Below are 144179 nucleotides of genomic sequence, written 5' to 3' on the forward strand. Positions count from 1 at the left end.
TCAACACATATTTGAGTACTACTGTGTGCCAGGAAGGAGACCCTGGTGGCGTAGTGGTTAAGTGATACAGCTGCTAACCAAGAGGTCGGAAGTTCAAGTCCACTAGCCTTTCCTTGGAAACTCTGTGGGGCAGTTCTATTCTGTCCTATAGGGTCACTACAAGTCAGAATGGACTCGACAGCAGTGGGTGGATGTGCCAGGAACTGTACGAGCTGTGGGGCATATAATGATGCACACAAACAGAAATGCTTGTTTTCATGGTGATTACATGTTAGTAATAAATCACTACAGTAAGTTTTCTAAGCGTTCTAAAGGGAACAGATACAATTCTCTTTCCTTTCTCATATGATAAAGAGATTTGGTCAAGATGGCGGTCTGGGAAGTTCTCTATATAGAAGTGCCATTTGAGTCGAGATATGAAGGTTCAGTGGTAACTAACTAAGCAGTGGGAAGAGAGGTAGAAAGAAACAACTCTGCAGATAGAGCAGTCAGTGCCCAGGCCTGGTGGGTAGAGGAGGCCCGAGTGGCTGGCGTCCAGTAGGAAGGGCCCATGGCTCCAGATGGGCCTGGAGAGGTAGGTGGGGGTGGGCAATAGCTGGGTCTTGGAAGTGGTCATGTTTATTATTATTTGGGTCATTAATCCAAAAGCAATGGGAAGCCATCAGTAAGCAAAACAGGGGACTAGAGAAGGGAATGACACAATCAGCTCTGCCTTCTGAAGTATGGAGAAGGATAGAGAAAAGCCAGAGACCAGTAGGGACACCAGTAAGTAGAGGGCTGCAGACAGTCCGATGAGGAAAGGTGGTAGCTTGGACTGAGGTGCCAGTGATGATGAAGGGATATACAAGATGCACAGGAGACATCACCATGGTGATCAGTTGAGGGAAAGGAAGGTGTCAACGATGAATCCTTGTAATAAAGTATAATAAAGTATTAAGTAGTAGAATAATGAAGTTGGGAGTCAAGAGCATAGAGACAGTTTACAATGTTGGGGGTGGGGTGACAGTAGAGAGATTGTTTGGTCTCGTGCATGTCGAGCTGGAGATGTCTGAGAGACATTAAGGGTCAATGTCATTCAGCTAGACACATGGGTCTAGCTCAGTAAAGAAGGCCAAGTTTGAGTAATAAAGTTGGGAGTCCAGGGCATATAGATGGCATTTAAAGCTGTGGGCATGGATTTATACCTAGTGTCAGTGTATTGGGAGTCAGGGGAGAAAACAGTGAGAAGAGCAACTGAGCTTTGAAGACCTCCAATATTTAAACAGATTGGGAGAGGAGAAGGGTGAGCCACAGTGTTAGCAGGAAAAGCAGAAGAGTGTGAGTGGCAGATGCCAAGTGAAAACAGTGTTTTAAGACCAAGGAGGGGTCAGCAGTATTAAATGCTGCTGACAGAGGAAGACGAGGCCTGACATGTGTGATTAATGGTTTTTGTTTTAGTACAGAGATGAGAGTGCAAGCAAGACTAGAGTGGGGTGAGAAATGAGAGATGAGGAATGGATGCACTGACTATGGCAACTCTTTTTTTTTTTTTCTGCTGGTTTGAGTTTTTTCTTTATTTTGGGGGGAAGGTTTTTATATTCATTCAAACTACTGCTTGAAATATTTCACAATGACCCTCAGGAGAAATTGGTTATAAGGATAGATCTTGGCACAATGGGCATTTATTTCCTATTAAACACCCTGACACTTGCTTAATTTGTAAGGTAATCTCATCCTCCAACAGAAAATTACTCTTAAACTGAATCTGGTAGGTTCTTTTAGTTGTTCTGACTTTGCACTGTTATTTGGTACTGTGAGATGCCCCAATCCCCTTTATTTCAAAGCTGTTTTATCCAAATGGTAAAGGACCATTTATCAATTTAAAGCCAGAAGTCCAAATGTGATTTTTTGCAGCTGATAACTCAGTTTCATTTCTGTGCACTCTAATTATAAATAAATATGCAACCCCCCCACCCCAATTTAAAACAGGTGAGTTCAAAAGTTCATTTGGAAGAGAAATGTTTGGAATTTGAAACATTTTTCCATAGAAACAATGTCAGGTTTCCAGGCCAACCCACAAAAGCCTTTTTAAACCACATTGAACAGCTTCTGCTCTTAAATCATCATGGAGCCCACACAACATATATAATAACGTTTCTATTGGAAAAATGCATTTGGAGTTTAGCTTGAATAGACTAGAGCTCCAATGGGGATATAGCTGTTGTTAGCCACTGTTGAGTCAGCTCTGACTTATGGCGATTTTATGTATAACAGAACAAAATGTTGCCTGGTGTTATGCCATGACACAGTAGCTGCAGAAATGGACTCACTAGGGATAGGAATGGACACTTACAGTCTTCTTGCCATCTTGAAAATAAATAAGCATTTTTTTTTTCCCTAAGTTGCTATTCATGGTTCCCATGACCTGGGGTGAAGACTCAGGCAGGGAACAGGGCATCTTCCAAGGTTGCAAACATGATTCAGCATGCTTTCGGCCACAAGCAAGAGACTACTCAACTTGAATAATAGTGTTTATTCTCTCACATAAGAAGTATGGAACATATGGCAACTCTTTAAGAAAGTTTGCTCGCTGAACAGGGCGAGAGATCAGGCAATAAATGGAAACCACAGAGGAATGTGGGGTTAGGGGAGTTTTTTTTCTCTTTTGTGGTGTGAGATTTTCAGCATATTTAAAAGCCATGGGAAAGCTCTACTGAGATGAAACAGGTGATTATACAGGAGACAGAATGGATAACAGATAGCGTAGAGTTTCTGACCAGTGGGAGGGGATGGGATCCAAAGCAGGGGTAGGGAGTGGCCTTGGTTAGGAGGACAGAAGGAAGACGAGATGGGTACAGATGCAGGATAGGCTTATAGTTTTGGTAGCTGGAGGTTAAGGGGATTCTATCTGACAGCTTTAAGCCCCGGTGGTGCGGTGGGTAAGAGCTCGGCTGCTAACCAAAAGGTCAGCAGTTCGAATCCACCAGCTGGAAACCCTATGGGACAGTTCTACTCTGTCCTATAGGGTCGCTATGAGTTGGAATCAACTTGACAGCAACGGGTCTGGTTTGGTTTTTTATGAAGCAATAGCATGAAGGGAGGTGGGAGATTAGCTTTGAGTGGAGGTTCATGATCTAGAACCTCCTATGGACTGTCAGCAAGTTGCAGCAATCCTACTATGTAACTTTGGTCAATTGGGGTTTACCCGATGGAAAAGGAGAAAAGACAGGGCTGGATGTTTAAGACACTGAAGAGAATGGGGATGTGGGGGGGGGCCACTACCTTGCTGAGTGTAGGGACCTGATGTATTGATTACCGCATCACTCAGTGAATGGCTGACTAGGGTACCAGGCTCAGGTACTTACTCTCAAAATGATCAGCACAGGTATGATCATTTGCCTCCATCTCAATTTGCCTTTTTGGGTGCTTCTCTAATGAAAAAAAAAAAAAACAGAAAAGAAAGAATAGGGAACAAATAGAGCCTAAATCCATATGTGGAACCTTTCTCTCATTGGGAAGAAAGCTTTGGATTCATTTATTTTTCCATATAGTCAATTTTAAAGCCCTTGCCGTAGCTCTGTCCAAGAACACTAACCCAAGAAAGCCAAGGGCTACCTTAGAATTTTAACCTTGCTTAACAGTAAAACCAGTAGCCTTGTGCTGGTTTAAAAGTTGCAATTCTTAAAATACACAGTAAATATATTGTATTCTTACCTATGGAAACTATAAAATTCATATAATTCTTAAAAAAAAAACTTATTCATATGAAATGACAGAAAAAGGGAAAATACCACAAAACCATCTATGCTCAAGATGCAGAAAGGCCGTGAGGAAAATCAATGAAGTAATTCAGGCAGGCGACGATGGTAGCCTGGACAAGGGTAGTGACAGTGGGGAATAACAGTGAGAAATGGTAGAATTGTATATCTATTCTGGGTAACTTTGAAGGATGGGCTGACAGACTGAATGTGGACAGCGAGGCAGACAAAGAGTCAAGGAGGACATCAAGGTCTGGGCAATTGGAAGAAGGGTAAACTGAAGGAGGAGCAGGCTTTGGGGAGTATCAGCAGCTCAGTGTCGGACATGCTGTGTTTGAGATGACTTAGCCATCTAAGCAGAGATGTGGGTAGGCAGTTTTGTATGAGGGTCTGGAGTTCAGGACAGCTCTGGTCTGAAGATAGACATTTGGGTATCACTGTGACTCCACTCTGTCCTACTGGGCCCCTATGAGTTGGAATCGACTGGACAGCAAAGGGTTTGTTTTGTTACCTGGTATGTTGACAGGTTTTGAGTCCACCAGACTGAACGAATTCATCTAGGGAGTGAGCATAAATTAAAAAAAAAAAAGTCCAAGGTCATGTTCAACACTGAAAAGTGGTCTGAAGAAAAGCTAACTGTTGGCATAAAATGTGGCAACGAAATGTCAAAAGTACGAAAACTGTGGACAAAGGCTGCAGAACTGAGCAATGAAGAACAAACGGAAACAGAGTGAAGTCATTTCAGGCAATTCCGATTTCCAAATGCTTGGGGCAGGGAAATAAAGGTAAGGTTAAAATAAAAACCAAAACAAAATGAAAGTAAGCAGACAAACGCAAAACTGAAGGTCTAAGATTCAGATATAAAAGAAAAACACTGGCAAACGCGTAAGGTGAGGGAGAGGGTGCTGAGATCTTGGAGGCCGTAGGCAAGCACCGCACAGAACACCCGCGGCCAACTCGGGTGACCGTCCGTCTGTCCCAGTGCCCCCAAGGCCAGTCGGTCTGCGGCCGGGTTCCCGGGGCAGGCTGAGCAGCGTGGACTCGGCGTGTGTGTGACAGGCGGGGTGTACAGGCACAATTCTCAACAGGGGACGGACTCCGAAGGCGGCTCCTCACCAGGCCGCGCTTTGCGGGAGAAAACGGCGGACGACGGGCTACGTTACCAACTGGAGATGAGAGTCAGGTGTGGAGACCCGCCTTGGGCCCGCCGTGGAGCAAGGACGAGGGCGGAGTGGCCCCGGGCGACACCGAAAGGCCCAGAAATAACTTGGGAGGGGCTCCGAGCGGAGGGACGAAGGGAACTTGGGCCGGCGCGACAGCTGCGGTGGCGCCACCGTTACCTTCTCCGCGCGGCTCCTGCTGCAGCACCAGCCCAGAGCGTTCGGGACGCAAGCGCGTCTCCACGGTAACCGGTGCGCGGGGCCTGCTGGGATGGGCTGGCGGCAGGGAGGGAGGGCCGAGCGGGCCGAAGTGCGCGCGCATGCGGACTCAGGGCGCGGACTCAGGGCCCGGCCTCAGACGCCGTCCTGATAAGGGGCGTTTTGAGGCGGAGCGGTTAAGGGTGGTTGGGTCAGTGAGGCGTTACTTTTCTCATTCTTGAGGAAGAAATAAGATGACTGTGTCGAAGTCTGTGAACGATACTCCCGCGTCTTCTCCTCGGCGCCTGGGCGCCTGGACGCACCGGGAGAGAAGGAGCGAGCGTTCCCGCGCGTGGAAGATCCGCGCGCTCTCGCCCACGACCCCGGGTGCTTTGAACCTGCGGCCGCCGCGCTCTTCCAGACTCAGCTAACTTTAGATGGCTTAAGTTAGGAGGTGTAAGGCTAAGTACAAATTACAAAAGAAAGAAAGAAAAAAATGTTTTCCATTGGTGCGAAAGAGGAAAGAGACTTACCCTTTGCCTTTTTAAGAGCATTTTCTTTAGAAAAGTTGTAATTGTGAATTCCTTCTGTGTCACTCTGAGATGTATGTAAAAATAAGCCTGTGGTCAGTTTTACCACCCAGGTAGAACTGTTGTACGTAGATAGGGTTGCTGTCAGTCGGAACCTACTGGAAACCATCTAACGACAAACCACCACCACCAGTAGTGTTTTTCTCAAGGACCCAAGGAAGCCATTTCTGAAATATAGCCGTCAAGGAAGATAGGGCTCCTGTCTCCCAGTTACCGTTGGAAGTTAAGAGCCTGACTTTAACAGGCGCCTGACTCCAAGTTAAAAATGTCTCTTGCCATAAGGATATGATTACCAAGTCAATTTAGAGGGAACTTTTTTAGGATGAACCAGGTGTGACAAATGAGAGGCCAAGTCATCTTTTTAGTTATAGTTTATCTTGAGAACATAAATGGGTTGCATTCACTTGCCTGTATAAAAAGATGAGGTTTCTTTGGTTTTTGCAATCTCTTTAGCAAATTGCCAGAGATATGCGTCACATTCTGGTTTGATGCTTATTCAGTGTCTTAGTTATCTAGCGCTGCTGTAACAACTACCACAAATGGATGACTTTAACAAAGAGAAGTTTATTTTCTCACAGTCTAGTAGGCTGGAAGTCCAAATTCAGAGTGCCAGCCCCAGGGGAAGGCTTTCTGTGTCCGTCCTGGGGGAAGGCCCTTGCCATCAACCTTTCCCTGGTCTGGGAGTTTCTCTGTGCAGGAACCTTGGGTGGAAAGAACACCCCCTGCTCCCAGTGCTGCTTTTTTAGTGGTATGTAAAAAAAAAAAAAAATTTTTTTTTTTTAGTCCCCCTGTCTCTCTGCTTGCTTCTCTTTTGTATCTTAAAAGAGATTGACTTAAGATAGAACCTAATTTTGTAGATTGAGCCCTGCCTCATTAACATAACTGCCTCTAATCTTGTGTCATTAACATCATAGAGGTAGGATTTACAACACGTAGGAAGATCACGTCAGATGACACAACGGTGGACAGTCACACAATACTGAGAATCATGACCTAGCCAAGTTGACACACATTTTTGGGGGACACAATTCAATTCATGACATTCAGTAATAAAACTATTTTCTTCCTCTTTTGCATTTTGTGAAGAGGTTTTTTTGGGTTGGCAGATTTTGTTTTACACTGCTCCAACACAGGCAGGTGTAGACACCTGGCTCCTCCTAGCCTGGGAGGGGAAGGGAGTGGATTTACTGTAGAGCATAAAGACAGTTTTGTTTTTTGTTCTTGTTAAAAAAAAAAAAAAAAATCTGATCACAAAACTATGCATGTTTGATGTGGAGGTTTTAGAATGTACAGAAAAATACAAAGAACAGGTAAAGATCATTTAGGTGATGGAATTATAGGTGATTTCTAATGACATAAATGTGACGTGATTTATGAACTCTTCCTTTTGGCCATTGTTATCAATGTCGTGTGAATATCTTTGTAGAGGATATGCCCATTTTCAGGCTTCCTGAAGGTATATGAAAATTGCCTTCCAGGCAATGCCAATTTACAGCAGTGGAGGAGCCTGCCCATATGTTCAATCCTTGGCCCACGTTAGGGATTCTTTCTTTTTGTAATTTTTGCCCATTTAGTTAAAAAAAAAAATTGGCATCTTGACTTAATTGCATTTACTTCTTCGGTTTCTAGGAAGGATAGACATTTTCCCGTACCTTTAGTATCAAAAAAAAAAAAAAAATTTTTTTTTTTTTTAGTATCCATTCGTACTAATTTTGTGCATTACCTTTTCCTGTGTTTTGCCAATTTTTAAAAAAGTTTTTATTGTGCTTTAAGTAAAAGTTTACAAACCAAGTCAGTCTCTCATGCAAGAATTTATATACACCTTGCTATATACTCCTAATTGCTCCCCCTCTAATGAGACAGCCCACTCCTTCACTCCACAATCTCTTTTTGTGTCCATTCCACCAGCCTCTACTCCCTCTGCCCTCTCATCTCCCCTCCAGATAGGAGATGCCAAAATAGTCTCAAGTTTCTACTTGATCCAAGAAGCTCATTCTTCACCAGCATCTTTTTCTATCCCATTGTCCAGTCCAATCCCTGTCTGAAGAGTTGGCTTTGGGAGTGGTTCCTGTCTCGGGCTAACAGAAGGTCTGGGGGCTGTGAACACCAGGGTCCTTCTAGTCTCAGACCATTAAGTCTGGTCTTTTTACAAGAATTTGGGGTCCACATCCCACTGCTCTTCTGCTCTCTCGGGGATTCTCTGTTATGTTCCCTGTCTGGGCAGTCATCAGTTGTAGCCGGGCACCATCTAGTTCTTCTAGTCTCAGGCTGATGTACTCTCTGGTTTACGTGGCCTTTTCTGTCTGTTGGGCTCGTAATTATCTTGTGTCCTTGGTGTTCTTCTCCTTTGCTCCAGGTGGGTTGAGACCAATTGATGCATCTTAGATGGCTGCTTGCTAGTGTTTAAGACCCCAGATGCCACTCTCCAAAGTGGGAAGCAGAATGTTTTCTTAATAGATTTTATTATGCCAATTGACTTAGATGTCCCCTGAAACAATGGTACCCAAACCCCTGCCCCTGCTACGCTGGCCTTTGAAGCATTCAGTTTATTTAGGAAACTTCTTTGCTTTTGGTTTAGTCCAGTTGTGCCAACCTCACCTGTATTGTGTGTTGTCTTTCCCTTCACCTAAAATAGTTCTTATCTATTATCTAATTAGTGAATACCCCTCTCCCTCCCTCCCTCCTCTCATAACCATCAAAGAATATTTTCTTCTTTATTTAAACTATTTCTTGAGTCCTTATAATACCTGTCTTACACAATATTTGTCCTTTTGCAACTAATTTCACTCAGCATAATGCCTTCCAGATTCCTCCATGTTATGAAATGTTTCACAGATTCATCACTGTTCTTTACTGATGCATAGTATTCCATTGTGTGAACATACCATAATCTATCCATTGATCCGTTGATGAGCACCTTGGTTGCTTCCATCTTTTTGCTATTGTAAACAGTGCTGCAGTGAACATGGGTGTGCATATATCTGTTTGTGTAAAGGCTCTTAATTCTCTAGGATATATCCCAAGGAGTGGGATTGCTGGATTGTATGGTAGTTCTTTGTACCAAGAAGAATGAGTCGATGTTCAACCATTTCAAGAGGTAGCATATGATCAGGAACTGATGGTATTGAAGGAAGAAGTCCAAGCTGCGCTCAAGGCATTGGCGAAAAACAAGGCTCCAGGAATTGATGGAATATCAACTGAGATGTTTAAACAAATGGATGCAGCACTTTAGGCACTCACTAGTCTAAGCCAAGAAATATGGAAGACAGCTTCCTGGCCAACTGACTGGAAGAGATCTATATTTATGCCTATTCCCAAGAAAGGTGATTGAACTGAATGTGGAAACTATAGAACAATATCATTAATATCACATGCAAGCAAAATTTTGCTGAAGACCATTCAAAAACAGCTGCAGCAGTATATTGACAGGGAGCTGCCAGAAATTCAGGTCAGTTTCAGAAGAGGATGTGGAACCAGGGATATCACTGCTGACTTCAGATGGATCCTGGCTGAAAGCAGGGAATACCAGAAGGATGTTTACCTCTGTTTTATTGACTATGCAAAGGCATTCAACTGTGTGGATCATAACAAATTATGGATAACATTGCGAAGAATGGGAATTCCAGAACACTTAATTGTGCTCATGAGGAACCTTTACATAGATCAACAGGCAGTTGTTCGGACAGAACAACGGGATGCTGACTGGTTTAAAGTCAGGAAAGGCGTGCCCCAGCGTTGTATTCTTTCACCATACCTATTCAATCTGTATGCTGAACAAATAATCCGAGAAGCTGGACTATATGAAGAACAAGGCATCAGGATTGAAGGAAAACTCATAAACAACCTGCGTTATTCAGATGACACAACCTTGCTTGCTGAAAGTGAAAAGGACTTGAAGCACTTACTAATGAAGATCAAAGACCACAGCCTTCAGTATGGATTGCACCTCAACATAAAGAAAACAAAAATCCTCACAACTGGACCAATGAGTAACATCATGATAAAGGGAGAAAAGATTTAAGTTGTCAAGGATTTCATTTTACTTGGATCCACAATCAACAGCCATGGAAGCAGCAGTCAAGAAATCAAAAGACGCATTGCATTGGGTAAATCTGCTGCAAAGGACCTCTTTAAAGTGTTGAAGAGCAAAGATGTCACCTTGAAGACTAAGGTGTGCCTGACCCAAGCCATGGTATTTTCAATCATATCATATGCGTGTGAAAGGTGGACAATGAATAAGGAAGACCGAAGAAGAATTGATGCCTTTGAATTGTGGTGTTTGCAAAGAATATTGAACATGCCATGGACTGACAGAAGAACGAATAAATCTGTCTTGGAAGAAGTACAACCAGAATGCTCCTTAGAAGCAAGGATAGCGAGACTGTGTCTTACATACTTTGGACATGTCAGGAGGGATCAGTCTCTGGAGAAGGACATCATGCCTGGCAAAGTACAGGGTCAGCGGAAAAGAGGAAGACCCTCAATGAGATGGACTGACCCAGTGGCTGCAACAACGGGCTCAAGCATAACAACAATCGTGAGGATGGCGCAGGACCAGGCAGTGTTTCATTCTGTTGTGGATAAGGTCACTATGAGTCGGAACTGACTTGATGGCACCTAACAACAACAGTGGTAGTTCTATTTCTAGCTTTTTAAGGAAGTGCCAAATTGATTTTACATTCCCACTAGCAGTGTATAAGTGTTCCAGTCTCTCCACAACCTCTCCAACATTTATTATTTTGTGTTTTTTGGATGAATGCCAGCCTTGTTGGAGTGAAATGGAATCTCATTGTAGTTTTGATTTGCATTTCTCTAATGGCTAATGATGGTGAGCATTTCCTCATGTATCTGTTAGCTACCTGAACGTCTTCTTTAGTGAAGTGTCTGTTCATATCTTTTGCTCATTTTTTAATTGGGTTGTCTTTTTGCGGTATTTTAGAGATCAGGCACTGATCGGAAATGTCATAGCTAAAAACCTTTTCCCAGTCTGTAGGTAATCTTTCTACTCTTTTGGTGAAGTCTTTGTTTGAGCATAGGTGTTTGATTTTTAGGAGCTCCCAGTTATCTACTTTTTCTTCCGCATTGTTAGTAATGTTTTGTGTACTGTTTATGCCATGTATTAGGGCTCCTAATGTTGTCTCTATTTTTCCTTCCATGATCTTTATCATTTTAGATTTAATATTTAGGTCTTTGATCCATTTTGAGTTCGTTTTTATGCATGATGTGAGGTATGGCTCGTTTTATTTTTTTGCAGACGGATAGCCAGTTATCCCAGCATCGCTCGTTAAAAAGACTGTCTTTTCCCCATTTAACTGACTTTGGGCCTTTGTCCAATATCAACTGCTCATATGTGGATGGATTTATGTCTGGATTCTCAATTCTGTTCCATTGGTCTATGTATCTATTGTTGTACCAGTACCAGGCTGTTTTGACTACTGTGGCGGTTTAATAGGTTCTAAAATCGGGTAGAGTGAGGCCTCCCACTTTGTTGTTCTTTTTCAGTAATGCCTTATTTATCCGGGGCCTCTTTCCCTTCCATATGAAGTTGGTGATTTGTTTCTCCAGCTCATTTAAAAATGCCGTTGGAATTTGGATCGGAATTGCATTAAATCTATAGATCACTTTTGGTAGAACAGACAGTTTTACAATGTTAAGCCTTCCTATCCGTGAGCAAGGTATGTTTCTCCACTTATGTAGGTCTCTTTTTGTTTCTTGCTAAAGTGTTTTGTAGTTTTCTTTGTATAAGTCTTTAACATCTCTGGTAAGATTTATTCCTAAGTATATTTTCTTCCTGGGGACTACTGTAAATGGTATTGATTTGGTGATTTCCTCTTCGTTGTTCTTTTTGTTGGTGTAGAGGAATCCAACTGATTTTTGTATGTTTATCTTGTATCCTGATGCTATCCTGAACTCTTCTATTAGTTTCAGGAGTTTTCTTGAGGAACCCTTAGGGTTTTCTGTGTATAAAATCATGTCATCTGCAAATAGAGGCACTTTTACTTCTTCCTTACCAATCTGGATGCCCTTTATTTCTTTATCTGGCCTAATTGCTCTGGCTAGGACCTCAAGCACAGTGTTGAATAAGAGTGGTGATAAAGGGCATCCTTGTCTGGTTCCCGATCTCAAAGGGAATGCTTTCAGGCTCTCTCCATTTAGGATGATGTTGGCTATTGGCTTTGTATAAATGCCTTTTATTATACTGAGGAATTTTCCTTCTATTCCTATTTTGCTGAGAGTTTGGTGTTGAACTTTGTCAAATGCCTTTTCTGCATCAATTGATAAAATCATATGATTCTTGTTTTGTTTGTATGATGGATTACATTAATTGTTTTTCTAATGTTGAACCATCCCTGCATTCCTGGTATGAATCCCACTTGGTCATGGTGAATTATTTTTTTGATATGTTGTTGGATTCTATTGGCTAGAATTTTGTTGAGGATTTTTCCATCTAAGTTCATGAGGGATATAGATCTGTAGTTTTCTTTTTTTTGTGGTGTCTTTACCTGATTTTGGTATCAGGGATATGCTGGCTTCACAGAATGATTTTGGGAGTATTTTGTCCTCTTCTATGCTCTGGAATCCCTTTAGTAGTAGTGGTGTTAACTCCTCTCTGAAAGTTTGGTAGAACTCTGCAGTGAAGCCATCCGGGCCAGAGCTTTTTTTGTTGGGAGTTTTTTTTTTTTTTTTTTTAATGATTTTTATTGTGCTTTAAGTGAAAGTTTACAAATCATGTCAGTCTCTCACATATAAACTTATGTACACCTTACTACATACTCCCATTTACTTTCCCCCTAATGAGTCAGCCCGCTCTCTCCTTCCAGTCTCTCCTTTCGTTACCGTTTTGCCAGTTTCTAACCCCCTCTACCCTCCCATCTCCCCTCCAGACAGGGGATGCCAATATAGCCTCAAGTGTCCACATGGTGCAAGTAGCTCACTCTTCATCAGCATCTCTCTTCAACCCATTGTCCAGTCCAATCCATGTCTGATGAGTTGGCTTCGGGAATGGTTCCTGTCCTGGGCCAACAGAAGGTTTGGGGACCCTGACCGCCGGGGTCCTTCTAGTCTCAGTCAGACTGTTAAATCTCGTCTTTTTATGAGAATTTTGGGTCTGCACCCTTTTTATCCCAGTGTTCTCCTGCTCCCTCAGGGGTTCTCTGTTGTGTTCCCTCTCAGGGCATTCATTGGTTGTAGCCGGGCACCATCTAGTTGTTCTGGTCTCAGGATGATGTAGTCTCTAGTTCACATAGCCCTTTCTGTCTCTTGGGCTCATAATTACCTTGTGAGCATGGTGTTCTTCATTCTCCTTTGATCCATGTAGGTTGAGACTCATTGATGCATCTTAGATGGCCGCTTGCTAGCATTTAAGATGTTGGGAGGTTTTTGATTACCTTTTCAATCTCTTCTTTTGTTATGGGTCTATTTAGTTGTTCTACCTCTGTTTGTGTTATTTTAGGTAGGTAATGTGTTTCTAGGAATTCATCCATTCTATGTTTTCAAATTTGTTAGAGTACAGTTATTCATAGTAATTTGATATGATTCTTTTAATTTCAGTTGGGTCTGTTGTAATGTCACCCATCTCATTTATTATTTGGGTTATTTGTTCCCTCTCCTGTTTTTCTTTTGTCAATTTGGGCAATGGTTTATCAATTTTGTTGATTTTTTCCAAGAACCAGCTTTGGGTCCTGTTAATTCTTTCAATTTTTTTTTTTTTTGTTCTCTAATTCATTTAGTTCTGCTCTAATTTTTATTATTTGTTGTATTCTAGTGCCTGAGGGTTTCTTTTGTTGCTCTCTTTCTATTTGTTCAAGTTGTATGGATAATTCTTTCATTTTGACCCTTTCTTCTTTTTGTATGTGTGTATTTATTGATATAAATTGACCTCTGAGCACTGCTTTTGCTGTGTCCCAAATGTTCTGCTAGGAAGTGTTTTCATTCTCATTGGATTCTATGAATTTCTTTATTCCATCCTTTATATCTTCTATAATCAAGTCTTTTTTGATCAAGGTATTGTTCAGTTTCCAAGTGTTTGATTTCTTTTCTCTGCTTTTTCTGTTATTGATTTCTACTTTTATGGCCTTATGATCAGAGAAGATGCTTTGTAATATTTCAGTGCTTTGGATTCTGCTAAGGCTTGCTTTATGACCTAATATGAGGTGTATTCTCGAGAATGTTCCATGTGCATTGGAAAAGAAAGTATACTTGACTGCTGTTGGGTGGAGTGTTCTGTATATATCTATGAGGTCAAGTTGGTTGATTGTGGATTTGGATCTTCTGTGTCTTTATTGAGCTTCTTTCTGGATGTCCTGTCCTTCACCGTAAGTGGCGTGTTGAAGTCTCCTACTGTTATTGTGGAGCTGTCTATCTCACTTTTCAATGCTGATAGATTTTGTTTTATGTATCTTGTAGCCCTGTCATTGGGTGCATAAATATTTAATATAGTTATATATTCTTGGTATATCGTCCCTTTAACCATTATATAGTGTCCTTCCTTATCCTTCATGATGGATTTAACTTTAAAGTCTATTTTGTCAGAAGTTAATATTGCCACTCCTGCTCTTTTTTGATTGCTGTTTGCTTGATATATTTTTTTCCATCCTTTGAGTTTTGAGTTTGTTTGTGTCTCTAAGTCTAAGGTGTGTCTTGTAGGTAGTTTATAGATGGATCGTGTTTTTTAATCCATTCTGCCACCCTCTGTCTATTGGTGCATTTACTCTATTTACATTCGGTATAATTATGGATAGGCATGAATTTAGTGCTATCATTTTGATGTCTTTTTTGTGTGTTGTTGACAGTTTCTTTTTCCCACTTAATTTTTTGTGCTGAGTAGATTATCTTCACATATTGTCCATTCCTCATATTTGTTGTTGTTGATTTTGTTTCTGCTGAGTCTATTTTTTTCTTGTATTTTATTCTGATGTGTAGGATAGTTTGTCTCCTCTGTGGTTACCTTATCATTTACCCCTATTTTTCTAAATTGAAACCTAAATTTTATTTCTTTGTATCACCTTGTCTTCCTCTCTGTATGGAAGATCTGTGACTGCATTTCTTAGTCCCTCTTTATTGTTTTAATGTTGTCTTCTTTTACATAATAACATTGGTGATTCCCTGTTTTGAGCATTTTTTTTTTTTTAATCTTGATTTATTTTTGTGATTTCCCTTCTGGGTTGAGATCTGATAGCTCTGCCCAGTTTTGTAGTCTTGGGTTGATACCTGATATTATTGGTTTTCTAACCAAAGAACTCCTTTTAGTATTTCTTGTAATTTTGGTTTGGTTTTTATGAATTCCCTAAACTTCTGTTTATCTGGAAATGTCCTCATTTCACTTTCATATTTGAGAGACAGTTTTGCTGGATATATGATTCTTGGTTCACGATTTTTTCCTTTAATTTTTTATGTAAGTCATCCCATTGCCTTCTTGCCTGCATAGTTTGTGCTGAGTAGTCCAAGCTTATTCTTATTGACTGTCCTTTGTAGGTGACTTTTCGTTTATCCCTATCTGCTCTTAAAATTCTCTGTCTTTGGTTTTGCCAAGTTTGATTATAATATGGCTTGGTGACTTTCTTTTAAAATCTACCTTATGTGGAGTTTGATGAGCATCTGGAGAGATATCTTCTTATCTTTCACCATACCAGGGAAATTTTCTGTCAACAAGTCTTCAACAATTCTCTCTGTATTTTCTGTTATCCCTCCCTTTTCTGGAACTCCAGTCACTCATAGGTTATTCCTCTTGATAGAGTCCCACGTGATTCTTAAGGTTTCTTCATTTTTTTAAATTCTTTTACCTGATTTTTCTTCAAATATATTGGTGGCGAGTGCTTTATCTTCAAGTTAAAAATTCTGCCTTCCATTAGCTCAATTCTGCTCCTCTAACTTTCTATTAAAAAAAAAAAGTTGTCTTAATTCTGTAATTTTATTGTTAATCTTCTGAATTTCTGATTGCTGTCTGTGTATGGATTTTTCCAGCTTATTAAATTTTTCATTATGTTCCTGAATAACCTTTTTAATTTCTTCCACTGCTGTATTGTGTGTTCCTTGGCTTGTTCTGCATATTCCCTGATTTCCTTCTGATGTTGAAGGGTTCTGTATATTAATCTTTTGTATTCTGCCTCTGGTAAGTCCAGGAAGGCACTTTCAACTAGAAGATCCCTTGATTCTTTGTTTTGAGAGCTTGTTGAGGTGATCATGGTCTGTTTCTTTATGTGACTTGATATTGACTGTTGTCTCTGAGCCATCTGTAAGTTATTGTATTAGTTTATGATTGCTTACTGTATCCTAGCTTCTTGCTTTGTTTTGTTTTTATATGCCCAAATGGGTTGCTTGAGTGAGCTAGTTTGATTATTTTTTTTGCCTTTGGAGCTCTGATGTCCTGTCCCCAGATGACCAGAGCTGTTATCAGGTATATCGTTCTAGGAGTCCATTCACTTTTCTTGTTTGGATTCAGCTCAGGTGTCCAGGTAGATGATCATCAAGTGTGTGGTACAGGCTCTGTCCTATAGTCTTAGAGGGGCAGGGGTGATTGGTGTAGGTACCAATATCTGGTTGCAGCAGGGGGTCACACTCCAACCAAGGCAGGGGGCTGAGAATCATTCCCCAAGTGTCTCTGAGGAAAGCGTGTTCCTGTTCCCTAGAGTGTACAGGTGGGTGGGTTCTGCAGACAGACCATGGGCACCCAATGCTTTTGGTTATAAGGACTGTGAGGTACCAGTTAGCCTTGGACCCCTGTAGTGGGTGGCTTGGTGACTTGAGTGGAGCCACCAGTCCTTAGGCCCCTGATATGGGTAGTGAGGACCCTGTTTAATAGGCAAAGCAATGTCAAACATCAAACACCCACCTCTCCACTGCACAGCTGAAACAGTTGTAGTCTGCCAACAAGAGCCTATTCTCCTGAAACAGGCCCACACGGGTCCATGCAGAGGGGAAAGGTGCTCAAAGTCCACAGACCGTTTATGCCTGGACAGGAGCCGCTTCTGTCCTCAGCTCCCCTGGGTAGTGGAGCTGTCAAATTATCTTTTCCCCTAATTGTGAATTTATTCCTTCTCCGGGGCCTGGAGTATGGCTCTAGGCACTCAACAGGGTGTATCTCAGGCCCAGGGAAATCCACAGCCGCTGAAGCTGGCTTGGGGGTGGGGGGCGTGGTAAAATATACGCATGTATTTAGCTTTTGCCGAGAGTGCCGTTCTTCTCTGGTTCAGAGGTGTGAGTAGGCTGTGTGGCTGGCTGCTTCTCCCTGAGGAAAGCGGCTGAATGCTAGTTTCAGCCTGCTGCAGCCGCTTCTGGGAATGGTGCCTGAGGGCTCCTGGCGATTCAGGCCTGGTAACTCCTCTCCACTTCTGATCCGTCTCTTCCTCCCCCGCCCCTCAGTTCGTTTTTTTAACCTTCCCTTTGATGTTCAGGGCTCCTAGCTTGTCATAAATATACTTGTTTCACTTGTTTTTTTGGATCTTTGTTGTAAGAGGGCTCGCCAGAAGTGTCTGTCTATTCCGCCATCTTGGCCCCGCTTCCTGTTTTGCCCATTTTTAAACTTTACTTTTCTAAAAATTGATTTGTAAGAACTTTTGACTCATGAAAACTTGGTCTGTGGTACATTTTGTAAATGTTCCTCCAGTTTGTCAGTTACGTTTTAATATTGTTAGCAATGTTGTCATGGAGTGAATTGTGTGTCCCGAAAATGTGTGTCAGCTTGGCTAGTCCATGATTCCTAGTATTGTGTGATTGTCCATCATTTTGTCATTTGATGTGATTTTCCTGTGTCTTGTAAATTCTGCCTCGATGATGTTAATGAGGCAGGATTAGAGGCAGTTATGTTAATGAGGCAGGAGTCAATCTATAAGATTAGGTTATATCTTAAGTCAATCTCTTTTGAGATATAAAAGAGGGAAGTGAGTAGAGAGACAGGGGAACCTCACACCACAAAGAAAGAAGCGCTAAGAGCAGAGTGCTTTCTTTGGACTGGGGATTCCTGAGCAGAGAAACTCCTAGACTAGGGGAAGATTGATGATAAGGACCTTCCTCCAGAGGTGATAGAGAGAAAGAGCCTTCCCCTGGACCTGGCATCCTGAATTCAGACTTCTATGCCCCCATACTCTGAGAGAATGGATTTTTCTTTGTTAAAGCCATCCGCTTGTGGTATCGCTGTTATAGCAACCCCAGATAACTAAGACAAGTATATTCTGATATTTGCGTAGAGTCAAATTTACTACCTTTCTGCATTTGGTTTTTATGTAATAGGGACAGTGGGCATTTTCAAAGAGATGGTATTTAATTCTACATTAGTAGAGGTGGATGGAGACCAGGCTTTTCTTGCACATAACCATCCCTTCCTCAATGTGGCATTACAGTGCCCACCTTCTGTTTTGGTGGGCTATGAATTTCTACAACCAAAGAACTCAGAACCTTTGGTGGTGAGTTTTCCATATACGATGCGTGGTGGTTATTTTTGGTGGTGGGTTCGTAGCATCTTCAGGCTCTGGACAACCATTAGATGAGTATCACCCTAAAACTGACTCATGGAAAGATGGACTGATTCTTGGTGGCTGGTGATGCTCCCAGGACAGCAGGAAGAGCTATAATTTGTTATTAAGGGAGCATCTGCAAGCTTGGTGCCGAGGACTGAAGGAATCTGAAAGAAGGAGCTGCCTCAGGATTTTCCTGTCTGAATACTCTCTTCCCCTTTTTTCTACCAGGTGGTTTCCTTTCCCTGTCTCTGCAGGCATGATCAAGTTGCTCCGAAAATATGTGTTTGAATCTTTCTATATTGTCTTTGTTTCTGCTTTTGAAAGGAGTGATTCTTTCCTATCTGTGTGTGGTGTAATGGATCACTTTTGTGTGGCCTTTCTAGCCATGGTCTTGTAACTCCCACCCAAGTGATTGGGCAGGACAGTACAGATACGTAATTGTGGCGCTCACCAAAGGGATTGGGTGGTTTTGCCACCCCTTGGGCTTGAAATAAGCCAGCCCAGAGGCAAGAGAGAGAAGATCCCACCATTGCTGAGGAAGAACAGACAGGAGCAGCACGCCCTTTGGACCTGATATCTCTGCTCTGACCCAGGAGACGGCAAGCGGTAACACTGGAGGCAGAGAGAAGTGGCAGCAGAGACCCAGCAGCATGAGACAGTGTGGTGGAGTTCCCAGCACATGGAGAGAGAAAGCTGAGTGCTTTTGGGTAGAGGCTGAGGCCAGGGAGAGCCTGCCTGTGAGCATGACTGGAAAGAGGGTATCTTGATGGAAGAACTGTATCCTGAGTGTTCCTGAGCCTGAATTGTAGCCTGTTACTTCCCTGATAAACCCCCATAATTGTGAGTATTGTCTGTGAGTTCTTTGTGGCCATCACAATGAATTATTGAACCCAGCAGAGAAGTGGGGAGTGCCGTTTGTGGGTGGTTGGTATCAGAATTGGTAAGGACAGTGGAAAGAGGAGCTATGTTTGGCCTCCGCCTCATAGGAATCAGCTTTGGGCTGTTGACCTTCTCTCTTGTAAAGTTAGAGGAGGTCAGACACCTCCCTGTGCTGTTTTTACACCGTCTGTGTGGAAGGAGAAGAGGCCATTGCGGTACATGACTGAACCAAAGGCCTTTTAGTTATTATGGTGGCTACCTCTATCGGTTTTACCTCTATCATTCTGCATAATGAACATATGCCCTTATCTCTCTGTATTAGTTTCCTCTGCCTGCTGTATTAAGCTACCACAAACTTGGTGGCTTAAAACAAATTTATTCTCTCATAGTTTTGGAGGCCGGAAGTCCAAAATCAAGGCATTGCCATGGTTGTCCTCTCTCTGAAGGCACTAGTGGAGAATCCTCCTTTGCCTCTGCTAGCTTCTGGTGGCTCCTGGCATTCCTTGGCTTGTGGCTGCATCACTCCAGTCTCTGCCTTTGTCTTTATATGGCCTTTTCTTTTTTTCAGGGCTGTGCACAGTATTTTTAGAGCTGTGCACAAAATCCATTCGCTAAAATTATGCCGACTTCACATGCATCACGAGACTGAAGATCCTTCCCTCGCTGTTCATGCATATGTGTTACTCCCTGTAAAAGGAGCATATCTGCCCTGGTTCAGGGAGCTGGAAGCCTTAGATCATGAGACCTTGATTGTCTCCCAGTTCGCAAACCGTGAATAAACCTTTTTGTTCTTCCAACCCTGTGTCTGGCTGACTTCAATTCGCTAGTCTGTTTGACAAGAACCTATTAGTTGACAACTTCAGTACTTCTTAGGGCTGTTGTGCAGATGAAGGGAGTGGTTTATGAAAAGCACATAGAGCAGGTCTGTGGTCAACACCTAGCATATATCATCTATTATTTCAGGTAGGAAATTTACTTCTCCCTGGGACCTTCAGGGAAACCCTGGTGGTGTAGTGGTTAAGTGAATCCGCCAGGCACTTCTTGGAAACTCTATCGGGCAGTTCTACTCTGTCTATGGGGTCACTATGAGTCGGAATCGACTCGACGGCAGTAAGTTTGGTTTTGGTTTAGGACCTGGAGGTGGAGTCATTAATTCTCCCTATAAGTGACCACGGGATGCATGTTTTCTAGAGCATATGAGAATCTACCTATGGTTTACTGAAGCTACGAAGGTACACAGTCATAAATTTGCCATTTATTGCTTTCTTAAACCCTGGTGGTGTAGTGGTTAAGTGCTACAGTTGCTAACCCAAGGGTCGGCAGTTCAAATCCACCAGGCGCTCCTTGGAAACTCTACAGGGCAGTTCTACTCTGCCCTATAGGGTCGCTAGGAGTCAGAATCGACTCGACGGCACTGGGTTTTGGTTTTAAATAATATCTGGAGAAAAATGGCATGCTTGTGGCAGGCTATAAGACTAAGGCGTGAAAACCCATTAATTTTTTGTATGGCAAAAATCGTACATACTGTGTAGAAATTTTGAAAATAAAAGAATAAATAAAAGTAAAAATGATCTATATTCCTTAAACCCACTGCCATCGAGTCGATTCCAACTCATAGTGACCTAATAGAGTAGAACAGCCCCATAGAGTTTCCAAAGAGCCCCTGGCAAATTTGAACTGCCGACCTCTTGGTTAGCAGCCCTAGCACTTAACCACTATGCCACCAGGGTTTCTGAATTCCCTGGTGCACTTTAATATTTGTAATGTTCGTGACTTAAATTTGGAAGCCTCTAATCATATTCACCAGAAACCCTGGTGGCGTAGTGGTTACGTGCTGTGGCTGCTAACCAAAAGGTCAGCAGTTCGAATTCGCCAGGAGCTCCTTGGAAACTCTATGGGGTAGTTCTTCTCTGTCCTGTAAGGTTGCTATGAGTCGGAATCTATGGCAACGGGTTTGGTTTTTTTTTTGAATCATATTCACGAAGGTCTTGGTTTTGAAATACTTAACTTTGCATTTTGAAGCCGTAGTTAAATTTTACTAGAGTCATCTCAGTCATTCATCCTGATTTAAGTGAACTGGAAATATTCCAGGGACAGGGATACCATTTCTCATAGAAAGCACCTACCTGAGGGGCAGGGGAGCAGGCCTCAAGCCCCGCGGCCAACTCTGGTGAAAGAGGAGGGTACAGAAGCCACTAGAGATCCCTCCCTGCTCCAGGACGTCAGCGCCATCTTCTCTTGTTGTTGCCAGTTAGGAGCAGCAGGGGCCTTAACAAAAATGACTGTTACCTAAGAGGGCTAAGTATCCGCCCACCCCCGCGTATTTTTTGGAAGAGTAGGCCTTTGTTCGTAACTCCTTGTTTCTGAAACCATCAGGAGGGTGTGGACCACTAGCATTCGGGCTTCTTATGAGATTTTGCATTCCTTTAAATTTTAATACAATTTACCTACATAAATGTTACAGGAGCCCTGGTGGTGCAGTGGTTAAGTGTTAGGCTGCTAACCAAACGGTTGGCAGTTCAAGTCCACCAGCCATTCCTTGAACACCCTATGGGGCAGTTCTACTCTGTCCTATAGGGTCGCGCTATGAGTCGGAATCGACTTGACGGCAATGGGTTTTTAGTAAATATTATGGGACAGAGTCTGTTATGAACAGTTCATCCCCCCCCCCGCCCCAAGTTTTAAAAATAGTTAAGACAATTTGCTTAAGTCATCGGTCCTGACGAGCGAGCCACAATTTCCCTGCGTCCTCTCCAAGGGCTGTGAAATCTTACACGGCCACGGCTTGCCAGTTTCTGTTCTTTGGGAGAAACAGGTGGTAAAGGGATAAAACTGCCCAATTCTGGAAACAAGCTACTGAGAAAGGAATTTCTATTGTTTGACAGTTTACTGAAACTTTTTTTTAGTCTGCCAGAACATTAAAAAACATCCTAACTGCTCTTTATTTAAAGGCTTCTGTGACAGTCTGACCCTTCCTCTCTGTTTGCCAATAGCCCTGTAAACAAAGCCTCCTCCTGAGGTGGCGTTTTCTGGGCTTTTCCAGCACCCGAGCTCCTCCCTCGCCTCTTCTCTCCTCCGGCCCCTCGGTTGTCCCCACGCTCCACCTCCCATCCAAGGCATCCCTCCACGGGCCTCTGATTGGTGCACAGCGCAGCCTCGCCTTTTAGGGACTGTTTGTTGGGCTTTTGAAGTGATAAGGGAAAGGGTCCAGTGGCTGCTTTTATCAACCAATCAAATATTTTCCCGACAGATCCCAAAATATTCCGGGGCCAATGAAGAGGAAAAGCCGAGATGCCTCTGCGGCTCCTTGGGGAGGCCGAGCTTCTTAAGTGGAGGCGGGAGGGGCGAGCTCCTGGGCAGCCGCCAGCCTGGTCCTGTCCCCTCCGTGCCACCGTCGGCATTTGTCTAGCGACGCATGCCCTAGCAGGGGTGTATTGGGGGGAGTCCTCTTTCCGACCATCAAAATGGTTATCAAAGTTTTTGTTGCCACTTCTTCTGGGTCCATAGCGGTAGGTGTCTGGTGGTATTTGGGGGCTTTCTTCCTCTACTCTTTTCCAAATAACGCATTGTTGGAAGTAGGAGGAGCGGGTAGGGCAGAACGTTGGCCTTAGATTTCTTTTTTGAAGAGCGTGTAAGTAAACCTTGGCTCCACAGTAAGCGTGGGCGCCCTTGCTTTTTTCTATGTCTGTTTTCATGGTGTCGGAGAAGCGTGTGAAATGTGCAATCCGGGATAGCTGAGTGTGAGAGGGGACTCCAGGAAGGGGGCGTGCTTGATACTAGAATTTTTAAAAAGTGATTTGCATCATGCATATTATAGAATCAAGGTTTTTTTTTTTTTTTTAAGTATTTCTGCCATTCATCTTGCAAGACTTAGTTTAAAAAGCAATTTGTAGAACACTATTTGCAGCGTGATGCCGTGTAACCGAAAGTGTGAAGTTAGCATGTGTAATCCTATTATTTGGGGACAATGATGTCACAGCCACAGGAACAAATACTTCTAAGGCCATGGTTTGAAAAGCTCTAGGAATTCAAACAGATCAAAAATAAGTACTAAAACCCTACTTCTGTTACATGGCTTTGTCTGACCTGAGACCAGGCTCTGACTTATTCATTCACCTCCCAATTCTAGTTTCCCTCGGTGCCATGTAGACCTGTCTTAACGAAGAAAGACGGGGTAATGGAATGACTCATTCCTCCTTGGAAGCAATTTCCACACTTTGATTTTGGGCTTCATCCGTAAAGTTATATGGGACTGATGTTTTAGATCAGCATTGTAGCAGAAGTTTGAGGGCTGTGGAGAGAGAAAGGAGCCCTGGTGCGTGGTGGTTAAGCGCTGGGCTGCTAATGGAAGGGGCTGCCCCGGGGTTCGAATCCACGAGGCGCTCCTGGGAAGAAAGACGTGGCAGTCTGCTTTGGTAAAGATTTACAGCCTTGGAAATCCTATGGGCAGTTCTGCTCTGTCTTATAGGGTCCCTATGACTCGGAATTGACTCCACAGCAGTGAATGGAGAGAAAACATTTATTAATCCCCAGGCATGGAGAGCAACTCAGGTTCCTGAGTGATCTCAGGTAGCAGCTCGGATTTCTGCAGTCCCTCAGACAGCGGCAGGGTAGCAGCTCCAGTGGTGGCTCTTGAATCCACCCTGAAAGTTCATGAGGTTTCCGGAAAGGGTGAGAAGAAGACAAGAGAAAACAGCTTGGTAGTCCCTTCTGTGCACAACTGATCAGCCGTTGTTTTAGTGATCTCCAGAACAGGTTAACGATAAAAATTCCAAATGTTAAGATTTCCCTGCAAATCTTCTGTGGTTATTGATGACCTCAAACTTTTTGTCAATCTACAATGAGTACATTTTTGGATTATTTAGATTAAAAAAATGATTTTTTGAGGAAAATGGTTTTAGTTCGCTTTAAATGATGCTGACGCTCCTTGCTGCTGAAGTTTACCGCTTAACCTGCCAATCTTCTACATGTTCTGTACACTTGGCCTGGGTGGCTCTTTGTGTTCATCACAAGGTGATGAATAAATTTATGGATTACTCAGGATTATTTGACGTCCTATGTTTTTGATGTTTGGGAGCATGATTTAGTTAGCCCTGGAGTATCTAGAGGAGCGCCATTGACTCCAGGATCTTGGAAGAGCACTTGGAACTGGATGACTTTCGGGAGATTATTTCACCTTGCTAAGCATCAAATTCCTTATGTATAAAATGAGGATAAGAATAGTACTCACTTCATAATGTTATCATGAGGACCTAGGAAATAATGTGTGGGAGACCCAGCACGGTGTCGGGTGCTTAGTTGGCACTCAGTAAATCTTATTAATATTATAGTTATTAGCTATTGTTAATTAATACTAGTTAATATTGTAATTTGTAGAATTATTAGTTATAATGTTAACCCACTGCCATCGAGTCGATTCGGACTCATAGCGACCCTGTAGGACAGAGTAGAACTGCCTGAGTTTCCAAGGAGCGCCTGGCGGATTCAAACTGCCGACCTCTCGGTTAGCAGCTGTAGCACTTAACCGCTATGCCACCAGGGTTTCCAGTTATAATATTAGGGAACGTTAATTTATATTACAGTTGTTGTAATTACTAGTTTTTATAATTATTACTCGATGGCACCTAACAACATAATTATTAATATTATTTAGTAGACCTGTGCCTATGATTATGTTTCAGAATTATCCAAAACCACATAAATGTTTTGTCCTAAAGAATGAGAACTGATTACCCCCAAGGTGTTGGTGCAACTGATTTTTAGTGGGTGGGTGGGTGGGGGTAGTTCAACCAAAAGCTTGTTTGTAGGAGAATCCCCTGGTGCTCCTACTGGGTGTGTGGTGGTTGGTCTGCAAAATGGATTCTTGCCTGATGCCTAGTCAACAAGGGCATTAGAACTTCTGTTGAATGAATGAAAGAGGTGAAAAAGGAAAAAAAGATACAGTGCCTTTATAAGGAATTACAAATTATGCAGGTATGTATTGTGTCTGTATTTTAACCTTGAACTCTGAAGAGCTCTTAGGTGCTGTACCACTTCATGGAGGGGTTTGGATTAAGAGACCCTGGGGAGTAGGAGAAGACAGATGTCTTCTTGTATGACCGTTCTTTCTTCTGCAGGCTCCGTTGCCGCTGCAGGGTTTTGGGAGAAGGGATGAGAGGACTGCCCTCATTGTCTTCCAGATATCCGCTGCTTGTGGGGGCAGTTTCCTGGAACCGTGATCTTTAAAGACAGCCCCTAATGGTGGCTTCGGGGTTTCTGAATCCCCTCTCCCATCTCGATGAAGGATGTCAATATGTTGGAGTAAATATGGATCCTGAATTAGATTGACCTGGATGTAAACCCTGGAAAATTAATGAATTTGTCAGAGCCTCAGTTTATTTTACAATGGTAACAATAAAGCTATTGTGAAGGTTAAGTGAGATGAAGAAGTGCTGGGTGCCTGACACTGTAGCTCCTCAAATGATGGTACAAAACGCATTTCCATGCATCTTCTTATTAAACTCTCACCAAAGCCGTGTGTGGTGAAGGTGGCATGATATCCATTTTGCTGATGAGGAAATTGAAGATCAGAGCCCCTGCTCAGATAGCAGCCATTGGAGGCAGGGCAGGAACACAGGTCATCTCTGGCTCAAATCCTGTGTGCCTTTGCTACAGTATGGTGACCTCAGTTGGAAAGGCTCCTAACTGTACAAGACAATCAACAGGGAATGCTGAGCGGGTGGCGCTGCTGTCAGTTCCCTCTCACAGGTGATAACAGCTCCAGCAGCTCCAGTAGCAGGTAGCTTCAGGGCAGAGAAGGACACTATCCTGTAAGTAAATGTCACAGTTTATGAGCCTCCGCTGAGCTCCCAAAGGGTCCAAACAGTGGTGCAGATGCCGTACCCCCAGGTCTTCTGGGGGGGACCCATGATAGGTGGTGCAGCCTGTGGGGCCTGCATCAGCCATCGCACCCCTGAGGGTGTAGAAGGATGTGGAAGTCCTCACTCAAGGTGAGTGAAAGGCCATCAGGCTGTGTCCCTGGGGGTCCACTCAAGTGGCCATGTGGACAAGAGCTGGACCTTCTTGAAGAGGGACCCCATTGAGGGGGAGGGTTGTAGGAAAGAGGGGTCCAACTCTAGAGTCAAGCATGGTATGTGTGTGGTGGTTTGGGCCAAGTCAACAGTGCTGGCCAGGTGGACTCATGAGCTTCCCCCACTCTTCCCTTCCTGGGTTGGGCCCTGAGGCCCCCTCTGCAGGCCCCCAGCCCTAGGTGAACTAAGGGCTTCTAACAGCTTGATGAGCAATGCATTTGGCCCAAGTTTAGATACTGGTGTTTGGGGTACACAGAGGAGCCAACAGATTTTGTTTTTCTTCTTTTGGCAGGGGAGGAGAGGGAGAGGACAGAGAAATCACAACACAGTATCAGGCATCCACCAGTCACCTCACTTACTGTAGAGGCAGTTGCTTGCCTTGTGAGGAAGAACAGTGGGATCTTCGTCTCTCATGTACTCTACCCCCTTTCCTTTCTAATAGAAGGAACATAAATCAGGATTTTTTGAAATGTTTTTCATCTATTCAGAAATAGAATAAAATAAAATCTTCTTCCTGTTTCACCTCAAGCCCTGAGGCATGATGAACAGAAATGGCAATAATGTTGGTGAGATGGCTGTGTCCTTTGCCAGCTGCCTCCCAGGTAGACTCGGGCTCCTGGTTGGGTATGTGAGAAGGGTTTGGCCAAATAAATGATGTTACCTTCTGAGTAATTAAATGTAAACCTGCCTAAAAGGAAGATACCTCTACTCTTGAAATAGCAAAGTTACCTCTGGAAATACTTAAAAAAACAAAACAAAACAAAACTCATTGTAATGTTGAGTCGATTCCGACTAATAAAACCCTGTTGCTGTTGAATCAATTCTGATTCATAGTGACCCTATAGGATAGAGTAGAACTGACCCATAGGGTTTCCAAGGAGTGCCTAGTGGATTCAAACTGCTGACCTTTTTGTTAGCAGCCATAGCTCTTAACCACTGTGCCACCAGGGTTTCTGACTCATAACAACCAGTAATTCATGACATGTCACCAATCATTATAGACAGGTTGGAAAGGATTTATAGAGAACTCGATTCATTAAAATGAAGATTTGGTCCAACAACATGTCATCAGGTCTGATGGGATTTTGTAATATTAGAAAACGCAGCTGCGAAGCTGTGGAATTTGGAGTGCAGTGTCTGTGAGGAGGGGCGTGGGCTGGCAGAGTCCAGCTTCAGAGCACAGGTGTCTTCAAGTAACTGGGCACTTTTGGTTCTTTTGGGTCTGGCATTTAGAAAGGTGTGAGGGAGAGAGCCCTGATGCCAGAGGTTTAGGGGAAGTTCCATCATTCTGTGTCTTTCTGTAGGACTCCTATTTTTATTTTTTTGTCTACAGTGGCCCCAAATGGAAATACATGTCTTGGCAGAGTCTTAGTAACTGTAAATGCTGTGTCGTAGCACATAGCAGCCTTTATTTATGTAATGCTTCTAGTCTCCACATTTTTATTATGTTGATGGTACAAATGTAAACAATTAAAAAATTAAATGTGTGATTACCATTTATATATGCATATGTAATTTTGTACACACACACGCACATTTATGTATCGCAGCCCTGGTAGCACAGTGATTAAGAGCTATGACTACTAACCAAAAGATTGGCAGTTCAAATCCACCAGCCACTCCTTGGAAACTATGGGGCAGTTCTGTAGGGTCACTATGAGTCAGAATTTGACTCGACAGCAATTTTATATATATATATAGATAGATATATAAATGGTAATCACATTTAATTTTTAAATTGTTTAATAAGTAAAAATAATTTCCTTTTAGTGGTGATTTGATTCCAGGGCTTAAGCATCCATATGGAACCTTGGTGGCACAGTGATTAAGAGCTTGGCTGCTAACCAAAAGATCAGCAGTTCGAATCCACCAGCTGCTCTTTAGAAACCCTATGGGGCAACTTCTACTCTGTCCTGTAAGGGTGCTATGAGTCGGCAGCTACTTGACGGCAATGGCTTTTTTTTTTTTTTAGCGTCCATATGTGTCTTACTTTTCTTTATATAAGGAATACTCTATAAAGTCATTGATAGAGTCATTCATTTTTAAATAGAGTTTTTTTTTTTTTTTTTCGGGGGGGTGGTGGTTGGTAGTATAGAGAGCCCCAAGAGGAGTCTTTGACTGGCAGAAAAAGTTAAGCACTTAACTACTAACTGAAAGGTTGGAGGTTTAAATCTACTCAGAGGTGCCTTGGAAGAAAGGCTTGGTGATACAGGTCTGAAAGGTCACAGTCCTTGAAACCCCTGTGGAGCGTAATGCTACCCTGACACACACGGGGTCAGCAGCTGGTTCGATTTCTAAGAAAGGAATTGAGTTTAACGAAAAGAGAGTTTGAATCTAGGCATTAGGTATGGGAAGGGCAGGTACCTTTTACAGCAGTTATTTGAAATCCTCCCAGTCTAGTCCTTCTGCTGATAGATAAATTACATGAAAATAACAAGGGACCCTTGTACCCTTGTAAAACATTTTTAATGACTTGTTGTCATTATGAGGCAATATTCTGTTCAGAGGACTTTTTGAGAAAAAATGACGATATTAGATTATTTTTTTTTTGTCAAAATACTTATTTAAAATTTTAATCGTACTTGAAAGTAGTCATATTTTTGCCTCTATCTAATCTTTAAAAAAAAAATGTGTACTATATCTAGATTGTACATTTTTAATTCTTTATTTTCACCTACACAATTAGTTTATGAATCTGTTCACATGAAGGGCTTGGCACAGTGCCTTTTACAGAGTAGAGAGTCAGTAAGTAACTGCTTATTTATTTGGTTATTCAACTGATTACTCTTTTTGTGAATCTCTCCCAGGGATTCTTAAAATGGAGTCTGTGGAATTTGCTGTGACTAGTTCAACAGTGTTTATAAAAAATGGCATTGTCCATTGTCCTGGAGGGAATTCTTTGAAGAGAGAAAATCATTTGGAATTGTTTAGAACCAAAAAACCCATTGCCGTGGAGTCAGTTCCGACTCATAGCGACCCTATAAGACAGAGTAGAACTGCCCCATATGGTTTCCAAGGAGTGCCTGGCAGATTCCAACTGCCGACCTTTTGGTTAGCAGCCATAGCTTTATAGGGCAGGTTTTAATTAAAAAACAGCACATTAATAAGAAATGGCAGTTGTTAGACGCAACCATTACGCATTAACCATGGGTAGAAGGGGCACTTGTCTGTTCTTTCTGAGCTGTGGCTGACGCTACCCTCTCAGAGAGGAATGGAGTGTGAGTAGGAAAGGGTGAATTCCTGGGAGAAAAGGATTAGTTACTCTTTTACGTGCTGGGAAGAATATCCATCAGCCTTTTCTAGTCTTTCCTCCTGCCCTTCCCCTCCAAGTAATTTCCATGTGGGCTCTCTAATTTTCTATATTTATTTCTAAAACTACTTTTAGTTCTATGTGACTCATGCTCCTATTTTCATAATTTTGAATGATGAATAAGTATACTTGGTGTTTGAGTTTTGCAGTACATTGTCTTTTTTCTCTTCTTCCTCTTCTCTCAATCATAACTCTTGTCTTTGTTACTAATCCTTATTTACTTTTTGGTCATGGAAACTTAGCAAAGCTTAAAGTATGGTCCAATTCACCTGTCCTATGGATTTAAATATTTTGAAAATCTCAGATAAAAGATGCAGTGATGAGAACATTGCTGTTTTTATTAGTCTGATTGTACTATAATTTAAACATAAATGAGATTTCAGAATTTAAATAATCACTGTCAATATTTTATAATGAAGAAGTATATGATCTTACTGTTTTCCTTGTTTAAATATTCAACAAAATTATGGGTGTTATCCAGTATATCTGGAGTAAGGATTTAATTTAAATATCTGGAGTAAGGATTTAATTTATGTAAGTATAAACATGGTATTTTTCAAAAACAGCATAATTATTATCTTTTTCCACTTTCAATTCAACCAGATTAGGAAGAAACAGCAAGAAGTAGTGGGCTTTTTGGAAGCTAATAAAATCGACTTTAAGGAATTAGATATAGCTGGAGATGAAGATAATAGGAAGTGGATGAGAGAGAATGTACCTGGAGAGAAAAAACCTCAAAATGGGATTCCTTTGCCCCCCCAGATCTTCAATGAAGAGCAGTATTGTGGGGTGAGTATTCAGTTTCCTTGAAAATTCTTCTGCTTGTGTGTTTATCAGAAATTTTTCAAAGCAGATTAATTTTGGAGTAGCATTTGGAATTGTCCACAACTTGCAGGTCATGATGCATTTTTACTGTCTGTTATGGGTTGAATTTTGTCATCCAAAAATGTGTATCAACTTGGCTAAGCCATGATTCCCAGTATTTTGTGATTGTTCTCCACTTTGTGATCTGATGTAATTTTCCTATGTGTTGTAAATCCTAACTTTTATGATGTTAATCAGGCACAGTGGATGAGAGCTATGGCGAGCTATGGCTGCTAACCAAAAGGTCAGCAGTTCGAATCCACCAGCCACTCCTTGGAAACTCTATGGGGCCCTTCTACTCTGTCCTATAGGGTCACTGTGAGTTGGAATTGACTTGATGGCAACGGGTTTTGTGAGGCAGGATTAGAGGCAGTTATGTTAATGAGGGAGGACTCAAACTACATGATTAGGTTGTATCTTGAGTTAACCTCTTTTGAGATATAAAAGACAGAATCGAGCAGAGAGAAGAGGGACCTCCTATCACCAAGAAGGAAGAGCTGGGAGTGGAGTTTGTCCTTTGGACCCAGGGTCCCTGTGCTGAGAAAATCCTAGATCCGGGGAAGGTTGATGACAAAGACCTTCACCCAGAGTTGACCAGGAGAGGAAGTCTTCTCCTGGAGCTAGCACCTTGAATTTGAACTTCTAGCCTCCTAGACTGTGAGAGAATAAATTTCTGTTTGTTAAAGCCATCCTCTTGTGGTATTTCTTTTAAAGCGGCACCAGTTAACCAAAACAGAATTTGGTACTGGGAGTGGGGTGCTGCTCTAACAAATACCTACAATGTGGAAACAGTTTGGGAATTCAATAATGGTAGAGGCTGGAAGAATTTTCAAGTGCCTAACAGTAAAAGACAGATTGCCTTGAAGAGACTGTTAGTGGAATTATGGACATCAAAGACAATTCTGGTGAGGGCTCAGAAGAAAGTGAGGAGAGCTCTAACACCAGAGATGGTCCAGACGGTGAGAAATAGTAGCAGAGATATGGCAGCAGCAGAAACAGAGGAGATGCCAGGCTGCCCAAGGGGCTCAAGGGGCTGAGGGCCCAAGAGGCCAAGAGGCCAAGGAACCAGAAAGCAGAAGCTGAAGAGAAAAGGAGCACAGGAAGCAGAGCTGCCTCAGACTCAAAGGGTTGGGCCACAACCTCTGGGGTCTCAAATGCGGGGCCATAGCCCCCAAGTTTCAGAGTCAGATCTTCACCAACTTGGTTCCGGGGTTTGGGGCTGCCATTCACAAGTGCCAGTGGGATGGGGCCAGATCCACTGCCCAAAGCTGAGGAGGCATGGGTGCCATGCCCAAGGGGCAGAAGAATGTGGGCTGCTAAGGCCAAGGGGTAGAGTCACCACTCAGATGGACTAGGAGAATGGGGCTGCCCAAATCTGAGGGAGCAGAGTTGCTGTTGCAGTGTACCTGGAAGGTGGAGCTGAAGCCTAAGGCCGAGGGGCCTCTACCCAGAATCCATAGAGTATGGCCAACACTCAAGAGTCTGGAGGGCAGGGCCATTGCCTATTGTGGTCTTAGACAACAGATTGTTTTCCAAGACTTGAGAGCTAATGTAACGTGTTCTGCTGACTTGCATGGTGCCTGTTATCCCTTCTTTCCCTCCAATTTCTCCCATTTGTAATGGAAATGTCTACCTCATGCCTGTTCCATCATTGTACTTAGGAAGCAGATAACTCGTATTCTAGATTTCACAGATGAAGAGGAATTTTGCTCCAGGATGGGATTTGCACTTGATTTAAGACCTTTGGGATGATATCATGGGGTGAATATGTTTACATGTGGCAAGGACATGAATTTTTGAGGGTCAAAGAGTACAATGTCATGGATTGAATTGTGTCCCCCAAAATGTGTGTCAACTTGGCTAGGCCATGATTCCAAGTATTTTGTGATTGTTCTCCACTTTGTGATCTGCTGTAATTTTCCTATTTGTTATAAATCTTAACTTCTGTGATGTTAATGAGGCAGGGTTAGAGGCAGTTATGTAAATGAGATAGAACTCAATCTACAGGATTAGGTTATATTTTGAGTGAATCTCTTTTGAGATATAAAAGAGAGAACCCAGCAGAGAGGAGAAGGACCTCCTACTATGAAAAAAGAAGAAGGGGGAGTGGAGCGCATCCTTTGGACCCAGGGTCCCTGTGCTGAGAAACTCTTAGTCCCAGGGGAAGATTGATGGCAAAGACCTTTGTCCAGAGCCAACAGAGAGAGAAAGCCTTCCCCCAGAGCTGGAGCCCTGAATTTGAATGTCTAGCCTCCAAAAATTGTAAGAGAAAAAATTTCTGTTTGTTAAAGTCTTCCACTTGTGATATTTCTGTTATAGTAGCACCAGATAACTAAGACACCATCGGATAATATTTAACATTTTAAAACAATGGAAACAGTGCATATATTAGATTACCTCTACAGGTATTTTTTTTTTTTTTCTACAGGTATTAGGTTTCGGATTCTGACACATATTTTGGAGTAACACAGTTCAATCCTTAACATATAGATATGAGATAAATTTATCTAAATGGTTTAAAAAGTTGTTTTGGACAATTTTATTACAAGGGCAGTTTTTATTTTATACATGTAAGGGTTCATTTCACCATAAAATCACTTTTCCCCCAGAGTTTTCAAATTGTAGCTTAATAAATAAAATTGTTGAAAAGAAGCATTTTTTTGAAAAGTGAAAGGATTTTAGAATTTTAGAACCGGAAATTGTCTTAGGGGTTATCTAAACCATTGAAATCATTTTAAAATGAGGAAAGTTCAGTAAAATACAGGGAATTTTTAAATCTGTATTGATCACCACTTCTTATCTGCCAGTTTGTCATGCTGTGATGGCTTTCTTGTTGCTGTGATGCTGAAAGCTGTGCCACTGGTATTTCAAATACCAGCAGGGTCACCCATGGTGGATGAGTTTCAGTGGAGCTTCCAGACTAAGACAGACTAGGAAGAAGGACCTGGCGGTCTACTTATAAAAAAAACTGGCCAGTGAAAACCTTATGAATAGCAGTGGGACATTGTCTGATATAGTGCTGGAAGATGAGTCCCTCAGGTTGGAAGGCACTCAAAATACAACTGGGGAAGAGCTGCTGCCTCAAAGTGAAACCCATTGCCGTTGAGTCGATTCTGACTTATAGCAACCCTATAGGGTAGAGTAGAGCTGCCCCCTAGAGTTTTCGGGGAGCGCCTGCTAGATTCACACTGCCGACCTTTTGGTTAGCAGCTGTAGCACTTAACCACTACACCACAAGGGCTTCCCCTCAAAGTAGAGTTGACCTTAGTGACGTGGATGGAGTCAAGCTTTTGGGACCTTCATTCGCACAACTCAAAATGAAAAGAAACAGCTGCAAGCATGTAATTATAATCGGAACATGGAATGTATGAAGTATGAACCTAGAAAAATTGGAGATCATCAAAAATGAAATAGAATGCATAAAGATCAATATCCTAGTGAGCTGAAATGGACTAGTATTGGCTATTTCGAATCTGATAATCATTTGGCCTACTATGTCGGGAGTGACAGATTAAAGAGGGTTGGAGTTGCATTCATCGTCAAAAAAGAACATTTCAAGACCTATCCTAAAGTACAATGCTGTCAGTGATATGATGATATCCAATGCCAACAAGGAAGACCAGTTAATATGACTATTATTCAAATTTACTCACCAACCGCTAAGGCCAAAGATGAAGAAATTGAAGATTTTTACCAACTTCTGCAGTCTGAAATTGATCAAACATGCAGTCAAGATGCATTGATAATTGCTGGTGATTGGAATGCAAACGTCGGAAACAACGAAGAAGCATCGGTAGTTGGAAAATACGGCCTTGGTGATATAAATGATGCAGGATAGTGTATGGCCAGTGAAGTGTACATATATATATATAATTTATGGAGCCTTGGTGGTGCAGTGGTTAAGAGCTTAGTTGCTACCCAAAAGATTGGCATTTCGAATCCACAGGTTGCTCCTTGGAAACCCTATGGGGCAGTTCTACACTGTCCTGTAGCGTCACTGTGAGTCAGAATCGACTCAACAGCAATAGATTTTTTTTTTTTTTTGGTTTATATTATTTATAATAATCAAGGAAATGTGGTTGTCGAGGCTGGAATGTCCCAAGTCCATGGGTCAGGCTGGAGTCTTCTGACTCACTTTGCTGCAGGGCCGATGAACCCAAGATCAGCAGGTCAGACGATAGACCTGTGGCTCACAGGCTACAGAGGCTGATGAGTCCCAAGATTGGCAGGTAAAATGGCAGGCCAAGGGCTCTCAGACTGCAGAGGCTGAAGAATTCCAAGATTGGCAGGTAAGCTGCTACATCAAGTCCCAAGAACTGAAGGTCAGATTCAGGATTCAGAGCGAGCAAAAGACAGCGAGCTTTGCCAGGAAGTCCACATATATTGGATGCAGGCCACACCCCCAAGGAAAATCCTTTTCAGCTGATTGGCTGCTCGTAGCAGATTTCATTATGGATGTGATTACATTATATCAGATCTTAATATGGAGGTGATTAAATCATCACATAGCTGCCAAACTACATAACTACCAAACCACTGAGAATCATGGCCTAGCCAAATCAACACACAATCTTAACCATCACAGTACACCCCTTATCACGCATCTTGGCACACATCTTCCTAAACCATACACAATCTCTAAATAAAAATAATTATAAAGTCGTACTTGTGCCTAACATAATACAAATAACACACGTAAAACAAAGAACATACTAGCTGTGTTTACATCTTATATTTTGTAAGAGGAGAAAACTGTTTTCTTCACTTTTTGATGCACACATACAAGGAAGAAATACTCAACGATTACAATCCTCATTTCTGCAACTGGTGATGTGATCATAGCTGGTATTCCACCACACATTCAATATTCCCTTTACCCTCAGCAAGCATCTCAGCCGGTCATGGTTCTTTGTCTGGTGAGGTGACCCAAACCTTCATTCCTGAAGAGTCTAGGCCATTAGTAGTCATGTCGGAATTTGGTTGCTGTAGTTTTCCACTGATTTTAATTACAGGGCATGGTAATACTAAAAGACACCTTAAGGGATCACCTGTATTCCAGACATACTCTTCTTTACCTCCATTATGTAATATAAATCCAATTTCTTCTTGGTAATTGGGATCAGTCACACCAGCCAGTGTGGTAACCCCCTTCTTTGCCTGTTGATCCGGAGGCATGAGGAGCCCAAAGTGGCTGGGTGGCATTTTTAACTTCAAGTTCAATGGAATCAGTGTTGTGTCTCCTGGCAGGAGAATTCCTCTCACTGGAACTAAGATCTCTAGACCCGCAGAGCATAGGGTTACAAGGACAGGAAGCAAAAATTTTGCCAGTGGGTCACTAGGGGTGATAGTGAGTGGTGCCACTCCCATTTCCATCCCTTGATTCCTGGACCCATGAATTCTGGCTATGGAGCAACAGCACCATATATTGGATGCTGGTTTAGAGCATATACAGCCTCCTGGAGAAAGAACATTGTCCTAAACTTGCAAGTTATTGCCACATAGCTGGCACCTATAATTGTGTCTTTAGAAGGCTATTCCATTGCTGTATCAAGCCAGTGGGCTTCAGGATGATGGGGAACATGATAAGACAAGTGAAATTCCATGAGCATGGGCCCATTGCTGCACTTTATTTGCTGGGAGAGGACTCATAATGTGACAGGAGTGGGGGCCATGGGCATTTGGCCACTTCCTCATGCACCTTACTTGTGCCTTCAGGTCCTGCTTGGGCCCAACCTCATATATACCACTTCCATTTAATGATGGAGTGCTGCCGTGCATGCCCAACTTTATGACTTTGTGGGTCAGACAACACCCAGTTCATGATGGGCCACATGGCTCAGGCCACATGGTGACTTGGTGGCCCATTGTTAAGTGTTCAGTCTCTACTAAGGTGAAGTGTCAAGTCAAAAGCTGTATCTCAAAAGGAGAGTAGTTGTCTTCAGAAGATGGCAGGACTTTGCTCTAAAATCCTAAGGGTCTGCGCTGTGATTCACCAATACGGGCCTGCCAAAGACTCTAAATAACATCTCTATTTGCCACCCTGGTGGCGTAGTGGTTAAGTGCTACGGCTGCTAACCAAAGGGTTGCCAGTTCGAACCTGCCAGGTGCTCCTTGGAAACTCTATGGGGCAGTTCTATTCTGTCCTATAGGGTCACTTTGAGTCGGAAATGACTCGATGGCACTGCGTTTGGTTTTTGGTGGGTTTATCTGCCACTGCCACTTCGAGCACCATTGGATTAGCTGGATTATATGGCTCAAGTGGCAGAGTGGTTTGCACGACAGCCTGAACCTGTTGCAGAGCCTTCTCTTGATCTTGGCCCCACTCAAAACTAGCAGCTTTTCAAGTCACTTGATAAATTGGCTGGAGGAGCACACACAAATGAGGGATATGTTTCATCCCAAATCCTCCAAAATCCAAAGAGGCCTACTAGGTGTTGTACCTCTTTTTTAGTTGTGGGAGGAGCCAGATAAAATAAGTTATCATTCCCTTTATATAGAATATCTTGACATGCCCTGCACCACTGGACCCCTAGAAATTTCATTGAGGTGGAAGATACCTGAGTTTTTGTTGGATTATTTTCCCACCCTCTAGCATGCAAATGTTTTAGCAGTAAGTCCAGTGTCATTGAATTAGTCATGCAATTAGTGTGAGTTAAAAGCCAGTATCCAGTAATCCCCGCAAGTCTGAATAGTTCCTTTTCCCAGGTGAACAGGCACTCTCATAAAAGGCTGTAGATCCCTTTGGGGATGGCTGGGAGAAAGATTAACAGTATAAATTTTTGGCAATGTAGTGGGGTCCCTCCTCAAGTGGACCTGGCCTCCCCTTCATTGAAGGGGTTGTGGGTCTGTAAAGTGGCTCAACTCTGGAAATTGATTGAGGGGCCCTGACTCTATTCTGGCAATTCGAGTTAGACTGCTGTTCAGTTGACCTAGAATTCCATTTGTACAGATCAAGTAAATATTTAGTAAATTTCCCATCTGTTTCACTCCTAGGGACACCATGACTAAGTAGCTGAAGCCATAAGTCCATACGAGTCAGAGTATTGTGATTACTGCTTTGACCCCACTGCCCATTATGGTAACCATGCCTACCTTCATTGACACTTCTTCCTTACTAGATTCAATCAGCATAATGTCATCAAAGTAATGGACCAATGTGACATCTTGTGGAAAGGAAAGGCAATAAAGTTCCTTTCCAACTAAATTATGACCTAGGGCTGGAGAGTTCATATAGGTCTGAGGTAGGACACTGAAGGTGTATTGTTGGCCTTGCCTGCTGAAGGCAAACTGCTTCTGGTGGTTCTTCAAAACAGGTATGGAGAAAAGGCATTAGCCACATCAACGGCTGCATAGAAGGTACTAGGAGATGTATTAATCTGCTCAAGTAATGAAACTACATCTAGAACAGCAGCTGCTATTGGAGTTTTCAGTAATCCACTGTCATTCTCAATCTGTCTGTTGTGCAAGCTAAGTAGGTGAGTTGGATGGGGATGATGTAGTAATTACCACCTCTGCATCCTTCAAGTCCTTGATGGTGGCAGTAATCTCTGCAATCCCTCCAGGAATGTGGTATTGCCTTTGGCTTACTATCTTCCTACGTAGGGGCAGTTCTAATGGCTTCCACTTGGATTTTCCTACCATAATAGCCCTTACCCCATTTTTCAGGGGTCCATTGTGGAGGTTCTGCCAGTTATATCTATTCCAGTTATGGATTCTGGAACTGGGGAAGTCACTATAGGATGGGCCTGGAGACCCCCTTTACCTATTGTGAGATGGGCATGAGCTAAGACTCCATTACTCCACAGTGATGTTTTGGGTCTCCTGGAATTAGTGTAATTTCAGAGCCAGTAATCCCTGAAAAATCCGATTATTTCCTTTTTCCCAATGAACAATCCTTCCAGTGAAAGGCTGTAGATACCTTTGGGGAAGGCTGGGAGAAAAATTAACAGTATAAGTTTTTGGTATTATAATGAGGTCCTTCCTCAGGGGGACACAGCCTCCCCTTCATTCATGGGATTGTGGGTTTTTAAACTTGCTCAAGTCTGGGAATTGATTTAGGGGCTGTGACTCTCTATTTTAATGATTTGATTTAGACTGCTGTTCACTTGAACTAGAATTATTATGCTTGTACAGATCAAGTAAGTATTTAGTAGATTTTCTATCTATTTCATTCCTAGGGACACCATGACTAAGTAGCCAACACCATAAATTCATTGAGTCAGAGTATTCTGATTACTGCTTTGACTCAGCTGTCCATTATAGTAACCCCGCCCACCTTGTCTTTGTTGAATGAGTGCTACCACTTGGCCGCTACCACCACGGGGTCCAATTGGCCTCATTGTGGTTAGGTGTCTTAACTCAGTTAGGGCAGTTCCCACTGTCAAATATGACTTACATAAAATGGCAAAATAGCAAGTCTTCAAGGATGCTGGAGCTCCCTTCACAAATTTGTTCCTCACCGTTGTGGTAAAATGTGTGTTCTCTAGGCCCTCCATGTGTGGGTCTGTGAGTCTAACCTGAGAAATACACTCTAACATGTGAATTTCCCTAAGCCTTTGGATACCTTCTACAGTACACGAAGGTAGGTCTGGTACTTCTATTTGATTTAGTGTAGGCCACCATGTAATCCATGTTTCAGCAAACCACCAAATAAACTATTAGATCCTTTCCTAACCTCTCCAGCTGAAACACTGAATGAAGAATCTGTGCTTAGCAGGCCCATATCATTAAACTCAGACCGATCGATCTTTGTGTTCCTTGCACCATTATCCCATGCCGTTAATAGCCATTCCCACACATATTCCCCAGGTTTCTGTTTGTACATGTTAGAAAAGTCAAGCAGTTCTGTTGGAGTGTATTGTACCTTCTCCTGGGTCACACTTTGTACTTCATCTTTTGGGAATCACTGGGACTTGTAGAAGCCAAAACGGGTGGTGGGAATTTATTAGGCTTTCTTTTAAAATAAATTAGGCTTTCTTTTAAAGAATAAGTGGAAACTTTGAGGTCATGTATGTAGCACTTGAGATTTGACTATGAAACCCTGAACTCATCTCTCTGTTTCACCACTTTGTCTAGCAAAAGTAGGACCAACCAAACAGCTTCCCCATACTTCTCATTATTAGAAAATTGTAGAAACATATCTGCCATCACCCAGAGCCTCACCTTTCACCAATACCTGATTTATTGGTGGTGATAATTTGCATATTTCTACTGCCACCTCACACCATGGATTAGCAGTGCCCCCTTTACTACTGGAAGCAGAGTCATCCACATCTTTAAGACTAACCAGACTTGAGAACTAATTTAGAAAACTCATCGTTACAATTTAATTTCTCTAGAGCCACTCCCGGTACCAAATGTCTTAGGCTGGGTTTTCTAGAGAAGCAAAACCAGTGAAGTGTGTGTGTATATATATATATATGTATGTTTAGAGAGATTTCTATCAAGGAAAGAGCTCATGCGGTTTTAGAGGCAGGAATGTCCCAAGTCCATGGATCAGGCTGGAGGCTTCTTCTGATTCAGGTAGCTGCAGGGGGCTAGGGAACTCAAGATTGGTAAGTCAGACAGCAGGGCTCTCTCTGGATCACAGGCTGCAAAGATCAATGAATCTAAAGATTGGCAGGCAAGATGGCAGGTAAACTGCTAGTTCAAGTCCCATGAGCTGGAGGTCAGACAAATAGGAGCCAGCTGCAGGATCCAGAGTAAGCCCACGAGCCTTGCCAGAAAGTCCACCTATATTGGATGCAGGCCATACCCCTAAGGAAACTCTTTCGACTCACAGTAGATCCTATCACGGAGGTGATCACATTATATCAAATCTCATCATGGAGCTGATCACATCGTTATACAACTGCCAAACTACATCACAGCTGTCAAACCACTGAGAATCATGGCCTAGCCAAGGTGACACACAACCCTAATGATCACAGATCTCTTTAAAGTGTTAAAAAGCAAAGATGTCACTTTGAGGAGTAAGGTGCCCCTGACCCAAGTAATGGCACTTTCAGTTGCCTCATATGAATGAAAAAGCTAGAAGGAAGATCAAAGAAGAATTGATGCCTTTGACTTGTGGTATTGACAAGAATATTGAAGATACCATGGGCTGCCAGAATAATGAACAAATCTGTCCTGGAAGAAGTATAGTCAGAGTGCTTCTTCCAAGCAAGAATGATGAGACTTCAATCTCGCTTACTTTAGACGTGTTATCAGGAGAAGGACGTCGTGCTTGGTAGAGGGTCAGTAAAGAAGAGGAAGACCCTCAGTGAGTTGGATTAACACAGTGGCTACAGCAATGGGCTCAAGCATGACAACAACTGTGCGGACGGCTCGGGACTGGACAGTGTTTCTTTCTGTAGTGCATAGGGTCGCTATGAGTGGGAACCAACTCAATGGCACCTAACAACAACATTAATGTGTTAAGAAAACCCCCCATCCACCCTAGTTGTACTTGCTTTCCTATCCTCCCTTTCAGCCCTGAGTACTTCAGAAATACCTGCCTGTCGTAGTTTCTTGGTGCTGCTATAGCAGAAACACCACAAGTTGATGGCTTTAACAAACAGAAATTTGTTTTTTCATAGTCCTGGAAGCTAGAAGTCTGAATTCAGGACACCGGCTCTAGGAGAAGGCTTTCTCTCTCTGTTGGCTTTGGGGGAAAGTCCTTTTCTCTTTTCAGCTTCTGTTCCTCAGTTCCTTGGTAATCTTCATGGCGTGTATCTTCCCCTTCTTTTGTGCTTTCCTCCCTGTGCCTATCTGCTCTTTTTATGTCTCAAAGGTGATTGGCTTAAGGCATACCCTACATTGATATGGTCTCATTAACATAACAAAGAAAGTTGTATTCACAAATAGAATTACATCCATAGGTATAGGGGTTAGGATTCCAGCACATATTTGGGGAGACACAATTCAATTTATAACACTGCCTTTCTGTAGAATGAGCACTGAAGGGCAGGGTATCCTTTGGTTGTGTTCAGGCACAGACCACATGGTCCCGGGCAAGCACCCCTGCCCTCTCCTGGGCTAGGATGCAGATTCCAGATTGTCATCGACAGAAATGTCTGCTACTTACAGTTTGTATTTCTGCTGCCAGGAGGGTAACCTAGCCTCTACCATGTCTGGCTTCCCATCTGGTGTCTCCTTTCTCTGTCTAACAGTTGTCTGCCCTGCTCTTAGGAGAGTATCTTTATCTGTCCTGTAGAGAGCAGCAGGAGTTCAGACTGGCAGGAGCACTGTGATATGCAGGGCTATCATTGCCATCAAATCCATCCAGTGCCCTGGTGGAGCGAAATGTATTGCTTGTCCCCCAGGTTCCCTTCCAACTGCTGCCCTAATCAGATGGATTTGTTGTTGTTAGGTACCATCGAGTTGGTTCTGACTCATAGCGACCCTAGGTACCACAGAATGAAACACTGCCCGGTCCTTCGCCATGCTCACATTCGTTGTTATGCTTAAGCCCATTGTTGAAGCCGCTGTGTCAGTCCGTCTCTTTGAGGGTCTTCCTCTTTTTTTGCTGACCCTGTACTCTACCAAGCATGATGTCCTCCAGGGACTGATCCCTCCTGATAAAATGTCCAAAGTATGGAAGACGCAGTCTCACCATCCTTGCTTCTAAGGGAATGTTCTGGTTGTACTTCTTCTAAGACAGATTTGTTTGTTCTTTTGGCAGTCCATGGTATATTTAATATTCTTCGCCAATACCACAGTTCAAAGACGTCAATTCTTCTTTGGTCTTCCTTATTCATTGTCCAGCTTTTGCATGCATAAGATGTGACTGAAAATACCATGGCTTGGGTTAGGCGCACCTCAGTCTTCAAGGTGACATCTTTGCTTTTCAACACTTTAAAGAAGTTTTTTTTGCAGTAGATTTGTCCAAAGCAATGCGTCTATTGATTTTTTGACTGCTGCTTCCATGGGTGTTGATTATGGGTCCAAGTAAAATGAAACCCTTGACAACTTCAGTCTTTTCTTTGTTTATCATGATGTCGCTTGTTGGTTCAGTTGTGAGGATTTTTGTTTTCTTTATGCTGAGGTGTAATGCATACTGAAAACTGTGGTCTTTGATCTTTATCAGTTACTGCTTCAAGTCCTCTTCACTTTCAGCAAGCAAGGTTTTGTCATCTGCATAGTGCAGGCTGTTAATGAGTCTTCCTCCAATCCTGATGCCCCGTTCTTCTTCATATAGTCCAGCTTCTCAGATTATTTGTTCAGCATGCAGATTGAACAGGTATGATGAAAGGATACAACCCTGATGCACACCTTCCCTGTCTTTAAACCATGCAGTATTCCCTTGTTCTGTTCGAACAACTGCCTCTTGATCTATGTACAGATTCGTCATGAGCACAATTAAGTGTTCTGGAGTTCCCATTCTTCACAATGTTATCCATAGTTTGTTATCCACACAGTCGAATGCCTTTGCATAGTCAATAAAACACAGGTAAACATCTTTCTGGTATTCTCTGCTTTCAGCCAGGATCCATCTGACATCACCAGTGATGTTCCTGGTTCCACATCCTCTCCTGAATCAGGCCTGAATTTCTGGCAGTTCCCTGTAGATATACCGCTGCAGTTGCTTTTGAATGGTCTTCAGCAAAATTTTACTTGTGTGTGATATTAATGATATTGTTAGATAATTTCTGCATTTGGTTGGATCACCTTTCTTGGGAACAGGCATATATATGGATCTCTTCCTGTAGAGTTGACTATTCAAGAATCCTAAGAAATCAGATGATTTCAATTTTTATAGTACACATTTTAGTTACAGGAAAGATACATTGACTGTCTATCCAGATAGAATTCTCACCTTCCAAGCAGGAGACCAGAGTTCAATTCCCAGCTAATGCACCTAAAGAGTAGCACCATCCATCTGTCATTGGAGACTTGTGTGTTACTACAATGCTGAATAAGTTTCAGCGGAGCTTCTGGATTAAAGTGGATTAGGAAGAAAGGCCTGGTGATCTACTTCCAAAACTCAGCCGGTGACAATCCTGTGGATGACAGTGGTCACATCTGTAACTGATCGTGGGGATGGTGTAGGACCCGGCAGCGTTTCAGTCCATTATGCCTGGGGTCATCGTGAGTTGGGGGCTGATTCAACAGCAGCTAGCAATAACAGCAACAAATCTGACATATCCTTCAGCACCTTTGAGTCTTCTTTTAAAACCTGAGTCTATAATACAAACACTGTATTTTTATGTAAATAAGGCATGCCTTTTTTCTATGTTTGTTTGCCAGCTGTGCCCTCCTCCCTGTGAGGTATCTTCAGAAGCACGGTACAGTACTTTTTTTTTCACGGCCCAACGTGTAAAATAAAAATTGGCATAGCGGTGCTTATGAAAATACCTTTTGGGGGAAGAGGGCGCAGTTGGCAAACAAACGTAGAAGACGCGTTATGTACGTAAAAATACGATAGTCATTTTTACTTACTTTCTGGAAACAAAGCCCCCTGCTTCATTAATGCAGTCTTGTTAAGAACATCCACAGAATGCAGAGAATAAGTTACTAATACCTCTGTAAGGGCAGATGTGTAAAGCACCGAGACAGTGAAACAGAAAATAACTTGAATATTCATCTCATTGAATTCATATGCATTTATCAGAAAATATATTTAAAAAACAGAAGTCAGTATTTGGGAACTCTTTTCTTGTCCCATCCCACCCCTTCCCCCAATTGAAAACAAAATTATTTCTTGATCAAAACAAAATGGCCTAAGAGATGCCTTGGAGGTGTTATTTTTACAGTAGAAAATAAGTATGGAACTTTCAACATAGGTTGAAAACTATACACTTCACTATTGTTTCTGCTGTCAAAACTAGCCTTAACAAAAAAAAGGTGGTTAAAATAAGCAAAAGTAAAAGATTAACATCTATTTTGATTGGAAAAGTATTAGAAGAGAAAATGAGGTGATTCTTTTAATAATCATAGAGTGCAGAAAGCTTTTGTAAAGAAGAATAGAAGCCCAGGAGCTATAAAGCAAAAAGATTAATAAATTTGTCTTCACAAAAATTTTAAAGTTCTGCATTGCAAAAAAATCACTTAAAGTCAATCGACAAATGGAAAAACTAATTCTCAACTTTATATGGAAAGATAAGAGGCCACAAAGAGCCAAAGCAATTTTGAAGAAGAACAGAGGCCTCACACTTCCCAATTTCAAAGCATACTGTTCAGGTTCAGTAATTAAAACAGCCTAGTACTGGTTTAATGATAGACACTTAGACCAGTGGAATAGAATTGAGTGCCCAGGAATAAAACCATACATCTATGGTCAACAGATTTTCAACAAGGGTGCTAAGTCAATTCAGTGGGGGAAAGAACAATCTCTTCAACAAATGGTGCTGGAAAATCAGATTTCCACATGCCAAAAAAAAAAAAAAAAAGAAGCAAGTTCCATACCTCACACCTTAAACAAAAACTAATTTAAAATGGGTCAATGACCTAAATGTTAAATCTAAAATCATAAAGTACTTGAAAGAAAATATAGAGGCAAAGCTTGGGAACCTAGGTTCTTTTCGTGATAGATCATCAAATACAACAAATCCATGAGCAACAGAAGACAAAATAGATAAATGGGACCTCATAAAAATTAAATACATTCATCAAATGACTTTATCAAAATAGGAAAAAGATAGCCTACTGATGGGGGAAAACTATTTTTGGGAACCATATATCCAGTAAAGTTCTAATATCCAAAATATATGTAAAATTGCTACAGTTTAACAACAAAAAGACAAATAGCCCAATTAAAAAATTGACCAAAGACATGAACAGAGACTTCACCAAAGAGGATATTCAAGTAGCCAGCAAACACATGAAAAGATGCTCAGCGTCATTAACTGTTAGAGATGCAAATCAAACCTGCAATGAGATAATACCTCACCCCTATTAGAATGACAATGATAAAAAAACTTAAAATAACAAATGTTGGTGAGGATGTGAAGAGACAGGAACACACTTATCCATTGCTGGTACAACCGCTGTAAAATTAAAAATAGAAATACTATATGACCCAGCAATTTCACTCCTAGTTATATACCCTTGGGACTTAAACATAGCAACACAAACAGATATATGTACACCTATGTTCATAACAGCATTATTCACAATATCAAAAATGTGGAAACACCGTAAGTGCCCAGCAATACATGAATGGGTAAACAAAATGTGGTACGTACATACAATGAAATACTGTTTAGACAAATTGCTACAACGTGGATGAACCTTGAAGACATGATGCTGAGTGAAATAAGTCAGTCACAAAAAAGACAAATACTGTATGACCTCACTTATTTGAAATGACAAGAATAGGTAAATTATAGAGACCAATGGTTATTCTCGGTTACCCGGAGTGGGAGGGGGGAGGGAGAGAGGAAATCATTCTCTGGGAAGTAGTGAGTTTATGTCTGTGTTGTTCTCGCTGTTGTTAGGTGCCATTGAGTAGGTTCTGACTAAGCGACCCTCTGTACAACAGAAAGAAACACTGCTAGGTCCTGTACCATCCTCATAATCATTGTTATGCTTGAGCCCATTGTTGCAGCCACTGTGCCAGTCCATCTTGTTGAGGGTCTTTCTCTTTTTCGCTGACCTTCTATTTACCAAGCATGATGTCCTTCTCCAGGGGCTGATCCCTCCTGATAACATGTCCAAAGCATGTGCTCCTTAGAAGGAGCGTTCTGGCTGTACTTCTTCCAAGACAGATCTGTTCATTCTTCTGGCAGTCCATGGTATATTCAGTATTCTTTGCCAACAGCATAATTCAAAGGCATAAGTTCTTTTCCGGTCTTTCTTATTCATTGCCCAGCTTTCTCTTGCACATGAGGAGATTAAAAACAGCATGACTTGGATCAGGTGAATCTTAGTCCTTAAAGTGACATCTTTGTTTTTTTAGGTGAATCTTAGTCCTTAAAGTGACATCTTTGTTTTTTTCTGTCTATGGTGATGGGCAAATTAGCATTGATTAAGAGTAACGGTGACACAATTTGACTAATGTAACTGGTATCACTAAGTTGTATACCAGAAAAAGGGCAAAATGGCAAATGTCACGTTATATGTAATTTACAACAGCAACCAAAACCGAGAAAAGAGAATGCGGTTGCTTAAATTATTTAGGCACAACCAAACACTCATGGAATTAGTTCTCTTTGTTCAAAGGCTTAGGATCACGGCTTTGTGGGACTCTCCAGTCAATTGGCCTAACACTGTTTTTAGAGTTTCTATTCTACCCCCCCAGTTTAGTGAGTAGTGCCTGGGGTCTTAAAAGCTTTTGAGTGGCCATCAATTGGTCTCTGTTCACCTGGAACAGTAGAGAAAGGAGACTTATGAATTAGAGAACTGAAGTGCAGGTCTAGTTGCCTCCATGAACTACTACCTCCTTTGCCATGAGACCAGAAGAGCTGGATGGTGACCAGCTGCCATTACTGAACATTTTGATTAAGGACTCAATAGGTGAATCCTTGATCAAAAGGGGAAAAATGTGAAACAGAATTTTAAATTTCTTGTAGAACCCAGATTTACTGGACCAGTCAAGGCTGGAGAAACCTCCAAATCTGTTGCCCTGAGAAAATTTTGAATCTTGACCCAAAACTATCCTCTAAGGTCATCTTTAAACTAAACAACAGTTTAGCTGCAGTAGTAATGTTTACCTTGAGCATTGCACTCTTTTAAAGAATCATCTATATGAGATCAAATTGACAACAGTAACTATAAAGCACAGACAAGTAATTTATGGGGCAGTGAATCTAAGTCAGTGGGAGGTGAAATAATATGAGGAGAGGTAAAGAGAATGGTGACACAACAAGAAGAATATAACCAGTGTCATGGAACTATACATGTATAAATTGTTGAGTGGGTGTCTTAGTTATCTAGTGCTGCTATAATAGAAATGCCACAAGTGAATGGCTTTAACAAAGAGTTTATTTTCTCACTGTAGAGTAGGCTAAAAGTCCAAATTCAGGGTGTCAGCTCCAAGGGAAGGCTTTCTTTCTCTGTTGGCCTTCTCATCAGTCTTCCCCTGGACTAGGAGCTTCTCCATGCAGCGACCCCAGGTCCAAAGGACATGCTCTGCTCCCAGCACTGCTTTCTTGGTGGTATGAGGTCCCCATCTCTCTGGTTGCTTCTTTATATCTCAAGAGATTGCCCCAAGACACAATCCAGTCTTACAGTTTGAGTGCTACCTCACTGACACAACTGCCGCCCATCCTTCCTCATTAACATCACAGAGGCAGGATTTACAACATATAGGAAAATTACGCAATACCAGGAATCATGGCCCAGCCCAACTAATATGCACATTATTTGGGGGACCTAATTCAATCCATGACAATGCGTATGTGAGCTGCTGTGTATGTTTTCACAAAAATAAATATATTTTTAAAGTCAAATATCAAATAAGACACTTGGAAAAAATACTTGCAACATCTATGGTAGCCAAAGGGCCACTTTGCTTCATATGTAAAGACTCTTACAAACCAATAAACATTAACTATAATCCAATAGGAAAATAACAAAGGATATATATATGTAGGCAAGTCATAGAAAAAATGTACATAGTTTATAAACATACGAAAAGATGTTCAACTGCACCCATAAACAAATAAATCCAAGGCAAAGCAGTGAGAATCCAATTTTCATTTAAGAGATTGACAAAGATTCCAACATTTGATAGGCACAATGTTGTGTAAACCACAGGGAACTAGCCACTCTAAAACTGGATTGGTGGAAAAGTAAATTGGTGCAACCTCATTAGAAGTTCATGAGCCAGTCATTCCAACAGAAGGAGGGGATACTGGGTTATTTAAAATTAGAAAAGATGTGCAGTGTTCTCTCACTTTATTCAATCTACATGCTGAACAAATACTCTGTGAAGCGGGATTATACGAAGAAGAACATGGCATCAGGGTTGAAGGAAGACTCATTTAACAATCTTTGATATGCAGGTGACACAACCTTGCTTGCCAAAAATGAAGATGACTTGAAGCACTTACTGATGAAGGCCAAAGACTACAGCCTTCAGTATGGATTACACCTCACATAAAAAAAAACTAAAATCTTCATAATTGGATGGAAAAACAGCATCATGATAAATGGAGAAAAAATTGAAGTTGCCAATGATTTCATTCTTCTTGGATCCGCAATCAGCATCTATGGAAGTATATTAATCAAGAAATCAAATGACTTATTACATTGGAAAAATCTGCTGCAGAAGACCTCTTACAAGTTTTAAAAAAACAAAAATATCACTTTGATGACTAAGGTGTACCTGACCCAAGCCATGTTTTTTTAAATTGCCTCATATACATTTGAAAGCAGGACAATGAAAAAGGAAGACAGAAGAACTGATGCATCCAAAATGTGGTTTTGGCAAAGAATATTGAATATACCACGAACTGCCAGAAGAACAAACAAATCAGTCTTAGAAGAAATACAACCGGAATGCTCCTTAGAAGAGAGGATGGTGAGATTTCAGCTTGCTTGCTTTGGACATTTCATCAGGAAAGACCAATCACTAGAAAAGAACATCATGCTTAGTAAAGTAGAGGGTCAGTGAAACCAAGGGTAACCCTCAGTGAGATGGATTGACACAGTAGACAGAACAATGAGCTCAGACATACTAAGGATCATGAAGATGGCACATCACCAGGCAACATAAGGTCACTATGAGTCAGAGCCAGCTCGGTGGCAACTGACAACATCAACAACAATCAAAATGCAAGATGTATGTATACCTTAACTAAACACGTCTAGGAATTTATCCTACATATATATAAAAAAAAAAAAAAATTTTTTTTTTTATATATAGACTCGAAGTTGGATACGAAGATGAATATATATAAATTTTTCCTTCAGTATTGTTTGTAAGGATGAAAGACTGAAAACAACCTGGATGTTCCACACTAGGAGGATGGTTCAATAATTATGGCACATAAAATGGAACGTGGGGCAGCCATTAAAAGGAATGTATGTTACTGTGCTGTGATATCCAAGATACGGCAGTTCAGCGAGTAAAACAAAGCCTATAGTTTATATTCTGCTCCAGTGGTCTATGTGTCTGTCATTGTACCAGCACCAGGCTGTTTTGACTAATGTGGTTGTATAGTAGGTTCTGAGAGCAGGTAGTGTGAGTCCTCCTACTTCGTTCTTTTACTTCAGTAATGCTTTACTTATCTGGGGCCTCTTCCCTTTCCATATAAAGTTGATGATTTGCTTCTCCATCTCATTAAATAATGCTGTTGGAATTTGGTTTGGGATTGTATTACATTTGTAGATGGCTTGGGGTAGAACTGACATTTTCACAATGTTGAGTCTTTCTATCCATGAGCATGGTATGTTTTTCCACTTGTGTACGTCTCTTGGTTTCTTGCAGTAGTGTTTTGTAGTTTTCTTTGTATAGGTCTTCTATGTTTCTGGTTAGATTTAACCCTTAGTACTTTATCTTCTTGGGGGCTATTATAAATGGTATTGATTTGGTGATTTCCTTTTCAAAGTTCTCTTTGTTGGACTAGAGGAATCCAACTGATTTTTGTATGTTAATCTTGTGTCCTACCACTTTGCTGAAATCTTCTATTAGTTCCAGTAGCTTTTTTTGGATTCTTTGGGGGTTTTCTGTGTATAAAAAGATCATACCATCGGCAAATAGGGTAGTTTTACCTCTCTTTTGCCAATTAGGATGTCATTTATTTCTTTTTCTTGCCTTACTGCTTTAGCTAGGACTTCCAGCACAATGTTAAATAAGAGTGGTGATAAAGGGCATCCTTGTCTAGTTCCTGTTTTCAAGGGGTATACTTTCAGTCTCTTTCCACTTAGAATGATGTTGGCTGTTGGCTTTGTATAAATGCCTTTTATTATGTTGAGAAGTTTCTTTTCTATTCCTATTTTGCTGAGAGTTTTTTTTTTTTTTTAAATCAGGAATGGGTGCTGGACTTTGTCAAATGCCTTTTCTGCATTGATTTATAAGATCATGTGTTTCTTTTGTTTTATTTATGTGGTGGATTACGTTGATTGATTTTCTAATGTTGAACCACCCCTGCATACCTTGTATGAATCCCACTTAGTCATGCTGTATTATTCTTTTGATATGCTGTTGAATTCTACTGGCTAGGATTTTTTTTTGAGGATTTTTGCATCTATGTTCATGACTGGGGAAGAGCTGCCTTCTCAAAGAAGAGTCGATCTTAATGACTCGGATGGAGCCAAGTTTTCAGGATGTGACCTGACTCAAAATGTGAAGAAACAGCTTCAAACATCCACTAGTAATAGGAAGGTGGAATGTATGAAGTGTGAATCTAGGAAAATCAGAAATAATCAAAAATGAAATAAGAATGCATAAAGACCGATATCCTAGGCATTGGTGAGCTGAAATGGAATGGTATTGGCCATTTTGAATGGGGCAATCATATGGTCTACTATGCCGGGAATGACAAATTGAAGAGGAGTGGCATCACATTCATCATCAAAAAGAACATTTCAAGATCTGTCCTGAAGTACAATGCTGTCAGTGATAGGATAATATCCATATGCCTAGAAGGAAGACCAGTTAATATGACTATTATTCAAATTTATGCACCAAACACTAACGCCAAAAGATGAAGAAATTGAAGATTTTTACCAACTTCTGCAATCTGAAATTGATCAAGCATGCAATCAACATGCTTTGGTAATTACTGGTGATTAGAATGCAAAAGTTGGAAACAAAGAAAAAAGACTGGTAGTTGGAAAACATGGCTTTGGTGATAGGAACAACACTGAATAGACAGAATTTTGTAATACCAACAACTTCTTCATTGCATATACCCTTTTTCACCAACATAAATGGCGACTATGATTTGTCTTAGTTGTCTAGTGCTGCTGTAACAGATATACCACAGGTGGATGGCTTTAACAAACAGAAGTTTATTCTCTCAGTCTCATAGGCTAGAAGTCTGAATTCAGGGTGCCAGCTCCAGGGAAGGCTTTCTCTTCCCATCAGCTCTGGAGGAAGATTTTGTCATCAGTCTTCTCCCGGTCTAGGAACTCCTCCGAACAGGAGTCCCAGATCCAAAGGACTTGCTCTGCTCCCAGCACTGCTTTCTTGGTGGTATGAGGTCGCTGTGTCTCTCTGCTAGCTTCTCTCTTTTATATCTCAAAAGAGATTGACTTAAGGCACAATCTAATTTGTAGATTGAATCCTGCCTCATTAACATAACTGCTGCTAATCCCATCTCATCAACATCATGGAGATAGGATTTACAACACATAGGAAAATCATATCAGATGACAGAATGGTGGAAAATCACATAATACTGGGAATCATGGCCCAACCAAGTTGATAGATATTTTGGGGGGACACAGTTCAATTCATTACATTCAAGACCAGAAATCCAAAAATTCCTCTTCTGCGACATCTGGAATACAAATTATCTGCCTCCAACGTACAATGGTGGAACAGACACAAGCTAGACATTTCTATTACAAGTGGAAGAAACTGGAGGGAAAAAAGGGGTAACAGGCACCAAGCAAGTCAGCAGAACATATTACATTAGCCCTCAAGGCTTGAAAATAATCCTCTGTTTTCTAAGACCGTTTACACAATGGCCCTACCCTCCAGACTCTAGGTGTTGGCTATACTCTCCTGATCTTGGTGGGAGCCTCTGGCCCTGGGCTTCAGCTCTGCCTTCCAGGCTCACTGGAACAGCAACTCTGCTCCCTTGGCTTTGGGTGGACCATTCTCCTAGTCCACCTGAGTGGCGACTCCATTCTTAGAAACTCCAGAGGCCATGGCTCCACCATTTGTGATCCCAGAGGTCATGGTCATACCCTTTGAGACTGAGGCAGCTGTCTTTTCAGCTTCCTGTTTCCTTGGCCTCTCGGCCCTTCGGACCTCATCACCTGTGTTTGCCCTGCTGGGGCAAGTATTCCAGAGCTCTTCAGCTCCATGATAAGTGCCTGGAGGCACCCTGCTTTGCCAGTAAACTATGGCTGGAAGGCATTCAGCTCTCTTGCTGCATGGTTTGACTAGCGTAGCTCTACCCAAAAGTGCTCAAAGGCACCCTACTCCACCAGGAAGCCTCCTGCAAAAAAAGGCACTCAGCTTTCTCACTTCATGGGTCAGCTCCAGCACTGTCTCAAGCTGGTCTCCTGGTTCTGCTGCTGCCATTTTTCTGCTGCTGCCGTTTCTCTGCTGCTGCTGTTTTTCTGCTGTTGCTGTTCTCCTCGCTTCCTTGTGAGTCCTCACCAGAATTGTCTTAGATGTCTGTAATTCCACCAATAGTCTCTTCAAGAAATCTAGACTTTTACTATTAGGCACTTTAAAACTCTTCCACCTTCTATCCATTCACAATTTCAAAACAGCTTCCACATTTTAGGTATCCGTCAGAGGAGCACCCTACTCTCAGTACCAGATTCTGTCTTTCCTTGGTCTAGGAGCTTCTCAGGCACAGGGACCCTGGGTCCAAATGGTGCACTCTGCTCCTGGTGCTGCTTTCTTGGTGGTATAAAGTCCCTATATCTCTCTGCTTGCTTTTCTCTTTTATATCTCAAAAGACATTGGCTCAAGACACAATCCAATCTTGTAGATTGAGTCCTGCTTCAGTAACATAACTGCCACTAATCCCATCTCATCAACATCATAGAGCTAGGATTTACAACGCATAGGAAAATCACATCAGATGACAAAATGGTGAACAATCACACAATACTGGAAATCATGGCCCAGCCAAGTTGATAGATATTTCTGGGGACACAATTCAGTCCATGACACATGTGGACCTCGCCAGATGGAATACACAGGAATCAAGTCAACTACATCTATGGAAAGAGATGATAGAAAAACTCAATATCATAAGTCAGAAAAAGGCCAGGGGCCAACTGTGGAACAGACCATTAATCGCTCATATGCAGGTTCAAGTCAAAGTTGAAAAAAATTAGAACAAGTCCACAGCAGCCAAAGTATGACCTTGAGTATATCTCACCTGAATTTAGAGACCATCTCAAGAATAGATTTGGAGCATTTAACACTAATGAAGAGATGAGTTGAATGCCATTAAGGACATACATAAAGAAAGCAAGAGGTCATTAAAAAGGCAGGAAAGAAAGAAAAGATCAAAATGAATGTCAGAATAAACCCTGAAAGTTGCCCTTGAATGTCAAGTAGCTAAAGTGAAAGGAAGAAATGGATGCTGTGAAAGAGTTGAAGATTTCAAAGGGTGGCTCCAGAAGACAAAGTAAAGTATTATAAAGACATTTGCAAAGACCTGGAGTTAGAAAACCAAAAGGGAAGAACACGTTCGGCATTTCTTGAGCTGAAAGAACTGAAGAAAAAATTCAAGCCTTGAACTGCAATATTGGAGTATTCTACAGGAAAAATACTAAACGATGAAGGAAGCATCAAAAGCAGATGGAAGGAATACACCAAGTCACTGTACCAAAAAGAACTGTTCAATGTCCAGGCATTTCAGAAGGTAGCATATGATCAAGAACCGATGGTTCTGAAGGAAGAGGTCCAAGCTGCACTGAAGCATTGGAGAAAAACAAGGCTCTAGGAATTGATGGGATACGAATTGAGATGTTCCAGCGAAGAGATACAGCACTGGAAGTCCTCACTTGTTGATGCCAGGAAATTTGGAAGATAGCCACCTGGCCTACTGATTGGAAGAGATCTATATTTGTGCCCATTCCCAAGAAAGGTGATCCAACAGAATGCGGAAATTATCGAACAACATCATTAATATCGTACACAGGTAAAATTTTGCTGAAGATCATTCAAAAGCCATTATAGCAGTACATTCACAGGGAATTGCCAGAAATGGAAGCCGAATTCAGAAGAGGGTGTGGACAAGAGATGTCATAGCAAATGTCACATGGATCCTGGCTGAAAGCAGAGAATACCAGAAAGATGTTTACCTGTGTTTTATTGACTATGCAAAAGCATTCGACAGTGTGGGTAATAACAGCCTCTGTGTCAATCCATCTCATTGAGGGTCTTCCTCTTTTCCACTGACCCTGTACTTTACCAAGCATGATGTCCTCCAGGGACTGATCCCTCCTGACAACACGTCCAAAGTATGTAAGGTGAGTCTCACCACCCTTGCTTCTAAGGAGCATTCTGTTTGTACGTCTTTCAAGATAGATTTGTTCATTCTTTCGACAGTCTGTCTTATATTCAATATTCTTTGCCAACACCACAATTCAAAGATGTCAATTCTTTGGTCTTCCTTATTCATTGTCTAGCTTTCACATGCATACGATGTGATTGAAAATACCATGGCGTAGGTCAGGCGTACTTTAGTCTTCAAAGTGACATCTTTGCCTTTCAACACTTTAAAGAGGTCCTGGGTGCAGATTTGCTCAGTACAGTGGGTCTTTTGATATTTTGACAGCTGCTTCCATGGGCCGTCAAGTAAAATGAAATTCTTGACAACTTAAATCTTTTCTCCATTTATCATGATGTTGCTTATTGGTCCAGTTGTGAGGATTCTGTTTTCTTTACGCTGAGGTATAATCCATACTGAAGGCTGTGGTTTTTGATCTTCGTTAGTAAGTGCTTCAAGTCCTCTTCACTTTCAGCAAGCGGGGTTGCGTCATCTGCATAATGCAGGTTGTTAATGAGTCTTCCTCCCATCCTGGTGCCCCATTTTTCTTCATATAGCCCAGCTTCTTGGATTACTTGCTCAGCATACAGATTGAATGGGTATGGTGAAAGGATACAACTCTGACACACAACTTTTCTGACTTTAAAGCACACAGCATCCCCTTGTTCTGTTCAAACAACTGCCTCTTGATCTATGTACAGCTCCTCATGAGCACAATTAAGTGTTCTGGAATTCCTTTTCTTCACAATGTTATCCATAATTTGTTACGATGCACATAATAGAATGCCTTTGCATAGTTGATAAAACACAGGTAAACATCCTTCTGGTATTCTTTGCTTTCAGCCAGGATCCATTTGACATCAGCAATGATATCCCTGCTTCCACATCCTCTTCTGAATCTGGCCTGAATTTCTGGCACTTCCCTGTCAATATACTGCTGCAGCCACTTTTGAATGATGTTCAGCAAAATTTTGCTTGCATGTGATATTAATGATATTGTTTGATAATTTCCACATTCTATTGGATCACCTTTCTGGGGAATAGGCATAAATACGGATCCCGTCCAGTTGGTTGGCCAGGTTTCTGTCTTTCCTATTTCTTGGCATAGAGGAGTGAGCACTTCCAGCACTGCGTCCGTTTGTTGAAACATCCGAATTGATACTGTGTAGATTTCTGAAGCCTTGTTTTTCACCAATGGTTTCAGTGCAGCTTGATCTTCTTCCTTCAGTACCATCGGTTCCTGATCATATGCTACCTCTTGAAATGGTCGAACGTCGACCAATTCTTTTTGGTATAGTTACTCTGTGTATTCCTTCCACCTTTTTTGATGCTTCCTGCGTTGTTTAATATTTTCCCCATACAAACCTTCACTATTGCAACTCGAGGCTTGAATTTTTTCTTCAGTTCTTTCAGCTTGAGAAATGCCGAGCGCGTTCTTCCCTTTTGGTTTTCTATCTCCAGCTCCTTGCACATGTCGTTATAATACTTTACTTTGTCTTCTGGAGCTGCCCTTTGAAATCTTTTGTTCACTTCTTTTACTTCATCAGTTCTTCTTTTTATTTTAGCAGCTCGACATCGAAGAGCAAGTTTCAGAGTTTCTCCTGACATTGATTTTGGTCTTTTCTTTCTTTCCTGTCTTTTTAGTGGCCTCTTGCTTTCTTCATGTATGATGTCCTTGATGTTATTCCAGAACTCGTCTGGTTTTCTGTCATTAATGTTTAACCTGTCAAATCTGTTTTCGAGATGGTCTCTAAATTCAGGTGGGATATACTCCAGGTCGTACTTTGGCTCTCCTGGACTCGTTCTAATTTTCTTCAGTTTCAGCATGATCTTGTGCGTGAGTAGTTGATGATCTCTTCCACAGTTGGCCCCTGGCCTTGTTCTGACTGATGATATTGAGCTTTCCCATCATCCCTTTCCACAGATGTAGTTGATTTGATTCCTGTGTATCCCGTCTATTTGACCAACAGTTTGTGGATCTTTTCAAAGAATGTACTTTTGGGTTTTTTGATTCTTCCAATTTTTTTTTTTGTTCTCTATTTCACTTCTTTCTGCTCTAATCTTTATTATTTCCTTTCTTCTGGTTCTTGAGGACTTCTTTTGCTGCTCTCTTTGTATTTGTTCAAGTTATCATATTTATGTTGTGATTTTGACCAGTTCTTTTTTGATGTGTGTGTTTGTTGCTATAAATTGACCCGTAAGCCCTGCTTTTGCTGTGTCCCAAAGGTTTTGGTAGGAAGTGTTTTCATTCCCATTTGATTCTAGGAATTTTTTGATTCCTTCTATTATTCAGTAGTTTTTAAGCAAGGTGTTGTTCAGTTTCCATGTTTTGTTTTTTATCCTTGCTGTATCTGTTATTGATTTCTGCTTTCATGGCTTTATGATCAAAGAAGATGCTTTGTGTTGTTTCGATGTTTTGGGTTTTGTTAAGATTTACTTTGTGGCCTAAAATATGGTCTATTCTGTAGAATGTTTCATGTGCGTTGGAAAAGAATGGATACTTTGCTGCTGCTGGGTTGTGTGTTTTGTATATGTCTTTGAGGTCGAGTTGGTTGATTGTGGCCATTAGAACTTCTGTATCTTTATGTTTTTCTTTCTAGATGTTCTGTTCTTCACAGACACTGATATGTTGAAGTCTTCAACTATTATTGTAGAACTGTCTTTTTCTCTTTACAATGCTTTTAAAGTTTGTTTTATGTATTTTGGAGCCCTGTCATTCGTTGTATATATATATTTATTATGGTTACGTCTTCTTGGTGTATAGACCCTTTAATCATTGTATATTGTCCTTCCTTTTCCTTTAAGGTGGATTTTGCTTTGAAGTCTATTTTATTGAAGTTTAATATTGCCACTCCTGCTCCTTTCGTTTGGTTGATACATTTTTTTCCCATGGTTTGAGTTTTTGTTTGTTTACGTCTTTGTGTCTAAGGCGTGTCTCTTGTAGACAGTATATAGATGGATCGTGTTATTTTATCCATTCTGCCACTCTGTCTCTTTACTGGTGCGTTTAGGCCTTTATATGTAGTGTAATTATTGATAGTTATGAGTTTACTGCTGTCATTTTGATTTTTTTATGGTGCTAATGGTTTCTTTGGTCCCCTTAATTTTCTGTGCTGAGTTCTTTTTATGTGTTTTCATCTCTTTCATTATTGTTGATTTTGTGTTTGCTGAGTCTTTATGTTTTTCTTCTTTTTAATTTAATTTTATTGTGCTTTAAGTGAAACTTCACAAATTAAGTCAGTCTCTCATACAAAAATTTATACACACCTTGCTATATGCTACTAATTGCTCTCGCCCTAATGAGACAGCACACCCCTTCCCTCCACTCTCTATTTTCATGTCCACTTGACCAGCTTCTGACCCCCTCTGCTCTCTTATCTCCTCTCCAGACAGGAGATGCTAACACAGTCTCATGTGTCTACTTGATCCAAGAAGCTCATTCTTCACCAGTATCATTTTCTATCCCATAGTCCATTCTAATCCATGTCTGAAGAGTTGGCTTTGGGAATGGCTCTTGTTTTGGGCTAACAGAAGGTCGGGGGACCATAACTTCTGGGGTCCTTCTAGTCTCAATCAGACCATTAAGTCTGGTCTCTTTATGAGAATTTGGGGTTTGGATTCCACTGCTTTTCTGCTCCCTCGGGGGCTCTCCGTTGCACTCCCTGTCAGGGCAGTCATCGGTTGTAGCTGGGCACCATCTAGTTCTTCTGGCCTCGGGTCAATGCAGCCTCTGGTTTATGTGGTCCTTTCTGTCTCTTGGGCTCATAATTACCTTGTGTCTTTGGTGTTCTTCATTCTCCTTTGCTCCAGGTGGGTTGAGACCCATTAATGCCTCCTAGATGGCAGCTTGCTAGCGTTTAAGACCCCAGAAATCACTCTCTAAAGTGGGGCGCAGAATTGTTTTCTTAATAGATTTTATTATGCCAATTGACTTAGATGTCCCCTGAAACCATGGTCCCCAAATCCCCGCCCCTGCTACACTGGCCTTCGAAGAGTTCAGTTTATTCAGGAAACTTCTTTGGTTTTAGTTTAGTCCAGTTGTGCTGACCTCCCCTGTATTGCATATTGTCTTTCCCTTCACCCAAAATAATTCCTATCCACTATCTAACCAGTGAAAACCCCTCTCTCTCCCTCCTCCCCTCCCCCATCTTGTAACCATCAAAGAATATTTTCTTCTCTATTTAAAACGTTTCTCCAGTTCTTATAATAGTGGTCTTATACAATATTTGTCTTTTTGCAACTAATTTCACTCAGCATAATGCCTTCCAAGTTCCTCCATGTTATGAAATGTTTCACAGATTCATCATTGTTCTTTGCCGATGTGTAGTATTCCATTGTGTGAATATACCATAATTTATTTATCCATTCATCTGTTGATGGGCACCTTGATTGCTTCCATCTTTTTGCTATTGTAAACAGCACTGCAGTGAACATAGGTGTGCATGTATCTGTTCATGTAAAGGCTCTTAATTCTCTAGGATATATTCCAAGGAGTGGGATTGCTGGATCATATGGTAATTCTATTTCTAGTTTTTTAAGGAAGCGCCAAATCGATTTCCAAAGTGGTTGTACCATTTTACATTCCCACCAGCAGTGCATAAGTGTTCCAATCTCTCCATGACCTCTCCAACATTTATTATTTTGTGTTTTGGGGATGAATGCCAGCCTTGTTGGAATGAGATGGAATCTCATTGTAGTTTTGCTTTGCATTTCTCTAATGGCTAATGACCGTGAGCATTTCCTCATGAATCTGTTAGCTACCTGAATGTCTTCTTTAGTGAAGTGCCTATTCATATCCTTTGTCCATTTTTTAATTGGGTTATTTGTCTTTTTGTAGTTGAGTTTTTGCAGTATCATGTAGATTTTAGAGATCAGACACTGATCGGAAATGTCATAGCTAAAAACTTTTTCCTAGTCTGTAGGTAATCTTTTTACTCTTTTGGTGAAGTCTTTGGTTGAGCATAGGTGTTTGATTTTTAGGAGTTCCCCATTATCTAGTTTCTCTTCTGCATTGTTAGAAAGATTTTGTATACTGTTTATGGCATGTGTTGGGGCTCCTAGCATTGTCCCTATCTTTTCTTCCATAATCTTTATCGTTTTAGATTTTATATTTACGTCTTTGATCCATTTTGTGTTAGTTTTTGTGCATGGCATGAGGTATGGGTCTTATTTCATTTTCTTGCAGATGGATATCCCATTATGCCAGCACCATTTGTTAAACAGGCTGTCTTTTCCCCATTTAACTGATTTTGGGCCTTTGTCAAATATCAACTGCTCATATGTGGATGGATTTGTGTCTGGATTCTCAACTCTGTTCCCCTGGTCTGTGTATCTGTTGTTGTAAGTACCAGGCTATTTTGACGACTATGGCGGTATAATAGGTTCTAAAATCAGGCAGAGTGAGGCCTCCCACTTTGTTTTTCTTTTTCAGTAATGCTTTACTTATCCGGGGCCTCTTTCCCTTCCATATGAAGTTGGTGATTTATTTCTCCATCTCATTAAAAAAATGTCATTGGAATTTGAATTGGAATTGCATTGTATCTATACATTGCTTTTTGTAGAATAGACATTTTTACAATGTTAAGTCTTCCTATCCATGAGCAAGGTATGTTTTTCCACTTATGTAGGTCTCTTTTGGTTTCTTGCAGTAGTGTCCTGTAGTTTTCTTTGTATAGGTCTTTTATGTTCCTGGTTAGATTTATTCCTAAGTATTTTTATCTTCTTAGGGGCTACTGTAAATGGTATTGATTTGGTGATTTCCTCTTCGAAGTTCGTTTTGTTGGTGTAGAGGAATCCAACTGATTTTTGTATGTTTATCTCGTATCCTGATACTATTCTGAACTCTTCTATTAGTGTCAATAGTTTTCTTGAGGATTCTTTATGGTTTTCTGTGTATAATATCATGTCATCTGCAAATAGAGGTACTTTTACTTCTTCCTTACCAATCTGGATGCCCTTTATTTCTTTACCTAGCCTAATTGCTCTGGCTAGGACCCCCAGCACAATGTTGAATAAGAGTGGTGATAAAGGGCATCCTTTTTTTTTTTTTTTTTTTAAATCTGATTCCCAGTCTCAAGGGGAGTGCTTTCAGACTCTCTCCATTTAGAATGATGTTGAATGTTGGCTTTGTATAAATGCCCTGTATTTTGTTGAGGAATTTTCCTTCTATTCCTATTTTACAGAGTTTTTATCATAAATGGGTGTTGAACTTTGTCAAATGCCTTTTCTGCATCAATTGATAAAATCTTGTGGTTCTTGTCTTTTGTTTTATTTATATGATGGATCACATTAATTGTTTTTCTAATGTTGAACCATCCCTGCCTTCCTGGTATGAATCCCACTTGGTCATGGTGAATTATTTTTTTGATATGTTGTTGAATTCTGTTGACTAGAATTTTGTTGAGAATTTTTGCATCTAAGTTCATGAGCTATATAGGTCTGTAATTTTCTTTTTCGTGAAGTCTTTACCTCGTTTTGATATCAGGGATATGCTGGCTTCATAGAATGAGTTTGGGAGTGTTCCATCCTTTTCTATGCTCTGAAATACCTTTAGTAGTAGTGGTGTTAACTCTTCTCTGAAAGTTTGGTAGAACTCTGCAGTGAAGCCATCCAGGCCAGGGCTTTTTTTTTGTTGGGAGTTTTTTGATTACCTTTTCAAGGTCTTCTTTTGTTATGGGTCTATTTAGTTGTTCTACCTCTGTGTTAATTTAGGTAGGCAGTGTGTTTCTAGGAATTCATCCATTTCTTCTATGTTTTCAAATTGTTAAGAGTACAGTTTTTCATAGTAATCTGGTATGATTCTTTTAATTTCAGTTGGGTCTGTTGTAATATTGCCAATCTCATTTCTTATTTGGGTTATTTGCTTCCTGTCCTGTTTTTGTTTTGTCAGTTTGACCAACGGTTTGTCGATTTTGTTAATTTTTTAAAAGAACCAGCTTTTGGTCTTGTTAACTCTTTCAAATGTTTTTCTGTTTTCTATTTCATTTAGTTCTGCTCTAATTTTTATTAATTGCTTTCTTCTGGTGCCTGACGGTTTCTTTTGTTCTCTTTCTATTTGTTCAAATTGTTGGGATGTTTCTTTGATTTTGTCCCTTTCTTTTTGTATGTGTGCATTTATTGATATAAATTGACCTCTGAGCACTGCTTTTGCTGTGTCCCAAAGGTTCTGATAGAAAGTGTTTTTATTCTCATTGGATTCTATGAATTTCTTTATTCCATCCTTAATGTCTTCTTTTTTGAACAGGGTATTGTTCAGTTTCCAAGTGTTTGATTTGTTTTCGTTGCTATTCCTGTTGTTAATTTCGGCTTTCATGGCCTTATGGTCAGAGAAGATGCTTTTTAATATTTCAGTGTTTTGGATTCTGTTAAGGCTTGCTTTATGACGTAATACATGGTCTATTCTAGAGAATGTTCCATGTGTGTTGGAAAAGAAAGTATACTTGGCTGCTGTTGGGTGGAGTGTTCTGTGTATGTCTATGAGGTCAAGTTGGTTGACTGTGGCGTTTATATCTTCCGTGTCTTTTTTGAGCTTCTTTCTGGATGTCCTGTTCTTCACCCAAAGTGGTGCGTTGAAGTCTCCTACTATTATTGTGGAGCTGTCTATCTCACTTTTCAGTGCTGTTAGAGCTTGTTTTATGTATCTTGCAGAACTGTCATTGGGTGCCTAAATATTTAATATGGTTATATCCTCCTGGTATATTGTCCCTTTAATCATTACGTAGTGTCCCTCCTTGTCCTTGGTGATGGATTAAACTTTAAAGTCTATTTTGTTGGAAATTAATACTGCCACTCCTGCTCTTTTTCGATTGTTGTTTGCTTGATGTATTTTTTTCCATCCCTTGAGTTTTAGTTTGTTTTTGTCTCTAAGGTGTGTCTCTCGTAGGCAGCATATAGACAGATTGTGTTTTTTTTTTTTTAATCCATTCTGCCACTCTTTGTCTAAATGGACTAAATGCATTTAGTCCATTTACATTCAGCGTAATTATAGATAGGTATGAGTTTAGTGGTGTCATTTTGATATCCTTTTTTGTGTGTTGTTGACAGTTTCTTTTTACCACTTATTTTTTTGTGCTGAGTAGTTTATCTTTATGTATTGCCTTTTCCTCTTATTCGTTGTTGTTGATTTTGTTTCTGCTGAGTCTCTACTTTTTTCTTGTATTTTATTTTGATGTGTAGGATTGTCTTTGTGCTTACCTTAATATTTACCCCTATTTTTCTAAGTTTAAACCTAACTTTAATTTCTTTGCATGGCCTTGTCTTCTTCTCCATGTGAAAGATCTATGAACCCATTTTTAGTCCCTCTTTATTGTTTTAATGTTATCTTTTTTTTTTACATAATAACGTCGTTGTTTACCTGTTTTGAGCGTTTTTTAAATCTTGATTTATTTTTGTGATTTCCCTGTCTGGATTGACCTCTGTTCTGTCCAGTATTCTAGTCTTGGGTTGACACCTGATATTATTGATTTTCTATCCAAAGAGCTCCCTTTGGTATTTCTTGCAGTTTTGGTTTGGTTTTTACGAATTCCCTAAATTTTGTTTATATGGAAATGTCCTAATTTCACTTTCATATTTGAGAGACAGTTTTGCTGGGTATATGATTCTTGGTTGGCAATTTTTTTCCTTCAATGCTTTATATAAGTCATCCCATTGCCTTCTTGCCTGCATGGCTTCTGCTGTGTAGTCCGAGCTTATTCTTATTGACTCTCCTTTGTAGGTGACTTTTTGTTTATCCCTAGCTGCTCTTAAAATTCCCTCTTTATCTTTGGTTTTGGCAAGTTTGATTTTAATATGTCTTGGTGACTTTCTTTTAAGATCTACCTCATGTGGATTTTGATGAGCATCTTGGATAGATATCTTCTCATCTTTCATGATATCAGGGAAGTTTTCTGCCAACAAATCTTCAGCAATTCTCTCTGTATTTTCTGTTGTCTATCCCTGTTTTGGTAATCCAATCACTCGTAGGCCATTTCTTTTGATAGAGTTGCACATGATTCTTAAGATTTCATTTTTTTAAATTCTTCTATCTGATTTTTCTTCAGATATGTTGGTGCCAAGTACCTTATCATCAAGCTCACCAATTCTGCCTTCCACTTGCTCTGTTCTGCTCCTCTGACTTTGTATTTAGTTGTCTAATTCTGTAATTTTATTGTTAATTTTAGGATTTCTGATTGCTGTCTTTCTGTGGATTCTTGCAGCTTATTAAATCTTTCATTATGTTCTTGAATTACGTTTTTAATTTCTTCAGCTACTTTATCTGTATGTTCCTTGGCTTGTTCTGTGTATTGCCTGATCTCCTTCCTAATCTCGTTCCTGATGTCTTGAAGAGCTCTGTATGTTAATAGTTTGAATTCTGCATCTGGTAATTCCAGGAAGGCACCTTCATCCAGAAGATCTGTTGATTCTTTGTTTTGAGAGCTTGTTGAGGGGATCATTCTTTGTTTCTTCATGTGACTTTTTATTGACTGTTTCTCTGAGCCATGTATAAGTTATTTATTAGTTTATTTTATGTTTGCTTACTGTATGCTAGCTTCTTGCTTTGTTTTTTTTTGAGATGCCCAAATGGGTTGCTTGAGTGAGCTAGTTTGATTATTTTTTTTTGCCTTTGGAGCTCTGACGTACTGTCACCAGATGGCTAGAGCTATTATCAGGTATATCAGTATAGGAGTCCATTCACTTTTCTTGTATGAATTCAGCTTAGGTGTCCAGGTAGCTGATCATCAAGTGTGTAGTACAGGCTCTGTTCTACAGTCTTAGAGGGGCAGGGGTGATTGGTGTAAGTACTGGTATCTGGTTGCAGCAGGGGGTCATGCTCTGAACAAGGCAGGGGGCTGAGAACTGTCCCCTGAGTGCCTGTGAGGGAAACATGTCCCTGTTCTCTAGAGTGTACAGGTGGGTGGGTTCTGTAGATGGACCATGGGGACCCAATGCTTTTGGTTGTAAGGACTGGGAGGTACCAGGTATCCTTGGACACCTGTCTTGGGTCACTGGGTGACTTGAGTGGAGCCACCAGTCCTTAGGCCCCTGATGTGGGTAGGCAAGGACCCTGTTTAATAGGCAAAGTGGTGTCAAATATCAAACACCCATCTCTTGACCGCATAGCTGAAACGGTTGCAGTCTGCCAACAAGGGCTTGTTTCAGGAGAATATTTCTCCTAAAAGAGGCCCACACAGGTCCATGCAGCAGGGAAAGTTGTTCAAAGCCCACGGACTGTTTATACCTGGACAAGTGCCACTTCTGTCCTGAGCTCCCCTGGTTAGTGGAACTGGCAAGTTATCTTTTCCCCCGTTGTGAATTTATTCCTACTGCAGGGCCGGGAGCGTGGCTCCAGGTGCTCAAAGGGGCCTATCTCAGGCCTGGGGAAATCAACAGCCTCTGAAGCTGGCTTGGGGTGGGAGGCACGGTAAAATATATGAAAGTACATAGCTTTGGCAGAGAGCGCTGTTCTTCTCTGGTTCCAGAGGTGTTAGTTTCGGAGATGTGCATTTGGGTGCTTCTCCCTTAGTAAACTGTAGCCGAATGCTACCACCAGCCTGCTGTAGCTACTCTTGGGAGTGATGCCTGAGGGTTCCCGGAGATTCAGGTCTGGCAACTCCTCTGTACTTCTGAACCATCTCTCCCTCTCCCTGCCCCTCAGTTCATTTTGTAACTTTGTGTTTGATGTTCAAGGCTCCTAGCTTGTCATAAATATAATCATTCACCTTGTTTTTTTTGGTCTTTGTTGTAAGAGGGATCACCGGAGGTATCTGGCTATTCCACCATCTTGGCCTCACCTCCTTCTTTGTCATTTTGATGGATAGGTTTGTTAGCTTCCTTTGTGGTTACCTTGAAATTTAGGTTTATTTTTCTAAGTTTAAACCAGCCTTTTATTTCTTGATATCACCTCGACTTCCTCTCTGTATGGGAGTTCTATGACTACACCGTTCATTCCCTGTTTTTGTTTTGATGTTGTTCTTGTTTATGTATTGACATCTCTGGTTCCTTATTTTTAGTCTTTTAGTTTTGATTTGTTTTGGTAAATTACCTATCTGGATTGGTATCTGGTTGATCTGTCCTTTGTCCTAGTCTTGGATTGTTGTCTGATGTTGCTGGTTCTCTAACCAGATGACTCCCTTTAATATTTCTTGTAATTTTGGTCTGGTTTTTACAAATCCCCTTAATTTCTTTTATCTGGAAATGACCTAATTTCACCATTTATTCAAGAGACAATTTTGCTGGATACTTAATTCTTGACTAGCAGTTTTTTCCTTCAAGGCTTTATATTTGTCATCCCAATTGCCTTCTTGCCAGCATGGTTTCTGCTGAGTAACAGAGCTTAGTCTAACTGAGTTTTTTTTTTTTTTTGCAGGTAACATTTTGTTCATCCATAGCCACTCTCAGGATTCTTTCTTTGCCTTTGGTTTTGGCAAGTTTGATTATGGTGGTTTTTGGTGACTTTCTTTTGGGGTCTATCCTGCATTGGGGTCCTTGAGCTTCTTGGATAGAGATATCTTGTTTTTCATGATATTAGGGAAGTTTTCAGCCAGAAAATCTTCAACAATTCTCACTGTGTTTTCTGTTATCTTCCCCTGTTCTGGTACTCTGATCACTTGTACGTTTTTCCTCTAGATAATATCCCACATAATTCTTAGACTGTCTTCATTTTTTTTTTCATTCTTTTTTCTGCTTTCTCCTCAAACATATTGGTATCAAGGAATTTATCTTCACTCTCACTAATTCTGACTTCCATTTTCTGAATTCTGCTCCTATGACCTTCTATTGAGTTGTCTAATTCCAAATTTTATTGTTAATCTTTGGGATTTCTAGTTACTGTTTCTGTAGGATTTCTAGCAGACCATTTATTCTGTCATTTTTTTCTTGTGTTGTTTCCATGAATTATTCTATTGCTTTGTATGTTCTATGGTTTGGTCTGTGTTTTGCCTGATTTCCTTCCTCGTTTCTTGGAGAGCTCTGCATATTAGTCTTTTGAATTCTTAATCAGATAGTTCCATTGCCTTGTCTTTCGCCAGAAGGTTTTCTGGTTCTTTATTTTGGTTGCTTGCTGGAGTCATCTTTTTCTGCTTCTTTATGTGATTTGATATTGAGTGTTATCTCTGAGGCATTAATAAGTTATATTTATATTTTGTATTTTTGTTTACTGCATCCTGTATTTTTGTTTTGCTTTGATATGTCCAAGCATGCTGGGTGTGTGTGCCACCCTGGTTGTTGGCATCATTGAAACTCCCACCTCCTGTCTCCAGGTGGTCAGAGCAGCTACTAGGTGTGTGAGCCTGGGAGTCTTTTCGCTGTTCTTGTGGGGGTGCAATTGTTTGGGGCACAGGTGTCCAGGTCTTTGGTCACTGAGTGTGTGGTGCTGAGACTCACCTACAGTCCTGGGTGGGACAGAACACCTGGGGGTGTTCAGAGCAGGCAGAGGTGTCTGGTTGCAGTGGTGGGCAATGTGTGAGGCAAGGCAGGGGGCTATCAGCTGCTGCTGGGTGCCTGGATGGAAGGCGTGTTCCTGACCATTAGAGTGCATAGTGGGGGAGGTGGTTTTGACAGTCTTTGGGGTCTGGTGCTGTTGGCTGGAGGGGTTGGGGACCACCACTAATTCTTAGACCCCTGTCATGGGTGGTACCACCAGTCCTCAGGCCCCTTTGTTGAGTGAGTGAGGGCCCTTCTTAGGGGGCAGGGCAGTGTCGAATGTCACAAGCCTGCAGCTCCTACTTGGCTGCTGCAGGTGAAAATGGGTTTTGGGTGGATGCCCCGACCATTTTGTCCTAATGAGGATATATGATGTTGGATTGGCCCACAAGGCACTGGGGCGGGGGTGAAGGGCACTGCAAGTCCGTGGACCCCCTATGCCAGTGGCTGGGCAATTGAGTGGGTGCCTCTGGACCCAGCCATGAATTCTCAGCTTAGGTGGCATGGCGTTGTTGAATGCCACCAGCCTGGTGTTGCAGCAGGTTGGGGGATGGGTGGGGGAAGGGAGTGCTCCTCAGCCGTGAAGCTCTGACTGGAGAAAGTGTTATGGTGCCAGCATGTGTGGTGGGTTGGTAGCTTGCACTTTCTCAAGCCTGGTGTCGCTCCTGTTTGGCTCTGGAGGTGCGTGTAGATTTGCTGTTGTTTGGCTGCACCAGATGGGGTGGGTTTCGGCTTGGGATGTTGCTGCTTGCGTCAGCCTGTATACGCAGTGCAGATTCAGCTAGCAGGACACTGACAATCCCTTGATCTGTAATTCCCTGTTTCAACTTTGTTTTATTTTTCTCTCCTTTCACCTGCTGCTTAGGGTTCCTAGATTGTCATATGTATTTGACTCACTTGTTTTTTCCAGTCTTGGTTGTAAGAGGGTCAACACGAAGCATCTGACTATTCTGCCAACTTGGCCGCACCTTTCCCGTCTGTTGGGTTTTATGTTAGTTATTACATTTTTTCATTTCTAGTTCTTTTCCAAATTTCTGATTGTTCTCTCTAGTTTCTTATTTATTTCTTATGTTTTTAGGCTTCTATTTCATTTCTTTAAATATATTAAATACAGAGATTTTATATTCTCTGCACAATAGTTCCAATATATGATTCTGCTTTTTGCTATTTCTGTTGGTCCTCAATCATGGTGTCATTTTATTTTCTTATTTATTTTGTAATTTTTGAATCTGAACTTCTCAGAGTTTTAGACTTTTGTTTGTAGATATTCTTCGAGGCTTAGAAAGTATTTCTGCTAGTTTCCTGTGGGATCTGTAAACCCAAAACTATTTCAAATTAAAATTTCCTTTTAAGTTTTTCTGAACCACATATGTCATGGGAATTTGTACCACAAACTGTCATGCATTCTGGCTTGTGGTTATGAATTCTCAGAGAAGAATGTTTTCTTTTCCATTCACCACCTAAGTTGAATCAGGCATTTCCTTTCTATTCTAATCTGCACGGCAGAGTTATTTCTCATTTATCTTTACATTGTTGAGGGCATTGTTGGTTCAGTGGAAGAATTTTTGCCTTCCCTGTGGGAGACCTGGGTTCAATTCCTGCCTAGTGCACCTCATGCTCAGCCACTACCCATCTGTTAGTAGAGACTTGCATGTTGCCATGATGCTGAACCAGTTTCAGTGGAACTGAAATAAGGCTTAGAAGAAAGACTTGCTTATCGACTTCCAAAAATCAGCTGGTAAAAATCTTATGGATCACAAAGGTCTTAGGTCGGCACAGGACTGGGCAGTGTTTCCGTCAGTTGTGCACGGGGTTGCCATAATTTGAAGACTGACCTGATGACAGCCAGCAACAACACTTTCAGGGGTGCACGTGTTTTTGTGTGTTTTATGAAATTCCCCACCTTGAGCAGGCCCTGGACTTTATTTCTTTAACCTCTGCAACATCAAAGTGAAAGCTAAAGATGTTTTGGGTTTGTTAGAAACTCTTAGTGTGAATGCTGGTGTTGGTGTATGCTAATTTCAGGATTATGCTCTCACTTGTTTATAATCTTTCCTTTTGTGCCAGCCCAGCAATGTATTTGTACTTCTTGATAGAACTGGAATTTATAAAAACTTTTATACTTATTATTTTCTATATCTATTTGTTAGCATCAGATCAAAGATAATGATAAATTGTCCTTTAGCCCTCTGAAATTCTGAAGAAGAAGATAGTTAGACTTAAATTGAGACAAAAGAGAATTCACTCAACTGTAACAAAACATTTCTTGACTTGGAAGCTACTCAAGTTGGGAAACTAGAGAAGTAATATTTATGCATGGAATTTTTTTGGACTAGAGCATAAATTTACTTTATTACGTTTCAGCTATTTGCTACTGCTACTAATAATGTATTATCCCAGGTAATATTTTTACAACACCTAGTAAGTGGGTACTCTGGAAATCTATTAGAATTTCTGACTGATCCCAAAGTTCCTACACTTACCCATGATACTACATTCCCTTTGACTAAGATTTGAGGCAACTTACAAAAATGCATTTAATATAAAAGAATAAAATTAATCACTGAGGGAATTGGGGCAACAGCTAGGAAAATAATAAAGCTTTGGATAAGATTAACACAGAGGAATGCCAGCATTTTCTTCCGGTAAACCCAGTAACTATGACCTGCATTTGGTTTTAAGCTTCTTAAGCACCCATCTGTCAGTTTGTTGCACTGTGGTGGCTTGCGTGTTGTATGATGCTGGATGCTATGCCACTGGCATTTCAAATACCAGCAGGGTCACCATGGTGGACAGATTTCAGCAGAACTTCCAGACTAGGAAGAAAGGCCTGGCAATCTACGTGCAAAAATTAGCCAGTGGAAACCGTATGGATATACCAGAATACTATCCAATATAGCGCTGGAAGATGAGCACACTAGGTTGGAAGGCTATCAGAACACAGTGGCTGCAACATGGACTGGAGCATATTAATGATTATGAAGATGGCACAGGACCAGGTAGTACCTCATTCTGTTATACGTGGGGTCACCATGAGTTAAAACCAACTTGGTGACAACTAAGAACAACACAGAAGAAGAGTAGGGTAGGCAATAATGCAACTAAGTTGTTTTGAATGTTGTCCTGTTCAGAAATGATAAGCTAGACAAGGCAAACTTTTCTTTTTCAAAAACTGTTGAAAGTGCATTACAGCCCAGATGACAAAAAACAGTAGTCTGGGGAAATCTCTTTTATGTTTTAATTATAAAAAAGAAAACTCTTCAGAGCTATTGGCAGACACACTACTGGAGAGTTGTTTTAGGGCTGGGCCATCCTGGTGGAGGGCTGACCACTGGCTGGGGGCTGGGGAAGGGGTGGAGCCTCACTGAGCACCAGAGTTCAATTCACTACCAGGCTTCAGATCACAGCGCAGTTGTTCCCATTTTGCCAACACAAGCACTTCTGTAAGTCTTTCATGATTCTGAGGATCCTGGTATCAAAAGGCCCTTAGATGGCTGGTTTTTTGGAAGTAGATCACCAAACCTTTCTTTTGATGTATCTCTTGGTTAGCAGCCAAGCATGTTTTCTGTTTGCACCACCCAGGGACTCCAGCTACTATAATACAACCAAAAAAATACCAAACCAGTTGCCATGGAATTGATTCCAACTGATATAGACCCCACATGGTACACAGTAGAACTGAGCTCCATAGAGTTTTCAGTGGCTGTAATCTTTATGGAAACAGATTGCTGGGCCTTTCTTTTGCAGTGCCACAGAGTGGGTTTAAACCACCAACCTTCCTGTTGGTAGTCAAGCGCAAACCATTTGCACCTCCCAGGGACTTTCTGCTACCATAATAACAGTAGAAAATTCCTGTGTTGTCTTCGTCTTGGCTAAGCAGGACCCAAACCCATTGGGCAAAATTACAAGGAAACCAGCTAATGATGTGAAACTTTTTGAAAAGCCTTTTACTGCGTACATCTGGGTCTTGTCAGTAATTCCTGAATGTGAGTAGCTGTGTACACGTGTGTGTGCATGTGCGTGTGTGTGTGTCATGTATGTATACATGAATTCTCACTGTGCTGTGTAAGCATAATGAAAGTGTATACAAACAAATGTAAAGTTAATGGTTAAATTTCTTAACTTTTGGGGTTAGTCAACTTTGACCAAGCAAACTGGGATAACCTTTTGTGTTAGCTCCTAACTAATGAATAAAAAAGATCAGTTTAGGTAAATATGCTGGCTCACACATGTGCAGTGAATTTAAACATTCTTTTTGTTTGCTTGTTTCAAGGATTTCGACTCTTTCTTCTCTGCCAAAGAAGAGAATATTATATATTCGTTCCTTGGCTTGGCTCCCCCTCCAGGCTCAAAGGTAAGATTTAATGCCCTAATGGGGCTTAATAGAGGTCATAGTTAAAGAAGATAGAAATCAGCATCTAAGGTTGTTTAATAAATGATAATCATTAAACTAACATGATTTTAGTAAGCACTTTATTCTGATGAAGTCTTGTGCAAAATTTTCATTAAAAATGCTTTATTCCAAAGTCATCTTTTTCATGTTTTTGCTGTTTCTTCTTGCTAGAGTGAATTTAAAAAACCTAAGAAATGTTACTGCATTCAATGGTCTTAAGTGCATTAATTAAATATGTAAAAATATGAGTTTCCAGGCTGTGTTTATGCCCATATATTAATCATTTCTATTTAAAATGAATTCAACTTCACCTTTTCAGTCTGATAAAGAGGGGAAAAGTAAGATCTAGAATTAAGAGCAAGATAAACAAATCTCATCAATTTTATCCTATAGTGTTGTCTCATCGTTGATTATATATGTGATGGTTAATGTTATGTGTCAACTTGGCTAGGCCATGAGTCCCGATACTGTGTAATTGTCTTCCATTTTGTGGTCTGATATAATTGTCTTCCATTTTGTGGTAATTATCCTCCATTCTATGTGTTGTAAATCCTAAACCTCTATATGTTAATGAGATAGGATTAGTGTGGGGTGCATCTTGAGTCATAGCCTTACTCAAGTCACACCCTTACTCAAGTCATCACCTTACTCAAGTGTCTGATGTAAGGGGAGATTCCTTGAGGGTGTGACCTACATCCAATATATATGGATGCTCTGACATAGCTCACTCTTGCTCTGGATCCTACATCGGCTCATCGTCATCTGACCTCTGGTTCATGGGACTTGAGCCAGTAGCCTGCCAATTCTGGGATTTGTCATCCTCCGCAGCCCCATGGGCCAGCAGCCTGTTGTCTGACCTGCCAGTTTGGGATTCATCAGCCCCTGCAACCACGTGAGTGAGGAGAAACCTCTAGCCGGATGCCTGACCCATGGGTTTGGTACTTGACAGCCTCCACAACTGTGTGAGACATTTCCTTGAGATAAATATAAAAAAAAAAAATCTTTATACATACATATAAATATAAATCTTTATATATACATATATAAGAATATATATATGTATATATATATTTCATTGGTTTTGCTTTTCTAGAGAACCCAGCCTAAGACATTTAGTACTGGGAGTGGTTCTAGAGAAATCAAATTGTAAGGATGAGTTTTCTAAGTTGGTTCTCAAATCTGGCTAGCCTTAAAGGTGCTGATGACTCTGCCTCCAGTGGTAAAGAGGACATTGCTAATCTGTGGTGTGACGTGGCAATAGAAATAAGCAAAATATCACCATGAATAGGTCAAATATTTGTGAGAAAGAAGGCTCTGGGTGACTTGATACTGAATGCTTTTCTACAGTTTTGTCAGAATGAGAAGTATAAGGGAGTTGGTTGGTTGGTCCTACTCTTGCTAGACAAAGTTTTGAAAGAAAGAGATGAGCTCAGGGCTTCAGAGTCACAGCTCAAGCACCACATAAAAGACCAGAAAATGGCCAATTGTGCCCCAAAAGAAAGCCTTTTCTTTTTTTTTTTTTTAACATTTTATTGTGCTTTAGGTGAAAGTTTATATAGCATATTAATTTTCCAGTCAATGATTCTTATGCAAACTGTTCTGTGACATTGGTTGCAATTCCCACAATCTGTCAGCACTCTCCGCATTTCCTCTCTAGGTTTCTTGTTTCCATTAGTCCGGTGTCCCTGTCCCTCCCTGCCTTCTCATCTTTGATTTTGGGCAAATTTGCCCTTTTGGTCTTGCGTAGTTGATTGTTCTAAGGAGCACACTCTTCACCAGTGTTATTGTTTGTTTTATGGCCCCATCTATTATTTGTCTGAAAGGTGGCCTCTGGGAGTGTCTTCAGTTTCAAGTCAGAAGATTGTCTTAGGGCAGTAGTCTTGGGGTTCCTCCAGTCTCATTCAGACGAATAAGTCTGGTCTTTTTGTTTTTTGAATTTGAATTTTGTTCTACATTTTTTACCCATTCTAACGGGGACCTTCTATTGTGATCCTAGTCAGGGTGGTCAGTATTGGTAGCTGAGCATTATCTAGTTCTTCTGGTCTCAGACTGGAGAAAGCTGTGGTTCATGTGGGCAGTTAGTCCTTTGGACATTGCTTCAATGAGTATTTGGTTTTCTTCATTCTCTTTTGCCCCAGGCAGGAAGAGGCCAATAAGGTCCTTCTTAGATGGCTTCTCACAAGCTTTTAAGACCCCAGATGCTACTCACTAGGCTAGAATATAGAACATTAATTTTATGAACTATTGCCAATTTTGCCAATTGACCTAGATATCCCCCGAGACTATGATCCTTAGCCTTCAAGTCCAGTAGTTCAGACCTGATGTCTAAGTAGTTTCTATAGCTGTGCCCACCCGCTGTGTGCTCTATTATGTATATAAATATACAAGCAGCATTACAAATGTATGTGTTGAAATATGCACTACTATACCTGTATATATGCGTGGGTGTATGCCCATATGACCTCCCTCACCTATTTAACATGAATATTAGCCTGTGTATCTATTCACAAACTATTGTTTGTTATTACTGTTGTTGAGGGATTGTATATATTATACCATCTACCATTGGTGTTGTTAGGTGCCATTGAGTTGGTTCTGACTCATAGCGAATGAAACACTACCAGGTCCTGTGCCATCCTCACAATTGTTGTTATGCTTGAGCCCATTGCTGTAGCCACTGTGTCAGTCCATCTTGTTGAGGGTCTTCCTCTTTTTCGCTGACCCCCTACTTTACAAAGCATGATGTCCTTCTCCAGGGACCAGTCCCTCCTGACAACATGTGTAAAGTATGTGAGATGTAGTCTTACCATCTTTGCTTCTAAAGAGCATTCTGGTTGTACTCCTTCCAAGATAGATTTGTTCGTTCTTTTGGCAGTCCATGGTATATTCAGTATTCTTTGCCAACACCACAATTCAAAATCTTCAATTCTTCCTCTGTCTTCCTTAATCATTGTCCAGCTTTCACATGCATATGAGGCTATTGAAAACACCGTGTGTGGCTCGGGTCAGGCACACCTTAGTCTTCAAGGTGACGTCTTTGCTTTTTGACACTTTAGAGAGGTCTTTTGCAGCAGATTTGCCTAATCAATGTGTCATTTGATTTCTTGACTGCTGATTCCATGGGTGTTGATTCTGGATACAAGTGAAATGAAATCCTTGACAACTTCAATCTTTTCTCTGTTTACCGTTTACCGTAATTGCTCTTTATTCTTCCATACCTGTCAGTGTCTGCCTTTGCCTTGGTCATGTTGTGCTGACTTCCCCTATGTTATGTATTGCCTTTCCATTCACCAGAATTAACACTTGTGTGATTCTCCCTTCCTTTCCCTCCCATCCCTGGTAACCGTCAAAGGATATCTCTTTCTGTATGTAAACCTATCCTTGACTTTTTATAGTGGTCTCATGCAGTATTTGTTCTTTTGTGATGGACTTATTTCACTCAGCATGATATCCTCCAGATTCAAGAAGGCCTTATTAACAAAGCCAAAAATCAAACCTAGAGTCGTATCGTAAGAGTGGCTGGATTACAATGCCAATTGAATTCCCAACCTCAAATGGTGTCTGGAGTTAGAGTGAGTGCATTTATTCGAAGAAATGAGATCCTGGAACTTGGAATGGATGTTATGCGTGGACTCAGCAATATGGCCTTCCACTCACCAAGACTGATTTGGCTATAGCCACTACTGAGTGCTCTATGTGTCAGCATCAGAGAGCAACAAGGAATCTGCAATATGGCACTATTCCTCAAGACAATCATCCAGCAACCTAGTGGCAGGTTGATTATGTTGAACCGCTTCTATGATGGAAAGGGCAGTGTTTTGTTCTTACTGGAATAGACACTTACTTTGGATATGGGTTTGCCTTTCCTGTATGCAGTGGTTCTGCCAAAACTATCACCCATGGAGTCACAGAATGCCTTATCCACCATCATGTTATCCCACACAGCATTACCTTGGATCAAGGGACTCACTTCACAGCAAATGAAGTGTGGCAATGGGCCCATGCTCATGGAATTTTCTGGTCCAACCATGTTCTCCATCATCCTGAAGTAACTGGCTGGATAGAACAATGGAATGGTCTTCTAAAGACACAATTATGGTGCCAGCTAGGTGGCAATACCTTACAGGGTTGGGGCAGTGCTCTTCAGGCAGCTGTATATGCTCTGAATCAGTGTCCAATATATGATGTTGTTTCTCCTATAGCTAGGATTCACGGTTCCATAAATCAAGGGGTGGCGATGGAGTGGTGCCACCCACTATTACCTGTAGTGACTCACTCACAAAATTTTTTCTTCCTGTCCCTGCAACCCCATGCTCTGTGGGTCTAGAGGTCTTAGTTCCAAAGGGAGGAATGCTCCCACCTGGAGATACAACACTGGTTCCATTGAATTAGAAGTTAAGAATGCCACCCAGCCACTTTGGGCTCCTTATGCCTCTGAATCAACAGGCAAAGAAGGGAGTTACCATATTGGCTGGTGTGACTGATCCTGACCACTAAGGGGAAATTGGACTGGTGTTGCATAATGGAGGTAAAGAAGATTGTCTGGAATATAGGTGATCCCTTAGGATGTCTCTTAGTACTACCTTGCCCTGTGATTAAAGTCAATGGGAAACTGCAGCAGCCCACTTCCAGCATGACTACTAATGGTCCAGACCCTTAAGGAATGAATTTTTGGGTCATCCCACTAGGCAAGGAACCATGGCCAGCTGAGGTGCTTGCTGAGGGTAAAGGGAATACGGAATGGGTGGTAGAAGAAGGTAGCTCTAAATATCAGTTATGACTACATGACCAGTTGCAGAAACAAGGACTATAATTGTCATAAGTATTTATTCCTTGTTTTATTTTATATAATAGCAACTATTTTTGTTTTCTTCCATCCCTTGTAAAATATCAGATATAAGTGAGGCTAGTGCATTTTTGGTTGTACGCATGCTGCTTGTATTATGTTAGGTACAAGTATGACCTTATAATTGTCTTTATTGTGTATGGTCTAAGGAGATGCATACAGATGTCAAATTGACAAGGGGTGAACTGTGATACTTAATGTTATGTGTTAACCTGGCTAGGCCATGAGTCTCAGTATTGTGTAATTGTTCTCCATTTTTTTGATACATAATTGTCCTCCATTTTGTGGTATTGTGTAGTTATCCCCCATTTTATGTGTTGTAAATCCTAAACTTCTATATGTTAATGAGGCAGGATTAGCGTGGGGTGTATCTTGAGTCACAACCTTATTAAAGGGCATGACTCAAGTCACAGCCTTACTCCTCACCACCTTGCTCAAGTCACACCATTACTCAAGTCACCTTGATATAAGGGAAGTTTCCTTAAGGGTGTGACCTATATCCAATATATATGGGTGCTCTGGCAAAGTTCGCTCTTGCTCTGGATCCTGGACTTGGCTTGTCATCATCTGACCTCTGGTTCTTGGGACTTGAGGTAGCAGCCTGCCAATTCTGGGATTCACCAGCCTCCATAGCCCCGTGGGCCAGTAACCTGTTGTCTGACCTTCCGATTTGGAATTTGTTAGCCCCTGCAACCATGTGAATTCAGGAGAAGCCTCCAGCCAGATGCCTGACCCATGGATTTGGGACTTGCCAGCCTCCACAACTGTGTGAGCCATTTCCTTGAGATAAATCTTTATTTGTACACACACACACACACACTTCATTGGTTTTGCTTCTCTGGAGAACCCAGCCTAAGATAATGTGTAATTATGCCAATTAAATAGAGATTATGCTAATAAACCTAGTATCATGAATTTGAATTCTTAATGTAGATCACCTAACTTCACTATGCAATGGCCTTTGCATTCCTTACCTCAACCACGAATTCCATAACTAATTTTCCATAGACACAAGTACAAATTTGCTTGATTTATTTATTTCATAGTTAATGTATTTGTCCTCAGCTTCATTTCAAAAAAGATTTGTGATGACTGAATCTAAATTTACTCTTACTATAAGAGAATTCAAAATCCATACTTTATAGAGAATGGGTTTGTAGAGGCACATGAATATCTTGCACATATCAGGATTCTTCAAGTAATGATATTTGCGGTCTGTTAGTGCTTAGGTTAACACCTTCAGGTCTAGCCTTAATTACATCTCCAAATGATAACATAGAGATTGAGGAATTGGTTAATGCCTCTGTGGGGTAGGGGGAAGACCCTACCTGTTAAAGAAATGCCTTTTTGACTTTGGTCAAGTTAAATACAACATATTTCATGTACTTTATTAACAGTTTTAAAAAGTGGAAAAGACTATTGCATGCTATTTAACATTTTTTAAATTTGGAATAGGAGTATGTTAACTGAGTCATGTTAGTTTAGCTGTTACATTTAAGGGATGACTTAGTGTGAAGATACGTTTCTTGGGAGGGATACTCAGGTCTCCCACTTCTTGAAAGATAAGAAGGAAGATGGAGGGAAGAGTGTTTTAGGCAAAGGGAAGAGCAAGTGCAAAGGCCCTGAGGTAGGAAAGAGCTCAGGGAGTTCTAAGACCTGTCATGAGGCTCCATTGCTGGGGTGAGGGGAAGAGTGGCACCGTGGGCAGGGGTGGCTGCTGCAGGCGGGGTGGCTCATAGGTCATGATAGTGCTTTAAATTCTCTCTGAAGCACATGGAAGAAATTGTAAGGGCCTTAAACAGAGGAGTAAAATAATCTTATTTTCTTCTTTCAGAACTCATTTTTGCTATGGCAGCATGGATGGATTAAAGGGGATGCCCACTATTATAATAATACATTTAAGAGGTGATGATAGCTTGGAATAAAGTGGTGGGGATAGAATTGCAGAGAAGTGGAGGAAGAATTGATAGGACATGCTGATGGATTGTATATGGGAGTGGGATGGGAATAAAGGATTACTTCTAGCCACTGGTTTGTAGACATTTGTTCTGATGGAGGACCATACTTACGGGGGATATTAAGTAGAAATGAGACCTCTAAGTGAAGAGGTAAGGCAAGCAATTGGATGTTGATCTGTGTCTCAAGGAGGTCTCCTTCAAGATGATGTGTGGAAGTGATAGCATGTGGATAGAATTGAAGTCATGGGATTGAATAAGATTGAACAATGAGAGAGGATTAAGATTGAACAATGAGAGAGGGTTGACAGCAAGGAGGCCAGGTTTGAGGGCTCCAACTTTAAAGTTGAACAGAGGATAAGGAGATGCCGGCTAAGGACGGTGGGATGGTGAGGTCCGTGACGCAGGTGGAAACCAGGAGTGCGTGGTGTCAAGGAAGCTGAGAAGGAGCATTTTTCACAGAAGAGGATAGGGCAGTTAGGTTGAATGCTGCTGAGAAGTTGAGTCAGGTGAGGACAGAAAAGTGACCACTGGAATTGACAACAAGGAGGCCATTGGTGATCTTGACAAAAATAGATTCTGAGGAGCAGTGGATACAGAGCCATATTGAAGTGGTCTAAGGAGAACTAATAGTGAGAAAGAGAGATTGAGCATAGCCAGTTATTTTGCAGGCATTTTCTCATGAAAGGGAGGAGAAAATGTCAGACAACGTGGTTCTTAAAAGTGCCCCACCCCATTTCTTACCATAGGAAATTTTGAGAGAGACCCTTCTCAGGTCCCTGCTTGCTGCCAGGTCCCTGGCCTCCTCTTTCCTCTCCATCCTGCCTCACCTTCTAGAAAGTTCTCCTGCCTGTTTTCTTAACGCAAGTTTCCTTTTTCTCAGTAGACAGTTCCCATGTATGTCTTCCCATTGTATTTCAATCCCTTCCTTCCAGACCCTAAACCAGTGGGTGGTGGGAGATGTGTTTGTGTTGCAGAAAGAAGCGTAGCTTTTATCACCAAAGGCCCATGAAGAGGACCTGTTTACCCCTGGTCTATAGTGATCTGGCAAAGCTTGGAAATTGCCATTTTTCTTTAAGCATTCGTAAGTCAGATTTTCTTTTTTTAATTTTTATTGTGTTTTAAGTGAAAGTTTACAAATCAAGTCAGTCTCTCATACAAAATTTTATATACACCTTGCTATATAAAAGAGAAAAAAAATTTTTTTTCTTTTATATACTCCTAGTTTTTCTCCCCCTAATGAGACAGCACACTCCTTCTCTCCACCCCATATTCCCTGTGTCCGTTCCACCAGCTCCTGTCCCCTTCTGCCTTCTCATCTCTCTTCCAGACAGGATCTGCCCACATAGTCTCATATGTCTACTTGATCCAAGAAGCTCACTCCCCACCAGTATCATTTTCTATCCTATAGTCCAGTCCAATCCCTGTCTGAAGAGTTGGCCTTGGGAATGGTTCCTGTCTTGGGCTAACAGAAGGTCTGGGGACCATGACCTCCAGGGTCCTTCTAGTCTCAGTCAGACCATAAAGTCTGGTCTTTTTACGGGAATTTGAGGTCCGCATCCCACTGTTCTCCTGCTCCTTCAGCGGTTCTCTGTTGTGTTCCCTGTCAGGAAGGTCATGGGTTGTAGCCAGGCACCATCTAGTTCTTCTGGTCTCAGGCTGATGTAGTGCCTGGTTTATGTGGCCCTTTCTGTCTCTTGGGCTCATAATTACCTTGTGTCTTTGATGTTTTTCATTCTCCTTTGCTCCAGGTAGGTTGAGACCAATTGATGCATCTTAGATGGCTGCTTGCTAGCACTTAAGCATGGGTCAAATTCTTTAACAGAGCTACCCCGTTTACCAAGAGTCACAATAAACAAAGGGGAGAAAGGGGAAGTAGAAAAATGTATTCTCTCCCTAGTCCAGCAAAACCCCAGAATCATATTCTTCCTTATTTCTTCCCTTTGCAATGTTGACTTTCTTTCTTTTTTTTAATTCCTTTTTCATTTTTTGGTAAGGTTAGGATTTTTTTTTTTCTAATGTGGCTGTAGTTTTTATGGGAAAAAAAAAAAAAAGACTATGAACCACCGAAAACCAAACCCGTTGCCGTCAAGTCTGTTCTGACTCATAGCGACCTTATAGGACAGGGTAGAGATGCCCCATAGGGTTTCCAAGGAGCGCCTGGTAGATTCAAACCACCAACCTTTTGGTTAGCAGCTGTAGCACTTAACCACTGCGCCACCAGGGTTTTTGATGTTACCAAAAAAAAAAAAAAAGAATGAAAAAGAGAGAGAAAGAAAGAAAGAACACTGCAAAGGGAAGAAATAAGGAAAAACATGATTCTGGGGTTTTGCTGGACTAGGGAGAGAATACATTTTTCTAGTCTTTATAATGATCATTTAAAACTTTTGTGTAATAATCAAGTTGGCGTATTAAAATTTACTCATTCCTTTGTGTTGCTTTCTTATCATTGTATCATAAACTTATTTATGCTGTTACAGTCTCATAATGGTTGTTAAAATAAAATAGTTCCTGTAATATTCTATCAAGTTGACATGCCATTATTTTCCTTACTATGCTTATATTTTTGGACATTAGGTTATTCACAGTTTTTAAAATTTTTTTACTGTAAGTAATACTGCAGTGATTATTGCCACAAAATAGTATTCTTTCTTTTGGAGTATTTCTTTGGGATAAGTTGTCATCTATGACAACTTGTGAATATACCAAAATGTGAATATGTCAAATGTGGTGTAGCCATAGATATACAATGTGAATATGCATTTTCATTTCTCTGGAATAAATGTTCAGGAGTGCAATTGCAGGGTTACATGGTATTTGTATGCCTAGTTGATCCATTCACGACATTGCGAATGTAATTAATGCCACTGAATTGTACATCGTGTCTGGCTTATTTCACTTAGCATAATGTTTTTAAGGTCCATCCATATTGTAGCATGTATTAGTTCTTCATTTCCTTTTTTTCATTCCTTTTTATTGCTGAATAATAGTGTATTTTATGGCTGTACCATATCTTGTTTATCCATTCATCAGCTGATGGACATGTGGATTTTTTTTTTTTACTTTTTGGCTATTATAAATAATGCTGCTGTGAACATTTGTGTACAGTGTTTGTGAGAACCTATATTTTTCCTTTCTTTTGGATATACACCTAGGAGTGGAATTGCTGGGTCGTATGATAATTCTGTGTTTAACTTTTTGAAGGACTGCCAAACGGTTTTCCACAGCAACTGCACCATTTTGTATTTCTACCAGCAATGTACGAGGGTTCCAATATCTTTGCATCCTTGTCAGCAGTCGGTATTTTTCTTTTTTTTTTGACCATAGCCATGCTAGTGGGTATAAAATACTATCTCGTGTGCTTATTTTAAACGAAACTTTTAATTCCGAGGTAATTATGGATTTACATGCAGTTGTAAGAATTAATATAGAGAGATCGTGTGTATCCTTTACTCATTTTCCATCTGGCAAATCTACAGTACAAAATCAAAACCAGGATTTTGACATTGATACAGTTAAGGCACAGAACACTTCCATCACCAAAAGGATTCCTCATGCTGCCCTTTGATAACTACACTCACTTCTCTCCCACAGGCTGGAAATGACTAATCTGTTCATTTCTTTAATTTTGACATAACAAGAAGATGATTGCACTCAGTATAATTCTTTGGCGATAAATCCTGGTCGTTGTGTATATCAGTGTGTATCAGCAGTTAATTTGTTTATATTGCTAAATAGTGTCTCATTGTATAGGTGTAACGCCATTTCATTAACCATTCACCCCTTGAAGGATATCTGGATTGTTTCCAGTTTGGGGCTATTACGAGTAAATTGCCATAAACATTCATGCACAGCTTTTTGTGTGAATGTACATTTTTTACTTGTATGCTTAGTTTTTTTATTGTGATAAGTATATATATATATGTAAGAAAACATTTGCCATTTCAGCATTCTTCACGTGTATAATTCAGTGACATTAATTGTATTCATTATGTTGTGTAACCACCATCGTTATCAATTTTTCCACGACCATTTCATCCTTGGTAACCACTAATAAAGTTAGGTCTCCATACAGTTGCCTATTCTAGATATTTGTGTACGTGGAACCATACAATATTTGTCCTTTTGTGACTGACTGACCTCACTCAGCATAATGTTTTCAAGGTTCATTGTTGTAGCATGTATCAGGACTTCATTTCTTTTTGTTTTTGTTGTTAAGTACCATTGGGTTGGTTCTGACTCATAGTGACCCTATGTACAACAGAATAAAATATTGCCCAGTCCTGCACCATCCTCACAATCATTGCTATGTTTGAGCTCATTGTTGCAGCCACTGTGTCAATCTGTCCTGTTGAGTTTCTTCCTCTTTTTCACTAACCCTCTGCTTCACCAAGCGTGATGTCCTTCTCCAGGGACTGATCCTTCCTGATAACATGTACAAAGTATGCTAGACGAAGTCTTGCCATCCTCGATTCTATGGAACATTCTGGCTGTACTTCTTTGATGGCAGATTTGTTCATTCTTTTGACAGTGTGTGGTATATTCAGTATTCTTCGCCAACACCATAATTCAAAGGCATCAATTCTTTGGCCTTCCTTATTCATTGCCCACCTTTTCGCATGCATATGAGACAAACGAAAACACCATGGCTTGGGTCAGGTGCACCTTAGTCTTCAAGGTGACATCTTTGCTTTTTTTTTTTAAACACTTTAAAGAGATCTTTTGCAGCAGATTTGCCCAATGCAATGTGTAAATTTGAGTAACAGTCGTATTAACTGGTCTTCCTTGTAGGCATATGGATATTATCCTATCAGAGACAGCGTTGTACTTCAGGGTAGACCTTGAAACGTTCTTTTTGACAATGAATGCAACACCATTCCTCTTCAATATGTCATTCCCGGCATAGTAGGGTATATGACTGTCAAATTCAAAATGGCCAATACCAGTCCATTTCAGTTCATGAATGCCTAGGAGGAAACCCTGATGACGTAGTGGTTAGGAGCTACAGCTGCTAACCAGAAGGTCAGCAGTTCGAATCCACCAGGCGCTTCTTGGAAACCACACGGGACAGTTCTGCTCTGTTCTATAGGGTTGCTATGAGTCAAAATCAACTCGATGGCATAGGGTTTAATGCCTAGGATATAGATGTTTATGCGTTCCATTTTTGATGATTTCCGATTTTCCTAGGCTCATGCTTCGTACATTCCATGTTCTGTTTATTAATGGATCTTTGCAGCTTTTTCTCCTCATTTTGAGTCATACCACATCAGCAAATGAAGGTCCTGAAAGCTTGACTCCAACCACATCATTAAGGTCGACTCTACTTTGCGGAAGCGCTGTTCCCCAGTTGTGTTCTGAGTGCCTTCCAACCTGAGGCGCTCAGCTTGCGGCACTATCTCTGACAATGTTCTGCTGATATTCATAAGGTTTCCACTGGCTAATTTTTTTCAGAAATAGATCTCTAGGTCCTTCTTCCTAGTCTGTCTTAGCCTGGAAGCTCAGCTGAAACCTGTCCACCACGGATGACCCTGCTGGTATTTGAATACTGGTGGCATAGCTTCCAGCATCACAGCAACACACCAAGCCCCCACAGTATGAAAAATGGACAGATGTGTGGGGGTCATTTCTCTTTATGGCTGAGTAATATTGCATTGTATGTATGTACCACATTTTGTTTATCCATTCATTTGTGTCTTAGTCATCTAGTGCCGCTATAACAGAAATACCACAGATGTATGGCTTCAACAAAGAGAAGTTTATTCTCTCACAGTCTAGTAGGCTAGAAGTCCAAATTCAGGGTGCCGGCTCCAAGGGAAGGCTTTCTCCCTCTGTCAGCTCTGAAGGAAGGTCCTTGTAATACGTCAGTCTTCCCTTGATCTGGGAGCATCTCAGCGCAGGAACCTCAGGTCCAAAGGATGCCCTCTGCTCCCACTGCGACTTTCTTGGTGGTATGAGGTTCCCATATCTCCCTGCTCGTTTCTCTCTTTTATATCTCAAAAGAGATTGGCTTAAGACACTATCTAATCTTGTAGACCTCATTAGTACAACTGCCGCTAATCCATTTTATTACATCATAGTAATGGGATTTACAACACGTAGGGAATTCACACCGGATGATAAAATGGTAGACAATCATACAAGGATTCAAGGAATCATGACCTAGCCAAGTTGACAGATATTTTTGGGGGACACAATTCAATTCATGACAATCCATTAAGGACACAGGTTATTTCCACTGTTTGGCTGTTGTGAATAGTGCTACAATGACCATTGGTGTGTAAGTATATGAGTCCCTACTTTCAAGTCTTTTGGGTATATACCTAGAAGTGGAACTGCTGGGTCATCAGGTAGTTCTATGTGTAATTTTTTGAGGAACTATCAAAGTGTTTTCCACAGCAGCTGTGCCATTTTGCATTCCCACCAGCCATGTACAAGGGTCCCAATTTCTGTACATATTGTCAACACTTGTTATCTTCCATTATTTTGATTATAGTCATCCTAGTGGGTTATCTTTCCACTTTCTTGATAGTGTCCTTTGATACACAGAAAATTGTAGTTTTAACGAAGTACAACTTATCTATTTTTTCTTTTGTCGACTGTGCTTTTGATGTCATATTTAAGATACTGTTGCTAAATCTAAGGTCATGCAGCTTTGCTCCTATATTTTCTTCAAAGAGTTTTATAGTTTGAGCTCTTAAATTTAGGCCTTTCAGTCATTTTGCGTTAATTTTTGTATGTGGTATAAGGTATCTGGTGCTGCTAAAATGGAAAAACCAGCGTGGATGGCTTTAACAAACAGAAGTTTATTCTCTCACAGTTTAGGAGGCTAGAAGTCCAAACTCAGGGCACCAGTTCCTGGGGAAGGCTTTCTCTTTGTTAGTTCTGGGGGAAGGCCCTTGTCATCAATCTTCCCCTACTCTAGGAGCTTCTCAGCACAGGGACCCTGGGTCCAAAGGATGCCCTCCACTCCTGGCGCTCTTTCTTGGTGGTATGAGGTCCGTATCTCTCTGCTGGCTTATCTCTCCTTTTATCTCTTGTAAGATAAAAGGTAATGAAGGCCACACCCCATGGAAACTCTCCTTACATCAGATCAGGGTTGTGACCTGAGTAAGGACGTTGCACCTCACCCTAATCCTCTTTAACGTAATCTAATCTTGCCTCATTAACCACAGGCAGAGATTAGGATTTACAATACATAGGAAAATTGCATCAAATCATAAAATGGTGGACAACCACACAATACTGAGAGTCATGGTCTAGCCAACTTGACAAACATTTTGGGGGGACACAGTTCAATCTGTGACATGGTCCAACTTCATTTTTTTAATGTGAATATCCAGTTTACCCAGTACCATTTGTTGAAGTGACTGTCTTTCCCCATTGAATGGTCTTGACACCCTTGTTGAAAATCAATTGACCAGAGATGTGAGGGTTTGAAAATGCTGTTTGATTAAAAAAATTAATTTGTATTAATTAATAAATATATATTATTATAAAGGGAAAATAGTCCTACAAGGATTATTAAGAAGAATGGGCCTTGCCTCAAGTCCCATATTGTCAGATAATGGCTTAATTTCCCATTCTTTCTTTCAAAGTTTGCTTAGGTACAGAATTATAGGTTGGGTATTATTTTGTCTTGGAATCGAGAAGATCTTGCTTTGTATTTTTTTTTAGCTTCCAGAGTTGCTGTTGAGAAACTTGATACCATTCTGTCTTTTGATCTTTTGTATGTGCCTGTTTTTGTTTTTCCCTTTTCTGGGAGATTTTTGGGTCCACTTTTTCAGTTTTCATGTTGTGTGATAAGGTACCTGGCATAGGTCTTCTTCAGTATTTGTGCTGTACATTTTGCTGGGCCCTTTTAATCTCAAAAGTCACAACCTTCTGCCCTGGGAAATGTTGGGGGTACAGTTTCTATGGCAACTCATTTCCTATTAATTTCCATTTCGGAATTCCTCTTATTTGAATGTTGGACCTCCTGGACAAATTCTCCAATTTTCTTATCTCTTTTCTACCATTTTCCTTGCGTTTGTCTTTTTGTTTTATTTTCTGTATTTCCTCAACTTTATCTTCCTTTTTTTGATTTTTTTTTCATTTCTGCTATCATATTTTTACTTCTTGAAAGCTCTCTTTGTTTTCTCTGAATGTTTCTTTTATTAAACAGCTTCCAGTTCTTGTTATTTTTCTTAATTCTGAATTTATTAAATATAGTTTATTTTGTTTTGTTTTTACATTTTCCTCAACTCCCTGCACTCTGTTTTCACTAAGTGTCCTTATTCTGTTTACTTTCCTTTTTATTTTTATGTAAGGTGTTTTTCTCATATATCTGGTGACTCCATTTAAGAATGAGACACTAAAGAGTCGAATGGGTGCCTTGCGTCCCTGGCTGAGGCTTTCTGAGTGGTGGGCTTCACTGTAGGACAATTTCAAGATATACTCTCGGCTCTTTGTTAGGGATCCTGGACTGTCAGGATCCATGGGCTTTTTTTGCTGATTTGGATGAACTTTCCAGAGAGAAAGTGTCTGCGGGAAGTAGGAGTAAATCCGGGACCAGTATTATGGGAGCAGGTGGGGAAGGGATAAGAGTGTTTTCCCTTTCAGGCTGTGGATTCTCACGTAACCCTCTTGCGTTCACTGTGGCACTGCACCTCAGCTGGCTTCATGCTCAGGAGACTAGACTTCCTCTGGTTCAACTTCTGCAGAGACCACAAACGGAGAGGGAGTCTAGATTTGCTTCTTCTGCCCTTCACATCCCTCTTTGTAGGTAATGAGGTGTCACTGTTCTTCTGGTTAAGTCATTTATTTCTCAGCTGTTCCTTTTCCTGCCCTCACAGTTTTGTGGACATTCTTTTTATGTGGTAGCCTTCTCAGCTGCTGTCTTTGGCCTCCTAGTTTGTCCTTTCCTTTTTAATGTCTTCACTGCCATGTTAGCAGGGTTCTGGGAAGAAGCCAGGGCAAGTATCTGAGTTCAGTTTCCCATGATTGACTAGAAACTGTCCATAGTTTTCCATGACCCCAACCTTTTTGAACAGAAAGTGTCATCCCCTACTCATCTAGTAAGTTCTTTTCGCATGTTGGTTAATTGTAATTTTTTTTTCAGTTAGGTACTTTGAAATTAAACAAGTTCTTTAATTTTTTGATGTATCTTTTTAAAACAGCTTGAGATATGATTTACACATCACACTATTCACCCATCTCGAGTGTACAATTCAGTGGCTTTTAGTATATTCACAGATACAACTGTTACCACTGTCTACTTTCAGAAAGTTTTCTTCACACCAAAAAGAAACCTGGCACCCCTTAGCTGTCACCCACCAATTCCACCATCTCCCTAGCCCTAGGCAACCGTTAATCTACTTTCTGTTCTATGAATTTGCCTTTTCTGGACATTTCATAGGCAGCCCTGGTGGCGTAGTGGTTAAGAACTCGGCTGCTAACCAAAAGATTGGCGGTTGGTATCCACCAGGCGCTCCTTGGAAACCCTATGGGACAGTTCTGCTCTGTCCTGTAGGGTCGCTATGAGTTGGAATCGACTTGACAGCAACAGGTTTGGTTTTGGTTTTGGACATTTCATATAAATGAAATCATATAATATATGGTTCCCATTCTTGTTTTCCTCCTTCCCCAGAGGCCACCACTGTGATGAATTTGGTACTGCCCAAGGTTTTGTTTTATTTTACTGTATATTTGTTGACACAAGCAACTCATCCTGTTATTTTGTACTTTTAGTGCCTAATTGGTATCATGTTTTTAAATGGAATGTTCTGGATTTTGTTTTTTAAAAAAACTTAATGTTGTGTTTTGAGATCTATCCATACCAATAAATGTAAATCCAGTTTAGCCTCTACTAACCTTCACCTTCTCCCATTATTTTATGTCTAATTTCAGTTTTGAGGTCTGCCTTGGTTTGTGCTGGTTGTTGTTGTTAGGTGCCATGGAGTCAATTCCGACTCATAGCCACCCCATGTGACAGAGTAGAACTGCCTCATAAGGTTTTTAAGGTTGTAATCTTTACAGAGGAGTCCTGGTGGTGCAGCAGTTAAGTGTTTGGCTGCTAACTGAAAGGTCAGTGGGTCGAACCCACCAGTCACTCTGTGGGAGAAAGATGTGGCAGTCTGGTTCCATAAAGATTATGTCCTTGGAAACTCTGTGAAGCAGTTCTACTCCATCCTGTATGGTCCTATAGGGTTGCTATGAGTCAGAATCGACTGGATGACAGTGGGTTTAAATCTTTATGGGAGCGGATCGCCAGGGCTTTCCCCCACAGAGCTGCTGGGTGGATTCAAACCGCTGACCTTTTGGTTAGCAGCCGAGTGCTTAACCGTTGCACCACCAGGGCTTCTTAGGTTTGTGCCTAGGTACTGTCGTATTGCATGAAAATTATAAAGGCAAGTCTAGAGACACCTAAGGGGCCACCGGGTTCAGATTCTTCTATTCACAGAGGACGAACTTGAAGCCCAAGGGTCTTAAGTGATTTGCACAAAGATGCACCACTAATTAGCAGCCCAGTCCTTGCTAGACCCTTTGGTGTTGTCAGCATTGCTTGAGTTTATAGGTGTTTATGCTTATGCACACGGGGAAAGTTCTTCAAGTATCCTTTGGGAAGACAGGCCCTTGATGGTTTATGGGAATGATATTATTTGTCATGGTGTCACTTTGTAGTAAACAACCTTGTGGAGAAGTGTCAGCAAGGAAATTAATCTTGCTCGAGCTAAAATAGACACACTTGGGAGACATAAATCTTTACTACATCATACTACATGGCAGTCAAATACCGAAATCAAAAACTGCTGGAAATACAATAGGAGCTTGTTAAAACACACCTTTTAGTGAACACATTGTGCTTATTATGTGCCAGGCAATGGTCTAAACACACATATAAATATAATAACTTAATCGATATGTATAAGATATACATATACATACATAGGAAACCCTGGTAGCATAGTGATTAAGACCTACAGCTGCTAACCAAAATGTCAGCAGTTCAAATCCACCAGGTGCTCCTTGGAAACCATATGGGGCAGTTCTACTCCGTCCTCTAGGGTTGCTAAGAGTCAGAACCAACTCAACGGCAACAGGATACATACATAAATAGATATTAATAGAATATATATTTTTCCTTACATTTATTAAGCCATCTCAAAAGCTATCATGTACTTGGTCAGAAAGAAAATCTCCATAAATTTCAAAAAGCAGAGATTTTACAGACTGCATTCTTATGCCAAATACAGAAGGAAAATCTACGGTGGAATTATCATAAAAACTGAAGAAATTAACATATACTTTTTCATATAACCCTGAATCCAAACAAAGAAAAAAACCCTGAAATTACCAATCACTTAGAAATAAAGGGAAAATATTTCATACCCAAACTCCCATATTCAGCTAAAACTCTATTCAGAAAAAAATTGACAACTTTAAATACTCTTTTGATGAAAAAAGAATGGTTAAAATTAATAAATATTCAATTTAAAAAATTAGGAAAAAGAAAACAAAAAAGTAGGCAACACGAACCAGTAAAAAGGAAAGCCAAAATCACTTAAGTACAAAAGGGAGTGAGTGAGTGAGGGAGGAAGAGATGAGAGACAGAGATAGAGACAGAGAGAAAGGGAATATGTGTGCGTATGTATATATTTGTTGTGGTTAGGTGATGTCAAGTAGGCTCCGACTCATAACAGCCTTACGTATAGTAGAACAAAATGTTGCCTGGTCCTGCATCATTCTCACAAATGTTGCTATGTCTGAGCCCATTGTTGTGGCCGCTGTGTCAATCCATCTCATCGAGGGTTTTCTTCTTTTTTGCTTCCTCTACTTTACCAAGCATGATGTCCTTCAGGGACTGGTATCATGTTCAAAGTAAGCGAGATGAAGTCTCACCATCCTTTCTACTAAGGGGCATCCTGGCTGTACGTTCTCCAAGACAGATTTGTTCCTTCTGACAGTCCGTGATATATTCAATATTTTTCACCAACACCACAATTTAAATTCGTCAATTCTTCTTTGGTCTTCCTTTTTCATTGTCCAGCTTTCACATGCCTACGAGGTCATTGAAAATACCATGGTTTGGGTCAGGCACACCTTGGTCATCAACGTGACATATATATAATATGTATACACAATATAATACATGGGAGAGATAAATGAAATAGAGAAGCCTCTGGCCAGTTAATATCACTTAGGATGCTTTCAGTTATACCTAGATGAATTTCAGTTGTGAATATAGTGGAAAAAAGTCTAAAAATATTAGCAAACTATATCCAGCAGTGACTTAAAAGTAACGCACCATAGTGAAAGCAGCATTTATTCTGAGAATTCGTGGATGGTTTACTAACAGGCATTCCATCAACACGATGTATTATATAAACTCATTAATGAAGAAAAATCATATTAATGCATCCATAAATACCAAGTATCATAATAAACCCTGATATGTAAGTGTCGTAATAAACCATGATACTTACAGTTGCCTTTTAGTAATGACATGAAATATCAAAGACTTTCTAGAAAAGTTAGCAACAAGATAAATATGCCTGTCATTCCATATTATTAAACATTGTTTCAGAAGCTGTAGTTATTGCAACAATGTAAGAAAATGAAATGTCTTATATATGTAATATGTGTGAAATAAAAAAGGAAAAATAATTTATTTGCATATGATATGAAGGCAATTATTGGAACAGGAAATATAAACCAAAAAATTCCATTGCTGTTGAATTGATTCCAACTCATAGCGATCGTATAGGACAGAGTAGGACTGCCCCTTAGGGTTTCCTAGGCTGTAATCTTTGTGGAAGCAAACTGCCACATCTTTCTCCCACTGAGCAGCTGGTGGATTCAAACCTCCAACCTTTCCGTTGGCAGCTGAGTGCTTAACCATCGCGCCATTAGGGCTCCTTACAGCAAATACAAGTGGCTGAAAACTTCTGAAAATTATGCCTTTCCTTTTAGTAACAAACCAAACCTGTTGCTGTTGAGTCGATTCTGACTCATAGCGACCCTATAGGACAGAGTAAAAGTGCCCCATAGGGTTTCCAAGGAGCGCCTGGTGGATTCGAACTGTTGACCTCTCGGTTAGCAGCTGTAGCTCTTAGCCACTAGCCACCAAGGTTTCCTTTTTTAGTAACTAGGAAAATGTAAATGAAAACAAAAATAAAATTCCATTTTCCATTTAACAGATTGGCAAAGATTAAAAAGAGCAATCGTCTTCATTGATCGTGAGTATAAAAGAAAAAGGGAATATTCACATCTTATTATGGGAATGTGAATTGCTACAATGTTTTTGGAAAGAAACCTAATACTTATTTGAAAAAAAAAACACCGTTTTATTCTGTTTAGCATTTAGTGTTTGTTGAAGGAAAAACAAGAAAACGTCTGAATATCCATTAACCGGGAAATAGTTAAATTATTATTGTTTACATAATGAAATATTAAGCAGGTGTCAAAAAGAATGAACTAGAACTGTGTGAGTTAACTTGCACAATGTCCATGACAGGTTAAACTAAAAAACCCAAGTTGTATATATTGTGATTCCATTTCTTTTTTTTTATATTAATTTATTTTTATTTGTAATGAAGACAGCAAGGAGGAAGAGGAGGGGGAGGGAGAGAGAGAGCATGTGCATACATATACATATATGTATATATAATGAAAAATTGCCGTTTCAACATTTTTACATGTACAATTCAGTAACTTAATAACTTTGATCATGTTGTGTGATCATCAGCATTTTCTGTTCCATTTCTGTTTTAAAAAACACAAAATAAAACAAAAATAACAACCAATCAAAAAAAAATTGCCTCTGTATAATTTTTTTTTATGCATTAGGTCAGAGTTAGGTACATATCAAATATTTAATATTGATTATCACAGGCTGGTGGGACTGGAGGGTGTGTGTATGGCTTAAGTTGTTGCCATGAGTTTGCAGTGCCTTTGTAATAAAAATAATTTAATATCATAGAAGTTTGGCAACGACTGGAGAAGTCAGAAGCCCATAAAGTGGGGCATGTCGGCCTAGCCCTGACCCTCACTTGTAATGTGTCATTTTTCTGCCTTTATTTTCTTGTCTCTAAATGAAGTGCGGGGTGGTCATGGCTGTCCTACCTACTTAGCTTGCAGTGTTGTTGTGATGATAAAATGAAGGATGAAGACAAACATAATTGAATAGCTACAAGGTAAAATGTAAACTATTATCTTTAAGAAAATCCTCAAATATTCTCAATTTATATGATGCAGGTGACAAAATCGCCTGAGGAAGCATCTTCCCTTCCCAATGGTGATGTAATGGGAGAGGCACCAAGCACTGCAGAGGTAAGGGTTGCTATCCCAACGTGACTTCTCCCACACCAGTGTCCTCACACTTCTGCTAGCTCCTAATCTCTCTCTTTTTTTTTTTTTTTAATCTATTTGTCTGTCTGTCTGTCTAATCTATCTGTCTCTATCTATCATCTGTCTGTCTACATCTCTTATCTATCATCTATTTTTTTAATCTCTAAAATTATTAAAGCCTCCCTCCTCACAAGCAGTAGAAAGCAAACACTGTGTAAATATTGAATCCTTTGGAGTTCTCTGCATAACCCTTAAATGAGCAAATTGAAACTCTTCATTCAGGGAGTTGATTAGTATACCATGCACGTCAGTCACGTCTCTTGACTTAACCAATAAATCCAATCAGCAATTTCTAGGTCCAGTGATCTTATACTCTAGTAGTTAATTGACTTAAAAGGTATGAGCTCTCTGTTTGCTTTATTTGTATACTGTGCATCTCAGGAAGAAAATCAAGTATGGATGGCCTGGTTTTTCCGTGGTAGTGTATCTAAGGTGAGTGACACTGTGGGTTTCCTTTATGACCAGGAAACACAGAAGACTGAAGAAGGTGGAGAAAATGAGGTGCAGAAAGAGGATGGTGAAGATGAGGGCAACCTCCCCGAATCCCAAGAGAAGAATGTGAGTGTTTTTTTCACTGTAGTTCATCTTATTGAGTTCTGTTCAACAGGCATTTACTGAGCTTCTACTAGGTGTCAGGAACAGTGCTAGATTCTGAGCATACAGCACTGAGCCAGTGCACAGTTAGTCCACACACAACTGCCCTCACTTCTGACACCAGCTGAACAACCACCCCCAGCTTTGATAATTTGCTACAAGGACTCACAGAATTCACTGGAAGCTGTTGTGGCTTGTTACAGAGAACCAGTAACCAGTTACCATTGACTCGACTCCAACTCATGATGACCCCATGTGTATCAGAGTAGAGCTGTGCTCCGTAAGTTTTCAATGGCTGATATTTTGGAAGTAGATCACTGGGCCTTTCTTCTGAGGTGCTTCTGGGTGGACTGGAACAGCCAGCCTTTCAGTTAGCAGCCGCTTGTCTTAACTATTTGTATCACCCACGGACTCTGTTACACAGAGAGGATACAGATTAAAATCAGCCAGGGGAAGAGGTGCATAGGGCGGGGTCCAGGAAAGTACCAGACCAGGAGCTTCTAGGCATCCTCTCCCTGTGGAGTCAGGGCAGTGTTACTTGCTTGATGATGTGTGACAACGTGCACAGACAGCAGCCAGCCATGAAGCGCGCCCGAGCCTTGGTGTCTAGAGTTTTTACTGGGACACCATGGTTAACCGTCTGCATGTCTAACCTTCAGTCTCCAGCCCCTCCGAAAGTAGGGTGGATACTGCAGTGCCCAGAGCCCCAGTTATGACTCACGGTGTTACACTGTCTAGTGGCCAAGGCCCCCGGGCAAATAAAGACAGCCTTCTTAGGATCACCTCCCAGGAGGAGAGGCGAAGGCTAGATCTCTCTTTGTTGTTATTGTTGTTGTTAGGCACCGTGGAGTCGGTTCTGACTCATAGCGACCCTACAGGACAGAGCAGAACTGCCCCCTAGGGTTTCCAAGGAGCGGCTGGTGGATTTGAACTGCCAACCTTTTGGTTAGCAGCCGAGCTCTTAACCACTATGCCACCAGGGACCTCTCTTTTGGTAAGGTTAAATTTTTTACGGTGTAACAAGGCAGTAAGGGGCTGAGGCTTAGCCAGGGAGGCAGACCTGGAAGCTGGTAATTTTCCCTGAATGTGTTAACTGTAGTGGTAGAGGTGGATAGAAGAAGCCAGAGGAAGGCACTGAACCCAGACTTGTAGAGCACAGACCGGAGAAGGCTTTGAAAATCTGCTGTTGTTTTGGTTAGGTTAGGTTCACGTTCTTTATAAAATTAATGGGTAGATGGAGCAGACTTTATTCCTTGGTCATGAGCTTTGACATATTCCCAAAAAACACCCACCCAAGATCACTACCTGTTGGGGAGACAGTGCTAAGGTCCTTAGTGTATTTATTGTGGGAAGCCAGCAGGAATTTGAGGATCAAATGGGGACCTTGGAGTGAGAAACTGATATTCAATTCAAGTTCCGTCTGGGGAGTAGCAGATCCAAACTAATCCAAGGCTTGTGATCTAATTCTGAGTTCCAATGCAGGAGCAACAGGGTAAGGGTTGTGGGTCGTGGGGAGTACAGTGAGTTTGAGGGAATTTGGGGCTGGCCAAAGAGAAAGATATGACCATGAGATGGCAGCAGTGTACAGCAAGGTATTTACTGGGGCTGAAGACGCACCCACAGCTGCAGGCAGGGAATGGTCCCCCACAGCAGGAATTCTTCCAGAGTCGAGCAGCTGTGCAGAGCCACCAAACAGGGAACAGGGTGTGAAAAAACTCCGGGAAAGAGGAGGGGGGGGGCGCTTATGTGCATCTGGGTATGTCCTTCTGTGGCACGGTGGGGGTCCGTAGGTCAGGGAATGCTAGAGGACAGATGCAGCGGAAGTCCTGGTGACTACAGGGTCTATCTTATTTAGGGCTAGCAGATGTTGGGTGTAGTTTCGAGGAATATATAAAGCAAGCAGGCTTTAAGCGACAGAAAAACCCCTGCTTATTTGGGCTGGAAACCCTGGTGGTGTAGTGGTTAAGTGCTATGGCTGCAAACCAAGAGGTCAGCAGTTCAAATCTGCCAGGGGCTCCTTGGAAACTCTATGGGGCAGTTCTACTCTGTCTTATAGGGTCGCTATGAGTCGGAATCGATTCGATGGCGGTGGGGTTTTTTTTTTTTTTTTGGTTATTTGGGCTATTTTTAAAATGATTGGCTATGTACTCATTTGAGTTTGGTGCCAGTGGGCTTTTTTGTTTTTTAAAATTTTTTGGACTAACTGGCCTCAGCTTGTTATGGAGGCGTAAACAACTTGGCAAGGATGCACAGAGGCCATCTTTGACTCATGTATGTCACAAGGGGCACTATGGCTTCAGAAGCACCAAGCTGAGATAACGGGAGAATTAGATGGTCCATTTATTCAAGGAATTCTGAAAATGTGCCTGGTAAGCCGTGCAAGGGGGAGACCGTGGCTGCAGCAGGAGCCCTAGCAAGCGTGGTGGTCAGGGGGATTGCGGCTGGGCCAGTCAAAGCAGAGACTGTCTTTTACAAACCCTGATCGTTTGCTTTTTGCATATTTATTGATTCCAGGAGAAGTGTAGGCAGCCAGGTGGAATGTGGCTAGGAAAGAGTCCAAGACGGATAGCCACACCATGGAAAGGCAGGGGGCGGGTGGGCACCAGTTTGTCTTTGTCTTAAGGAAGCACATTTTGCGAGGGCCCGGGCCAACAAATTTCCTCATATTTGAAGACTGCTCTTTCAAGACATTGATAATTTAAGACTCTATGAAGTTTTTGTTCTGAAGAAATACAAAATCATCTACCCTGACCTAGACATTAGATGAGGTCTCCTGGCAGCCTGTATAATTCAGAAAGACTGCTTTTTAACTTAAATATAGTGACAGTTTTGTTATTTTGTGACTTAAAAATCTGTGCTATAATTTGAACTTTGCACACATAGCCTCATACTTCTTAATTTAATTGAAACTTAGTTAGCTTCTTTTAAGACGTAAAGACAATGATAAAAAAAATTACACCCCCAGTCTCTTTCTCCCAGGAGACCTAAAGGAAGTCATCGTCTCTATAACCAGATCTTGCTTTCTATAGCAAGGGCAGGGTTTGCTCTGGCTTCTCAGCCCCTGGGCCGGGTCGTTGCAATAAAGCGATGAGTTGGCCACCTTGGGGGCTCTCTTTGTTATTGTTTTTAAAATTTGTGAGACCTTCCAAAATAAATTATAATCCTATGAATCCTGATAAGGAATTAAAAAAAAAATTTCACTATTTTTGCAGGGGCTATAATGATGACATGACTGTAAGGAAGAGATATTTTTATGTTTGATAAATATATTATTAAAGTTGCATTATCAAATTCATTTTTCAAATCTCTAATAATGTTTTTTTTTTAATAATGTTTATTCTGCCAGGGATATTTTTGTTTTTGATAGATATATTATTAAAATTGCATTATCAAATTCATTTTTCAAGTCTTTAATAATGTTTATTCTACCAGAGATATTTTTGTTTTTGAGAAATATATTATTAAAATTGCATCATCAAGTTCATTTTTCAGGTCTCTAACAATATTTATTCTCCCAAGGTACAGATTCTGACTTCTCCCATTTGACAAGTAGCACATGTTTGACTTCCTTTAATTAAATTAAATAAGAAAAAAACCCCACGATTTGTCAGCAAACATTAAAAATGACGTAACAGCATGATTGGCTTTGGGGTTGAATGCAGGTGAAAACAGATTAAAATTTAAGGAGTAGACAAAGCTATCTGGTATTTAGAATGCTTGTGTTTTGTGCTAAAAAATCCCTACTGGCCTGCATTTCAGGTCTTTGCGTTTGTTTTTAAGGGTTGAAATAAGAGAGACCGTTTTAGCCTGTAGCTTGCAATCACATTTTTCCACAGTGCTCCCCTGGCTTAGACAGGCTTATTTGTAATAAACAGAATGGCAAATTAGATCACTATGCTTTGTTTTTTTAATATTGATTTTTTCAAAGCACTAGACTTATACTGGAGCCCTGGTGGCACAGTGGTTAAGAGCTCGGGCTGCTAACCAAAAGGTCGGCAGTTCAAATCCACTAGCCGTTCCTTGGAAACCCTATGGGACAGTTCTCCTCTGTTCTATAGGGTCGCTATGAGTTGGAATTGACCCAATGGCAACTGGTTTAGACTTATACTGTGGAGCCCCTGGGTGGTACAAATGGTTAAGTGCTTATCTACTAGCTGAAAAGATGGCGGTTCAGATCCATCTGGAGGCACTTCAGAAGGAAGGCCTGGTGATCTACTTCTGAAAACTCGGACGAAAACCCTGTGGGGCACAGTTCTACTCTGACACTTGTGGGGTCGCTGTGAGTCGGAGTCAGCTGGTTTGGTTGTTCTGTGTTTTAGATTCATCCTTAAGGGTCTTCTATTACAATTCAGATAAACTCAAGACTTAGATAAATTAAAAAATTCTGGCTCTGCTGAAAACCACCTTGAGGTGATTTCATGGAATTCTTATTTTTCGCACCTCATAGCCTGTTGTTTTTAAACAGCTGTGCTCCCTGTGCCTCCTTCCTTAACTAACACCCGACGATGGATATAGATTTGGTTCCTAAGATGTGTGTGCAAGGCCCGTCACCTCACTTTGTTTCTCTAAACTATGTTATATCTCCGGGAAGTGTTTTGGAGACCCTTCCTCCCCAGGCCTTGCAGTAATCTTTAGTCCGCAGTGGCTTCAGTGTGACGTCACTTTCTGCTGCCTGTTGTGACTGTCGAGCACTGGTCTGTTGTTGTGAGCCAGGGCCTCTGCTCTGGCTGGACACAATTGTGCCTTTCACAGTGACCGGCCTTCTGACCACAGAGGCTACTGCCCAGGGCAGAGTTCCCAGGTGCTTCCCTAATACTCCAGTAACCCCTGACTCAGCCTCTGTGTGCAAGCGTCTTCTCCCCTGACTTCAGACTCCCCAACTCCAAGCCCAAAGCTTAGGACCCTTTTTTTCAAGACCTACCTGGCTTCATCACCTCTATCAGCCCAGGGTTTTGAAATCCAAGGCCTGTAATTTCTTCCTTTGGGCCGGAGAGTCAGAATAGAGACTTGGCTATCTTCTTGGGGATATGAGGAGAGAAAATAACTCTACTCCCCTTTCTCCAAATTTGTGTAGCAGAGAGAACAAATCGTGGATTAATATCCCAGTATTCAGCCATACAATTTATGACAAGGAATGAAAACATTTTAAAACTTTTTATTTTGAAATAATTATATATACATAGGAAGTTACAAAAATAGTACAAAGAGTAAAGTGTACCCTTCACCCAGCTTCCCCCAATGGTGACGTAAAGCTGTTCTACAGTATACAAATCAGGAAATTGGTATTAGTGCATTTCTGTTAACTATCTTTTTCTGTTAATGGACCTTATTTTTTTGTCCATCTATCTGTATACATATACAACTTTAACATTATATATAACACTATTATCTATTACATATGTAATATATATATAATATTATATATAATGATGTTAGTTGCCATTGAATCGATTCTGACTGATGACACCTCCATATGTGCTGTGTAGAACTGTGCTCCATAGGGTTTTCAAAGCTGTGACCTTTTGGAAGTAGATTTCCAGGCCTGTCTTCTGAGGTGCTGTTGGAACTGCCAACCTTTTGGCTAATAGTTGAGTGCTTTCTTTATCTGTGCTACCCAGGGACACACACACACATATATACACCCACTCCTCACTTATTGACATGGTTAGGTTCCAAAGACCGGGTCATTACAGAAAAATTGGCATTATGCAAAAATGGAGAATGAAGACATCAGATCACAAAATGAGGATGACTACATCATTACACAACTTCCAAATAACATCATTACATAACTGCCAGATTACATCATTATATAACTGCCAAATTACGTCACTATGTACCTGCCAAATTACGAGAATCATGGCCCAGACAAGTTGACACATAACCATCACAGCCAGAGCTACTCTCACCTTGCACCTCAGTGTTCGTTACTGCCAGAGGTACGTCATCAACGCTCAAAATAATCGAATGGTAGATATTTTACTATTGTAGTAAATGCGAAATATCAGATAATGAAGTAGTCGATAGTTGAGGAGTACATGTATAATATATGTGTATATATAGGTATATCTATATAGATAGATAGATACACACATATATACATATGTATGTATAGCAACGATTGTGAGGATGGCACAAGACCAGGCAGCATCTTGTTCTCTTGTACATAGGGTCTCTGAATTGGAACCGACTCAATGGCAGCTAACAATAACTAGTTGTTGTTAGCTGCCATTGAGTCGGTTCCTATATATCTATATCTATATATATATAGTTGCATTCACCTGTGTATTAAAAACAGTTTTAAAACGTGCAATGGTAAAAAAAAAAAAAAACACTCCAGCAGATGTCAGTGTTAAGCAGAGTGATAAACCAACTAGGTGACTGAGTCATGGGCAGACTCATCTGATCTCAACTATTGTGTGTGCTCGCTCAGCACACACTTAGACACACTCAAACGATTCCATTTGAATAGGGAGCAGTATTTATCTAAGTATATTACATTGGTTTCTAAAAAAACAGAAATGGTGACAGGAACCATCTCTCCTTTAACAACCTGGACTTCTGGACCACCTCCCCAAGCCTCTGGGTTCTTACATAAGATTTCAGCCTACTTGGTAACAGGTTGGGGGCAGCATTTGGGAGGTTAAGGAAGGTGAGCACTGAAGACCATTAATTTGTGACTAGGGAGGTCTTACCTGGACCTTCATGCCTACCAGAAGTACAGGGCTTCATGGAGCCTGGCCTGATGACACAGGGAAGAGTGAGGAGCCAAGGATGAGAGGGGGCATTTGATGAATGGTGCCCCTAGGAATGAAGGAGGAAAGCAGAAGTTCATCTCATTTTCTGGCCTTCTCTGAGAAAGGGATTTCAGAATCATGAGAATGTTATTGATTCTGGAAACATTGCAACTTGTTCATGTTTGTGTTTGGTTTTTATCAAGGCGAAATTATTTTAAGTTGTATTCTTTGAAAACTCAATGGTCTTATCCAAAAATCTGACTTTGGCTTGATTGTCTACATGATTTTGGTCACAAAACCACCATTCTTGTCTCCCTCCAAAACCAGACTTGAAAAAAGTTGATTTTCAAGATGCAGATGTTGTTAGAGGCCCTTGAAGAGCTCACAGGTCTGCAGCTGGGTCCCTCTATGTCAGTGCTGCCCTCTGATTCATCCACTCCTGAGGCCAGACACCCTCTTCAGGGCACCCTGGACGGGCCCCCTGGTTTCCTTTCACAGCAGCCCCCTGTCCTGACCCATGCCCTGCCTGACCCTGACCACTGGTGACACCTGTCCTTCATTCTGGCCGTACACCATTTTCAGCAGCCTGCTTTCCCTAGCCAAGTTCCCGGTAAAATAGCTGCTGTTTAAGGTTCTAAGATGCCCCACCTCTGAGGTGTCCTCCTATTCATTTTCTTAGAAGAACAACAGAGGAAAATTATTGTAAGTTGTATGCTTTGTCAGGTTACTGGTTTATACCATATATTGAGATTTTTTAAGATCTTGGCTTAGTTGACTACATGATTATTATAATCTTAAAAAAAAGAAAACTATTGTCAATATAATTGTTTACCAACTATAAAAGTCAATTCAAGCAAGTGTGTATTTGACTTCTGAGGCTTTGCCTAATGCTGGTATTTTGTACTTCTGTGAGCTAGGGATGGAGGTTTAAGATATTTAATTAGTATATCCTCCTTCCTCCCAAGAGGGATTTGAGGCAGAATAACATACATAATTAATGCGTTCATTCAGCATTTCATCGACAAATTGAATGCTGCCACATGCCAGGCAGATTTCTAGGTACAGGGGATGGAGCAATACAAATGACAAAGTCCTTGTTCCCGGTTGCTTACCTTCTGTGGGGCTACCCAGTAACCCAGTGCCGTCTGTGGGGCTAGTGATGTTAATATCGAAAGTTAACTCAAATCTCACTTGACCACTTAAGGCTAAGTATTTCTATGAGTTCTTTGAGCAGTTGCATTCTCTGTTTAATGTACATTTCGAGAAATTAAGGCCAGTTAAGATATTGATAAAGAGTGCTGGGCTCCTGTGCAATTGCTGCTAGGTAGCTATGATGCTGGAAGCTATGCCACTGGTATTTCAGATACCAGTAGGGTCATCCGTAGTGAGAAAGTTTCAGCAGAGCCTCCAGAGTAAGACAGACTAGGAAGACTAGTGCTAGAAGATGAGTGCCTAGGTTGGAAGGCACTCAAACTACACAGTGTCCACAACAATTGAGCATACCAGTGATCATGAATATGGCTTAGGACCAGCAATATTTCGTTCTTTTGTACGTGTGGTCGCCATGAGTCAGAGCCAACATGGCAACAATAAACAACAACCAACTTGTAAAAGTTGAGACTAGCAGTTATTCCTATAAGACTCTCTACTGCCCTCCAGGCTAGTTCTAAGGCTGACCCCATTTTTAATAGTGTGTATCTTATTTTATTAACGTTTCAGCTTAAAACCATTAATAAAAAAATTATATTTAGAAAAATATAAAACTCTACATAATCAATAATTCTATGCTGCATATTTTGAATATTAACCTGATTCCATGTGGATCAGATGGAAATTAATGTTCTTTGAGATCCAAAGAGTTAATAGTGGACTTCGTGCATTCATTTCACGAGGCATTTAACACATCCTTATTGAGCTTCCTCCTTGGTTCCAGACATTGGGATTAAAAAATGAACAAGACACAAGTCATGTCTCCAAGGAGTAGGCACACAAATCAGGGAGACATAAGGAAATAATGATCATGGGAACAAATAAGAGGGTTTCCTAACTCAGCCTATGGGTTAGGAAAGCCTTCCTTGAAAATACCGTTTTTTAGCATTGTCCTGGAAGGTGGGACTGTTGTGAGAAAACTGCAGGTGATTCAGTACACTGAGGGATGAGGCTAACAGGGTACACAGAGGCCAGGTTGTGATGGCCTTTCAGCCATTCCGAGGAGTATGGATTTATCTTGAGAAGATGGAACATGAGGGTAGTGTGGTCAGGTTTGATTTTTCTAGAACAGCATCTCTGGCTAGAGGTATAGAGCAGATTGGAGAAGAGCAAGAGTGGAGATGATGATGATCACCTGGGGGCTCCTTTCAGGAACCCAGATGAGAGAAGACAGTGATCATGGCAGAGGGGGGACAAGACACGGCATGTGGATCAGTCAAACCCACTTTTTTTGAACACCAACTTCGAGGATATAGCAAATCAACATAAATCAAAATCCCCACTTTTTGCTTCTCTGACACTCCTATTCTGACATCAGCTGCACACGTGGCACTTCCTTCCCTGACCCTAACCACCTGGAGCTAGGTCAGAGCTTACAGGTTAAGAGGGTACAGTTCTGCAGACGCCAAGTCTGCCCAAGATCTCAATGCCAGCATTAAGTGTGGGGGCCCTCATGACACTCTGACTTTTGACCTCCTGGGTACAGTTTTGGGGTTTTCCCTCTACCTCTTTAGGATGCCAGCCCCAAGCTGGGGGACCTCCTGGGCTCCCTCACTTCTTTTTTTTCTTTTAAACTTTTTATTGAGATGTAATTGACATACAATGCACTGCACATATTTGTTTATTTTTTCACTCTTCTATTTTATTTTTTTATTGTACTTTAGATGAAGGTTTACAGAGCAAACTAGTTTCTTATTAAACAATTAATTCACGTAGTCTTGTGACACCGATTGCCAACCCCATGACATGTTAGCACTCTTCCCTTTTCGACCTTGGGTTCCCCATTACTAGCTTTCCTTCCCTCCTTCCTTCTTGTCGTTGCCCCTGGGCTGGTGGTGCCCATTTAATCTCATTTTGTTTTATGTTGTTGTTGTTGCTAGGTGCTGTCGAGTCGGCTCTGACTCAGCGACCCTGTGTAAAACAGCACGAAACACTGCTTGGACCTGCACCATCCTCACAGTCATTGTTATGCTTAAGCCCTGTCTAACCTTATGACTTTATGTCTAATGTTTGATTGAAGGGTGAACCTCAGGAGTGACTTCATTACTGGTCTAAAAGGGTGTCCGGGGGCCATACTCTCAGGGTTTCTCCAGACTCTATCAGACCAATAAGTCTAATCTTTTTTTTTTTTTCTGTGAGTTAGAATTTTGTTCTACATTTTTCTCCAGCTGTGTCTGGGATCCTCTACTGTGATCACTGTCAGAGCAGTTAGTGGTGGTAGCTGGGCACCATCTAGTTGTGTTGGACTCAGTCTGGTGGAGGCTGTAGTAGTTGTGGTCTATTAGTCCTTTGGACTAATCTTTCCCTTGTGTCTTTGGTTTTCTTCATTATCTCTTGCTGCAGACGGGTGGGCTCCCTCACTTCTGACCTGTTGGTTCACACTACTCCCTTGGGTTTGAAAATTCTCTGTAACAACTCATAGAACGTACAGAAAGCACTATACTAATGATTACAGTTTTATTACAGTAAAAGGATATAAATGAAGATGTATAGGGCGAGGTCTGGGACGGTTTCCATCATGAAGCTTCCAGGTGCCAAGAAGGGATGTATCACCCTTCCATGTGCATTGATGTTTCACCAACTAGGAAGCCCATGGAGATTCCATGTCCAGAGCCTTTATTGAGGCCTCACTGCACACACATGATTGATTGAATCAGCCTACCTCCCCTGAGGTCATCTGGTATCCTGAGGTACTTTTTCTGGCCTGGCCAAGCCCCACCTGAGACACTTCGTTAGCATAAACTCTCAGGTGTAGTCTGGAGGCCTATAGATAACAAAGACACCTCAGTTACTGAGGAAATTCCAAGGATTGAGTTATCTCTCAGGAACCAAGGACAAGTTTCTATTGGGAGCTTGTGATTGGTAAAAAACTTCTGTTTTCTCTTGGTGATGAAAGTGAGTATTGGGAAATGAGCAGGAAGAAAGAAGTCTCCCAAGACTGAGGGATCTCTTACTCTTATGTTTCCAGGTGCAGACAGGAATCCTCTGTCTTGCCATTCTTCTCTTGCTTTTTTGAGGCATACTGATTCTACTAGTTTTATTTTGATAGCTTTAAAGAATAATCTTTTTCTTTTTTAGGGGACATTTTGTTTTGCCTCCTATTATTAGGTACTAGGGGAGGAATTCAGTATAATGATCTTTGTGATAATTTTCATTAATTTAGCACTGAAAGGTTGACTTGTTATTTTCATATTGCTGATACTGTGGACGCAGCCCATCATGAAACAGAACTGAAGTCCTTAGTCAGCTGCTTGCGTATAGAACCTGGGGCTTATTAGCTGGATTTGGGGGATTTTCTTAAATTCAGACATTACTGGGACATAATCATTTCAGCGTTTAGATGAATCAGTTCAGAGAATGTTAGTGATTCTAAGGGCAGATCCACAGGGACATTCTCAGACTGTCCTGACTCTTGTTCCGTCCTCTTATTTTAACTCTCAGTGACTTTCACTGTAATCAAGAGTTGTAAGAATATTGTTTTGGAACATTTTTGGATTCATCATTTAAAAATGTTAATCAGAGAGTTAAACTAAAATTGAGAACTCGAAGGTAAGGAGAATAACCAAAAACCACACGTGTTTTCTAGGTTTTCAATGGAGGCTCATCGACATTAAAAAGTCTCTGATGTTAACAAGAAACCTTTGTTATTTTTGAAATTACAAAATAATTCATGATCTTTATAGAATATTTAGAAAATATCTATAAGAGAAGACGATAAAAGCACCTATAAGCTTGTTACCCAGAGATAACCACTAGCTAGACATACACATAACTCACACATGTTTATCAAACCTCTTTTGTAATCTACTTTTTTTTTCATGTAATATATCTATATTTGGGGGGGAAAAAAAAACTAGTGCCATCGTGTCGTTTCCGACTCTTGGTATTTGGGGAGGGGACAGTAAATATAGATCTGTGTAATTGTTTTTTTAAAAGTTAATTTACCAAACTAATCCCTGTTCTTGGATCTAAAGGTTGTTTCCGGCTTACTCAACACTATAGTTTTCCATTATGTAAAAGTTAGGTCTTTCCAATAATTATTTCTTTAGTATAGCTCTTGCTAGGCAAAGGAATTTGACAATTCCTTTTTTCTCTGCAAAAAATAAGACAAACCATTAATTTGGACATAATTTCAGGTTTTTTATGTAAAAGTTTCTGATAACTTTGGCTTGAAGAAATTAGCTTATTATAATGATTTAATGAAATATATAAACAGCTCATACTTTGAAAAGCTTCATCTCTTCTGAAAAAATTCTATTTGCTGAGATTCTTTTTGTATTTTATTCTGCTAATAGCCCTCTGAATTTTTAAAGGTAATTTGATGAGAATGGTCTATTAATACGAGTGGAAACTACGTGCTTAAGAGAAATGATGAAACTCATTAGAATTAATGTACTGCTCAGTAGCAGCATTCCAAATTGAGGAGTCTGTATCGATAAGGGTGGTATCTCTGTGTGTTTGTGTGTGTATGTGTGTATGTGCATGTATGTGTTGGGTGGGGGGTGTGGGAGACCCTCAGTTCTAGTCTGAGATTTTACATGCCTTTTCTCCCTGTAACTTTTGACCCTTACACTTCTGAGTAATAATGTAATTTTTGTTAAAATAAGACTGAAGAAATAGCAGAGGAAGGAGCAGAAGGGGAAGCAGAGGAAGAGGAAGCTGAAGCAGAGGAAGAGGAAGCAGAGGAAGAAGAAGGTGAAAAAGGAGAAGAAGAAGATTCATAGATCTTTTCCTGCTTTATTTCTTCAAGTTTTCCAGGTAGCTACATGATCCTGGGGTTGAAAAGTGTGTTTATTATAATATGTTGTCTGTGTTACATTTTGCTGGGTAATAGGAGAAAAGTGGATTCCAATCCACATACACCTGCCTGTCTTCCAAGGCACTAGTCTGCACCCCGTACTGTGTCCCGTCTCCCTTCTAGAGCCTTGGAGTTTGTGAATCCCATGGGGTCCATTTCTTGGGCAGTAGGGCACAAGATGCTATATGGTCGATGTAATTTCTAGGAAAATACATACCTTAGAAGTGGGGAAGCGTTTTGTTTTGTAGTTATTTCCTCCTTCTGTATAACTTTTCTTTAAGTCAAAGTACGGCAAGTGTTCTATTATGAGCATTCTATTAGTTTGGTTGCTCTACTGACCAGCGCACCTACAGATCTACAGGTAACAACAATCAATGCTCATAACAATGGTGATAAATGACAATTAAAAAAAATTACAAAGATGGCTGTTGATTCATGAAAGACTACTATTGCTGCTGGAGTTCTAGTGATAAGTGCTTGATATTACATTTTCATTTATTACATGTGAACCAGGACACTCATGTAGACACACCATGGAATATAGTACAGTCACTTTAGGTACCTTTGACAAGTAAGGTTCTGCTGTCTTGTAGTTTTACACTTCTGCTGATGATGAAAAGTCATTGTGTCATTCTTAACCATTTTGTAAGTGCCACAGAAATGTATTAATCTGATGATGGGAGTACCTAATGATAGTGAGTAATTGAGTGCTATGCATGTACCTGACATCACTAGACAGCTGGCAAATATTTATGTAAATGTTGTATGGTTGTTATTTGTATTATTTGACACTGCAAGCAAATTTGAGTAAGCAGTTTATTCTCTAGGGCAGTATTGCTTATATTTTTGCTCTGCTTACTTCTGCTTGGTAAAAGTCCTTTAAAAATCATGGAATTCTAATGTGGTAATTATTAAAAAAAAAAATTGAATGTAAAATGATGCAGCTGAGAGAGAATCCTTAATGTTGCCCAATGGCTTTATAGGCTGATGCCAAAAAAAGCCAAAATACTTGTGGCCGGCACATCTTGCCAGTTCTCCGACCAGTACAGAGGATTTCGTTTGAGGTCATGGCACCCAACAGTGAGGGAGTGGAGCGAAATCAGCCTGAATCCTTCACTCCCTCACAGAGAGAGGCTCTCAGCATGCTCTCATGTAAGATGGCGGTGCACTTCGGCAGCTCTGCAAACCCTTTGCCATACAAAGACAAACTCATGCCATAACTCATGGGTGTTCCAGACATTTTATTTGAGAAGATAGATTTAGAAAGAATTCTTCTTTCTTTATTTGGAATTGGAGTCAGAATCTTAAGTTGATGGTTGAATCCTAGGAGAAATAATATATAGCGTGAGATTCTAAATTTTACCTCCCAAAACGTTGCCACTTGATGCTGTCCTCTAATATAGCCATGTTGTTGTTGTTAGCTACTGTCAAGTCAGCCCCTGACTCATGGCAACCCCATGTACAACGATCTGACTGTTGCAATCCACGGGGTTTATGTTGGTTGATTTTTCAGAAGTAGATCCCTAGGCCTTTCCTTCATGTCCATTTGGTCTGGAAGCTCTGCTGAAATATGTTCAGCATCATAGCAACACGCAACCCTCCACTGACAGACAGTAATGGCTGCATGTGAAGTGCATTGGCCAAGAATCGAACCTGGATCTCCCACATGAAAGGCGAGAATTCTACCACTGAATCGCCACTGCCCACTAATATAGCTGCGAGCCATTTAAATTTCCTCCTCCACGACTAAGCTGTGAATTCAGCTTCTCTATTTTCCATGAAAATGCAGTGGAGAAACTATAGTTGGGGCTGTTGGGTTCCTTACAATGTTTGATACTTGTTAGTACAGAGAAAAGATACAAACCTGGCCTGATTTTTTGTGAGAAAAATTTAGTTTCTTTTCCTTGCACTTGGGAACAAACAATGAGTAATGGTTTTGGAGTAAAAAGCAATCCTTTCTTTTATTGGGTGTTTAATAATGAAGATTGTGGTGAACATTCTCTGTCTCTCTAATGGTCTTCTCCCTAAATACTTTCCCTTTCTTTAGGAAACACAAGCCGTGGAGCAACATTTCAACCACCTCTCCAGAAACCAAACTCAACAAAATGCTTTGGCCTGAAGCCAGCATACCTTTCCCAGGACATCAGGGGTCACCAAGGAATTGTCTTACTCAGCATAGGTTGTTGTACCTGGACATACCTACTCAACCTTATCAATATAAAATTAAATGTGAAGATGACATATATGTACCTTCATGTGCCTGAATTTTTGGCCCTCGTTAATTTTTTTGTAGTTTTTGCCCTGCATGAACTGACCTTCTAACTAACTGATATTCTGAAAAAATGATTTCAAGGGATAGAACTTCTCTTTGTGAGATAACAAAAGTATTCTCTCTGTATGTGCCATATGCTATTTGTCTCAGAATCAGCTCTGAAAATGAATGTGCTTTCCAGAGAACGATCATTTAAATAAAGATTAGTAGCAAATAGTTTGTCCCAGGGAGCATTGTTTCTTGATTTATAGTCTCTGCTTGTATGCGCCTGAACTCCACCTGTCTGTTGCCAAGCGTGAATCAATTGCTGAACTTTGCTGTCTGCACAGGGGTGGCTGTTCTCTATTGTACTCATGCCTTGGTCCATGTTTTCAGTTGCATCATGTTTTGTGTCGTACATACTGCTACCCACATTATCTTTGAAGACTTATTTCAATATAGCCATACCATCCACATGTGTAAGGGTGACGGTAAGGACAAACAGATTTGCAACCCAGTGCCCTTTGCATGTTTCTGTTTATCCTGCTGGTTACTGATTGGCAGCCATAGCTGTTACGTGCTGTCTTAGTCATCTATTGCTGCTATAACAGAAATACTGCAAGTGGATGGTTTTAACAGAAGTTTATTTTCTCACAGTAAAGTAGGCTAGAAGTCCAAATTTAGGGTGTCAGCTTCAGGAGAAGGCTTTCTCTCTCTGTCAGCTCTGGAGGAAAGTCTTTCTCGTCAATCTTACCCTGGCCTAGGAGCTTCTTTGCACAGGAACCCCGGGTCTAAAAGATGTGCTCTGCTTGCGGTGCTTCTTTCGTGGTGATATGAGGTCCCCAACTCTCTGCTCGCTTCCCTTTCCTTTTATCTCTTGAGAGAGAAAAGGTGGTGCAGGTCACACCCCAGGGAAACTCCCTTTACACTGGATCAGGGAAATGACCTGAGTAAGGGTAGTGGTACAATCCCACCCTAATCTTCTCAACATAAAATTACAATCACAAGATGGAGGACAACCACACACAGTACTGGGAATCATGACCTAACCAAGTTGATACAGACTTTTTTGGGGGGACACAATTCGATCCATGACGTGTGCAGAGCCCGTTACTATAATTTTGCCTTCTTTACCGCCAGGGGTGTCTGTTGACCAAGAGCTGGTCTGGCCCTGATGAGTTGTACTCCAGGTAGGTTGGATGGCATTTCTCTACTCACTTGCCTCACCTCATTTATCCCAGATGTGTTTCTTTCTTTCAAGATTTTGTTGAAGTCCATCCTCTCTCTGCCTAGTCATTGTATTTTTGCTGCAGTAAACCTTGCTCCTATGCTTTCCGAACAGCTTGTCTCTGGGCAGTGCTGTTGTCCTATCTCCTGTTAATTATGGCAGTTCAGCTGGAGTGGCCATCAGCTTTTCCCTCTTGGATCTGCGTGTTGATTGTTGCAGTTGCACTTGTTTGTGTCATTAAGAAATATACCCTAGGGTTGCGGAAGTCGTGAGATGACACCAACTCCAGAAAACAGCTCTTTCCTTGTTACCCTAGTAACAAAAAGAGGCATTTAGAAGAGAATTACGGTTATTTTGTTCCAAATTGTTGAAGTAGATGGCTTTAAAAAATTTCTTCCTTTGCTAATAATAAGGTGAAAGAAGATAGTGAAATGGAAATTTATCTGACTAAAATTAATTTTATTTTTACCTCATCACATGAGATTATGTTATATCTAAAGAGCATGGAGAATTTTTATAACAACTCCACACATAAATAGGCCTTAAGCTTTTTTGTTGTTGTCTAAGACTGACTTTTTGCTTTTCGGCAGTAGAATAGAGTGGAGGTACGTTTATTTATTTAGCAAGGTGCCAATTTTCCTCCTATTTCTCATATTTTTTAATGAAAATGATTATTTATGGTAATAACAAGCAAAGATAATACAACAGACCACTGATGTAAGTTAAATGAATTTTTTTCTTACCCCGCTTTTCCAAAGTCAGAACATTAACATTCTAAGGGAAGGTTTTGATTTATGCACATTTCATTTCGTTGACAGGACAAGCAAAACATGCAAACCACTTAGATCAATACTATGTAAATAGTATTGGAATCCCCGAGTGATGCAAATGGTCCATGTACTCCGCTAACTGAGAGGTTGGAGGCCCTAGTCTACCCGGAGGCATCCTGGAAGAAACTCCTGGCGATATACTTCTGAAAGATCAGCCATTGAAAATCCTATGGAGCGCAGTTCTATTCTGCCACACGTGGGGTCACAAGGAGTCAGAGTAGACTCAATGGCAACTAATTTTTTAAGTAGCGTCAGTTCTCTTCTAGACTAGATTCCACCTCTCACTTTAATGTTCGATGGTTAGTGGATCCAAAGGCCCAGTGAGAGAAATATCCAGGTACGGACTTTACAATATCAAAATATGTATAAAACACCCACACACTATCAATATAGAAAGCTTCTAGAAACCAGCTGACATTGTGAATATGTAAAAAAGGATAACTGAAAAGGAAACGCTGAGTGAACAAGAAAATCATTCTGTAAGAAAAGAGAAAGGACTAGAGAAATGGGGTAATTATATGATGATATGAAGCTATGGAGGATTCAGAGAGTTTGATTTATTAGTCTATAGGAGGCCTAAACATTCAAAGTAACTTTCTTTTAATTAGGAAGGCAATGACATAAAAATTTGAGTGCATATTTTCTAACCACGGAACAATAACAGGGGGCCCTAGTGGCACAGTGGTTAAGAGCTTGGCTGCTAACCGAAAGGCAGGCAGTTGGAATCCACCAGCCACTCCTTGAAAACCCTATGGGGCAGTTCTCCTCTGTCCTATAGGGTTGCTATGGGTCAGAATTGACTAGACGGCAACGGGTCTTTCTTTTTTTGAGCAACAAATGCTCCTTTTCTCCACCCTCTTCTTATTTCCTTTCGGTGGTTTCCCCAAGTTTCTTTGGGTTGAAATTCTTATTTGGTATGAGGATCCAAGATAAGGGTGGTTTATGGTTGTCATTGAGTTCTTAGATTTCTTGGTTAAATGTGAGAGGTATAGAAAGAGAATGAAATATGTTTTCTACAAAGGTTCTTGAGGAGTATTTAAAAATATTTTCTTTAAAAAAACTAATTCTTAAACCTGTGGAAGCATGTTGGGTAATGTGACCCTGTTGTTGTTGTTAGGTGCCATCGAGTTGGTTCCGACTCATAGCAAAACTATGTGCGACAGAAAGAAACACTGCCTGGTCCTGTGCCTTCCTCACAAATGTTGGTATGCTTGAGACCATTGTTGCAGCCACTGTGTCTGTCCATCCTGTTGAGGGTCTTTCTCTTTTTTGCTAACCCTCTACCTTACCAAGCAACGATGTCCTTTTCCAGGCACTGGTCCCTCCTGATAACATGTCCAAAGTATGTGAGACAAAGTTTCACCATCCTTGCTCCAAGGAGTATTCTGGCTGTATTTCTTCTAAGACAGATTTGTTCATTCTTCTGGCACTTCTTGGTATATCCAATATTCTTCGCCAACACCATAATTCAAAGGCATCAACTATTCTTCCATCTTCCTTATTCATTGCCCAGCTTTTGCATACATATGAGGCTGTTATGGATTGAATTGTATTCCCCAAAAACATGTGTATCAATTTGACTAGACCATGATTCCCAGTACTGTGTGATTGTCCACCATTTTGACATCTGATGTGATTTTCCTATGCATTGTAAATCTTACCTCTATGATGTTGATGAGATAGCATTAGCAGCAGTTATGTTAATGAGGCAGGACTCAATCTATAAGATTGTGGCTTGAGCCAATCTCTTTTGAGATACAAAAGAGAGAAGCAAACAGAGAGACATGGGGACCTCATACCACCAAGCAACAAGAGCCAGGAGAATAGCGTGTCCTTTGGACTCGGGGTCCCTGTGTTGAGAAGCTCCTCGACCAATGAAGATTGATGGCAAGGACCTTCCCCCAGAACCAACACAGACAGAAAGCCTTGCCCTGGAGCTGGCACCCTAAATTGGGACTTCTAGCCTACTAGCCTGTGGGAGAATAAATGTTTGTTTGTTGAAGCCATCCACTTGTGGCACTTCTGTTATAGCAACACTAGATAACTAAGACAAAGGCTGTAAAAATGGCTTGGGGGCAGTGTCTGACCTCCTCTAACTTCACAAGGAGGGAGGAGAATCAAGATCAACTGTCCAAGGCTGATTCCTATAAGGGGGAGGTCAGACATGCCTCCTCTCTCCTCCATCTTTACCAATTCTGACACCAACTGTCCTTCCCACAGCACTCTCTAATTCTCTGCTGGGTTCGATAATTCATTGCAATGGCCACACAGAACTCACAGACCACACTCATGATTATGGGGTTTATTAGGGAAGTAACAGGTTACAATTCAGGTTCAGGAACACTCAGATACAGTTCTTACATCAGGACAACCTCTTACCAGCTATGCTCAGAGGCACACCTCTCTCTGGCCCTAGACCTCTGCCCGAAGGCAATCAGCTTACTTGTTCCATGGGCCAGGAAGCCCACCACGCTGTCTCCTGGTGCCAGGTCTCTCCTACCACTGCTTTTTGCCGTCTTCAGGATTACAGCTTGCTCTCTGTCTCCTGGGTCCACGAGCTTCTTAATGCAGGGATCCTGGGCCCAAAGGGTGCACTGGCTCTTCTTCCTTTGGGGTGGTGGGATCCTCTCTTTGTTGCCTCTGGAGTGGCTCATTTCAAGCCCAGTGGGATGGAAAAACTGACCAACCCCTTTGGTGGGCCAAAATTAACCCTATCACACAGTCTTGCCCAGTCACTTAGGTGGGAGTTATAAGACCATGGCTGAAAAGACCCCAAGAAAGTGATCCATTACACCACAGAAGTGATTGACAATACCATGGCATGGGCCAGGAGTACCTTAGACCTCAAAGTGACATCTTTGCTTTTCAACACTTTAAAGAGGTCTTTTGCAGCAGATTTGCCTGATGGAATACGTTGTTTGATTTCTCGACTGCTGCTTCTGTGGGTATTGATTGTGAGTCCAAGTAAAATGAGATCCTTGGCAACTTCAGTATTTTCTCTGTTTATCATGATGTTGCTTATTGGTCCAGTTGTGAAGATTTTCATTTTCTTTATGTTGAGGTGCAATCCATAAGGCTATGTAGTCTTTGATCTTCATCAGTAAGTGCTTCAAGTCCTCTTCACTTTCAGCAAGCAGGGTTGTGTCATCTGCGTATTACAGGCTGTTAATGCGTCTTCCTCCAATCCTGATGCCACATTCTTCTTCATATAGTCCAGCCTTTCAGATTATTTGCTCAGTATACAAATTGAATAAGTGTGGTAAAAGGATAAAACTCTGATGCACATCTTTCCTGATTTTAAACCAAGCAGTATCCCCTTGTTCTGTTCGAATGACTGGCTCTTGGTCTGTGTACAGGTTCTGCATGAGCACAATTAAGCCTTCCGGAATTCCTGTTGTTTGAAATGTTAGCCATAATTTATATTATGATCCACACAGTCGAATGCCTTAGCATAGTCAATAAAACACAGGCAAACATCTTTCTGGTATTCTCTGTTTTCAGCCAAGATCCATCTGACATCAGCAATGATATCCCTGGTTCCATGTCCTCTTCTGAATCCAGCTTGAATTTCTGGCAGCTTGCTGCAACGACTTTTGAATTCTGCAGAATTTTAGTTGTGTGTGTTATTAATGATACTGTTTGATAATTTCCACATTCTGTCAGATCACCTTTCTTTGGAATGGGCGCAGATAAGGATCTCTTCCAGTCAGTTGGTCAGGTAGTTGTCTTCCAAATTTTTTGGCGTAGACAAGTGATCACCTCCAGCACTGCAACCATTTGTTGAAACATCTCAATTGGTATCCCATCAATTCCTGGAGCGTTGTTTTTTGCCAATGCCTTCAGTGTAGCTTGGACTACTTCCTTCAATACCATCAGTTTTTGATCATATGCTACCTCCTGAAATGGCTGAACACTGACGAGTTCTTTTTGGTGCAGTGAGTCTATGTATTCCTTCCATTTTCTTTTGATGCTTCCTGTGTGATTCAATATTTTGCCTATAGAATCTTCCAAAATTGCATCTCGAGGCTTGAAGTTTTTCTTCAGTTCTTTCTACTTGAGAAATGTTGAGCATATTCTTCCCTTTTGGTTTTCTAACTCCAGGTCTTTGCACATGTCATTATAATGACTGTCTTCTTGAGCCACCCTTTGAAATCTTCTGTTCAGCTCTTTTACTGCATCATTTTTTTCTGTTTACTTTAGCTACTCTACATTCAAGAGCAAGTTTCAGAGTCTCTTCTGACATCCTTTTTGGTCTTTTCTTTCTTGTCTTTTTAATGATCTTTTGCTTTCTTCATGTACGATGTCCTTGATGTCATCCCATGATTCATCTGATCTTCGGTCATTAGTATTCAGTGTATCATATCTATTCTTGAGACGGTCTCCAGATTCAGGTGAGATAAACTCAAGGTCATATTTTGATTCTCTCGGACTCGTCTTAATTTTCTTCAGCTTCACCTTGAACTTACATATGCGCCATTGTGGTCTGTTCTGCAGTTGGTCCCTGGCCTTGTTTTGACTGATGATATTGAGGTTTTTCTATCGTCTCTTTCCACAGATGTAGTTGATCTGATTCCTTTGTTTTCCATGCAGTGAGGTCCACATGTATAGTCGTGGTTTATGTTGTTGAAAAAAGGCAATGCCTAAGTCATTGGTCTTGCAAAATTCTGTCATGGGATCTCTGGCATCTTTTCTATCACCAAGGCCCTAGTGAATTGTAATAATTGACAATGACCAGTAGGTGGAGATAAAAGACAAACTTCTTGATACGGTGTTGCTGTGCCCAGTCCCTCTTGCAATGCATTTAATCTAGAATACTCTAAGGGTCGCTACGAGTCGGAATCGACTCGACGGCACTGGGTTTTTTTTTTTTTTTACTGTAAGTTGAAATCAGAAGGAGTGCATAAGACATTTGTCAACTACACAGAGGAAAAATAAACAAAAAACTTCCACACCAGTGGGTGAAGTAATTAGTGCATTGTTTATATTGCTTTTATCCAAGATAATTTATTGTGGGCAAAATGTGCATCCTGAAAAGCCACTAGAAACTGTAATTGACTTAATTTCACACCCTTACGTTATACAGAACAGGTCTAAACTCAGGCAACAATTGATTGCATATTGACAATTTTGATCAAGATACAGGGTCTTCCTTTAGCCTGGTAGTGGTTATATATCTCATTCTGGACGTGTAAAGAGAACCTGATTAGAGAAGTGGTTAACTGTCCTTCCTGGTTCCAAGCCTTTAGTCCTAATAGGACATATTTTCAAATATCTAGAAATACATTCATGATCCTAACAAAGCATTCCTTCCATAGTTGTCTAGAAAAAAAACCTTGTGGTTGTCGAGTCTATTTCCGCTCAGAGGACAGAAGAAAACTTCCTACATAGGGTATTCAAGGCTGTAAATCTTTACGGAAGCAGGCTGTCACATCTTTCTCCTGCGGAGTGGCTGGTGGGTTCAAACCGCTGACCTTTCGGTTAGCAGCCGAGTGCTTAACCACCGTGCCATTAAGGCTCCTTTTCTTGTCTAGAGTGCTTAGCTTTTTCACTTCTTTGTTTTGGAAGGATTTTGTAAACATAAAAAGTGAGTTGCAAAATCTTTGAAACTTTTCAGCAGGTCAGGCTGTCTTCTAGAACTAGAATCCCACAAGGTTGTTCTAAGATGTAATGTTTTCAGGCATGGAAGCTTCAAATGGGGAACTGGGCTCAGCCAGGTGGGGTGAGAGTGATGGGGGGATGATTACCTTGGGGGGGGCGTGCTCAATTCTGCCTCTTGTGGTTTAAGCCACTGGCCTTTGTCAGCACAGGAAAGTGAAACCTTGTCTTAGCTGGACTTGCTTAGCATTAAAATCAGACTGCTTGTTCTTATTGTTTTTATTCACTAACATTTATTGAGTTCTTGGGTGTGCAAAGGAAACCCTGGTTGGCATAGTAGTTAAGAGCTATGGCTGCTAACCATAAAAAGGTCAGCAGTTCAAATCCACCAGGCCCTCCTTGGAAACCCTATGGGGCAGTTCTATTTTGTCCTTTAGGGTTGCTATGAGTTGGAATCGACTCAGCGGCAACGGGTTTGGGTATGCAGATAGTTAATATGCTTTTGACTGAAAGTTGGAGGTTGAGTCCACTCAGAGGCACCTCAGAAGAAAGGCCTGGTGACCTACGTCTGAAAAACCCTCCCACTGGAAACCCTATGGAGCACAGTTCTACTCTGACGCACATGGGGTCACTATGAGTTAGGATTGACTGGACAGCAACTGGTAAACTGGGTTGTTGTTGTTGGGTGCCATTGAGTCAATTCTGACTCATAGTTCCCCTATAGGACCGAGTAGAACTGCCCCATACAGTTTCCTAATCTGCAGTCTTCACGGGAGCAGATCGCCAGGTCTTTTCTCCCACGGAGCTGCTGGCGGGTTTAAACCACTGACCTTTCAGTTAGCAGCTGAGCACTTAATCATTGCACCACCAGGGCTCCTGATAAAAAAAGAGGGTAAAAAATATTTATTAAGTGCCTGTTATGGGTCAGGCTCTGTATTAAGGGCTTGATGTACTTACTCCCTACGGTAACCTGATAAGGTGAATATCACCCTCATTTTATAGATGAGGACAGGCTTAGTAGGTGGGTGGGTCAGTACCTGTCTAAGGCCATACAGCTTGAAATGGCTACGCTGGGCCTTCCAAAGCCACGGCCAGCCCTGGAGAGTGCCTGGCTGGACAGTGTGCCCCTTGCCTCCAGAACACCTCTCTTTCCTGGCCTCCTCTGGTCCCCGTTCAATAGAGCGGGCCTTGGAGGAAGGAGACTGCATTTGTTTACTGTGCTCCATTATGTGTTGGTTACATAGTTGAGCCAACTCAACTATTGTCCTTAACAGAGGACAATTTCATTACCCTCAAGTTCTTGGGGCCCTTCTGTGGCTACCGTGACTCAGGCCCAGTTTCAGGGAGAATCGAATCACCATTGCCCACTGAGTTCTAGACACTGGGTGGTGGCCTCAGATCCACGTCTATAGATTGCAGAGAGAGAAAGCTAAAAGTATCATCTGCCTCTTCCAGCCTGGTTGTCCTTGGGTATGTCCTACCCACTGATGCCGACGGAGCACCCAGAGCTCCTTTGGGGCTTAGCAATAACCACCTCCTTATTCTAAACCAGCTCCCCTCCTTTCACTGGCCTTGCCAATGATACCCCAGCAGGGCAGCCAGTCCCTCCGTGTAGCTTTAGCTGAGAGAATGGTTCCTTCTGGCTCCTAGTTGGGATGATTTAATGAGGAGAAACACATCTCAGTCCCAGGACATGAATTTTAGTTTGTTTGTTGTGTAGCAGGTCAGGTTTCCGGGTGGTGGTCCCCTTTAAAAAAATGTGTTTATTTGGAGTTTCTGGGTGGTGCAAATGGTTAACTCATTCCATCGCTAACCAAAAAGTTGGAGGTTTGAGTCTACCCAGAGGTGCCTTGGAAGAAAGTCTTGGTGATCTACTTCTAATAAACTAGCCATTGAAAATCCTATGGAACACAGTCGTCGTCTGACATACATGGGGCTGCCACGAGTCGGAGCCGAGTCAATGGCAACTGGTTTTTAAGATCTTGCCTACGTGTTAAGGCCTTGCTTGGATACCCCATCTATCATTAAGCTTCCCTCAGTATTTCCACCAGAAAGTATCCACTCCATATTCTGACCTCCCAGAGGATTTTTTACTTACCTCTTTCATGAGACTAATCACCTTGTATGTATTCATGTTATAGCTAATTTGTACATGATAGCTTTCTCTTCCAACCAGTGATTTTCAAATATATATATACATATATAAAATATATGTATGTATTTAGCCATGGAACAATTGTTCAAATGACACCCTAGTATAAAAGTCAGATGGAAGGAGAGCTTCTTTGATTGTAGTTATGGGGGCCTTGAACTCTATGGGGATTCAATTCAGAATGCAGTTTAATACCCCCATGTGTGCTTGTAGGTTTTTTTTTTCTCTTTAAGTCAACCTTATTGAGGTTTAACTTCTACAACTTTATGCACCCATTTCTAGTTTACAGACTGATGAGTTCTGACAAATGTGTGTGTTCATGTATCCACCACCCCTGTCAGGATACAGACACTTCTGTCAACCCATAAAGTTCCCCTTATGCTCCTTGGCGGCTGATCTTTGCCTCTCGCTCCTGCTCCCAGGGAATTACTGCTCTGCTTTCTGGCACCATAGATTAGTTGTGGCTTCTCTAAAACTTCATATAAATGAATCAAACAACTCCATTCTTGTTGTGTGCCGTAATGAAATCTCTTACCAATTACTGTATTTTGAGTTCATTACAGCACACAGCACCACGCTAAGCCAGAGTGGGGCTGATATGCACCAGGATGCCTACTTTGGCCATATTGGTTAACAGAATATTAAAATCCAGCTGTGGCAGCAGATAAATGGCTGCCCTGGCTCCTCCTCTGGGATCCTCTCTCTTTCCCTTTTGCTCCATGATCCAGGAACTAAACGGTTAAGGGACCAAAGGTCTCCAAGGGGGAAGGAGGTGGGTGGTGAGTAGGTGTGGCCTCCAGGACTCTGCTCCAATGCCTTGGTCACCATCCATTCCCATTGTTGGCCCCTGTGACATGAAATTGTTAAGTAATTTGAATATAACCCCTGGCAGGAAGTTATCTTCAAAACAGAAATTTACAGACGTCAGGTTAATCATATTATCCACTTTTCAGTTTAAAAAATGCCATTTTCTCTCCCTTCATGATTCATAGGCATACTTCAAACATACGCAATTTGATTAAAATGTATTTTCAAGTTTTTCTGGTTATTCCAAAGAATACACAGACATTATAATGCAGTAGTTATGAGCAGACACGCTGGACCAGACAGGATTTAGTGTAAATTTTGGGTTCTGCTACTTCCTAGCATGTAGGCAACTTATGACAAGTTATACAATTTCTTTATGCCCCAGTGTTCTCATCTGTAAAATGGATAATATCCACTCCACAATTGTCAGGGATAAATGAGTTAACCAATTGCTGTCAAGTCAATTCATGATGATCCCACGTCTGTGAGAGTAGAATTGTGCTCCCTAGAGTTTTCAGTGGCTGATTTTTCAGAAATAAATCTCCAGGTCTTTCTTCTGAGGTTCCTGTGGGGGATCTTGAACCTCCAACCTTTCAGTTAGCAGCTGAACGTGTTAACCATTTGCACCACCCAGAGGCTCCATAAATGAGTTAATGGGTGCAAAGCCCTTACACCAAGTGCTTGCATCCGTCCTAGCCTCAGCTATAGATTTCAGTTGAATTCTTTGGGTTCAGTCAATGCCGAGTGCTACTCTTTTAAGAGGTTTGAGACTGTAGATGTTAAATTCCCAAAGAGCTTCTTCTATTGCTTTCTACTTCAGTAGAAGTTGATTTCGGCTCCATGCCTACCTGTCCTCTCTTTTGGGCAGAGATTCTTTCCTGAAGGAACAATGGATTTAAAATAGTAGGAAGTGAAGAAAGAGCAGGCTGTAAAAATGAAAAGCAAACTTAGTGCTTGTCCCTTTTTTTTGTTGTTTTTAAATTGTGCTTTAAGTGAAAATTTACAGCTCAGTTTAATTTCTCATACAAAAATATGTACACATAATATAGTAGGAAGGAAAAAAAGAACAGGCTGTAAAAATGAAAAGCAAACTTAGTGTTTGCCTTTTTTTTTTTATTGTGCTTTAGGTAAAAGTTTAGAGCTCAAGTTAATTTCTCATACAAAGATTTATGCACATATTGTTATGTGACATAGTTGCAGTCCCTATAATGTGACAGCACACTTCTCCTTTCCACCCAAGGTTTCGGTTGTTCATTCAACCAGCGCCTGCCCCTTCCTGCCTTCTCATCTTGCCTTAGGACAGGAGCTGCCCTTTTAGTCTCGTGTATCTACTTGAGCTAAGAAACACACTCTTCATGAGTATTATTTTATATTTTATATTCCATCCTAATCTTTGTCTGAAGCATTGGCTTATAGAATAGTTTTAGTTCTAGGTTAACAGAGAGTCCAGGGCCATGGCTTCAGGGGTTCCTCTCGTCTCAGTCAGACCATTAAGTCTGGTCTTTTTACTTGAATTTGAGTTCTGCACCCCACTTTTCTCCTACTCCATCAGGGACTGTCTGTTGTGTTCCCTGTCAGGGAGGTCATTGATGGCAGCCGGGCACCATCTAGTTCTTCTAGTCTCAGACTGATGGAGTCTCTGGATTATGTGGTCCTTTTGTTTCTTGGGCTAATATTTTCCTTATGTCTTTGGTGTTCTTCATTCTCCTTTGCTACAGGTGGGACCAACTGCTGCATCTTAGATAGCCACTCACAAGCTTTTAAAACCTCAGACACCAGTCACCAAAGTAGGATGCAGAACATTTTCTTAATAAAATTTGTTATGCCAATTGACCTGGATGTCACCTGAAACTATGGCCCCCAAACCCCCACCCCTGCTACTCTGTCCCTCAAAGTGTTTGGTTGTATTCAGGAAGCTTCTTAGCTTTTGGTTTAGTCCAGTTGTGATGACTTCTCCTGTATTGTGTGTTGTCCTTCCTTTTACCTAAGATAATTCATGTCTACTATCTAGTTAGTGAATTCAGTGCTTGCCTTTTGAATTTATGGTCTCAACTCTCTTTGCCTATAAAATTCAGGGGAAGGAGGCAATCACAATGTATCTCGCATATAAAATCAATAGAACACAAAGGTGTGCAGCTTTTCTTGGCAGGAAAAACTGCAAGTTCCTTGGGGTTTGAATCCTTGATATTAAACCTTTAGTGACAAATCTAGTAATTTCTACCCTGCTCAACCATTTTTTTCTTCCTTGATAAGATTTTATTCTGAATTTGAAAGAACACTTCTAGCTTGAAGCCCAAGAACAGAAGCAATAACAGCTTTCACTCTAAAAATGCCAGGGAGTAAAGACAAAAAGATGAGATTTGTGGTGCATGTGACGAAATAATACCAAAGAGATGGAAACATTATTGAACTGGCCTACTGTAATCCCTGAGCAGGAAAAGGAGAGCAAGGAGCTTCTGGATCAAATGCACCAATAAGCAACATCATGATAAATGGATAAAAAATATTGAAGTTGTCAAGGATTTCATTTTGCTTAGATCCACAATCAACACCTATGGAAGCAGCAGTCAAGAAATTAAGTGCCATAATACATTGGGCAAATGTGCTGCAAAATACCTCTTTAAAGTGTTCGAAAGCAAAGATGTCACTTTGAGGACTAAGGTGCACCTGACCAGAGCATTGGTATTTTCAGTTGCCTCATATGCACGTGAAAGCTGGACAATGAATAAGGAAGACTGAAAAAGAATTGATGCCTTTGAATTACGGTGTTGGTGAAGAATATTGAGTATACCATGGACTGACATAAGAACCAACACATCTGTCTTGGAAGAAGTACAATCAGAGTGCTCCTTGAAAGAGAGGTTGATGAGACTTCATCTCACATACTTTGGGCATATTATCAGAACGGACAAGTCCCTGCTTGGTGAAGTACAGGGTCAGCAAAAAAGAGGAAGACCCTCAATGAGATGGACTGACACAGTGGCTGCAACAACAGACTCAAACATGACAATGATTGTGAAGACAGTGCAGAACCAGACAGTGTTTTGTTTTGTTGTCTATGACTCGGAACCAATGCGATGGCACCTAACGACACAACAATTTTGGTTAGGAGTCCCTGAGTGGTGCAAACGATTAATGAGCTCAGCTGCTAACTGAAAGGTTGGAGGTTCGAGTCCACTGAGAGGCACCTCGGAAGAAAGTCCTGATGATCAATTTCCAAAAAATCAGGTATTGAAAACTCTGTAAAGCACAATTCCCCTGTGACACACATGGGGTCACGCGGAGTCGAGGTCGACTTGATGGCCACTGGGAACTGGAATCGCAACACTACTAGTTGCCGTAGAGCAGACTCCATGACAACCCCGTGTGTCTCAGAGGAGAACTATGCTCTAAAGGGCTTTCAGTGGCTGATTTTTTGGAAGCAGATTGCCAGGAGTGACATAAATACCTGAAGTTTCTAGCAAGACCAGAGGTAGTGAACTAAATCAATGATTTAGTGATGGGATGATGGCGGACAGTGTGAAGAAAGCTTTCAGCTCTGGTGAGTCACCCGCAGGACCACGGGTGGGACTTGGATACAGACTAAATCCGGCAGAAGTTTTAAGTTCTTTGGGGTGTGTTGAGGCGATCCCACCAGAGTTAGAGAAATACTTCTACATCATGATCTAACGACTGGTAGGCATATTTGACACATGAAATTCCCCACTGCAACCCATACACAGAGATGCCAGAAAAGCTATAGCTTTTAAATGGAACCTGGGTTAGGACAGGTCCTTCAGTGACAAAGGCTACAATTTGCCACCCTTGCCTTTTATACCTCCAATGTGGTAGAGGGTTCAGCAGTTGATCTAGGACAGCCTTGAGCCTTTACTGTCCCTACTGGGGAAGCATTTCAAGCAAACCTTTGAGATCCTGCCCCAAAGCAGGGCTAGAGCCTTCTGAGTGGCGTTCATCCTTTGAGAGGCAATTTCTGACTTGTTGCTAGGCTCTGGTTGAGTTTGTGTTTTGGGAGATAACAGATCCCTCTGGGACATCTGGACAGATGACAGATGTCCAGTGGGAAGGGCACAGCAGCACTCCATTGTTAACTGCCCCACCGCCTTTGCTGATGAGGTCACGGGGGGGAGTATGGAGGCTTCTGAGGAAAGTCAGCTTTGCCATCTTGGCAGGAGGCTGTCTTAGTCATCTAGTGCTGCCATAACAGACATACCACAAGTTGATGACTTAAAGAAATAGAAATTTATTTTCTCACAGTCTAGTAGGCTAGAAGTCCAAATTCAGGGTATCAGCTCCAGGAGAAGTCTTTCTATGTCAGCTCTGGAGGAAGGTCCTTCTCATCAATTTTCCCTTGGCCTAGGAGCTTCTCTTCACAGGAACCCTAGGTCCAAAGGATGTGCATGCTCCTGGCTCTTCTTGCTTGGTGGTAGCGAGGTTCCTCTCCTTTCTGCTAGATTCTTTCTTTTATATCTCAAAAGAGATGGACTCAAGATACAACCTAATCCTGTAGAGTGAATCCTGCCTCATTAACATCATAGAGGTTAGAACTTACAGCACGTAAGATAATCACATCAGATGACAAAATGGTGGACAATTGCACAAGACTGGGAATCATGGCCCAGCCAAATTGATACATGTATTTTTGGGGGACACAATTCAGTCCATGACAGAGGCCATTCCAGATGCCAACACATTTGAACATCCAATGTCAATACCAATTATTCTCAATGTTTATTTAAATGTAAACGTCTTTGTTACACAATCGTTGTGCACTTACATTCTGTGTATTGCTTTAGGAAACATATCAGGTGAAGGGACTCTTAGATGGAATTGGTACTCTGAGTCTATCAGTTATGGAAACAGTTATGAATAAATTGAGTTAAGAAGTTAAGTTCAGGATGCTGGAATATGTTGTCTCATCTGCTCAAAAACAAATCAACAGCTTGGCATATAAATGTGGTATTTCTAAGTCAGTGGTCAGCCTTGTAGGCCAACAGATACTTCCTCCTTATTCTCCCCACTCCAGCCACACTGGGATATCTGCTGTTCGTCAGACACACTAGTCACATTCTTGCCCCTAGATCTCGGTGTCTCTCCTACCGCATGCTCTCCTCCATGTACATGCATGGCTTATTCTTCATGTCTCTGCCCAGTGTCTACTGAACAGTGAGGCATCCCTTGACCACTGGATTTAGAATGGAACCCCCTCCTCAAAAAATTAAACATAGAGTTACCATGTGGTTGTTAGTGTTGTTGAGATGGTTTGGACTCATAGTGAATGAAACACTGGGACATCAGAGGCTCCCCTAATTCATTCAGTGAATGAAACACTGCTCTGTCCAGTGTCATCCTCACAATCATTGCTATGTTTGAGCCCATTGTTGCAGCCACTGTATCAGTTCATCTCATTGAGGGCTCCCCTTTTTTTCACTGACTCTCTACTTTACCAAGCATGATGTCCTTCTCTAGGGATTGGTCCCTTCTGATAACATGTCTAAAGTACGTGAGATGAAGTCTCTTCATCCTTATTTCTAAGGAGCATTCTGGCTGTACTTTTTCCAAGACAGACTTGTTTGTTCTTCTGACAGTTCATGGTATATTTACTATTTTTTGCCAATTCCATAATTCAAAGGCATCAACTCTATTTTGATCTTCCTTATTCACTGCCCAGATTTCACATGCGTATGAGCTGACTGAAATACCACAGCTTGGATCAGGCGTACCTCAGTCCTCAAAGTGACATTTTTGCTTTTCAACACTTTAAAAAGGTCTTTTTACATAATGCAAAAGAATTACCGTCTGACCCAGCAATTTGACTCGTAGCTATATATTCAAGAGAAATGAAAACACAGTCACACAAAAACTTTTACTCTGATGTTCATGGCAGCACTGTTCACAAGAGCCAAAAGGTGGAAACACTCCAAAAGCCCATCAATTGATGAATGGATAAACAAAATGAGGAATATCCGTACAATGGGATATTATTCAACCTAAAAAGGAATGAAGTCCTGATACAAGGCTACGACATGGATGAAGCTTGAAAACATTACGCGGAGTGAAAGAAACCAAGTATTGTATGATTCCATTGATATGAAATGTCCAGAATTAGGCAAATCCAAAGAGAGAGAAAGTAGATTAGTGGTTACCAGGGTCTGGGGGCGGGGGCGGGGAGACTGAAGAGTGACTACTAATGTGTGTGGGGGTTTCTTTTTGGGGAAATGAAAAATTTCTGGAAATAGTGGTGATGGTTGTGCAACTCTGTGAATATACTAAAAATCACAGAATTGGACACTATAAAAGGGTGAATTTATGGTATGTGAATTACATCTCAAAAAAACTGTTATAAAGCTGTTGGAGCGCCCAGCTCTCCTGGCACTCGTTATCCCTTTTCCTGCTTTGTTTTCTTGCTAATCCCTACCTAACACATTGCTTATGTAATTGTTTTGTTTACTGTCAGTCCTGCCCCACTGTCTGTATTATTCACTCTTGTATCCCTAGGGCCTAGGACAGTGCATACAGTAGGTGCTCAATAAATCTGTATGGAATAATTGATTGAATAAATGTGACTATGTATACTCTAATGTTGGCATGAGGATCTCACATGAAATAGTAAACAACAGGTGTTGGAGAGGATGTGGAGAAATTGGAACCCTCATTCATTGCTTAGGTATGACTGTAAAATGGTAGAGCTGCAGTGGGAAACATGATGGGGTTTCCCCAAAAGTTAAACATAGAATTTCCATATGATTCAGCAATTCCACTCCTAGGTATATATCCAAAAAGAATTGAAAGCAGGGACTCAAACACATACATGTACACGAATGTTCATTGCAGCAGTATTCACAGTAGCTAAAAGGTGGAAACAACCTAAATGACCATCAACAGATGAATTGATAAACAAACAGTTGTTGTCAAGTTGATTTCAACTCATAGCTACCTGTATGACAGAGTAGAACTGCCCCGTAGGGTTTTCTTGGCTGCAATCTTTATGGAAGCAGATTGCCAGGTCTTTCTCCCAAGGAGCTGCTGGGTGGATTCGAACCACCAATCTTTTGGTTAGCAGCTGAGTGCTTAACTGTTTGTGCCACCAGGGCTCCTTAACAAAGGGCAACACTTATTCAATGGAACATTACTCAGCCATAAGGACAAATGAAATCCTGTTACATGCTACCACATGGATGAACCCTGAAAACATTAGGCCAAGCAAAATAACTCAGTTTTAAAAGGACAAATATAGATGATCCCATTTAGATGGAATGTCCAGAATAGAAACATGGTTAGAGACCAAAGTCTCTTAGTGGTTACCAAAAGTGGGAGGGAGGGGGGAAGAGGCAGTCACTGAGCTTCTGTTAAGGATGACGGAAAAATCTAGAAATGGAAAATGGTGATGGTTCCACAACATGGGGAAAGTAATTAATGTCACTGAATTGTATGCGTAAAAAATGTTGACATGGGAAAGTTTTATTATACATATACGCACCACAACACAATAAACACATTTTCAAAAAGATGAGAAAAACTTGGTTGTTCAGATAAGGAAAGGAGAATAACAACAGACACTTCTGCATTCCGCCATCATCACACATGGCTGTTGAGTTGATTCCGACTCCTAGTGACCTTACAGAACAGAGTAGAACTGCCTCATAGTGTTTCCATGGCTATAAATCTTTTTTTTTTTTTTCCTTCTTTTTACCAAGGCTATAAATCTTTATGGAAGCTGAGTGCCACATCTTTCTCCTGTGAAGTGGCTGGTGGCTTTGAACTGCCCACCTTTTGGTTAGCAGTCTAGCGCTCTAACCATCGCACCACCAGGGCCCCACTTTTGAATTAGATTAATATAAGACAAAGACTTAGTGAAACTAGATTTGGGTTGAAGACAGTAGCACGGACTTGTGACTTTGTAACGTGGTGTAAGACTCCACTCCCTCAATGAATACCCTAAGTCACTTTTCTGAGGTCACTTTGCTGACAACTGTGTGGTTCCAGCAACAAGTTCAATCCTTGACTCTCTCTTTCCCAAACGAAAACTGCTTCCATGAAGGATAAATAGCACTAGATTTTGGAAACCAATATGATTTCTAAATATATTGTTTTGGGGACACAAAAATATGTAGGGGGACTGCTGGAATGGGTGGAGTCCCTGGGTGAGGCAAATGGTTAACTTGCTTGCTGCTAACCACAAGGTGGGAGGTTTGAGTCTACCCAGAGGCATCTCGAAAGAAAGGCCTGGCAATCTACTTCCAAAAAACAGGCATTGGAACCGTATGAAGAATAATTCTCTGAGACACATGGAGTCGCCATGAGTTGGAATCAACTCCACAGCTACTGGTACCGGTAGCTGAAATGGGCATGGAGGCCAATCTATGAGGAGGTTTCCAACCCTTGGGGTGGCCAAGCATTGAGGAGCTGAATCTAGAAAACAAGATTGCAGCCAGCTAGAACAAGCCAAGTTTGTAAGAACCTTGAGTCCATAAAGGTGCTGATAGATTCTAACGTGACCTGGGCCGTAGAGTGGTTGTAATACACACAATGGCATGTAGTGGTTGTAGTCTACACCGGGACTTAAATGTTATTTATTTAAGGCAGTAGTGTAAACTGATTAAACTAAATTGTGCACCCTCACATTTTTGGTCAATACCTAGGTGCTATTTTTTTTTTTTTTTTAGTACTACATACCTTCAGACTTGTTCAAGTTATTATGCTGGAGTCTGGGAATTTACTCAGTACTTTACTGTTCTGATAAATAAGTATCTTAATTTAATATATTGTTTGATACGTGTGAAAAGGACACACACACACACACACACGATTGGATTTGCCATTCCAAATTCCTAAAATGGCCCAGCTACCCTGCTCTTGTAACCAGGGATATGACCCTGGTTCTTAGTTAAAAATATACTCTGGGGAATGTCTCAGCAAAAGATTAAGAAACCAGGGCAGCATTGTTTCCCTAAGCCCCGTTTCTTTGGTAATCTTTACTCCCTGCCTCCCAGGCCCAGTTCTGAAGCCAACAAATGTTGCAAATGGCAGCAGAAGACCTCAGATATCTCCTATTACTTAAAGTCCAGCCAATGCTTGATTTTACTGCCCTTTATTGCTTGGTGGCACTTAGAGGGGCCAATTTTATGAGAATAGTGGCTAAGAGGTAATTCTAAGAAACAGAAGTTTTATGAGAATGGTGTTTAAGTGGCAATTCTGAGAAATAATACAGCTTCTGAGGTTCCCTTTCCTGCTGTGCTCTGGAGAGTGGACACTAGAACACAATGACCACAGCACAGAGACAAGAAGAGAAGGTGGGTAAGGTGAGACTGAGGGTTTCTAAGGCCATCTCAAACCGGGGCCTAGCTTGGTCTCCTACGTAATATTCCTGTTTAAGTGGGTAGGGGTAGAGGTGGATTCTTTCCTTTAGTCAAGCTGCAAGTCAAGAAAGTGAATCCATGTGGTCTGAAAGGTCCCCAGGTGGCGCAAATTGTTTGCATTTTACTGCTAACCTGAAGGTTGGTGGTTCGAACCCATCCAGTGGTGCCATGGAAGAAAGGCCTGGTGATCTGCTTTTGTAAAGATTACAGCCATGAAAACCCTATGGAGCAGTTCTAGTCTGTAATGGGGTTGCCATGAGCTGGAGTTGACTTGATGGTCACCACTGTGGTTTGGTCTGAAGAGGGGATCAAATGGTGAGTTCTGGAGCTCATAAAGATACTTCAAGGCTCATGGATACATGTGTTGGAGTCAGGATTTGAACACAGGTCACTGCACGTGTAAAGCCCACACCTCATCTTCTCTATCCCTGTTTATACATGACCGGAACCTGTTGCCGTCAAGTCAATTCCAACTCATAGTGACCCTATAGGACAGAGGAGAACTGCCCTATAGGGTTTCCAAGGAGCCACTGGTGGATTCGAATTGCCGACCTTTTGGTTAGGAGCAATATTGTAAATACTCTTACCACTATGCATACTCTGCCTCATTCCTACCTTCTCTTTTCTTCTCCTCCTTCTTCCTCTTTTCTCCTCCTCTTCATCTCCTTCTTCCACCTCCTCTTCTTCTTCCTTCTTCTCCTTCTTTCTTCTCATTATTATTATAGCTACCACTTATTGAATGTATACTATGTCCCAAGTGTTATGTCAAGCACTTTACCTACATTATCTCATTAAATCATGCAATTGGTATTATCACCCCCATTTTACTGACATTTTTTCTGACACTCAGGAACATTACATGGCTCACCTCAGTTCTCACAGCTGGCAAAGGCCTTGCAGAGATTTGATCCCCAATATTCTTAACTGGTGCTCTTAATTACTATGGACACTGCTCCTTAATATTTACTTATCTTTAAGTTAATTGTGCAGTAAAAGCACATAGTTCTCCCCATTGGCATGGGTTTAGTTGTTCTCAAGTCTTGTAAGTTTTGTAAAATTCTCAGGTAAACAATAACTGCCCCTGGTATTGTTTTATATATCTATGTGGGTTGGGTTGACCTTATTTTTATGGTCTAATATATATATGGCCCACTATCATGACAGTCAAGATTCTAGTTTCCACAGTGAGTGGGTCATTTCTTCTTGTATGTACTGCAGTCACCATGGGTGTGCATAGGGCCGGGTTCTGGAAGACTCTGTATGAGAGACCCTTCCCAGAACTACTTAAGTGGTATTGGTGGTCCTCCAACACCTTTGTTTTGGGCCCAATATGGTACGGCTATATTTCACCTTAAGTAATTCTTGAATTACTCTGAAAAGGAATTTATCCCTATAAAATACAAATGATGGTTTTTAATTGGTCAGTATTATTTTTACTTTATTAAATCAGTAACACATGTTAAAGAGGAATGATTTTTTTTCCTTACCAAAGTAACTTGTCATGGGTTTTCCTGTGGGAAGTTCTGCCAAGACATCAAATATACTATTCCATTTACCAAAAAAAGGTAGATATATTTTTATTGTGGTAAATCTATCTACTCATCTGTCTATCTATCTATCTCTCTAAAAAAAAAATTCATTTATTGATGTGGTTAAGTTCCAAAGACCAGGTCATTATGTGAAAATCAGTGCTATGTGAAAATGGAGGATGACCACATAAAATCACAAAATGGAGGATGACTACATCATTACACAACAGCCAAATCACATCATTACATAATGGCCAGATTACATCATTACATAACTGCCAAACCACTGATAATCATGGCTCAACCAAGCTGACACACAACCTTAACAGCTAGCATTACTCTCGCCTTGTGCCCTGATGTTTGTTACTGCCAGATGTACGTCATTAAGGGGCAAAATAGGTAGTAGATTTTTTACTATTGTCATAAATGCAAAATATTGGATAACGAGATAGTTGATAAGCAAGGAGTAAATACATATACATGGGTACATATATATATATAAGAATATATATATATATATGAAACAAAACAACCTTGGAGCCACTTCAATATTTTTTACATGCACGATTCAGTGACACTATGTCCATCATGTTATGCAACCATCACTACTATCCATTTCCAAAATTTTCTATTACACTTAACAGAAGCTCAGTGTCCCCCAAGCAGTGACTCCTCTTATGCCATTTCCTTCCACCCTGGTGATCACTAATAAACTTTGGTCTTTAAAGACAAAGACTTTCTGTATGACATTTGGTCAGACCACACTGCAATCACAGTGCCCTCAAATAGCAGAACTGAGAAGGATTATTCTCTGAAGCAAGGATCACAATAGTTTCTAATCCAAGAACAAAATCGATGGAAATCGTGTGACCCTGAACCCCGAAACAACTCTGTTCTAATACAACGGCTGTAATATGGAAAGCACCCAGTTTTGACTGAAGAGCTGTGTTGCTCAACCTACAAATGCAAATGCTTTACCATTTACAGATGCCTTTCCATAATCCTATTCTGTGTTTCCTTCCTCTTCCAAAATAATTTTTTATATTGACACCAGCAACTAATAAGGTAGGCTAATTTGTCAGCATGTGGCTCGACTTTTTTACTTTTTTTCTGAAGATTTTAATGGTGAGGTGTAGAAATAGACTCCGGAGGGCCAGCCTGGTAACCATGGAAACAGGATTGCCGTAAATGAAGGGCCTCTCAGAGTCTAAGGTGCTCAGGCCCAGAAGTTATTCAACCTCTTTTTGTGTGATTCTTCAGTTCTAAGAGGGTGGTGAAAATAGTACCAAACTCAGGATGTTGTGGCAATTAAATGTGGTAATTCATGTCATGTGCTTGGCACTGTGAACAGTTTTATATATATACCTACTTGGTTCATGGAGTCCCTGAGTAGTGCAAATGGTAAATGCGTTAGGTTGCTAACTGAAACGTTGGAAGTTAGAGTCTACCCAGAGGTGCCTCGGAAGAAGGGCCTGGAAATCTACCTCCAAAAAATCAGCCATTGAAAACCCTGTAGAGTACAGTTCTATTCTGACACATATGGGGTCTCCATTAGTCAGAATCAGCCTGATGGCAACTGGTTGGTTAGTTACATACTTCATGGCTCAATTGTTGCTCAGTTATTCAGGTTATGAGCATATTTCCTTGGAAAATATTATGTGGTGATGGAAGGATGCAGTTAATCTAATTCTTGGCTTTTTTTTTCTTTTATTTAAGATGTTGGTTGATATTGGCAAACCATGCTGTGTCATCACAGCATCTTGTCTTAGTGGTGGGAAAGACATTTTTTTTTCCCAACCAAGAAAGGTAATTGGAAATGCATAACACGATGGCTTACCCTAGCTGCCCTAGTTTGAGGAGGACAGTGTTCCTTCTGCAACTGTCTAGACCAGCGACATACAAAGGGGACTGAGGCAAGGGCAGAGAACTGTAGATGTGGGTCCGAGTCCACCCCCACCTAAGCAATGGAACCTTTTGAACTGTGGCTTCGCAATTCTTACTGCAGGGTACCCTGTGGATTTTCAACCTAAGAGTGAAAACACCCAAAGCTCTGTGTTCTGTATTGAATTGTGTCCCCCCAAAATATGTGTTGTAAATCCTAACCCTATGCCTGTAGTTAAAATCCCACTTGGAATGGGGTTTCTTTGTTATGTTAATGAGACAGTATTAGTGTAGGGTGTGTCTTAAGTCAGTCTCTTTTGAGATATAAAAGATTAAACAAGCAAGCGAGTAAGCAGAGATGGGGGAAGAGAGATGCCAAGCCACATGAAGATCGTCCAGAAGCAGAAGCTCAAAGAGACCAGGACCTTCCTCCAGAACTGACAGAGAGAGAAAGTCTTCCCCCTGGAGCTGGTGCCCTGAATTCTGACTTCTAGTCTCCTAACTGTGAGAAATTAAATTTGTATGTTAATGAAGCCCACTTGTGGTATTTCTGTCACAGCAGCAAGAGATAACTAAGACAGTGACTGTGTCATCTACTGGATTGCTTGAATTTGGGTCCCGCACCACCCAGGGACTCCTTACGGTGATTAGAGGCTCCCAAACCCTATTAACTGTATGTGGTTGTGATGACAATGCCAAGAAGATCAAAAACTTTCTCCAAAGGGAAAAGACCCCAAAAGGTGGATATGAACTATGTTGGGATAACAATAAACAGGGACTCACTGGAACAAAACCTGTACGTTTGCACCAAATGCCCCGGGCCTACAATGTGAGGCCTCTCCTACCCCAACCCTCTTCAATATCAGCATTGTCTTTAAAAAAATTACATATTTAGTACATGCTTGTGGTAAAAAAAAAAAATCAAGCAGCACCAAAAATAAAAATCCCTTTTCCCCTGAGGACCCTATTTTCAGTTTTTAGAAGTAACTATTATTAATAGTTTCTCGCATATTATTCTAGAATTCAAATATATATTTCCTATAATTGAAAAAACAAGTTGTAGAACAGTAAAAGTAGTACCTTGTTGTTACGAGGCGTCGGGTTGGCTCCAATTCATAGGGATCCTACAGGACAGGGAAAAACTTCCCCGTAGGGTTTCCTAGGCTGTAATCTTTACAGGAACAGATTGCTAGGTCTTTTCTCCTGTGGAGCTGCTGGTAGGTTGGAACCACCGACCTTTCAGTTAGCAGTGGAGTGCTTATCCTTTGTGCCCAGGGCTCCTTAAGAGTAGTATACAAAAAACAACCAAACCCATTGCTGTCAAGTTGATATAGGACAGAGTAGAACTGCCCCACAGAGTTTCCAAAGAGTGCCTGGTGGAATCGAACTGCTGACCTGTTGGTTAGCAGCTGTAGCACTTAACCACTACACCACCAGGGTTTCCAAGAGTGGTATAGGAGAGTATATATAGCATAGTATATTATGGTATTATACATGCTCTTCTTTCTTTTGACTTAAAATTTCCATATCAGCACACACAGATTTTTCTTATTCTTTTGAAAACTGATCTGGTATTACTACATTGACTTAATCAGCCCTATACTGTAGATGGTAGTTTCTAGTTACTTGCTATTACAAATAAAGCCACTACAAATATTCCGAAGTGTCACTATTGCATATTTTTACCAATGTCCGTACGCTAAATTCTTTAACAGAATTTTAAGAATTTAAACTGTGTTAAACAGTTTGTGGCGTTTCTGGATGGCGCAAACGGTTAATATGTTCATCTGCTAATGGAAAGGTCGGAGGTTTGAGTCCACCCAGAGATGCCTCAGAAGAAAGACCTCGCAATCTACTTCCAAAATATTAGCCACTGAAAACGCCATGGAGCACAGTTCTACTCTGACAACGCATGGGTTGCCATGAGTCCAAGTTGACTTGATGACAACTTTTTTTAAGTTTGTGTATTTTTAATATATGTTGCCAAATTCCTCCCAAATATCGTACCAACTTACTTCAACCAATTGTACTAATTCAGTGTGACCCACGGTATGTAAGAATGCCTGTTTCTCCGTGCCCAAACTTTCCATTTTTTACCAACCTCAAAAATAACATTTTTATTCTTATTTTTGTCTGAGTTCCAGTTTTTGTACGAGTCAGTTTGAGAATCTTTTCTTTGCCTACTGGCCATTTCAATTTCTTTCAAGTGGACTATCCAAATCTTTTATTTATTTATTTTTTCCTGTTGGGTGGCTCCTTGCTGATTTATAAGAACTCTTTGTATGTTGAGGAAATAAGCGCTTGCTTTTTTTTTTTTTTTTTACATATGTCAAGCCCATTGTAAGTAACTTCATCATTTACCACATGACATTGGTTAGTTTATTCTCCCTTCGCTCACAAGTTTTAAAGGGTTATGGAATTAAATTTATCGGCCTCTTTTGTAGTTTTTGGCACCTTTAACTATCTAGGGAGTATCCTTTCCCAAGGTTGATCTTGTGTTTTAGTGGTGAGTGTAGAAAGGTCGTTGTGATCATCAGAAAACAATGAGTGCTTCCCTCATTTTATGGCCCTGGTTAAATTTCAGGGAATCTAACCAAAATATTTCCATTCGACTCCTCCATGGAAAGCTCCTGCTTGCTCTAGGAGCAATACCTTTGTAGGTGACTCCTGCAGAAAGATCACTCTGCTCTGCCTAATTTATTGTCATGTGACATAGCTCTGTGGTTCCAACTATACGGTAAGCTGTGCTTCTCCCAGCTCCTGGATTTTCAGCAAAGATGAATTGCTTTGATGAAAAGCCTGAAGGATAGCTGCAGATGGAGCACCACCCAGAATGCCTTCTCTTTCTCCCCGTAAGCCTCAGGAAAACCCAGGTGATGCCAGTTAACACAAGTTGAGACACTGGACCCCTTAGTGATTCAGTAGGACTCTCTCTTGCTGAATACGGAAGGGTGGAAGGATGGGTTAGCGAACCAGATATGTTTGCTGGATAATCTCCAAATTTTCCTTCAGATTCTTTCTGTATTTTGTACTATGCTTTCAGACTGACCATTGCTTCAGGTTATAAGCTGTATCTATAACAGTTCAAATAAAGTTCATGTATTCAGATTCTTTAGTCTAACTGAGGCACGCAAATCTCAAGACTTCAGGTAAATGTAAACTCATTTTCAATAATTTGTGACAACCTGGGAGCTGCAAATACCTAGTGCAGAGTTGATATTATTGAGACTGAAATTTCAAATAGAGCTACAAGCTCCTTGAGCCATTTTGAGTAGGAATCTACCACCAACAAAACTTCCCCCAAAATAATAATGTGAAATCATTGAGGCTGTCAATCCAAGCTGCTTGGTAACTTCCTATAGATAAGCAGATCCTTTATTAACTGTGTGATCTTGGCCAAGGTCTAAGACTCAGAGTCCTCATCTATAAAGTAGGACATCAATGGATAGCAATAATCCTTAGAAGCAAGGATGGGGAGACTTCAGCTTGCTTATTTGGACACATCATCATGAAAGACCAATTAGAAAAGGACATTGTGGTCGGTAAAGTACAGGGTCAGTGAAAACAAGGGGAATCATCAATGAGATGAATTGACACGATACCTGCAACAATGGACTCAAATGTACCAACAAGCACGAAGATGGACATCTTGTTCTGCTGACTTGATGGCAACGATCAAGAACAATACCAACAATAATGTGATCTATTTATTAAGGTTTTTGTGAAAATCAAATAAGAAAATGGATTTGAAGTGCTTGGTGGAATACTTGGAATATGGTAAATGCTCAGTAAAGAAAAAAATAAAGAACACCTTTAAAATCTTAAGAACTGAAAAAAGGCCTCAACACAGCACACATAGTGATAATGAGTGAGGGTAAAAGTGTTCATTAAAAAACAAGTAACAAAATAAATCCATGTCAAGGCCCATACAGAATACAAACAGTTGGATCTTGCCATAATGATATGGGCACTGAGATATGTGTGCAACCAAACATGTCCAGGTCTGCTCGGTGCAGCTAGGAAGACACGATGTGGGTGAAAGCAAAAGAAGCTTTATTTAGTTGGCCAAGTAAAGGAGCACAGTGGGACTCAGGTCGCCAAGGTGGCTCTTTGAATGATAGTGAGGCAGGAAGCCTCAGGGACCAACCCTTCTAAGAGACACCTGCTCTGACTTATCTGCCTACACTGAGCAAAATAAGCTGCCCTTTTTTCTGAAATTGTGCTTGACAAGATAACCACAGAATGGGCCGTAGATGGCCTCAACCCACCTCTGGGTTAAGACTTAATATTCTAATGAAGAAAAATTCATCCCTTCCTCCATCCTGAGGGGTTGAACCCTTGTCTAAAGAAAATGCATAGTCATCTCATAGTCAGCTCTGAGCGCCTGCTTGAAGGTCCATACTGAATTTTCATGATAAATTTGCATTTCCTTGCCTGCTCTCTGTAAAAGCCCACCTCTCCAAGCTGCCTGTAAGCAGTCTTGGAGGCAACAGCCCTGATTGCCAGCCTCAAGTCTGCATCCCAACAAGAAATAAATAGCACATTCAAATTGGGGAAACCCAAGAAAGGTTAATAAAAGCACTAGGTAAAAAGGTATAGGCAGGGTATTGGGAAACTGCAATGGATAGTACAATAATAGGAATGGGTGAGAGGAAGTAGCCAAAAGGGCAAAAAGGAAAGACTCATTAGAGAAGGCTTCCTTAATGGGTGCGGTGACCTTTGGTCAAGGAACACAGTGGCTGACTTGAAGCAGCCCTGCAGGAAGGAGTCAAGTGAATAAATGCTTGAAATTCACTCTTCTTCCTTCCTCTGAACTCTTTCTATATTTATATGAAGGAAACGGCTCACGTGGTTGTAGAGGCTGAAAAGTCCCAAGTTCATGGATCGGTCTGGAGGCTTCTCCTCACTCACTTGGCCACTGCAGGTGCTGGCAAATCCAAGATCAGAATGTCAGATAGGAGGTCTCTGGCTCACAGGCTGTCGAGGCTGACAAATCCCAAGACTGACAGGTAAGGTGGCAGGTAAGCTGCTAGCTCAAGTCCCAAGAAAAGGAGCCAGCTGCAGCATCCAGAGTGAGCAAAAGCCTGTGAGCCTTGCCAAAGAGTCCACCTATATTGGATGCAGGCCACACCCCCAAGGAAAATCCCTCTCAACTGATTGGCTACTCACAACAGATCTCATAGTGGAGGTGATCACACTATATCAGATCTCATTGTGGAGGTGCTTACATCATTAAAAAGCTGCCAAATTACATCATAACAGCCAGGCTCTAATGGCTTCCACTTAGCTTTTCCTACCATAATAGCCCTTACTCTACTTTTCAGGAATCCAGTGTGGAGGTTCTGCCAGTTACTGAGTACATATATTCCAATTACGCATTCTGGAGCTGGGAAAACTACTACAGGATAAGTTTTGGGATCCACCGGACCTACTGTGAGAGGGACGTGAGCTAACACTCCATTAATAACCCGACCTCCATTTGACCCACTCCAACTGGTGGGCCACAGTGATGTTCTGGGTCTTCTGGAATTAGTGTTAGTTCAGAGCCAGTATCCAGTCATCCCCCCAAATTCTGATTGTTTCCTTTTCCCCAATGAACAGTCACTGTCATTAAAGGCAGTAGATTCCTTTGGGGAAGGCTGGGAGAAAGATTAACAGTACAAATTTTTGACAATGTAATATAGTTCTTCCTCAAGGGGACCCGGCCTCCCCCTTCATTTAAGGGGTTGTGGGTCTGTAAGCTGGCTAAGTCTGGGATTCAAGTTCAGCTGCCATTCACTTGGCCTAGAATTCCTCCACTTGTACAGACCAAGTAAATATTTAGTAGATTTCCCACCTAATTCACTCCTAGGGACACCATGACTAAGTTGCCAACGACTTAAGTCCATATGAGCCAGATTATTCTGATTACTGTCTTGACTCCGCTGTCCATTATTGGAACTATGCCCACCTTGTCTTTGTTGATTGAGTGTCACCAGATGACCCCTACCACCATGATGTCCAGTCAGCCCCATTGTAGTTAGGTGTCTTATTTCAGTTAGGGCAGCTCCCACTATCAAATCTGACTTACAGAAAAGGGCAATCACAGCAGTAGTCTTCAGGGATGCGGGGGCTCCCTTCACAAATTTGTTTGTCAACGTTGTGGTAAAGGATGTGTCCTCTGGGCACTCTACATGTGGGTCTGTGTGTCTAACCTAATAAATCTACTCTAACATGATACTTTACCTAAGGCTTTGGTTACCTTCTTCTACAGTATACCAGAGCAGGTCCGGTACTTCAACTTGATTTAATGTAGGCCACTGCATAAACCATGCTTCAGAACCTAACCAAATAAACTATTAGATCCTTTCCTAACATCTCCAGCTGAAACACTGAATGAAGAATCTGTGCTTAGTGGACCCATATCAATAAATTCAGACTGATTCATCTTTATGTGCCTTGCACCCTTATCCCATTACTCTTAATAGCCATTCCCACACATATTCCCCAGGTTTCTGTTTGTACATATTAGAAAAGTCAAATAGTTCTTTCAGAGTGTAGTGTACGTACTCCTGGGTCACACTTTGTAAGTCACCTTTTGGGGCTCACTGGGACTTAAGTCTGTAGAAGCAAGATGGGCGGTGAGGATGCGGTTTGAGAATATTCAACATTGTCTTGTAAGGCATCAGCCTCAGGTGATGCCCCAGGCAAAGACTCAGACAAAGGCTCTTCAGACACAGTGGGTTAATCTCATCAGCTGGGGGTGAAGGTGCTAATGGTTTTACTGTAGAGGGTAGCTTAGAAGACAAAGATGGAGTAATTTCCTCAGACTGGGGAGGGCTGGTTCTGTTGGCAGGAGTGATTCAACGGAATTTTGGGGATCAGTGTCTCCAGCTCCCTGATTATCTGCCCATATGTCCCCATCCCAAGTTTTGGGATCCCATTTCTTCCTGATCAATGCTCTTGCTTTAACTTCAGACACCACTCGAGTTTGGGAATTGAACAGGCGTTGTAATTCAGCCACTCTTAGGATAAGACTCTGGGTTTGGTTTTTGGCCATCTCAGTTCTGTCACTACAAGAAATAAGGCTTTCTTTCAAGGCACAAGTGGAAACTTTGAGGTCACTTATGTGGAACTTGAACTTTGATTCCGAAGCCGTGAGCTCCTCTCTGTCTTTCACCTCTGAAAGTAGGACAAACCAACCAACTTCCTCATACTAGTTATGATGAGAAAAATGTAGAAAGTTATCAGATATGTGATCATCCAGAGCCTCTTCTCTCACTAATACCTGACCTATTTGTGGTGATATTTTGTGTGTTTCTATTGTCATCTCATGCTATGGATTAGTAGTGCCCTCTTAATTACTGGAAGCAGAGCCATTAACATCTTTAAAAGTAACCAAACTTGAGAACCAATTTTGAAAAGTCATTCTTACAATTTTGTTTCTCTAGAACCAGTCTCGGTACCAAGGCTGGGTTCTCTGGAGAAGCAAAACCAGTGCTGAATATAAATATATATAGAGAGAGATTTATATAGAGGAAGTGGCTCACACAGTCGTAGAGGCTGGGAATTTTTAAGTTTGTGGGTCACGCTCAAGCGGCCGCAGGTGTTAGCGAATCTGTACCCTGACCCTATGAATGCCAGTAAATTTTCCATCAGTTCTTAAACAAGCCCCAGCCAGATTTGGCCTGCCCTGCATGCACAGAAAGGCCAGCTGTAACCACTAGTTGACCTCAACAGAGGACTCAGCAACAGGAGTAAGGAATCAGAAAGAAAATCATCATCTGGACCCTATTCTGAAGTGAGAGGTCTGACAAGAACCATGTCACCTCCTGTTTCCTGGCCACCTTCTAGAATTTTTCCTCCCCAGTACACCTGAGTGGCCGCCATCTTGCTGCCCAAATCACATATAAGCCCTGCTTTCCCGTAGCTTGGGGAGCTGGATCTGAGGAAATTTCTTCCAGCTCCTTGCTCTGCACATTGCAATAAAGTTACTTTCTCTTTCTCAAAGAAGAAGACGTGGGGTCTCACCAAAAACTTGCTCCAAAGCCAGAGGCAGGGAAGCTGGTGACTGATTCAAACTCAACATCCCATATTGGGATGACCATTCTGCTCCCTGGGTTCCAGCAGATGCCCGTGAGCATGCTTGGGCTGTGACCTCTGAATACTCCCCAGACCACTTACAGGGCCTGTCTAAGTGCTTCTTGTGTTCGTCCTCCTGAGTGTGGGTTGCACTGCGGAGTGCCTGCCTTAGGCCTGAGAGAGGCCAAAGGGTGACTTGGGCCTGTGGGCTGGGCTGACCACGCATATATCCTGGCGGTAAGAAGTAGAACTGCTGGGGGGAGAAGAGCCACCCCCACACACTCTGACTAACTCCTGACACGTTATTGTTCTAAACCTTACTCACCTAGCATTTAGAAGTCAAATTCAAGCTCCTTACCTAGCCCCAACCTGTGTCCCCAATTTATCTTCCACTGTGGAGGGTGGTGCAAACAGTTAATGTGCTTGGTTGCTAACTGAAAGGTTGGTGGTTTGAGTCTACTCAGAAGACTCAGAAGAGGTGATCTACTTCTAAATAATCAGCCATCGAAAATCCTATGGAGCACAGTTCTACTCTGATATACTTGGGGTCACCATGAGTCAGAATTGACTCAGTGGCAACTGGTTTGGTTTATGGACCAACACAAACTTTCTCCTTGAGCCAGGATTTTCAGTTATCAACACTTCCTGTGGACACACACACACACTCACCATGCTCTGTCCTTTGTTGCACTTACTGCTCACTTAGAAAGCTCTTCCCTTTCTCCCTCCATGTCCAGAATGGACCTGTTCTTTAGACCCTCCCAAGTCCCCTTCATTCTCTCCTGAAGCCTTCTTGGCCATTTGGATCCACTATGATCATTCATTAACTAAGCAGCTAACAACAGAGCATCTAATGTATCATTGAGCCCTGGGGATGATTCTCTGGGGAGCAAAGCACAGCCCCTACCCTGCAGGAGCTCACAGTACTCTTGGAAGACAGAAGAGTGAGCAGGCAGCTTCAGGATGGTGTGGTAGATCTCCTATGGTGTGAAGAACAGGGACTACGTGGGAACTGAAGATGGTGTCTTCCTGGCCTGGTGGAGTGTGTGTGTGTGTGTGTGTGTGCGCGCGCACCTAAGAAAGTCTTTCCCAGAGGTGGTGACCTCTAAACCAATTCCTCAAGTTTGAAGAGTTGGCTAAGCGAGGAGGTGAAGGGAGTGGGACTGAGCAATTCCCACTGTGCAGAAGAGCTGGAGGGAATGAGATGAAGGGTGGTTTGAGGGGGTGTGGGCCTGTCTGTATGGCTGCAGCGAAGATGGCAGGGCGAGGCAGGGAGTGGAATGGGGGCAGGGTGGGGAGCGAGTCTAGTGGGGCTCCTGGGGGTTAGCCATGAAGGGAGCAGATGAACTGTATCGAGCTCGCATTGGGGTGATCCTGCAGCTCTCAGGGGCTGGCTCACCTCCCTGGGTGTGAAATGGCCTCGCCCTGGAAGCCTCACATCACCTTTCCTGCCCTGACCAGCCAGGTCAGAATCTCCCAGATGGAATGCCACTCCATCACTTAACACCAGATTAATATGGGTTGAATGACAGAAAGAATGAATACATTGTCCTTTGTAAGGAACAGTGTGTGGGGGTTAAAATTCCATCTCCTATGTATTACCAAAGGAGCTCTAGTGGCACAGTGGTTAAAGCACTTGGCTGCTAACTGAAAGGTTGGTGGTTTGAACCCACCAGCCGTTCCATGGTAGAAAGATGTGGCAGTCTGCTTCCATAAAGATTTACAGCCTTGGAAACTCTGTGGGGCAGTTCTACTCTCTCCTATGGGCTCTATGAGTTGGAATCAACTCGACGGCAGTGGGTGTGTATTACCAAAAGAAACTAGTTGCCATTGAGTTGATTGTGACTCATGGTGCCTTCATGTGTGTGTCAGCGTAGAACTGTGCTCATAGGTTTTCAGTGGCTAATTTTTTGGGAAATAGATTGCGAGGCCTTTTTCTAAGGCACTTCTGAGTGGATTTGAACTGCAACCTTTTGGCTAGTAGCCTAGCGCTTAACTGTTTGCACCACCAAGGGACTCCTTTGTATTATTGCTGGCTTATCCTGATAATGGCAAGACGAACAGCTCAGCATCCCCCGTAAAGTGTGAAAAACATTAATGGTAGAGAGTAGAGGCTTTCAGGATAGGTCTGTGCTGCTGGGAGTAAGAGCTGAGGTCAAGACTGAGACATTCCTCACAGTATAGGACCTCTGGACCGTGGCCGCCCTCTGGGGAGAGGTATGTCTGGTCTGAGGAAGAGTGGGAGGTGGCCTAAGGCCAATAGAAGATGGACTTTCTGATATAAAGTTCAATTTGGGAGTCAAAATCCCCAGTGAACCCAGATCTTTCTCTCGAAATATGCACTTGGTATAAACCTCTGATGGCCCTATGCCTACAACATGAAAAGCCAGAAGGAAATAAAACAACACACCCATTCCACCTTCAGAGGGGAATGCCTCCCAGGAGAAGTTATGGGAATTCAAAGATGTTCAAGCAGGAATGTAAACAGAAACCTGTACACCAATGTTCACTGCAGTACTTTTCACAGTAACCAAAATGTGAAAACAACCGAAATGCCCATCAACAGATAAATGGGTAAACAAAATACAGTACATACGTACAATGGAATATTACTCAGCTGTAAAGAGAAATGAAGTCCTGACACGTGCTGCTACATGGATGACCCTTGAAAACATCATGCCGAGTGAAATAAGTCAGTCGCAAAAGGACAAATACTGTATGATCTCACTTATGTGAAATAAGCAAATATACAGGAACCAAAGATTATTAGTGGTTACCAGGGGTGGGAGGGAGGGGAAAAGGGGGAATTTTTGTTTAGGGGACAGTGAGTTTATGTTATGGTGGTGGAACAATTTGGAAAAGGATAGCGACAAAGGTTGGGCAACATGAAGAATGTAATCCATATCATTGAACTGTACGTGTGGGAACTGTCGAATTGGTGAAGGTTTAATTGTGTGTAATGTATTTTCACTGCAATAAAAAAATTCCACACTTTTGCCCACCAAATATAATAAAGTCATATTTTAGAAACTTCACTTCTGTTCCTTGACACTGTTATATGGTGAGCTGTTCTAAATCTCCCCTCACTTCCTCTCCTTCTCCTTTTCTTCCTTCTCTCTTCCTCCCCCTTTTCCCCTCCCTCCTCCCCTCCCCCTCCCTTCCTTCTGTTCCACTCCTCTCCTTCTTCTCCCCCCTTTCCCTTCTCCCACATCTGCCCTTGAACATCAGGTTCAGAGGGGATCAATTCCTCACACTCCTCAGTTCTTGGCACATCTTCGGTATTGGTTCACGCAAGGACCTTCTTTGTTTCGTTCTTTAACTCCCTTTTAAAATAATGACCATCTTTTTAACGCACCAGATGCTATGGCTGGACTAGGTATGCTTCAGATGCTGTTCTAAGGGTTTGACATACATTCGCTGGTTTAATCCCCTCAGCAACATGATGAGGTTGTTATCATAATGGCCTTCAGCCTAAGGAACTTGCCGAGGCACAAGGTCGCAGGGTGGGTATTTGAGCCCTTAACCACTGCTCTGCACTGCCTCTTCCTTTCCTCCAACTTTGGGTTTAACAGATATGTTTTTGTTATATGTTATTACCAAACCCAAGTCATTGCTTTGTAGTCGTTTAGCTTTAAAATATGCATAAAATTATTGTATTGTAAACGTTTTCTGTTTTTTCAATAAGCAATGTGTCTAAGATTCATTCACGTTATGTGCATGTCTAATCTGTTGCTCACGACTGTGGCGTGCTGGTTCGCAGCTCTCCTTGAGTAAAGCATTCTACCAAGCCACTGGGCAATATCCCTGGTGGGTGCCAGGCTGCCTCCAATTTTCTGCCCCTCCAAAAAAAAAAAAAAAAAAGCTGCAAAAAACATTCTCAAACGTGTCTCTGCAGGGAGCTATGTGAGGATTTCTGTACTTAGGATCAGAATTCTTGGGTTGTAGGGGTTGTTATTGTTGCTGTCGAGTTGGCTCTGACTCATGACAACTTTGTGAAAACGGAACGAAACATTGCCGGGTCCTGTACAATCTTTATGATTGTTGGTATGCTCAAGCCCACTGTTGAGGCCGCTGTCTATTTTGAGTATCTCCCAACCTAGGAGACTCATCTTCTAAACTTCTAGCACTATACCCAACTCCCCACCCACCCCCCCCAAAAAAACCATCTAACCCACTGCTGTGGAGTCGATTCCAACTCATAGCAACCTCCTAAGATTTCCAAGGCTGTAAATCTCTTTGGAAGCAGACTGCCACATCTTTCTCCCATGGAGTCCCTGGTGATTTTGAACTGTCGACCTTTAGAAGTCCAGCACTTTAATCACTGTGCCACCAGGGCTTCAGCACTATATCAGATAGTACCCTGTTGTGACCCATAGCGTGTGCATTGGCTAAGCTGGGCTACATTGCTCCAAACAGTTTTCCAGTGTTCTCTCTCACCAGCAGGCACAGGGTCCCAGTGTATTCACACCCCTGCCAACAGTTGGGAGCCCCGGTGGTACAGTGGTTAAGTGCTATGGCTGCTAACCAAAAGGCTGGCAGCTTGAATTCACCAGCCACTCCTTGGAAACCCTATGGGGCAGTTCTACTCTGTTCTATAGGGTTGCTATAGATTGGAATCCAGTTGATGGCAGCAGGTTTTTTAGTTTTTGCTAATAGTTGGCATCAGCCAGCTTTTGAATTTTTGCCAGGCTTTTTTTTTTAATAGGTATGAAGTGATTTTTCGTGATATTAATTTGCATTTGTATATGTTACTACTAATTTTTGAGCATTTCTCCCAATGCATGTTACCTTTCACCAATCTTCTGTAAATTGCTTTTATCCACTTTTCTATTAGGGCTATTGAATTTTTCTTGTTGA

General features: G+C 41.3%; 1 protein-coding gene across 1 annotated transcript; it reads left to right on the plus strand.

Annotated features, from left to right (window-relative positions):
• The first annotated feature begins 22310 nt into the window (after positions 1 to 22310).
• Positions 22311 to 108789, plus strand: SH3BGR (SH3 domain binding glutamate rich protein). The gene is given in 8 exon segments (XM_064279461.1): positions 22311 to 22368; positions 22371 to 22528; positions 30003 to 30188; positions 70989 to 71069; positions 92142 to 92216; positions 92760 to 92852; positions 105442 to 105592; positions 107680 to 108789. Coding segments are annotated over 7 exon segments (768 nt in total). The 3' UTR covers positions 105559 to 105592; positions 107680 to 108789.
• Positions 108790 to 144179: the final 35390 nt, after the last annotated feature.

This window comes from Loxodonta africana, chromosome 2 (assembly GCF_030014295.1).
Source record: "Loxodonta africana isolate mLoxAfr1 chromosome 2, mLoxAfr1.hap2, whole genome shotgun sequence".
NCBI classification, from domain to species: domain Eukaryota; kingdom Metazoa; phylum Chordata; class Mammalia; order Proboscidea; family Elephantidae; genus Loxodonta; species Loxodonta africana.